The following is a 144,179-nucleotide window of genomic DNA, read 5'->3' on the forward strand; positions in this document are numbered from 1 at the left end:
ATGAAAAACCACCCTCAGGCACTTCAGAAACAAGTATTTTGCATGCCATGCATGATGGCGCATGCCTTTAATCCCAGTACTCAGAAAGCAGAGGTAGAAGGATGGTGAGTTCAAGGCCACCCTGAGACAACATAGTGAATTCCAGGTCAGCCTGGGCTAGAGGGAGATCCTGCCTTGAAAAACCAAAAAAAAAAAAAAAAAGTTTGTTTCAGATGTGAGAATGTTGTATAATGGAAACACAAAACTACAAGTGTTAAACACACATTCTTGTAAAGTCATTTCAGTCACACCTAAGCTGCTTGAACCATAGATAATGAATGTCGATGCATGCTTTTTGTGCTGTTGAAGTTGAAACAAGAAGGGAGATTTTTATGCCTACACAAATTTGCAGAGAGTATTTTTTCCTCATTTGAAACCATGACTTCAGCAGCATTTGTTAGGCTCAGATCCAAGTGAAAAGAAAATTTCTATTGTCCAAAATTCCTTCAATTGTACAATTGAGGAGGCTCTAATTAAAATTATATTAAGAATGACTCATTGCCAATAAATTTTTAGATTGAAATCATTGAGAAGAATCTCAGAATTCTCTAAGTGTCTTAAAAGTTGTGAATATTTTCAATTAAAAGCATGTTTGATGCCCATGAAAATGATGGAGTGGGGAACTCAAGATATTTGCATCTGCCCATGAAAGCAATGAAAAAGTTATAAGAAATTATTAGGATTAACATTCTGTGAACTCTGAGAACTAAGCAAAAGCCTTCAAGAGCCATGGGAATTTGTATTGTTGAGTCAGAGGCTTGTTATGAGGCAACTGGCTGGCTTTGAACTGGAGACTCTTCTGCCTTGGCCTCCTGAGTGCTGGAATTAAAGGTTTGTCCTACTGTGCCCTTCTAAGGAGAATGTCTTAACAAGAAAAATCACCTGAATCTTAGAAAGAACAAGAAATTGTGTCTTAAAAATGCTGTTCTCCAGCTTGCTAGTGGCACTTGAAAAACCAACCAACAAGGCCAGCCTGCATTCAGGCTCTGGTACCACAGAAAGTAGAATGCACTTAACTCCCAAAAGGTTATCTGGAAGACCTGCCTGATGGCTTACTGAAGAACCAACTCAGTCTTTTTATTTTTTAACCTTCACCTACCTGATGCCTCCCTGCTCCCCCTTAAATTACTCAGGAGACACTTGTAGAAGATATTTACAGGCAAATGATTTTTTTCACTGCTGCCTCAGGGTATAGTAGATTAACAAAATAATACAGTAACACAATAATAGAATACTACATTAACAAAAATCCTAGGAGGAAAGGATGGATATGACATGGTTTTAGGAAACACAGACAGTACGTTATGTGAATTTCATGTCAATAAAATTCTAAGCTTGTGGCTTACTGTTGGTGTTCATTGGTCTCTATGCGTGTGAAGGGCGCTTTGCAAAGGTGAAGTTGTAAAACCTCATGGCATAGCACCATAAAGAAATGTCCAATGGCTTTGATGACAGAAAAACACTGTTTCAATACCAATTAAGCAAAACGTTTTTCCCTCAAAATGAACTGCAGTTTTCTTATTCATAGGCCTGTATTACAAAAATATTCTTTATTATTGTATTTTGAATTTCATATAAATGTTTCCTCCTTTAACATTTGAACTCTAAATAGACTCAATTTTTAATTTTGAACTGAAAACCATAAAATAATTACTCTTAGGCTCTATCATCTATCTAGCTATCAATTATATATCTATCCATCTATATCTACCTACCTGATATGAATATAAGATGCATATAACATATATATCAATATAAGATACATTATACAAAGGGCCTTGTCATTTTCAGAAGTATTTGTACTTCACAATAACCTTTGACTAGGAACATGAATAAAACTAAATATTATTTCCAGTTGGAGGATTCAAGGCAAAATTCCCTATTATACATAATAATACAAAATAGGACCTATTAATGATAATAATGGCAATGACCGTCATAAAATAAATCAAAAACCTCTGCACTCCATTTTGTTTCAGGATAAAAGAGTTTCTGTTTTGCATTCTATATCAGAGAAATGCTGAAGTAATACTTTAAAAAGTTTTATTTCTCAGGCTGGTGAGATGGGTTTGTGGTTAAGGTGTTTGCCTCCAAAGCCAAAGAACCTTGGTTTGATTCCCAAGGACCAACGTAAGCCAGATGCACAAGGTGGTGCATGCATCTGGAGTTCTTTTGCAGTGGCTGGAGGCCCTGGTGCTCCCATTCTCTCTCTCCCTCCCTTTTTCTCTCTCACTCTGTCAAATAAACAAACAAATAAATAAATTTTTTAAAAACGTTTTATTTCTCACATTTTCAATTAAATGTAATCTACAACATGAATTCTCCATCTTCACACTGCTAATATTTGGGCCCTTAGTTGTGAAACAGGGATCTGTCTTACAAGATATTCCACAGGGTCCCTTAACTCTCCCCACCAGTGGCAGCTGAAGAAGCTTCCAGATATGGCTCAAGGTGCCTGGGAGTGCCATATCATCCACAAGCTCATGGGAGGTAGGGCAGGGGCAGGATTCTAGTGATTTTTCTCTCTTTGTTCTAAGAGAAATATTTCATAAAGCCAAATGGGAAAAGAAAATAATCATTTCTGGTCACCAAGAAGATATGGTTGAAGGACCTTTAGGGAAGTGTACCAATGTGCCTGTGGAGGAACACTTAAAGCTCGAGGGTCTAGTTAGCCAAGGCTCACATGCTGAGGTTCAGGGAATCCAGAAGGTTGTTGTGGGGCTACGTTGACTTAGACAATAATGAGGAACAAAGCAACTCTCTGGAACATTCTTCTGCGAGTTTAAGGCTCTAAGCCCATCCTGCAACCTGGGTGTTGGGGTAGGGCCAGAGGAAACTGCATTAATGACTCCAGGTGCCTTTCTCAACAGTTACCTAAGATGAGGCTCAGGGTCATATTTAATTTTAAAGAAAATAACGTGACAATTCTAACACAAAGTAAAATTCATATCTACTTTGCATGGACACAGGTTTCTTGTGATCTGCCCTAGCTTCACCCTTACCATTTCTAATGCATTTTGCCATACACAGATAAGTCTTTGTTATATCTATAGTACCCCAATGGCAATGCACTTTTTTCTCCTTCACTGTCATGGAGAACTTCTGCTTGAGCTAAAATGTTAGCTTTGTGAGTCCTTTAGTGTTTTTAAGGCAGTGTTATTGCCTTTTTTTTTTTTTTCTGGCTGAGAGTATCTTTGGTCCACACCTATATGAAGAGGCTATTTGTATCACCCTGTAGCTATTGTCTGCCTTTTCTAACAAGCGGTGAGTATCAGCAGAGACAGGGTCTTGCCTTATTTGTCCAATCCTAGCACTGAGCAGAGTCTGGCCTGGAGAAGGAGTCATAAATGTGACGGTAATTTTACTATTATTAACAGCTGGGGAATTGAGCTCAGTATCTTGTGCATGTTAAGTGGTCTACCCCTGAGCTACATCTTTGCCTAGTCATTTTGAAGAATATTAAGGAATCCCCAAATGCTAATTTTTTTTTTTTTTTTTTTTTTTTTTAGAAAACATAGATTCATGTGTTTCCTAATTGTTCATGAAAGACCTTTCTGTTTTCACTTTTTTTTCTTCCAGTGTTGAGGACCAAACCCAGGGCCTTGCCCTTGCTAGCCTCATCCACCTAGCTAAGTCCCCAACTCTTCATTTTTATCTTTACTACGCATACCTTGAGCTTCTGCCTTAATTACTGGCTCCCACTCTTTTGAGCAAAACTGCTTTAAATGCTGCCTTGTCCTCCAAGCTGCCATTTTGTCTCTTCGCATTCTTGAATCTGTTCTAACCTGCCTTTGACCTTTCTGTCCCACTGAAATAGTTCTTGCCTTTCACTCTCAACTCCTTGAGACATGCCCTTCCCTTGACTTCAGGCATCCAGTTTCTCTTGGCTCTGGTCACTTACTGACTCCTCCTCAGTCTTTGCTGGATTCTTTTCTTCACCCTGACATCAGTATATTGAGGACTTCTTGAGCTTCTTCTCTGCACTTCCTTTCGGGATATTTTTTCCTTCAGCTTGTATTTGCTTAATTAACATCTCCACTTGGATAGCCACTAGGATCTCAAACTGAAGATGTCTTCTTGCCATTTTTATAGCTTTCCCCTTAACTCATAAAACTTAATTTCCCTTTCCATTAGAAGTCTCAGGTTTGACTATGGAAAGTGATAATGTCTAATTTGTTCCTTGACGGTTCCCTTCCATAGCTTTCCTTGGAAGCCATCGTTACAGAATTTTCACTGCCAGATGAAATCCCCACTAGAGGGTGTGCATGTATAACGTATATCAAAAACAGTTGTAGCAAGAAAAATACTGAATAATTAAAATAAATAAGTACTCTTGGATATGTCTGTTGTCTGGTTTTGAAAAAAAAGTTCTTTCATTTTTTTCAACTGTGTTTCACTCTGAAGATCAGAGTGACTTCGGACTTGTAGCTCTCCCAGCCCTATCTTCTGAGTACTGGAGTTCAGGACTGTGCCACCGTGTGTGGCTGTTCTTAGATTTTCTATTCATTTTGCTTGTAATGACTTTTGTGTGAGTGTGCATGTGTGTGCACACACGTGTGTGTGTTGTGATGTATACATGTGTGAATGCATATGCATGAACCCCATGCATTTGGAGGCTAGAGGAGAGTGGTGAGTGTCTTTTAATCTTTTACCCACATATTTCTCCCTTAACCTGGAGCTGCTGACCTACAATGGGCCCCAGAGATTCTCCAATTTCAGCTCCTTATGGATTGGAGCTAGAGATGTGCATGGCTGTGCCTAGCTTTTATGTGTGTTCTGGGGAGTTGAACTGGGTGTTGTCAGGTCCTGAGGCCCTCTTGCTTAAGTACAAGATATTTTTAACCAACAAGCTATCTTTCCCAGCCAGGAAGACTTTTTTAAAGGTTAAACTTATTTTTCAAACAGAATAAAAAATTATAAATGGAAGGAAACAAATACATTTTTAATCAGTATTAAGGTCTAATACAAATAAAATTAGCACGATTATATGTGCATCTCTAAGCTAAAAAAGCTCATAATGTAGGCAAAGGCATTATTTAAAAATCATGAATGAGGCCAGGCATGGTGGCGCATGCTTTTAATCCTAGCACTTGGGAGGCAGAGAGAGGAGGATTGCCATGAATCGGAGGCCACCCTGAGACTACATAGTGAATTCCAGGTCAGCCTGGACTAGAGTGAATCCTTACCTCAAAAAAACCAAACCAAACCAAACCAATTTGACCCCCACAAACCCATGAATGATTCTTGGCTATATATTGTTCTAAAATCAATTCATTCAAAAATAGTTATTGAGCACATAGTATGTGGCAGGAATGAGAAAACACCTCTGCCTTTGATGAGTCCCTAGCCTAAGAGACAGTACTGTAAATATATAAAGCATAATACAATAGTAGGTACCATAAGAAAATTCAGAAAAGTGGTCTGAAAGCCTAGGGAAAATGAGATTAGCTCTGGTGACAGGGATTGTTAGCGAGAAGAGAACATTTGTATGCTCCAGACTAACTGCTTTTTATCACAACTGGGTCTAAAAATGCCTCTGCTGACAGATTTATGTCCTTATCTCTAGGGTGTGTGTTCCGTTTTGAGCTACTGCTGTATTGCACTACTGATAGCCACAGAGTAGTCTTTGGATATTTATATACAGTAGTCCTGGTATAGGTTTAACATCCCAAATCTAAAGTGCGAAATCCAAAATGCTCTAAAATCTTAAAGTTTGCATGCCATCACAAGTGGAAAACTCTACAGCTAAAATACAAGTTTACTTAAAATATTATAGAAAATTATTTTTAGGTTATATATATTAGGTAAGTATGGAACACATGAATTTTGTGTTTATAGCTGGGCCCTACCCTCAAGCTTTCTCATTGTGTATATGCAAATAATTAAAATTTGGAAAAATCTGAAATTCAAAGAGACATTACCCACCCTTAATGTGTATAAATATGCAGCCAATACATGATTATTTAAGGATTAAAAGAAAGGATCATATATACTTTTTTACAGAAATATTCCAACACCCAGGCGAAAATTTAAAATAGGAACTGTTTCTGGTCCCAAGCATGTCAATGTGCTTTATACCCATCTAATTTTTTCTCATTCAATTCTGGTGCAAAGGGGCACCCCGGTTATTAGTTTATCTGAGTGAGAGACTGGGTACTACAATGAAAGGCTGGAAACAATTGGAAACATGAAGAGTAACCCCAGAAGGCATGACATCAGCATTCTTGACAGACAGGTGAGTTGCCATGAGCCCGATGGCACAGGAAGCTTTATTTTATTTGGTCTACTTAAGTAAATCTCCATGGTCAGAGTGTGCTGGTTTATAGGAAAATAAATGCCTAAGATTATGTCCAGTGGCTAGGCATGTGTGGGTTTGCATTGCTATGATAAAGTATATGTATTTGGATATTCTAGATGAGTGCCTAGCGGGAAGACAGGCTTATAAAAGGATGATAATTCATGTGGTTGGGCCGGCTGCTCATTCACTGTGCCTGCAGTGATTCTGGGAGCAGGGGACTGCCAGTTGGAAGCATCAGAAAGAAGGCTGTATTCTCAGGTGCCCTCCCTGACAATTTTGTGAGAGTGTTGTTATAGGCAGTGAATATAGATGAAGATTGGTATTTTTTAAAAGTCATAGTTTTTTTAATGAAAAAAGTAAAAGAGATAAAAACTACAGACATGATTTGATTTGTATGCCAATGCTTCACTCATTATCTCCAGTATAACTGCCAGAGATGGTATGTAGGAGGAGGTACAAAAGGAGCAATTTCTTGATACAAATTTTATAAAACAAAACAGAAATGAATAGGAAAAGAAATAGCTAACTTAGCTGGATAGGTATTTCTATATTTTATAAATATTTTCTTAAGTTATATCTTCACTTTTCTTTTGTGAAAAAAGTATGGAAATTTTACATAAGATCTTAGCAGTTTTGTTAGGATACAATTATTTGTTAGTGAAGGCTAGATGGAAACTGAGAGAATTCCAGATTGTTCTGTCAGGATCTTAGAATAATGCAATGATAGATGAAACTTAAAGTCAACATAAGCAAGGTAATGCTGCAGAAGCCAAGATTTTCAATAACCATGTTTATGTATTGTGACAGCTTATAAATTAAAAACCTAGCAACTTTTAAGAAATACACTCAGCCATCATGAAGGGTAATATAATAGAGGTGACTGTTCTGTGTAAAGGGGCATTTGGACCGGGTGTTGTATTGACAATGAAAAGGAAAGTCATTTTGAAATTGCTTTTAGTGATTGTCTGGAAGGTTTGTACGTTACACAATTCAAAAGTTGTTAAAGCTTGTACATTTTTCTTCTTCTTAAATTGGCATGTTGAAATCATGATGCCCAGTGTGATGGCATTAAGTGGGGGACCTTTAGAAAATCAATAGATATTATGGGCAGAGTTACCGTGAATGGGATTTGTGCCCTCAGAAGAGAGATCTTAAAACGCTCCCTCATTCTCCATGCTTGGTGAGGTCACAGCAAGATGATTGTCTAGAAACCAGGAAGTGGAACCTCGTCAGCGTGGAATCACTTGGCTCATTGATAGTATACTACTCAGAATACAGAACTGTGAGAAGTAATTCTTTTTCTTTTGCTTTTGCTTTTTGGTGTGTGTGTGTGTGTGTGTGTGTGTGTGTGTGTGTGTGTGTGTAGTTGTGTGCAGCATGGCATATGCCCACGTAGGTGTGTATGCAGATGTGTGTAGAGGCCAGAGGAGAACTGTCTTTTTCATCCCTGCTCAACTCTTACTGGATTTTCTGAGACAGGGCCCCCCTCAACTGGAGCTGTCCATCAGTAAGCCCCAGTAATGATCTCTCCATCTCCCACCCAGTGGAATGTGGTTTCAGCTGTGTATGGTCATGCTTAGCCGTTTTTGTGGATTTTGCGGAGTTGAACTTTGCAGTCTGTGGCCTATGAGGCCCTTATGTTTAAGCAATAGGTACTCTTTTTTTTTTTTCTTTGAGGGAGGGTCTTGCTCTCTAGCCAAGGCTGACCTGGAATTCATTATGTAGTCTCAGGGTGGCCTGGAACTCCTAGCTACCCACCTACCTCTCTGCCTCCCAAGTGCCGAGACTCAAGACGGGTACCACCATGCCCGGCACAATAAGCACTCTTAACCATCGAACCATCTCCCCATATAGGAAGCAAATGCTATTGTTAGGTTAGTCTACATTTTTGTTTGTTACAGCACCTAGTTGGGCTAAAGCAAAACAAAAGAAATCAGAAACTACTACAAAATATAAATGAGCTAGGTAAGCTAGAAAATGTACAGATTCAAGTAAGAACCCGGGTGTGGGGGCACACGCCTTTAGTCCCAGCACTTGGGAGGCAGAGGTAGGAGAACTGCTGAGAGTTCGAGGCCACTCTGAGAATACAGAGTGAATTCCAGGCAGCCTGAACTAGAGCGAGACCCTACCTTGAACAACCGGAAACAAACAAACAAACAAACAAATAAAAGAAAGTCATGTTGATATGACAAGTATACAGAGAGAAAATGTAGGAATGGCAGGTCCTAATTGGCTGCCTCTGCACCCTTTATAAACATATATCAATTTCCATTTTTTAAAAGTGTCTGTGTGTGTATGTGTGTGGTTGTGTGAGTCTTAGCACATGCACACATGTGAGTGACCCGCAGGTGTGCCTTGGGTGTTCTCTCAGATGCTGTACCCCTGTTTGGAGACAGTGTCCTTCATGGGCTCAGAACTTGCCAATTAGGCTACATTAGTTGGCCAGCAGGTCCCAGGGATCTTCCTGTCTCTGCTTCACCAGGGCTGGGATTACAAGTTTGTGTCACCACAAGGGTTCTTTTCTCATGGGTTCTGGGGATGGAACACAGGTCCTCATGTTTGCAAGGAAGCAGTTTACTGACTGAGCTATCTTCTCAGTTTCTAACTCTTTATATAGTTCACTCTGGTGGCGTAGTACTTAGACACCAAGGAGAATGAGTATGTGGAACTACTAAAGAGACACACAAGGAAAAATATGAGAAAAGTCAAAATCAGTTAAAAAGTTAAAATGCAAAAAGCCAAAAGTATCTTGGCAGTTGTAGCACCTTAAAGGGACTTTTAAGGGGCCTAAGGACAATTCAAAACCTCAAAAGCAAAAATTGAGGCATTTTGATGTAGTCACATATAATCTTGTACACATTTAGACTGTTACGAGCCTCAATTTCCTCCCCTGTATATAGTATAGTAAACAATTATTTTATAGATGCCCTCCAGCTACAAATTACTATTTTCATTTGAGATTAAATATAGCCATCCATTGAAGAAACTTCTTCATTGACGTCTTTAAATATTAGATAACACTGCTTTGTGACCTAGACACTATCTTCCCTTCTTCGTCTGACTCAGTGCATGGCTTTGGTAATCCCAAGCAGAGGGGAGACCTGAATTGCTCCACAGAGTGACAGAGCTGGGAACACTGGGCCACTGCTTAGGGCATTTATTGTTTTCAACATATTGAGGAAAGGCTGTAGACGTACTAATTATGTGTGCCCGAGTCTGAAGTGCCACTCTCACTTACCAGCTGATTGCAAAAGCAACTCTCATGTGCAAAAGTAGGGCTGGTACCTGCCTTGAAGAGAGAGAGTTCTTTAGTACTCAGATCAGTATATCCCGAAGGTTGTGTGCCTTTGCGTCTTTATAATCTGTTGGGGCCTAACTAGAAAAGAAAACACATTTGATTATTCTTGGAGTGTTACACTGAAGAAATCACCGCTGGCTTCCAATAAAACCGTTAAATAAAATGGAATGAAGCAAAGTCTCACCAATAATAAAAATCAGCCGCTTCTGACAGTTTGAATACTGAAGGAGACTCTGGGCAATAGGTATTAAATCAACATAACACCTCCAGGAATTTTCTGCGACATACATGACTGGTCATTTCTTTGCTTATGTACAAGATTTCCAGAATGCTATGGGAAAATTAACCTTCTCTCCAACATAGTAGACTTTGCGTCTGAGTACAAAGGCAGTGAGGCTCTATTTTCAAGTACCGAGGCCTGTTTGTGGCCAGCTGGGAGGCTATTCGAAGGGCTGAACCTGTCCTTGAAGCCCATGCTCAGTCCCCAGCACCCCCTTGCTGTTAGGGTCTAAAGCATCCTTCCTTGTCCCCCCCCCCCCCACCGTCCTTCTTCCTATTTCTGTGAGCTCCTACTCCCAACCCCATCTGGCTGCTGCTTCTCCTTTTCCATCTTCACTTTCTCCCTTAAGCGGTGAAAATGGGAAACGGAAGTATCTATTTGTTGCTTGGTGTAGTGCTCCAAAGGTGTTTTATTTTTTCCCCCCCTTCCCTTTTTCTTTCTTTATTTCTTTAAAGGGAAAAATAATTCGCTAACGAGGTCCTTCACTTTGCAGCGAGTCTGAACGCCCGCTGACCACCCTGGTCCTCTTAAACGCTCCCCGGCGCTTGTCACTCGCTCCAGCGCGCAGAGCGGGCGCGGGGTGTGGGAGGGTGGGGTCTCCCGGAGGGCTCCGGGCGTCTACAGCCCCGGGGCGCACGCAGGGGAGGCGCGCGGTGCGGCCCAGCCGGGGAAGCCCGCGGAGCGCGCGGGGCGCGGGCAGCGGCCGGAGGCGGCGGCGGGGACGCGGAGCGGCTGCCGCAGGGGAGCGGCGGCGGCGGCGGCGGCGGGCGCGAGGGGCGGGGCGCTCTCCGCAACTTCTGCTGCCCGGCCGGCCGCCCGGCGCTCTCCGGCGAGCCGCTCGGCTCTGCGGGCTGCGGTGCGGGGTCCCGCCGGGGCTCCCTCCGGCCGCCGCGTCACCCCCTCCCCGCTCCAACCTGCACGGGGACCCCCGCGCCGCAGCGCCCGCGAGCCTGGGACGTGCGGGGTCGCCGAGGCCGAGCGCCCCCCAGCGGCCAAGCGCGGGCCCTCCCCATCCATGGCTGGACCAGGCGCCGCGGAGCCCGGGAGGTGAAGCGCCCGGGGGCCCACGCGGGCGAGCGGGGCGCGCGTGGCTGGGGCGGGGGGGGGGGGGAGCGGGGGCGCCCGGCTCCATGGGCAGCGGCCGGCCGCGGCACGATGATGGACGTTAACAGCAGCGGCCGCCCCGACCTCTACGGCCACCTCCGCTCCTTCCTCCTGCCGGAGGTGGGGCGCGGGCTGCCCGACCTGAGCCCCGACGGTGGCGCCGAGCCCGGCCCGGGCTCCTGGGCGCCGCACCTGCTGAGCGGCGTGTCGGAGGGCACGGCCAGCCCCGCGCCCACCTGGGACGCGCCCCCGGACAATGTCTCGGGCTGCGGGGAGCAGATCAACTACGGCAGAGCCGAGAAAGTTGTGATCGGCTCCATCCTGACGCTCATCACGCTGCTGACGATCGCGGGCAACTGCCTGGTGGTGATCTCCGTGTGCTTCGTCAAGAAGCTCCGCCAGCCCTCCAACTACCTGATCGTGTCCCTGGCGCTGGCCGACCTCTCGGTGGCCGTGGCGGTCATGCCCTTCGTCAGCGTCACCGACCTCATCGGCGGCAAGTGGATTTTTGGCCACTTCTTCTGCAACGTCTTCATTGCCATGGATGTCATGTGCTGCACGGCCTCGATCATGACCCTGTGCGTGATCAGCATAGACAGGTAAGGGCCGGGCCGCCCCGTCGTGGTCTCAGGCTCCGCCGTGGGGGGCACTTGCTGGTCCGCTCAGCCCGCGCGCGCCGGCTCTTACCGGGAGGATCGAGGCAGGCTTCAGTGAGCTTAAAATACAACCCCACACGCATCATCCCCTACAGCAGCCGAGCAACTTCAGTGACAGCATAGTCTATGCACACCTTTCAGAGAGAACCCCAAATGTTCTGGTTTACTGTGATGACGATTTTCAGACCAAAGTTAGAGTATTTTAAGCACTAGAAATTCCACCAGGGGGTCCCTTTGCTTGGTTTTTGGAAGGAACGGATTTGTCGCTCCCTGGTTTGACAAACCCTTTACTGTGAGCCAAAAAAGTCATTTCTTCATTGAAGAAATAAGCCCGAAGTGGTAGTGGTGGGCTGGGGAGGAAGGCATCTTGCTCCCCAGATTTAGGAGCTACTCTCTAGGCCCAACAGAGGTCCTTGGATGGTTCCAGCATTGAGGGTCTGCATGTCCTAAACGCTGCCCGCGTGTGAATGCTAATTCTGCATCTTGTTCTTGTGGAAGTCTGGTTTCAGTGTCTGGCAACGCTGTCCGTTTCCTGCAAGCTTACGGACCGGAGCCTTACCCCTGTCTTAAAGGTTGGTTCTAGCTTTCATCATATCTCTTGGGAACCTGATCCTGAGAACTCCCTCGATGGAGTGACGGAAACAAAGGCTGACCATCTGTCAGGGATCCTGGGGAGAAAATGCTGCTTTGTCCCCCAACCCCAGAGTTTGTTCAGACTAGGATGTTTCAGATGGGGTTTGTCTTGGCCCTAGAATAGAAAATTGACAACTTAAAGTATGTCCTCAGTCCTCTTTGACTACAGAACCATTCTGTTTCATTTGAATTCAAGATATTTAAACCTCAGAATTCTGCGGGTTGTTTTAAAATGAGCTCAGGACAAGCATCTTGTGTTTATTGATACAGAGAAATAGTTGCTTATTTTCTTATTGGACCTGCAGAACCTTGGAATGTGTAGACCTTTCAACGTAAGAAAAAATAATTGATGCCTCCACGAGTAAAGTGGCAGTGCCTCAAAGGATGGACTAGCGTGAAACTGAGCTTTCCCTTTGTGTCCCTCCTTGGAAACACTGCTCTTGGTGATTTGTTGATACTTGAAATGATTTGCTGTTTTCCTGCTTGACCAGGGCTTATAATTACTGAATCAAGGGACCAAGAGGAAAGGGAATGTATTCAAGAAGAAGAAATACATTGCACTTGCATTTAGTCAGTGATTTAGATTTTAAAAACAAATTGATCATGCCATTTTATATGTCATGACAGGAGCTTCTGACAGCAAACAAGGAGTTATTTTAAGAGGGGAGCATGAACTGCATATGGGCGAGTATTGGCAGCAAACTTGGCAGCTGAAGTTCTGAATTACTGTAGTTAAGAATGACAATGACATATGCATTTACAGTCTGGCTGTGGCAACAGGAATTAGGAGAGTGAACTTGATATACATAACAAGTGTGTGCATGAATTACACGCAACGGCATCCGACTGCTCAGCCAACCACCACAAGTCCTTCTCCATGAATGGAGTCCTTGTGCATGCGACTTGGTGTAATACAACAAATAGTAGTACATTTATCACTCTTTCTTTATTATGGCATAGTGATACATGCATCGCACATCATGCTAACTTGTCTCTGAAGACAGCCAGCGCCTGCAGCCATTGCGCTGTGATTCCCATGTTTGGGCTAGAGGTGTTCCTCACTAGGCATGCACATGTGATTGAGCACCAGCGGGAATGTCCTGGGTCCAGATATCTTCTTGGTAAGAGCTTCTAATTTTCTCATAGCTGTATCTGATTGTCACAAATTATAGACATATATTTGATATTACAGACTGGTTCTGTAGCTAGAGTATTGAGACTGAATTTTTAAGTTATCAGTTGTATATTTCTAGGGCCAAAGACTAGCTCCACCTCAAGTATAATAATATAGACATATCTTTTCTTGTTTTTTTTTTTTTTTGTTTTTTTTGTTTTTGTTTTGTTTTTCAAGGCACGGTCTCACTCTAACCCAGGCTGACCTGGAATTCACTTTGGAGTCTCAGTGTGGTCTCGAACTCATGGCAATCCTCCTACCTCTGCCTCCAGAGTGCTGGGATTAAAGGCGTGCACCACTACCCCTTTCCTTGTTGTTTTTTGAGAATTACTCCATTGATGAATTCTGCCTAAGCATAACTTTAGATTAGCATATCATTTCTTTAGCTAAAATGATGAATTGTTACAATCGGAAGAAACATTGATTTCTTCTAAGGACATATAAAACTAGAAATGAGAAAAAGGGGAAGGCATTTGATATCTAAGGGGAATTATCTCTGAAAGAGTATTTTCTTCAGCTCTAATGTGAAACATGCCAGATGACAGAAAACATGCTATGAAAATATGAAACAGGGGCTGGAGAGATGGCACAACATTTAAGTGTGCTTCCTTGCAAAGCCTGCTGGCCTTGGTTAAATTCCCTAGTACGCACATAAAGCCAGATGCATAAAATAGTGCATGCATCTGGAATTCCTTTGTACACATGCTCAGTCTCTCTCAAATAAAGAGCCATATTTAAAAAGGAAAATATGAAACAATTTAATGTTAATGCATTCTCTATTCATTTCCTCTTGAGTCCCTCATACAGGTCATATTGTACTTTGTGGTGCCTAAAATTAAAAAAGAAAAGCAAAACAATCTTCTGACATCTGAGCTCATACTGGGATATTGCACAGATTTGGGTATCTGTTGAGCATTTCACTGGACCAAAACTAACCTTCAGATTTTCTTAACCATATTGGACCATGTTGGGATGCCTTCCCAGCCATTTCCAGTGCAGAGCAGTATTGATCAGCACGTGGTAGCCACTAGATGGGAACACCCTATCTTCCACTGCTACAATGACAATCTTTCTAGCATCTGTACCTTTTAAAAGTTTCCTTGAAGTTAGAAAGCAAGAAGGGAGCCTGGTGTGGTGGCGCACACCTTTAATTCCCACACTCCAGCACTCTGGAGGCAGAGGTAGGAGGATTTTGGTGAGCTCAAGGCCCGAAGCTACATAGTGAATTCCAGGTTGCCTGGGCTAGAGTGAGACCCTACCTTGGATAGAGAGGGTGGGGGGAGGGAGAGAGGGAGGTAGGGGGAGGGAGGGAGGGGAAGAAAACATCGTATCCTTGCAAAGACTAAACCACTGGGACTACTTCACTTCCATCCTGTCACCTTCTCAAGGATTTGACTCCATATTAACTTTTCTCTAGTGTGTCTTCCACAGTCAGTCTTGTCCTAAAGAACCCTTCTTGGGCTCTACTTCTTGCCCCAAGTACCATGACACTTCACAGTTAAGCTTCTCTGCTACATTCCGCCTTTTCCTTCCTTACTCTTCAGCCTGTAAATTTGACATTAGCTTACTGCAGTGTTTGAACTGGCCTTCCTAGTTTCATTCTTATTTTATTTATTGATTTATTTATGAGAGAGAAAGAGAGAGAGAGAGAGAGACAGACAGAAAGTGAGGAATGGGCATGCCAGGACCTCTAGCTTTTGCGAACAAATTCCAGATGCATGTGCCCCCTTGTACATCTAACATTACATGGGTGCTGGGGAACTGAACTTGGGTCCTTAGGCTTTACAGGCAAGTGCCTTAACTGCTGAGGCATCTCTCCAGCTTCTAGTTTCATTCTTTCCACCACCATTCATTCCCTATGGAGAAGTTATAATAAGATGCACAGGTTTCCCCTCCCCCTTTTCTTTAATACAGAGTTGTCACTATGCAGCTGGGGCTGAAGTTGAGTAATTTGAACTCACAATCCTTATGCCTCAGCCTCCCAAATGCTGGGATTACAGGTTTGTAACTTCACACCTGGCTAATGCACAGATCTGAAATATCCACTTCAATACTGTAAGAAATATATAGCTTTGTATTCCTAGAAAATTCTCATGTGCCTTTTTGTTGCTTGCTTGTGTGTGCATCATGGCATGCACTTGGTGGTTAGAGGATGACTTTCGATAATGGTCTTTGTCTTCTTCCTTGTTTGAGGAGGGTCTCATTATTCACTGTTGTGTTTGCCATGTTAGCTGACCTGCAAGCTTCTGGGTGAGTCTCTGCCTGGCCTTCCCTGGAGTGTGCTGGGATAACAGCACTTGCAATACAACATCCAGATTTTTGTGGGGCTTGGGGACCTGGGTTCTAGTACAAATACTTTCATGGCAAGCATTTTTATCTACTGGCCCTAGAAAGATCTTTTAAGAATAGAAATCAAACTAGCTAGCTTCTTTTTCCTTTTTCCCTTTAAAACATTTTTTTGTTTATTTTTATTTATTTGAGAGCGACAGAAGGAGAGAAAGAGAGAGAGAGAGAGAGAGAGAGAGAAAGAGGCAGAGAGAAAGAGAGAGAATGGGTGCGTCAGGGCTTCCAGCCGCTGCAAATGAACTCCAGATCCGTGCGCCCCCTTGTGCATCTGGCTAACGTGGGTCCTGGGGAATCAAGTCTTGAACTGGGGTCCTTAGGCTTTACAGGCAAGCGCTTAATCACTAAGCCATCTCTCCAGCCCTTTCTCCCTTTTTTTTTAAAAAATGTGTATCCCAGGTTGGCCTTGAACTCCTGATTCTCCTGCTTCTACCTCCCAAGTGCTGGGATATAAGCATGTGTCATCACACTTGCTTTAAATGACCTCTTCTACAGAGTTTAAAAATATGTAAACCAAGCTCTGTTGTTTCAGGAGCTTATAGTGCAGAGATGAACAACTAATTCAGGGGAGTTCTTATCTCTGGTAGAGGGGTAGCCAGGGATCAGTACATGCTTTATAACTTTGGTGGTAACAACAGTTATCTTATTCTTTATGTACATTTCATCTATTGGAAATCCATTTTAAAACTTATTTTTAAAGCATGCATGGGAAAAGTATGCATCCTAAATATAGATCTTGATGAATTTCTACAAAATGAACTTATTTTTGTTACAACAATATCAAGAAATCAAACATTGGTAACCTCATAGAGGTACGCACTTCCCTGGTTCTTCTCAAAGTGCAATATGGCCTATGTTAGGTACTTAAGAGGGCACAAAGATTAAATTTCATTTCTATAAAGTAGCCATTGTCCTGACTTTTAGCATCATAACATAGTTTTTCTTTATAGGCCAGACTGACCTGGAACCCATTCTGTAGCCCAGGCCACCTCAAACTCATGGTGATCCTTTTACCTCAGCCTCCCCAATGCTGGGATTAAAGGCGTGAGCCACCACTCCCGGCTCATAATGTAGACTAGAATTTCCTGAAGGTGGAATTGGAATTGCCTAGTATATGCTCTTTTTTCATTTGTTTGTTTTTGTGACAGGCCTCCATATGTAGTTCTTGCTGGCCTCAATGTCACAATTCTCCTGCCTCAGAAACAGGCAAGCATTACCGTGCCCTACTCTTTTGAATGTAGTATGCTTTGTTTGAATGTGCCTTTTTCTTTCTCAATATACTATAATCCATAGTTTTTAACCTACCAGCAGGGAAGTTAACTTATTTTTAGTTCTGAGTTATAATCATTATATAAATATGCTATAATTTGTTATCAGTTTCTGTGTAAATGGTCATTTGAATTGATTCTAGTTTCTTCTTTGAGTTACAGTGCTGCTCTGAGTATTTCTCTATAACTCATGCTGTGAACTTGTTTTAATCTTTTTTTAAGTATATACAAAGCTGGTCATATATTTTGGAACATTTATTTTCACTTTTATTTATTTACTTTTTGTTGTTTTGAGGTAGGGTCTCACTGTAGCCCAGAATGACCTAGAACACACTATGTAGTCTCAGGGTGGCCTCAAACTCACAGCAATACTCCTACCTCTACCTCCCAAGTGCTGGGGTTAAAGGCATGTGCTACCACGCCTGGCTTTATTTTTATTTTTATTAAACTTTTTCATTGACAACATCCATAATTATATAAATAAACCATGATAATTCCCTTCCATCCCCCACTTTCCCTTTTATAGCTTACTAACCTCTGCTACCAATTTGTACTCTAACTCACATTGAAATCTAAGCATTTGTAGCTGGGATCCACATGAGACAGAACATGTAGCATTTGCCTTTCTGAGCCTGGGTTACCTTGCTTAGTATAATCCTTACCAGATCCATCCATTTCATTGCAAATTTCTTTTTTATTTACCACTGAATAGAGCTTCATTATATAAATGTACCACATCTTCATTATCCATTCATCAGTTGAGAGATATCTAGACTAGTTCCATTTCCTAGCTACTGTGAATAGATTGGCAATAAACATGGATGTGTAAGTATCTCTAAGGTAGTGAGAAAAGTCCTTAGGATGTATGCCAAGGAGAGGTATAGCTGGGTCATATGGTAGGTCTATTTTTTGCTATCTCAGGAACCTCCACACTGATTTCCGCAATGGCTGTACCAGGTTACATTCCCACCAATAGTGTAGAAGGGTTCCTCTTTTACCACATCCTCACCAGACTTTATTGTCATTTGTTTTCTTGATGGTAGCCATTATGGCAGGAGTGAGAATTTGCATTTCCTTGATGGCTAAGGATGTAGAACATATTTTAGCTGTTTAAATGCCATCTGTATTTCTTCTTTTGAGTGCTCTCTATTTAGTTCCATAGTCAATTTTTTAATTGGGTTGTTTTGATTTCTTATTATTTAGTTTTTGAATTCTTTGTATATCCTAGATATGAATCCTTGGTCAGAGATATAGCTGGCAATGATTTTCTCCCATTGTGTAGGTTATCTCTTTGTTTTATTCAGTGTCCTTTGCTGTACAAAAGCTTTTTAATTTTATAAGATCCCAATGGTTGATTAGTGATTTTATTTCCTGAGCAATGGGGGTTATATACAGAAAGTTGATGCCTCTGCCAATATGTTGAAGTGTTTGCCCTACATTTTCCTCTAGCACTTTCAGAGTTTCAAGGCTAACATTAGGTCTTTGATTCATTTGAACTTGATTCTTGTGCATGGAGAAAGACAAGGATCTATTTTCATCCTCCTATATAATGATATCCAGTTTTCCAAGCACTATTTGTTAAAAAGGCTGTCTTTTCTCCAGTGAATATTTTTGTAAAAAATCAGATGGCTCTAGCAGCCTGGATTTACATCTAGGTCCTCTATTTTGTTCCATTGATCTACATTTCTGTCTTTGTGGCAGTACCATGCTGTTTTTGTTACTATGGCTCTGTAATATAGCTTAAAATTGGGTTTGGTGAAATGGCCAAACTTATTTTTGTTGCTTAAAATTGTTTTGGCTATTCCAAGTTTTTTGTGCTTCCAAATGAATTTTAGGAATTTTTTTCTATTTCTGTGAAGAATGCCATTGGAATTTTGATGGGAATTGCATTAAATATGTAGATTTAGGTAAGACTGATATTTTTACAATATTGGTTCTTATTTTGGAACATTTTCATTCCATCTACTCCTCACACCTTTTGTGGTATTGTTGTCATGCACTTTAAGTCTACAGATTTAAAATATTTCTTAGATATTATTTTTATTCTTGAATAAAATAGTGAATATTCTTTCATATTTACCAGCATGTTTTTTTCTTTTCTTCTGTACAGTTAGACTTCCATTAGCATTTGTTAGTTACTGCTAGTTACAAATCATTTCAGTTTTTTTTTTTAATTGTTAATTTTATTTATTTATTTGAGAGTGACAGAGAGAGAGAAAGAGGCAGATAGAGAGAGAGAATGGGCATGTCAGGGCCTCCAGCCACGGCAAATGAACTCCAGATGTGTGCATCTGGAACTCCCCCTTGTGCATCTGGCTAACCTGGGTCCTGAGTTATCGAGCCTCGAACCAGGGTCCTTAGGCTTCACAGGCAAACACTTAACCACTAAGCCATCTCTCCAACCCACATTTCAGTTTTTACTATTTTTAAAGTGTCTTAATTTTTCTTTGTTTCCTTAGTATTTTTTTAAATATAGAATTTTATATTTACAGTTTTCCTGACGATGTAACACATCGCTGTATTATCTTTAGACTTCTTTAATTTTTGTTGAAAACTCATCCATCATTACTCATTGAAAGTAATATAGCTGCTTTCCTTTGGCTGCGTTTAGAATTTTTTCTTTAAATTTAGGTTTTTTATTTTCAACTTTTATCAGTTTTTCTGTGATGTATCTAGGTGTAGCAGGAATGACGTTTTTTTTTCTTCTCTTCTTCACCTTAGTTTTTCTTGTTGTTATTATTGTTTTTTAAAATATTTTATTTTTATTTATTTATTTATTTGACAGAAGGAGAGAGAGAGAGAGAGAGAATGGGTGTGCCAGGGCCTTCAGCCACTGCATATGAACTCCAGACACATGTGCCACCTTGTGCATCTGCTAATGTGGGTCCTGGGGAATCAAACCTGGGTCCTTTGGCTTTGCAGGCAAGCACCTTAACCACTAAGGCATCCCTCCAGCCCAGGAATGATTAGTTTTTGTTTCTTATTTACTGTTAACAGTGCCTGGAATTCTTAGGGATTTTTGTGTTCACACATGTTTCATCAATTCTATTTCTTCCAAGTTGGTTCAACCTTTTATCTCATCTATATTTTGAAAATATTGAAAATGTTTTATATTCTTTTAGCTCTTGAGCAGTTTTCTATTTTACTTATTTTATTTATTGTGTTTCAGGTTTTTTGTTTTTTGTTTTTTGAAAGCTGCAGCCCAAGTCCTGATCCTCTTGCCTTTGCCTCTTCAGCAACGCTCTGTTGGCCTGTCCCACCACAACAGGCTGTGTTTCAGTTTTGCAAAAACTTTTCACTTGCTTTCCAACTTTTTGATCATTTCTTCTGCTATACTTAATTTGTTGTTCAACATTAAAAGAAATATATTGAGTGCTTAATTTTAGTAATTGGATTTTTATAGTTCTGGAAATACCATTTGATCTCTTTTGTTCTAATTTTCTGGCTAAATTATCTAATTTTTACAGAATATCTCTCCACCTCATAGTTTTAGTACATTATACATAGGTTTTTTATTTGGGCTACCAATATCTGAATTACTTGTGTTTTATTTGTGTGATCTGTGTTTTTCCTCCAAGTTTTTCTGGTCTTTATTTTGAGATATTTGTTGAATATTGATTGTGCACTCAGCATTTTTTTTAAAAAGATATTATTTGTTTGAGACAGAAGGAAGGAGGGAGGGTGAATGAATGAATGAATGAATGAGAATGAGCATGCCATGGCCTTCTGCCACTGTAAATGAACTTCAGATTAATGTACCGCTTTGTGTATCTGGCTTTATGTGTGTACTGGGGAATCTAATCTGGGACATCAGGGTTTGCAGTCAAATGCCTTTACTACTGAGCCATCTCTCCAGCCCTTGCACTGAGAATTTTTATGTTATGTGTGGATTTTGTGGTTGTTATTTTTTTTTTTCAAGAAAAATGGCTTCTGTGAAGGCAGGTTGAGGGGTTAATTCTTAGGGGTTAAGCTCTATATTACTTTTATTGTTGCTGTCATCTAATACTGCATGCGAAGCAAATTAAGGGAGGAAGAGTTTTTTTTTTGGCTTATAGTTTCAGTACACAGCAAAAGTTTTCTTTTTAGTGTTAGAACTCTCTTTACCAATTACAGATGCTTTATTCCCGCCCCCCTGCCTACAAATTTAAATTCTCTCATGTTCTTTTCTTCATCAAATTGAACAATTTCCATGTTGTTCTGTTACACTTGCTGCTTTCTTTCCTTGTATTCTTGGATAAGAGCACCTAAGTAAGGCCATAGTCTCTATGCTATCCTGTCTTAAAATTTCCTCTGCCAAACACATTAGTCCATTATTTTTGAGTGCCACTCAGATTCTCAGGACATGAGCAGAATGTGGCCAGATTCTTTGCCAGAATGTACCACAAATGGCCTCAATCTCCTTTACTAATAAAGCCTTTATTTCCCTCTTAAAATATCATGAGCTGGGCCTCTACTGTCTACATTTATTTTATCACTCTGGTCCCCCAAACTCCCACAAGAAAAGCCTATTGAACTCTATATATAGCATTGTAGGGCTTCTCTAGCCTATAGTTCAATACTCTTCCACATTCCTCCTACAGACTTGTTCCTAAGGCCTAAGAATCACACAGGCAGGTTTGTCACAGCAAGGACCCCAGTTCTTGGTACCAATTTGCTTCTTTTAAAAAAAAATATTTTTGGGGTCTGGAGAGATGGCTTAGTGACTAAGGTGCTTACTCACAAAGCCTAACAACCAAGTTTGATTGCCTATTACCCAATGTAAAGCCAGATGCACAATGTGACACCTGTGTCTGGAGTTTGTTTGCAGTAGCAGGAGGCCCTGATGTGCTCATTCGCTCTGTCCATCTCTCTTCTCTCTCTCCCTCCATGCCAATAAATAAAATAAAAATAAACTCCTTAAAATATTCTTATTTATTTATTTGAAAAGGAAGGAGAGAAGAGGGAGGGAGAGGAGGAGAGAGAAAACATAAATGATAATTAATGAGTGCTCCAGGGCTTCTAGCCACTTCAAATGAACTTCAGATGAATGAGCCCGCCACTTTGTACATCTGGCTTTATGTGAGGACTGGGGAATTGAACCTAGGCCATCAGGCTTTGCAAGCCTTTACCAACTGAGTCATGTCTCCAGCCCTCTTGGTACCAATTTTTCTGTATTAGTTACTTATCTTGTTGTTGTATCCAATGCCTACCTGAAAAGAAGCAAGTAAGGGAAGAGAGGATTTCTTTTTGTTTACAGTTTGATAGGATTAGGATATGGTCCATCGTGGCAGGGAAGTCATGGCCGCAGTTGGCATAAGATAGCCGTTTATGTTGAAGCTGTAGTCAGGAGGCAGTGTGAGATAAGTGCTGGTACTCAGCTCATTTTCTCCTTTTTATTCAGTCTGGTACTGCAGCTTATGAGGTAGTGCTGTCCTCCTTCAGGATGGGTCTTCCCTCTTTAACTAAACCTCTCTGGAAGCACCTTCATTAAGTACTCAGTGCTATGCTTCCATAGTGATTCTAAATCCAATCAAATTGACAAGAAGATTAATCACCACAAGCTGTCCCTATGTAAGCCATGCTTTATTTTTGAGGAGGTGCTATTACTGGTAGATGCCTCTTTGGAGGCAGCTTTCTTGGGATGTCAGCTAAGAGCCTAGGTCGGGAAGTGGTGGCTGTTCTCAGTGACTTCTCCCTCTGGCTAGCTTATAACTCTATTTTTTCTTTCTTCTGAACAGTAAGCTTGTCAGAAACCCCCACTGAAAACTTTTAGTCTTGGAGCTCCTTGGTTTCAGAGCCTTCTGCCCTATGCAGTTTCAGAATTATCAGATGTCTTGAGTGGAATGCCAGACAAGTGCTTGTTTGCTCTTGAACTCCTTTCTCCTCACTGGGATCTTAGCTTATTAGTTCTCTACTTTTTGTCTCTGTAGGTCCTCAGAATTACCAAATAGTTCTTCTGATGTTTTAGCCTCTTACTAGAAGTTCCCTGTTTAGGCTCTTGCCTGGATCTTCAGCCCTTTACTCCAACCCCAGTTTTGGCTAATGGCCTAAGTGAATTTTGGCTGTGGAATTTTGCCTCACCTGTCTTGTCTAGGATTTTGCCCACTTAAGTCTTAGTTGTTTCAACAAGTTGATGATGTTATAAGCAGGTGTGTATACATGAATTCATGTGTGTGTGTGTGTGTGTGTGTGTGTGTGTGTGTGTGTGTGTTTGAGTTATATCCAGCATTTGTGGTTGTTTTAAGAGAAAACATTGGTTTGAAGCACTGAAACCCCATTTTATAGCTAGAAGTGAATGTGTGCCTGAAATAGTCTAAACATATTCAAATATCAACATATCATCCTGTAAATTTCCTGCTCAAAATCCTTCATTGGCTTTTCATTTCAATTGGAATAAAATTGAAACTCTATGGGGCTTCGACAAGGTCCTTGTTTTGTCCCATCTCACTCCTCAGCCTCTTGTAGAACATTTTGTCTTAATCCCTGTGTTTTGGTCATTTTGACCTTTTTGTTTTCTCTATCATAATAAAAGCTTTCCTGCATCAGCCCCACTCCATGAAACACCGTTAGCTAGGATACAGTCCTACACTGCATGACAGTGTTTCAGCCAGTGCTGCACTGCACATATAATTAAGGCTCCTAGAATCCTATCACCTAATGTTGGTGGAGTCATCTTAATTGAAGTGATAATGTAGTTACACAGTGATGGAGTTATCCAACAATACATTTCACTGACTGTTTCTCCAGTCCCTGTTGTTAAGTGATTTTTGACTATATTTGTGCAACTAATTTCACGTTCGAAGTTCTGTTCATTAGTAGGTAACTTTTTGGTTTCATTTTTTTTTTAAGCCAGGGCAATGTATCCCAGGTTGAGTTGGAACTTGCTATGTAGCCTAGTCTTGCCTTGAACTTATTGTGATCCTTCTGCCTCAGCCTCTCAAATAGTGGGATTTCAAATATATACCACCATTCCCAATAATACTTGGCATTTTTTATCCCAAATTGGAAAGCTTAAAAATGTATAACCCTCCAAATAGGCAATGATGAATGTGTCTGGAAAATACTAAATGTCAATAAGAATGTGGAGTAATGAGAACTTTAATACATTATTAGTGGGGATGTAAGATGGTTAACTATTCTGAACATATTTTGGTGTTTTCATGTCTTGTTGGAGACACCTATACCTGGTCCTTCTATTACTTTAGTAGTAGATATGTATCAGAGAGACTCTTTTTATAACATGTGGATGGGTGTGTTGTGAGCATGCATGTGTGTATGTGATTGTACATGTGTAGGCTCGTGTGTGTGCATGCATGTGTGTATGTGCACTTGTATATATATGTGTAGACTCAACTGCTGCATGCATGTGGAGGTTAGAGGTTGTTACTATGTGTTTTCCTTTTTCAATCTTCATTGGCTAGTCGAGCTAGCCAGCTTGCCCAGGAGACCCTTCCCCTGACTGCTAAGATTACAGGTCATGCCCCCCTGGCATTCACATGGATGCTCACACTCACACATTCATGTGGCCAGTGTTTTACCCACTGAACCATCTCCCCAGAACCTCAGGGAGACTTGTCTACCAAAAGTATTCTGTAAGAATAGGTAAAATATTCACCAACTCATCCCCCCCAACAGACTTGTGTATGTGTATTATTCAAATACGTACATATGTATGTGAATGATAGAATAGGGAAATAAATTGTGGCATATTCACACAATGGAATCTCATTCAAGCTTGAGTATTCACAGAACTGTTTGGAAAGCTTATTAACACACAATTTATTGGTTTATTTAAGTCAAATTTCAGATGCAACATTATTTTAACAATAAATATTTTAAAGTCACACACTTAATGCTGATCAGAAGCAACACAGTACAAAAGAAAGCGTATGTGTTTCCATTCACAGAAAACACTGAAATAGACAACAGTGTGAAGTATGTAGTACCATAAAGAAAAGGGAGAAAATGTAGTGAATGTGAATAAGAATAACTGTTGTTTCTAAGCGGGGAGGAGACTGTGATTAGAGAGGTGTGCTTCTGAGGTAGTGTGATGCTCTATGTCTAGATTGGAGTGGTAATTAAGCTTCACTTTAAAAATTATTGTTAAAATATCCACATATCCTTTAGTCATTTTCTGGTTTTAGCATTTTGTTTTGAAGTAATAGAGACACACATATTTATTTGATGACATCTTGTGAAGTGTTTTTGGATCAATATGTGATATATGATTAATCTGAGCAGAAGAGGTTATTGTTTAAATACGATGTGCTCAGCTTCATGTGTGAGGGCGGGGGTCATCTTCCGGTTGTTCACAGTTACAGGAACATATCTGGCTGATTTCCACGAGCCATAATGTTTAGTTCTGGCTGGTGTCTGGCTGAAGTCTTGCTTCCTTGCCAGGTACTGTGACTCATGGCCTTCGATGATCTGAGTTCTGCCTTTGGCTGAGTTCTGCTGTGATCAGCAGTGTGGGGGCATTCTGTCTTCTCTGGATTGCCTTTCTCTTCGAAGGAAGTCATCCTTGCTCATCTCTAAAATTAATTTGCAGCTTGTAGATACATTTTAAGAATTGACAAAATCCTATATTTGTTAAGAGAAGATGAGAGGGAAGAGAAGAAACAGATCTCCTGCTCTGTTCTTTTGGGAGGTAACACTTCCCACCAGCAACTTGAAACTTAATTTTTATGCTTTACTGTTCATTGACCACTTCCACATACAAAATCTGCCCCCATCCTTCCTATAGCATTGTAAGGTGAGCATTATTATCTCTATGTGCAATTAGAGGAACTTAAGATGCAGAGGGCAGAAGTGGCTTATCTGAGGAAATGTAGTTTATATAGATAGAACTATGATCACACCTACTCAAGCACTATGTATTCATGAATATATGTGAATATATTTATGGAAAATGATGAAGATTGAGACATGGACTGTGATGGAGATAAATCCTCTCTTAGACCACAAAAGAAATGTAGAGTAAGATTGGTTATGAAAATGCCAGAAAGCAAGAGAAAAGCAGATTTGAAGACCATGGAGGCTTGTAAGTGGGGGAGGGAGGGAGGGAAAGAGAGAGAGATAGAGAGGGGGGGGAGAATGAATATGAGTGAGCACAGACAGCATATAGAGAGATAGAGAGAGGGGGGGGGAATGAATATGAGTGAGCACAGACAGCATATAGAGAGATAGAGAGAGGGGGGGGGGAATGAATATGAGTGAGCACAGACAGCATATAGAGAGGCCTTTGAGTAATGGAATAGCAATGGGGGGAGCCCAGCCGTGGAACTGGCACCTTGTGGTGTACATTGCTGGTTGTCTGTCTCAGTCTCCATTTTCTCCTTCCCCATCAGTTATGGAAATTCCTGTTTCTGATGAATATATGGTTGCCCAAATAAAGCTTACATATTTTTAGCTTCCCTTATTGCTAGATGTGGCCATGTTGTACATTTTTTAAAAGTTTCATATCGTTTTTTTATTAATTAGCTTTGTACTCAGTGAATATAGTCAATTGAGTACCATTATTAGGCTCATCCGTGACCTACCCCCTCCCCTTGGCCCCTCCTTGTTGAGGTCATGCCCTGTGGAGTTAGCCCACAGTTGTGGGTAGGATAAATGTCTCTGCATACCATGACCCAACATGTGGTTCTGACATTCTTTCTTTCCCCTCTTCCACAAAATTTTCCTGAGCCATGTTGGATTCATTTTTGGTCTGCTTCAGTGATGAGGTGTTAGGGACCTCTGGGTCTATGGATTTCTGATTTGGTAGGAGTTGATTTTTCTCTGTGTTGATCTCCTTCACCTTGTGCTGATATCTGGTTCACCAAGAAAATAGCACCCTTTCTTGTTTCGCCAATTGTTCTTAGTTTCAGCCAGGGCCCTTTTGAGGTATGATGGGATGGCTGTCTCCTTAGGATCTACATCTATCTGAAAAAGAGAAGTAGATTCTCCAATGGAGAGTAAGTTAACACCAGACAAATGAGATAACCATTTCTTCTTATATAGAGAATTTAATAGGTGTAGGCCCTCTTGTAGCCCATGATTGGTGGTAGCTTGATAGTGGAGAGTGGGCTAATGTTTGGATGTGGTTCTGACTTGTTTCCAAGATCTAGCTATGGGTCCCGTACCACTGAGGGGATCAGTTAGCTGAATCAAGAGCAGTTGGTTTCCCACCATGGCTGTGTGCCACTACTGCACTTGTGTGAGCATCACAACAGGTTATTTGGTGCTAAGTAGGTAAGACCATGAGTTGCTTGGACAGATATTGGTCATTTTCCCCCACTCGTCCATGTAGCACCTTCTGACACTAGACGCGCTGACTGTCTGAGGACTGACTCTCTTCCAGCTTCCAGCCATGCCGTTCCATTTTATTTGTCAACTGCATATGGTGTCTTCAGCAGTAGGGCCTTACCACTAACCTTTGGTGGGTCATCAAGTACCTGGGCAGAAATCTGTTTCTTTTAGGAAACCTTGTAGGTCTGTCTGATCAAAAGCTCATTGTGGATGATAGCCCCATGCTGGTACTTGGAGTTACAGGTCAGTGCCCACTAAGAAAAGGAATAAAAAGATAACTAATATAAAAAAGATAAAGAAAAGAGAGAGGGAGAGAGAGAGGGAGGGAGAGAAGCTGTAGAAGATTAAGGTCAGTCTTCATCATACTGTCTCCAGTGTCTTGTGGGTCAGGTGTTCCCTCTAAGGGCCTGGTGAAGGTTTGTCTTTTAGGATGTAGAATTTTATGGTACCATTGCTTTTTGGGTCTAGAGTTATGTTTCCCCTCTCTTCCCTCCCCACCCATCCTATTGTATAGTCCACAAGAAGCTTGCTGGGTATGTAAGGCATCTTGGGTAGATTCAGGTTAGGTGCTGTAGATGAGTGAGACTATGTGGTGACTTTTTTTTCTTTGATTGGGTAAGTTCACTGAGAATGATCTATGTAAGATGGTATAACCACTTTGGAAAGCAATCTGCAGACTCCTGAAAAAGCTGAATATAGAGATACTAACAGATCCAGTTATTTCTTTACTGGGCATCTACCCTAAAACCTTCGAACCACAGGCCAGAGAGATTTACTCAACCATGTTTGTAGTGGTTCAATTCATAATAGCTAAGAGCTGGAATCAACCCAGATGTCCATCACTAGAAGAATGTTATACATTTTTATCTGAGGGATATTAATAGAAATATAATGTTTTATCTTTCTGCTAATTTTTCAAGATAATTGGTATATATGAGCCTGTGGCAGTTTGAATGAAATGTCTCCCTGTAGGCTCACGGGTTTTGAATATTGACCCTCAGCTTGTGACAGTTTGGAAGGTGTAGACTTCCTGGAGGAGAGCGCCACTGGGGGCAGTCTGTGAGGCTTGTTTGTCCAGCTCACAGGGTATTCAGAGCTAGCTCTCTTGGACTTCTTCCACCCAGATGTATGATAAGACATGAGTGGACTTCTTGCTTGTGCCATGCTTTTCCACCATGATGAAACTTCCTCTTGAACCTGTAGGTCTAAATTGAACTTTTCCTCTCATAAGCTACTTTTGATTGGGTGTTTTGTCCTAACAACAAGAAACTAACTAAAACAGAGTTCCCTTCCCTTCCCTTCCCTTCCCTTCCCTTCCCTTCCCTTCCCTTCCCTTCCCTTCCCTTCCCTTCCCTTCCCTTCCCTTCCCTTCCCTTCCCTTCCCTTCCCTTTCCTTTTTTTTTCCATTTCCCTTTCTTCTTTCCCTCCCCTCCCACTTCTCCTTCCCTTCCCTTCCTTCCCTTTCTCCTTCCTTCCTTCATTTCTTCCTTCATTTCTTTCTTTCTCCCTTCCTTCCTTCCTTCCTTCCTTCCTTCCTTCCTTCCTTCCTTCCTTCCTTCCTTCCTTCCTTCCTTCTTCCCTCCCTCCCTCCCTCCCTCCCTCCCTCCCTCCCTCCCTCCCTCCCTCCCTCTTTCTTTCTTTCTTTCTTTCTTTCTTTCTTTCTTTCTTTCTTTCTTTCTTTCTTTCTTTCTTTCTTTCTGTCTTTCTTTCTTCTCCTTTCCACCATCTTCTTGCCTGTATATGAACATTGTGACTAGAGGTCTGGCTATGTTGATCAAAGGTCATGCTTGGGAAGGAAGACCAGTGTGTTGGAAGGGTTCCTAACCTGGAAGAGGGACTGGAGAACCCTGAACTTCTTACTATGTGGTTAACATACGCCATTGTGCAGTCTCTCCCACAAGCTGAACTCAATCCCATCTACTACGTCTAACTACCAGTTTCATCCCCACTTATTTTTCCTTTCTACAAATGTCTACATATACTTCCTATTAATACCCCAGAATGAAAGCATCAATCTCTTTTGGAAACATTTCAGGGATTCATACCATTTTAAGAGTGTTTTGGTGTTAGTTAAGTTTCTTGATATATAACATAGTACCTCATCAGATCTTCCCAATATTCTTGAAAGGGTACTTACTGAGTATTTGCCATTGAGAGTCTTTTCTGATCCAAAGGTGAATGTGACATATATGAACACTCTTCATGCTATTTTGCAATGAGGATGCCGAGAAAACTCACACACGTTGCATGTGGCAGGGACAGTGACTGAATCCAAAGCCCACTTGGGTTCTATTACATCCCTACAGTCATCACCTCCTATGTGAGCATAGTATTAAGAGAGCTTTCAACAGTCAAGGCCCTTTATTATTTAATTCCAGTCCATGATAGCTTCAGTCTGACCAGCTCACCTAAGGCACTGTTCCTTTCAATATTGCAAAGAGTAGAACTGATGTTCTTACCCCCACCCCAGTTTTTGGTTCTCATCCTAATAATGGCATTGGTGTGCATGTAGGTGCCTTGCTGGACATTTTGAATTTATTTTTTTGACATTTCACACCAAAACAACACACTTTATCCAACCATTTGCCTCCATTCTAACCTCCAGTTAAATCCAACTTCCTATTACCTTTCTGTTGGACCACTCAGAGGCTTCTCACTTGGATCTCCCTGCTTCTAATTTCAACTCTTATCAACTTAGAAATGCAAGCTGCACACTTCTGGCTATAACTGAAAGTCATCTGGGTAATGTAAAACAATTCTCATACTTGAGATTATATTTACTTGGTTGGGCCTGAGCATTAGTATGTTTGAAAATACTCCCCAGATGATTCCAATGTGCAGCCAGAGGAGAACATCTGAGTTGGGGTTGGTTATCACAACATGACATGGTGACCAAAATTCATCTGAATTTTAGCATTACACAAGAACCTCCATTCTGATTCCATAGTATTAGCTATACCCAAGACTAGTGAACTCACCGTTTCTGGGGATAAGATTCATGCAGAATATTTTTGAAGCACTGTATGTAGTCTTATGTGCAAATGAGTTTTGGTGTACTACCAGATTGTAGCATTCTTCTTTAATGGGTCACCTCAAACTTTGAAAAATAAGCCCCTAAATCTTTAAGATGACTCCCCAAGATCTCATGACCTAGCTTAAACTACCTCACTAAATCAGAAGTTGGCAATTTTTTTCTTCTATGTATGGCTATGCAGTAAATATTTCAGTCTGGGGAGCCACAGTTCTTTCATTGCAACTCCCGGTTCTGCCATTGCTGCATGAAGGCAGCTACAGGCAATAATATATCAATGTATGAGTGAGGCCAGTGTCTTTGTAAAATTTTACTTATGGATACTTGAATTTGAATTTCACAGTCTTTTTCATCTCATAAAATAGTATTTTTTCACCTATTTTAAAATATAAATATCATCTTTAGTAAGGGACCTACCAGAGCCACATTGAGCTTATTGATTTTTGTCAACTGACTCCCCTTTCTCTCCTTACTACCCACCAATCAATCACCTCTCTACCCACTCCCATCTCACTATCTCTCTTATTTTGACAACTTTGATCTTTCAGTTCCTTAACATTAAAAATTATTTTATTTACTCATTTGCAAGGAGAGAGAGAGAGAATGAATGAATGAATAAGTGAATGAATGTATATGAGTGAGAATGGACACTTCAGGACCTCTAGCCACTGTAAATGAACTCCAAATGTATGTGCCACTTTGTGTAACTGGCTTTATGTGGGTGCTGGGGAGCTGGACCCAGCCCATCAGGTTTGCAAGCAAGAGCCTTAACTGCTGAGCCATTTTTCTGGCCCCCTTAACACTTTAATCTTCAGGACCTTTACAGTCTTATTTATTTCCCGTCCTGGTGAAATACTCTTCTACCTTCTTGGCTGGTTAGTTGTTACCATGCTCAGGAAGACTGTTCACTAGATGTTATGGTCCCATGGAAGCATTCCTGGAATCCTCGGACTTAAACAGCCTTATATTGCCCTGCACTTCTTCTCGCTAGCAGTCCCTTCAATTTGTAATGACAGGCCTATGAAATTAACTGTAATGAATTCATGATGGGGTGGGGTAAGGAGCTGTACAGTCTGATGGCAGGACCTGGGTTGGTCTGCTCTGAGACTATAGCACTAGTTCCCAGCAGAGAACCTAGCATGTAGTAAGGGTTCAATTTGCCTTTGTAGATTGACTGTGGGAGGAAAGGAAGAGAGGGAATGGGAGGGGAGGGGAAAGGAAGGGAGGGAGGGAATGGTTAGAAAGGGAAGGGAGGGGTAAGGAAGGAAGCTGGGAGGAATATATGCCTCTGATTCCTGCGTCTGGGTCTAACCTCTTTGTCTCCAGCTCCCTACGACACATTTTTCTTGGTGATAGCACAGGCTACTTGGGAAACCAAATCAGGATGGGAGATTGGTATAAAGAGAAGCAAGGTGTAGGCAGTGACAACTCTAAACTCATGAATCACTTGTGGCCCTCCACAATGTGAAAAACAGTTATTAACAAGTTGCCAGTAATGTGAAAGCCTTCACAGTTGAGAGCCAGGAACAGGCTCTTCCTGCCACTGCTGTTCCATCAGGGAGAAAACTCAGGCAAATTAAATGAAAACACCAGAGCCTTTTTCTTTCAGTACTTGAACGCATTTTCAACAAAGCCCATGCATTTCAGAAGGAAAGTGAAAGGTGTAAGGTCTGAAGGCAATACCCAAGTAGGGGAACATAATTACTGGGAGTAACAATACCATTTATTGAGTATGTACTGAGTATGTGCTTGGCCCCGTGCCAAGGGGTTTATGTGGTTCATTTCATTCAATCCTCTTAGTGACTAATTACTATCCCACTCAAACTCCTGCATGGTGAGGAAGAAGGCAATTATTTAACTATAGAGATTAAATACTTTGCCCAGAAAGAAAGAAGTGGAATCAATTTGATTGAGGTGGGGAGGCCCCGACTTCAGGGTTTTTGAGCCTTTTCAAGTCATTTGGTACCAGCTTTGTGAAGATGGTCCATGAACTCTGTCAACCAAGGAGCATTTTCTCTTCTCTTTTGATAAGAAGACAACTATGCTAATAATAATAATTATTATTACAATATCAGTATAATTCCCTGATCTCATACCTGAAACCATTTGTATTTATTCACCCAATCCTGACAACAGCACATGTGAATACACACTTATCACTTCCTTCCTTCCTTATGGTTGGATAAAGAGGCTCAGAGAAGTTAACAAATACCTCTGAGGTTACAGAACTAACAAGTGGTATCCTGGGACTTGGATCATCATTGCTATTTTGTTTTGTTGCTTCATGATCTATGCTTAAAGTTTTAGACTGCCTCTAAGCAATTGTTGGTGCCCAGGTTTGAAGCTTGAATTGGACAAGTGCCAGGAACTATACTTACTTAGTGTTGGAGATAAGGGTGCACTAGTTTAAGATGAACACTGTTCAGGCCCTGGAATGAGCAGATCCAATTTGAAGATCAACATATTCCTTTCTTTCCCTCTCTCACGCCCTCCCTCCCTTCCTTCTCTTCTTCTGTCTCCCCTATGCTTCCTTTCCCTTCCCTTCTTTTCCCTTCCCTTCCCCTCATTCCTCCTTCCCTCCATCTCTTCTTCCTTTCCCCCATTTCTCCCTTCCTTCTGCCATTCCCTGGGAATTTATCCTGGGATTTTATGCATGCTAGTCTGAACTATATTCTTGAGCCATCACTTAACTGCTCTAATATACAAGATATTTATCTATAAAATGCATATAACATTGGATGACATAGTTAAGCAAGGTGGCATATATGAAGTTTCACCATCTGCCTGGATCATATTTGTGCTGATAATGTAACTGTGGGTTAAAGTTCTGCCATTCTATTTATCAAAGAATCTGTTACTAGACAGAGGAGAGTCTAACAGTCCTCTGGTAAGTTGAAACTTGCAGGGTGAAAATCAGTAAGATGAACTCCATGCCCTTGCCACTAGGTTCCCTTCTTTTTGTTTTGGTGGCTTCTGTAAGTGTTGGATTTTAGAATACTTGTATCCCATGTTTTCTACATATTTGTAATTAGTGGCATAAGTAAAGAGGCCCATTGGCCATTACTCCCCTAGTGAGGTCTTTGGGCCCTCCCAGCCCAGTATGCTGGCTAACATGAGGTCATTGTGGAACACCCGATCATAAGATCCATGCCTTCATAGGTTGAAGGCATAATTTGAGTCATAAACTCTATCTACTAAATTGTGTGTGTGTGTAAGGCAGGGGAAAGGGAAGGCAGATGGATGTCAAGTACAGGGTGGGAGAGAGTGAAAGGATTATATGCATGAGTAAGCTGGAAATGATGGTTTTATCTAATCAGTAAATCCATATTGTTTGCCAGCTGGTATTTAAGTATTGTGAATGCCAAGGTGAATAACAGCACAGACCCACCTTCCAGTCTTCAAGATGCTAGCTTGTTGAGAGTAAATCAGAATTAAACTGGAAACCTTGGGGCTTTTAAAAAAAGTTTAGTTAAGGATACTGCATTACAGTTAATTCCCTTGTGCTGTGACCTTTCTTGGAGGAGCTAAGAGTCTTTTACCTTCTAGTTGCAAACAATTGGGATGTTTTAGCTCTTCTATCAATAAAAACCAGGTGCTTTGTGGTCTGTTTTCCATCAGCCTTTCTGTGCCTGAAGAATTCTTAATGGCCGCTTGCTGCAAAATGATGGCCCTTAGGTAAGACAAGGTGTCCCTCTTCCGATGCCTATTGAAGTTAAGGATGGCAGTCTCAGACCGAGCAGCTGTGGGCCTTTGGGCAAAGTCTTTAGTGCTTCTATTTGGGGAGCTTTATTATGGCCCACTTAGCTATTCACATTCTCATTTTCATCATGGCCTATGAACTGATTCAAATTTCTGAGAATTCTGTATTTCTGGGCATTCTGGTAATACTTTCCTCTTGTTCAAACAGAGACAGCTGGATAGAGGCTGCTTTCTTCCTTCCAAATGGTGCTTTTATCTGAAACACCAGGCAGAACCATCCAGTATAGGAGGCCATCACTATTTAGAGTGAAACATAGGGAAACTTAAAGGGCAGGCCCCAATCCAGCCACACTCAATCTGGTCTAGCTGCCTGAACATTGCAGAAGTTTATTTCGAGAAATGTGTCTTCTATGTGCTTCGATTGAAAATATCTCTGCTATTCTAAATAACTTTCTTGCTCATAAGTGGATAGTCTCATGCTTTCATTCTTGATAGTTTTTGTGGTACCTCAGGACACTCTCACAGTGCTGGTTTCTTTTCTTGGCTATAGATGAGATGCCCCCCCCCCCCCCGCCGCCCTTTTAGTCCACTGTTTAACATACTAAATTTACTTTTCTTATTATGGGAGTTGGGGTGGATTCATCTACATGTTTCTTTAATATTTATTGATTCCCTAACCTATGTTGGTCACTCTTTATTTTACTAAACAAGACTAATACACTGCTTTCTTTGGAGATATATATATATATTTGCAAGCAGAGAGAGATAGAGAGAAGTGAGACAGACAGAGAAGAGATAATGGGCACACCAGGGCCTCCAGCTGCTACTAATGAACAGCAGATGTATGTGCCACTTTGTGCATCTGACTTTATAGGGAGAATTGAATCCAGGTCATTGGGCTTTGCAGAAAACAACTTAACCACTGAGCAATCTTGCAGAACTAGCCAATATACAGTTAGCACACACACACACACACACACACACACACACACACACACACACACACACATTAAGTACTAAAAACATAATTAAACAGAGTTAGAGCAGGGATCATACAAGGCCTTTCTGAGGAGGTGACTGACACACAGCACTGATATAAATGACAGGAAGGGCCTGTGAAGATGGAAAAGAAGACCCATATAGGCAGTGATAGCAGCTGCCATGAAGTTCCTAGGCCAGTGTAATTGGAGTGGAGGAATAAAAGGAAAACCTGAAGGAGATGATATTACAGAAATAGTCATAAATGATAATGGGATTCAAGCCAAGTAAAGTTTGTATTTGAAGCACAGCAGAAATGTTGGAGAGTTTGAAGCCTCAGCTGGCAGAGTATGATTTCCCTTCTAATTTTTTGCTGTGGTTTCCTGTACTAGTTACTTTCCTTGTTGCTATGACAAAATACCTGACAAGATGCAGCTGAAGGGAGGAAGGGTCTCCTTCATTTTACAGCTCAAGGGCATAAGGTCCATCACAGTGCAGAAGCCTGGAGGCACAAGCTTGAGGTCACACTGCATCTGCAATCAGGAAGCTGAGAGCAATGAATGCTCATGCGCAACTCACTTTTTATTCAGCCTGGGATTTCAGCCCATGGAATGGCCCTCCTCACAGTGAGATCAGCTCTTCCCACTTCACTTAGCCTAATGTAGTTGCTCCCTTGCAGACATACCCAGAGGTTTGTTTTCATGGTGATTCTAGATCCCAGCAAGTTTGCAATCAAGATTAACTATCTCAGTTACTTTATGAGAAATAGAATGAGGAGTGAGAATGAAAACCAGGATGCCTATTGGAAGACTTTTGCAATAGTTGAGACAAGGGCTAATTTTAGGTTGGAAAGGGTTGAGAATAGTGAAGATGGAGATGAGTGGAGATCTTCCATCCTCACCTGGAATTTCAGTTGTAGGGCTTGCTGTGGGAACTTGTGACTCTTGTGCTTTTTGGCATAAGAAATTCAGGAGATGGTGCTGTTAACTGAGATGCAAGAGGAATAAACTTGGTGGTAAGGATAAATAGCTGAATTTTGAATGGCAAATATGATGTCAGCAGACATCGGATATCAGAATCTGTAATTCCAGGAGCTGGCGAGATGTCTTAGTTTATACAGTACTTGTCACATAAACCACACCAACGTGAGGACATGGGGACATGAGTTTGGATCCCTAGCACCCGCATAAAAACAAAAGTCAAGCATGTTGTCATGTGCTTGTAATCCCAATACTGGGGGAGGCAGGGACAAGAGATCCTTGGGGTTGCTGTCTAGGTCGTTTAGCTGAATCAGTGAGCTCTGGATTCAGTGAGAAAATCTACCTCAAAAATAAGGTTGAACTGATTGAGAAAGATAATATCCTCTGGCCTACACACACATGTATGCATGCACTTACACATATGTGTTTGCCCACACTCATGCACACATGCATGCACACCATACTTATTCACATACTGCTTAATTCTAGAATTTCAGGGAGAAATTAAGACTAAGGACACAAATTTGAGTGTCTTCATATATTATATTTAAAATAATGATGTGGGAGAAAGTAGACAGGAAAGGATAATAATAGTCTTAATAGCAAGCATTAGGGAGTTAAGGTGTTTAGAGGTTAGGAGAAGAGGAGGAGCCAGCAAAGTTTAAAAAGTTCTGGTCAGTGAGGTAGGAGGAACCCCTGGAAATTGTGCTGTCATGGAAATGAAGAAGAAAATATTTTGACACAGATGGAATATAATCAGTTTGCTGACCTGGAAGTCATTTGTGATCTTGAGAAGAGCAATTTCAGGGAAGTGGTGGGAGGGAAGACCAGGTGGAGTGAGGTGAATTGTGAATGGAGGAAAGAAGTAGAAAGGACAACTAGAATCAACTCTTCCAAGGAGTTTTACTGTCAGCCACTTATCTGGTATTCAGGGCACCTAAATTCCAGCCTCGCATCTGCTGCCAATTACTTATGCATGTGTGCTGAATCCTATTAGAATGGGTGAGAACTTTGCCTTCATTAGTCACTTCTACATCCTCAGAATTACAGAGTTCCCAGCACTTTGTAGACGCTTATTTTAGTTGAATGAATGGGCGGATGACTTAATGAATATCCTACTAGAGTAGAAACAGTTTACTTAAAACCATTTCTGATATCTTCTAAAGGCTCATGTATATTAGTTGAGATGCAAAAGTGTTCATGAATGAGTAGGTCATCTGATAGACCTGGAGGTATAGAGTAGAGAAACTGAGGCTAGGCACATTCGGTGATGGGGGTGTTCAGAACAAGGTTCCCAGACTAATGGGAAAACACCAGACTGGATCTCGGGACAGAGAGCTTTACTGAAGCACAAAGCAGTGGATAGGTTCTTCTAGACTTGTGTTTAAACCATAACTGTAACTTTACATGTTACTACCTATTATCTTTAAACATCATTCCTCATAATAATAGAAATATAGCCACAGAAGTTACATAATGATTTAATGAGATTATATCAAAAATGAGTTTAGCCAAGGGCCTGACACTTATAAAACACCAACTGGTAGACATTATTATTAATATATGTTAATATCATTCCATAATGAGTTTCACTGGGGATTTAGGTTCTCTAGTCAGTCAAGAGATTTGGGCCTAGAGATTTGTTTGAACAGGAGGACTCACTGATTGTCCTTTTTGAATATCTTATTTTTATTTTAAAAGGAATAAGTAAATAAGCCTAATCTTTATGAAAAGTCTACATGGGTTCTTGATGAGGCTATAACAAATATCCCACCATGCCTCTCACCAAACCAAAGTCTATTCTATCGTCAAGTAAAGATGTTGCTTGACAGAATTCAAGAACTTGAATTTATTCATGCTGAGAAGCGATGGGTGGATTAGTCAGGAAGAGTGGTAATTGGAGTGTTCTAATGTTTTGGTTCATGGGGACAGGAGGGACTGTGGTATATTCTCACACCTTATGCAGTGCCGTAGTCTTCTCTGCCTCTTGCTTATACTTCCTGGGCATCACCATGCTTCCCTTACTTCCATTTTCCAGTACGGGCCATTTCCTTTTCCAGAAAAGCCCTTCCTGCTGCTCCCCATATCCTCAACATTCCTTGAGATGAAAGTGAAGTGCCAAATTAGTTGGAAAGCTGTCCCTGTCCCTGGGTTAGGTGTCTGTAGCAGGTACTTCCTCACTGCTAGGATGAAACTCCTGGGCAGAAGCAGCTTATGGAAGGAAAGGGTTCGTTTTCAGCTTGCAGTTTGGAGGGAGAGTTTCACCTTGGTGGGAAAGCATGGAAGGAACAGACAGCTAGGCATCACACACAATCCCACAGCAGCAGGGAGGAAGTCGAGAGAGTGGGCAAGCGGGACTGTGCCGTGACACTCCAGGAACCATTCCCAGTGACAGCAAGGGGCCCACTCCACAAACGTCCCAAACAGTGCCACCAGACGGGGATTCAGTAGGAGGCTTAATCACAAACGCATGATGCTGTACAGGCCACTTTACATTCCAACTACCATGGTAACCTTTTCAGGCCTTGCCTGTAGTACCCTGAGCTGCGTTCTCTGCTCTCATCATACTAAAGTGAAGTTGTTCATCTTTCTGCTCCCTTCATCAAGTTGCCTTGGTGACAGAGACATCTTATTAATATCTGTTTTCTTCCAGCTCCTAGTGGCATGTAGAAGGTACTCAATACACATTTATTGGATGAGTGAATGAATGAACAGATGAATGAATCAAATAAGTGAGCAAACAGTAATTATTTACTTGTGTCTTGGGTATAAAACATGTAGCCAGGGGAAAATGAACTGGGGACATAAAAGCCACACCAAGGGGTGTACAGTTTTGTTTGCATGGATTCATTTCTTTCCCCACATCACAGCTGCCAAGAGCACTTGTGACTTTGAAGGCACCGTTCTGTTTCACATGATTTATGAAGACATTGCTGATTTTGTTCCCAGGATGTTCTGTCATTAAGGTCTTCCTGTAAGGGCAGTCAGTGTAAGGGGGTTTTGCCTGTATAGCTCACTGCAGGAACCTCCACAGAAGCCTTATTGCGTTAGTTTCCAAGCCTCAGAGGCACAGCCAGACAGTGGAAATCGTATGATGGGAGCCCTATCGCAAAGGCATTACAAATATACCTGAACATCATGGGAAATCTTGTGATGAACTTTAACCTGATCTCCAGAACTTTCCAAAACACATTGCTCATCGTTTATTGCTATAGCTTGACAAGTCAGAAGCATTTTTATATTTCCACACTAAGACTTGTCTTTATTCTTCTAGAGAACAGTTCCTACCCTGGATAATTCCTAGGAGACTTACATTCCCCTCAAATATCACTTCTTGAAGCTTAGGCATACAGTGCAAAAATGCTCCTAAATTCCTCCTATTCCTATAATGCATGACCCCTTTTTTTGTAAATTAAAAAAAATATTATTTATTTATTTGGGATGGGGAGAGAGAAAGTATGAGCATGCCAGGTCCTCCTGCCACTGCAAACTAACTCCAGACACTTGCACTATGGGTATCTGGCTTTATGTGTGTACTGAGGAGTTGAACCTGGGCCATCAGGCTTTGCAAGCAAGTACCTTATCTGCTGAGCCATCTCTTCAGCTCCGAAATGGCCATAGTATGCCTTTGCTGCCCTTCCCACGTAAGCTCTAGCCTTTGTCTTAGAAACTGTTTGACAAATGGGATTTTGGCCCACATGATGTGACGACATGGATGCCCTATTACAGTTTGTCTCCTGTTGCTGCTTCTGTGTGCCCTACAACTGCTGGGTATCTTGGGAAGAAGCTTGGCCTAGATAATAAGTGATCCATGCCTATTTCCTTGGCTATCAGTTGCCTGTTAGGTGAATGAGGTTATCATAAATTATTGAGACACTGGCAGATTTATCACCTGACCACAGAAATGTAAGAAAACCCAGCTGAGATGGATTGGACCTGCCTGGGCTTCAGCAGCCTTAGCGGACTCACAACATGGTGAGCTAAATACATAGCTGTTGTTAAACCACACATTTTACAGTGGCTTGTTATGCAGTGAAAGAGATCTGATGGAGCTCCCTGGTGGATTTCCTTTCCTCACTCCTGAATTCATGTTGCCAGACGGGTCTGTTAACAGCAGAGCACAGTGGCCGTCCTGCTCTCCCTCCCCACCAGGAAGCTTGTTGAGTCTGTCTCCCAGAGACCTTTGGTACTCCAGGGGCAGAAGCTGAACCTGGGGTTTGTCCACCTTTCCCAGTGCTGGCACCAGCGTGCTCTCGGGAGATGTGACCGGACCAGAGGAGGGCGTGAAGAGCAGCTATCGTGTCTCTGAGCCTTGGCACCTTTGCCACCAACAGTCCCTTTACTTACTCCTTCCCCACTTCCTAGTTCGTGAAACGAGACCTCGTCCTCGTCCTGGCTATATTCTTATAATTTTGCCTTTTCATATTATCTTTTGGTGATTTTTACCCACCCTTGTAATTCCTTACTGTACCTATAGATCAAAGCAAATTCCCCTAAGTTTTTTAAGAATAAGATTATGTAGTCACAAAAGACACCAGCCAAAATAAAGCTTTTTGATAAGAATCCAAATTTCCTTTCTCTAAATTACATTTTTCAGATGGCATTATGTGATGATTGATTTTCATTTTACTTAGAGATTTTATTTCCAGTGCAAAAGATTCATATTTGCAAAATGAACAATTTTTCCACTGAAAGCTATTAACTTCATCTTGTCTAAGGTGATAAGTCTTCAAACAAATTCATTTAATATGTTGCTTCAGTAAAATTTTCTGTTGGGTTTGTGACATTTTGCAACTCCGGAAGTCATGTGAAGGAGACTCCCAGAGTCAAAACAAAGGAAAAGGAGGCTGCTCAGGTAAAATTCATTAACAGACTTACAAGAATTACTTGTTAAATCAATGTTCAGTGAGGGATTAATGATAAACTACCATTTATTAGTTAAACCCTGGGCTACGTGCTACACATCTTATTTAATCTTCATAACAGTTCCACATGGTGAGTTCAATTGTTCCCAGTTTACAAATGAGGAAAGCCTTAAAGAGTTTGATTAGGGTATCCAGAGTAGCTTGGAACCTGGAACCAAATACCATCCATGATTTCAGACTCACTGTCTTAATCCTCGAGCCCCACACAGAAGGTAATGGAAAATCTTGTCTAGTAAGGCACACACTTTCTTTTAAGATAAATATCAAATAATCTATCTAGCTATGAAGGACTACCTAGGGACATGAAGTTGCTGGGGGCAGGGGCATCTTATTCATCGATCTTTGAAGTAGTCTTGACTGTGAGAAGTAAGAGGCTGACTTTGGGGTATATGTAGGTCCAGAGCTATTTCTAGTTGCCCACAAGTTCTAAGTCTGGTATACCTCAGAGGAACACTGGAGCATGTTAGAATGGTAAGGAACTTGTCTTAGGTGGTATCTATCTACTTTCCATCTTTCTTCACTTTTTTTTCTTCTTGGAAAACTGACATGTTGTCTGGTTTCTGGTTGGATTCAGCAATGGGGAGCCCAGAGAAAGGTATCAAAGCGAGAGAAGATGGTGTGCCACGCCAGATGCTGTGTTTCTGGATTTGGAGTCCTCTCAAGGTGGCCCTCACTGAGTATCTCCTTTTTTTTCTGGGCACGGTTCCTGCTCCTTTGTGTCTCCCTGTGGGCCCAGGATGATGATTGCTCTCCTCTGTGGTTTCCCTACCTCTATCACACATCTCAGTAAACTGTCCTTGAATTATCTTGAGTGTGAAGTCTGTTTCTAACTGGGACTCCTGACTTGCAAGAGAATTTTAGCGATTGTACAGTCTCCACATTCTATGAAGAGCAAAACGAAGCACAGAGAGAGTAGATGTCTGCTTCTATCAGCTGTTATGTGGCACAGCCAGACTGGTACCACTCATACACTAGCCCACAGAGCAGCTGAGTGAGGAAAGACCAGTATGTTGTTGGAGTGGATATATTTCTGTCCTTTTGGCCAGTTTATAACTTATTTGTACCTGAGAAATTCCTTTGGTGACTTTTGCTTTATTATTCTGTATTCTAGAATTTAAAATGTCATATGTGGGCTTCTATGTGTATCTGGTTATAAACTTAAAAGCCATGTGGAAAGGTGATTTGTGTGTGAGTATACTTAATGTATTGCAGGGTAATATGCTTTTGTTCTTATGTGTGTATATACACGTGTGGGAAGTGTGGGTACATGTGTGTCATGGAAAACTCTCGGGTGTTGGTCCTTGCCTTCCACCTCGTTTGAGGCAGGATCTCTTGTTCACCACTCAGTTTGCTAGGGTGTCTCATCGGCAAGCTTCGGGGGCATTCTTCTGTCCCTGCTTTCCTCCTCACCATAGGTCACAGTGTCCAGCATTTACATAGGTTCTGAGGATCTGAATTTTTGTATTCATGTTTGTGTTGCAAGTGCATCATCTACTGAGCCATCTCCCCAGTCCTGTTTCTGTTCTTTAAGCAATAGAATTCATAGTTTAATGATATCCACAAGCCACAATAGCTATGAATCAGATCTTCCTGCTAACAGAAGACATATATATATATATTTTTAATCACACATACTGGTAATAGTTCCTGAGTAGCATTCAAGTTTGGATTACTGAAGTTGGCTTTTGTAAGACCCTTGCACAGAATAAATGGCCAACAAATATTTATTGAATGAGTGAGTGCATATTGGTGTTTTTGAGTGGTAAGTGGTAGTTTACAGTTAAGTGTTTGTATATAAATTGTGGGGAGCAGTGGCTTACTTCTTTGACTTCTGAGATATGTTCTGCTGGCTATTGAAACCTAATGATATCCACTAGAATTTTGCTGATGTCTTATGTTTCTATTTATTTAACATACCTGTGATAAACTAGGAGCACTGTATTTGGGGTCTAAGGACAGGTGGTGATTTGACACATGTTCTTAGAAGCCTGAGGTATTTTTGATTAAGCTTACAATTTAAGTCTCCATCAGGCAAAACCTTGATGAAGGGTGTGTCTCTGGCTTAAGTTCAGCCCCAAAGAATGTTCACAGCCACTTTGAGCTCTGGCTGTTTGTGCTTCTAGCTCTTGGTTGTATCTCTCTGCTATGGACGTATGGAAGTGAGCTAGATTCTTCTGCCCTGATGGAACTTTCCTTGAATCTGTAAGCATGAAATAAACACTTTCCTTCCATAAGCTGCTTCTGGTAGAGTGTTTCAGCAGTGAGAAAGTAACTGCAACAGGATCCCAGTTTTATTTATTTATTTATTTCAGTGTGACACACACAGAGAGAGAAAGAGGCAGAGAGAGAGAGAGAGAGAGAGAGAGAGAGAGAGAGAGAGAGAGAGAGAGAGAGAGAGAGAGGGGGAGGGAGGGGGAAGGGGAGGGGGAGGGGGAGGGAGAATGGCCTCCAGCCACTGCAAACGAACTCCAGACGCGTTTGCCCCTTGTGCATCTGGCTAACATGGCCTGGGGAATCGAGCCTCGAACCAGGGTCCTTAGGCTTCACAGGCAAGTGCTTAACCACTAAGCCATCTCTCCAGCCCAGGTTCTCAGTTTTAATCCTGACTGAGGCTTTCTTATTAGATGTACATCTCATTTTATTCTTTGTGTCTTAATTTACACATTGTAAAGATGGATTGGTATCATTTTTCTCAAAGAATATTTCAATGGATAAGTTTTAAAAAATGTATATGTGGGTAAAAAGAGAACTCTTTCACTCCAATTCCAGGATGCTACAGTTAGCCTTGTAAGTGACAGACTCAGAGGGGCCATGGTAAAGGACTGGTGCTGACATTTGGATATGTGCTCAGAGCTAGTTTGGCTGCTTGGGAATTTTTTCCTAGTGTCTGCAAAGCTCACTTGAAGCTCTTAGAATTTTAAGGAGAACACAATCAGGATCTATCTTTCCTTCCAGCAGCTCTCTCTGTCTGGTGTCTAGGACATCTTTCAGCATCAAGACCTGGACACTAAGCAGTATTGGTGTAGGAACTGATGTTCAACAATTTTTTATGAACATTTACATCTACATATCGTTTTTGTTCAGGGCCTCTCCTTTCTTCCCACTAATATGTAAAATATTGTAAAATCAAAACAAAAAACCTGTCACTTGTGTAAATTTCAAAGGAGCAACTTTAAAGGTCTTTATTACAGTATTTCATTATGCAGAACAATTTATTTCCCTCTGCCTGGTAACTGCTCCCCCATCAGACTAGCCTAGAGCCTTCCCCCTCACAGTGTAAAGGTGGTATCATCCAAGACAAAAGAATTACTTATTCTTCGCTGAATTCTACTCGTTCCCAGAACACAGCAACAACTTGCAGGCATTTCTCTCTGTTTTTGAATAGCAGATTTTTCTTTCTGATAAATGTAGATGTAGTTATGTTTAATAAGATGCAAATTTACTTAAGAACATCTAAGCTGTCATAGTAGCTTTTTGTCATTCTCTACTTTTTCAATCAACTAATACTAAAAGTATAATTACTTTTAAGTGTGGGTTTGAAAAATGTTTTGACATTTAAACAGGGTCGTATTTTTTTTTTTTTTTGGAGTGTTTCTTGTGAGATACTGCCTGAATTCCTTCCTTCTCAGAGCTAGCAGGAAGTGAGATGGTGTCAGTTTGAATGAGGTTCTTGGCCTGTGTCTTTGAGAGATTTCGTGTCTAGGCCATGCTTTGCAGAGTGAGGTTGAACTAAAGTAGGACACAGGGCAAAAATGAACTAGGGATTCAGGAGGGCAGCAGGGGCGTCTTGGTCATAGAAGTAGAAAGCAGATATCAGACTAAGTATTTCTGGGGTAACTTGAGGTTTTAAGACTAAGTTACCTACAAATTAGTGGATAGGTAGGAGAAGTGATGACTATGGAATGCTCTGTTTACACAGAAGGTCCCAATGCTGACAGATTTCCTTTTACTTGAATCCTAGCATTATACATCTCCACTTGGCCCAGCAGACAGAGAGGCAGAGTAAGGGAGGTAAGGAAAATTTCTGGGAAGAAATAGAAATTAAGACGAATATTCCACAGTAGTTTTTCATCTTTAACAGTTTTAGTGAAATATATCCTATAGACCATACATTTTTCCCACAGAAAAATAATGTAAGTATAGACTAGTGACTTTGAGTGAATTATAGAGTTGTGCATTTATTAATGCAGTCTAGAAATGGAACATGTCCAGTACCCTAAAACTTCCTGGGACACTTCACCCAGTCTTACCTTCTATTCCTGCTTGATCACTCCTCTGCTTTCTGTTTCTATAAGGTTGCCTTTTCTAGAAAACTCACATAAATAGAATAATTCAATATATAACATTCATATATGGCTTTTCATTTGGAATTATATATTTGGTATCTATAGACAATGTACTATTTTTTGACTGAATTGATTCTATCAGTATACCATATTTGATTTATTCATTCAGTAGTTGAATGATATTTGAAACATTTCTACTTTTTAGCTCTTGCAAATACAGGTAGGTTTTCTTTTCTTTTATTGCACACTTATGTACAGACAATAAACCATGATAATTCCCTTCTCTCCCCAACTTTCCCCTTCATGAATCCCCTCTCCATCATATCCCCTCCCTCTTTCTAATCATTAGTCTCCCTTTTATTTTTATTTTTTTTTAATATTTTTTGTTCAATTTTTATTTATTTATTTGAGAGCACAGAGAGACACAGACACAGAGAGAAAGACAGATAGAGGGAGAGAGAGAGAATGGGCGCGCAAGGGCTTCCAGCCACTGAAAACAAACTCCAGACGTGTGCACCCCCTTGTGCATCTGGCACCCTTTTATTTTTATGTTATCTTTTCCTCCTAATATGAGGGTCTTGTGAAGGTAGTGCTAGGCAAGGTCTTGGATATCAAGGCCAATTTCTGTCTGGACAATTGCATTGTAAGCAGTCCTACCCTTCCTTTGGCTCTTACATTTTTTTCACCACCTCTTCTGCAGTGGACCCTGAGCCTTGGATGGTGTAAAAGAGATGTTTTACTGCTGAACATTCCTTTGTCACTTCTTCTCAGCACTATGGTGCCTTCTGGGTCATCCCAGTGGTCACCACCACCAGAAAAGAGAAGCTTCTCTAACCAAAGTTGAGAGTCACATTAACATATGGGTATGAATGTTACATAAAGGGCTTACAGGGCAGTTAGGTGAGCATAGTATATTCATTTAGCTAGACAAGAACAGGTGTTACACCATAGGCTTTTGATTAGATTTTCAGCACCAGGGATGTATCCCCTCCCATAGAGCTGACTGCCAATCCAATTAGAGAGCAGTTGGTCTCTCCCATAACAAACATGCCACCATTGCACCTGTTTGGGTCATTTGGCATGGCTGGCCAAACTTGAGGCTTGCAGTTCCCGCTGTTTGCACTGCTAATGACTTCTGTCTCTCACAGAGCTACATGCTATGCAGCTTTTTCCAGCTTTCCATCAGTTGGTCTACAGGGAGGAGGTTTTCAGCTCAGTCTCAGCTTGACTTCTCAGTGACCTTGCAGCCCAGGCATGTGAAGTCTTCAGCAATAGAGTCTTACCATATGTTTCTGGTGGGAAAGCAAGAGCTTTGGCAATAGTCTATAATATTTGGTGGGCATCAATGACCCCTCTCGCCAACAATTCACTGGAATTGAAATTCCTGGCACTGAAATTTTTTGTGTAATAGTCTATGGCTTCTGGGAGTGTCATTAACCAAAAAAGTAGGTTTTCATAGGGCTTATTCACAATATCTTGAATTTTTATTAATCCCCAATTCTTTTACTCAATCTCTTCCCTTGACTTAGGCCAGTCCACCCCCCAGTATCTGTTTGTCTACTTATATATGCTCAATACCATCCTCTTAAGTCCTCCCCTCTCCTCCCTTCCTTATAGACATTTTCTAGCTTACTGGTTTCTGCTACAGACTTTTTCCTCTAACGCACACATAAGCATAAAACACACTTGTAGCTAAGATCCACATATGAGAGAGAACATGTGGTGTTTGCCTTCCTGGGCCTGGGTTACCTCACTTAGTATAATCCTTTCCAGATCCATCCACTTTCCTGCAAATTTCATTTTTCTTTACCACTGAATAGAGCTCCATTGTATAAATGTACCACATCTTCATTATTAATTCATTAGCTAAGGGACATCTAGGCTGGGTCTATTTCCTGGCTACTATGAATAGAGCAGTAATCAACATGGTTGTGCAAGTATCCCTTAGGTAGTGAGAAAAGTCCTTAGGATATATGCCTAGGAGTGGTATAGCTGGGTCATATGGTAAATATAGTTTTAGCTGTCTCAGGAATCTTCACTCTGACTTACACAATGGGTGTACCAGATTGCATTCCTACCAATCGTGTAGAAGGGTTCCCCTTTTACCATGTCATTGGAAACATTTATTGTAATTTGTTTTCTTGATGATAGCCATTCTGACAGGAGTGAGATGGAATATCAAAGTAGTTTTAATTTGCATTTCCCTGATGGATAAGGATGTAGAACTTAATTTTAGATATTTACCTGCCATTGGTGTTTTTTCTTTTGAGAACTCTCTATTTAGTTCCATAGTCCATTCTTAATTGGGTTGTTCAATTTCTTATTATTTAGTTTTCTGAGTTCTTTGTATATCCTAGGTATTATTTTTCAGATTTCTAGCTGGTAAAGACTTTCTCCCATTCTGTAGGTTGCCTCTTTGCCCTATTTATAGCATCCTTTGCTGCAATAAAAACTTTATAATTTCATGAGATCCCAGCAGTTGATTAGTGGTTTTATTTCCTGAGAAACTGGGGGTATATTCATAAAGGTGTTACCCATGCCGATATGTTGCAAGGTTTTCTGTACTTTTTCCTCTAGCAGTTTCATAGTTTCAGGTTTGATATTAAGGTCTTTTTGATCTATTTGGACTTGATTTGTAGGCATGTAGTGAGACAAGGATCTATTTTCACTCTTCTACATACAGATACTCAGTCTTCCCATTGCCATTTGTTAAAGAGGTTGCCTTTTCTCCAGTGAATATTTTTGTTGAAAGTCAGATGGCTGTAGCTACCTGGGTTTACATCTGGTTCCTCTATTTTGTTACATTGACCTATGTGTCTGTCTTTATGCTTGTACCATGATTTTTCTTTGTTACTATGGCTTTGTAATATAGCTTAAACTTGAGTATGGTGATACCACCAGCCTTATTTTGGTTGGTCAAAATTGTTTTGGCTATTTGAGGGCTTTTTGGTGCTTTTAAATGTATTTTAGAAGTGTTTTTTTTTTTTTTTTCCTATTTCTGTGAAGAATGCCATTGGACTTTTAATGGGGATTGCATTAAATGTGTAGATTACTTTTGGTATGATTGACATTTTCACAATATTGGTTCTTCCAATCTAAGAACATGGGATGTCTTTCCATTTCCTAGTTTCTTCTGAAAATTCTGGCTTGAGTGTTTGAAATTTTTCATTGCAGAGATCCTTCATTTCCTTGGTTAGGTTTATTCCAAGGTACATTTTTTTTTTTTTGATGCAGTTGTGAATGGAGTGATTCCTGACTTCATCCCTTCATCCTCTGCATGCTCATTGTTAGTATATAGAAAGCTACTGATTTCTGTAGATTTATTTTTATTCTGCTACATTATTAAAAGTGTTTATTAGTTCTAACAGTTTTCTGGTAGAGTCTTTAGGGTCTTTTATGTATGGAATCATATCATCTTCAAATAATGATAATTCAATATTTTCCTTTCCAATTTGTATCCATTTTATGTGGCTATTGTCTTATTGCTATAGGTAAGACTTTCAGTACTATATTAAATAAAAGTAGGGACAATGGATAACCTTGTTTTATTCCTGAGTTTAGTGGGATTTTTTTCACATTTAGTATAATGTTGGCTGTTAGTTTGTCATAAATAGCCTTTATTATGTTGAGATATATTTATTCTATTCCCAGGTTCTGTAGGACTTTTACCATGAAGAGATGTTGAATTTTATCAAATGCCTTTTCTGTGTTTATTGAGATGATCATGTGAACTTTGTCCTTCAGTCCATTTATATAGTGTAATACATTTATCAATTTGCATATGTTGGAGCATCCCTGCATCTCTGGGGTAAAGCTTACTTGGTAGGAATGAATAATCTTTCTGTATTCTGTATTCTTGAATTCTGTTTCTTAATATTTTGTTGAGAATTTTTGAATCTGTGTTCATGAAGAAGATTTGTCTGTAACTTTCTTTTTTTGTTCTGTCTTTGGTTTTGATATCAAGGTGATGCTAGCTTCGTAGAAAGTGTTTTGTAGGATACCTTTCCTTTTCCCTTTAATGGAAGAGTTTGAGAAGCTTGGGTATTGGTTCTTCAATGAAGGTCTGGTAAACTTCACCAGTGAATCCATCAGGGCCTGGATTTTTTTTATGTTGGGAGACTTTTTATAACTGCTTTGATCTCCATACTTGTGATAGGTCATTTAAATGGTTAATCTCATCTTGATTTAATTTTGATAGGATATATAAATCTAGAGAATCACCTATTTAAGATTTTCAAGCTTAGAAGTATATATTCTTAAATTATGTCCTTACGATTTTCTGAATTTTTTTGGTATCTGTTGTAATGGTACCCTTCTCATCTCTAATTTCATTAATTTTTGTTTCTTCTGGTCAGATTTTCTAATTTTCTTGTTTACCTGTTCAAAGAACCAACTCTTTGTCTCATTGATTCTTTGTATTTTTTTTCTATTTCGGAGTAAGAGAAGCAGATTCTCTGATGGAGAGTAAAGGCAGCACAAGATAAATGGGGTAGCCATTATCTTTTAGAGAGAACTTAATAGGTGTTTGCCCTCTTCTAGCCCCCAGTTGGTGGAAGCTTGATAATGGAGAGCAGGCTCATTTTTGGATGTGGCTCTGACTTGTTTTCCAGCTCCAGGTATGGGTTCCGTTCCATTGAGCAGATCAGTTAGCCAAATCAAGAGCAGCTGGTTCCCCTACACCTGCCCCCCCCCCCCCGCCGTCTGTGAGCCACTATTGTACATGTGTGAGCATCATGTCAAGTTGTTTGCTGATAAGTAGGTTAGACCATGAGTTGCTTGGACAGATACTAGTTATTTTCTCCCAGTCGCTCATGTAGCACCTTCTGACACTAGATGCGCTGTCTGGGGACTGACTCTCTTCCAGTTTCCAGTTATGTCACTCCATGTTACATGCCAACAGCATTTGGTGTCTTCAGCAGTAGGGTCTGACCACTAACCTTTGGTGGGTCATCAAGTACTCTGACAGAAATTTGTCTTCTTTTGGGAAACCTTGTAGGTCTCTCTGATCAAGAGCTCATTGTGGATGATAGCCAACTGCTGGTAATGGGAGTTGCAGGTCAGCGCCCAAGAAGAGAAGGAGGAAAAAGATAAGTATTATAAAAAAGATAGAGAGATGAGAGAGAAGAGGGAACAAGAAATAGAGAGAGAGAGAGAGAGAGACAGACAGACAGACAGACAGACAGACAGACAGAAACAGGAGAAGATTAAGGTCAGTCTTCATTGTATCCTCTCCAGGGCCTTGTGACTCAGGTGTTCCCTCTAGGGGACTGGTTCAACCATTTGGTATGTCTTTTAGGATGTAGAATTTTATGGTACCATTGCTGTTTGGCTCCAGATTTGTGTACCCACCCCTCCCTTACTCTCCCCTCCCTTTCCACCCACCCTATTGTCTGGTCTTTGAGATGCTTTATTATTTCTTCCCATCTACTGATTTTTGCCTTGCCTTGTTCTTTTTCCAAGGCCATAAGGTGAAGCATTAAGTTGTTTACTTGTGACCTTTCTAATTTCTTAATATAAGCACTTAAAGCTACAAATTTCTCTTAGGACTACCTTCTTTGTGTCCCAATAGTTTGGTATATTATGTTCTCATATAGCATTTGTTTTAATGAATTTTTTATTTCCTTCTTGATTTCTTCATCGACCCATTTGTCATTTAGTAGTGTATTGTTTAGTTTCCATGATTTTGTGTATGCTCTATAGCTTGCTGTTGATTTGTAGTTTAATCCCATTGTGGTCAGATAGAGTACAAGGGATTATTTCAATTTCCCTGTATTTTTTCAGATTTGTTTTGTGTCCTAATATATGCTGTATTTTAGAGAATGTTCCATGTGCTGCTGAGAAGAATGTGCATTCTGCAGCATTTGGATGGAATGTTCTGTAGTTAGCAGTTAGGTCCATTTGTTCTATGACATCATTTAATCCAGATGTCTCTCTGTTTATTTTTTTGCTGGGATAACCTGTCAATTGATGAGAGTAGTGTATTGAAGTCACCCACTACAATTGTGCTTGGTGTTATCTGTGACTTTAAATCTAATTGTGTTTGTTTGATGAAAGTGGGAACACTCATGTTAGTTGAATATATGTTTAGCATTGTAATGTCTTCCTGTTGAATTTTTCCTTTAATCAATAGAAATGACTTTCTTTATCTTTCCTTACTAATGTTGGTCTGGAGTCTATCCTGCTGCATATTAGGATAGCAACACCTGCTTGTTTCCTAGGCTTACTTGTTTAAAATATAGTTTTCTATCCATTTACCCTAAGATAGTATATGTCTTTTATATAGATGTGAGTTTGTTGGAGACAACAGAAGAATCCTGCCTTTTAATCCAGTCTATAATCCTGTGTCTTTTGGTTGGGGCTATGAGGCCATTGATATTATTATTGAAAAGTATGTATTTTTTCACACCATTCTTCTTGCTTTTTTAGTGCTTCCTGTTTTCCCTTTGCTATCTTGTATTAACTATTATTTGAGTGCAGTTTATTTTTTTCTGTTTCCTCATGTGTGTGCTCTGCTTTCTCTTTAGCATGAAGGATCCCTACAAATATCTTCTATAGAGCTGGATTAGTGGTAATATATTCCTTTAGTCTGTTTTAAGTGTGGATGTCCTTATTTCCTCATCAGTTTGGATTGGTAGCTTTGCTAGATAAGGTAATCATGATTGTCAGTTGTTATGTTTCAGAACTTGGAATATTCCATTCCAAGCCCTTCTGGCTTTTAAAGTTTGTATTGAGTAATATGCTATTATCCCGATGGGCTTGCTTTTATAAGTCACTTGCTTTTTCTAACTACTTTCAGTATATTTTCTTTGGTTTGTGTATTTGATAGTTTAATTATAATAAGGCAAGGAGAGGTTCTCTTCTGGTTTGTCTGTTTGTTGTTCTAAAAGCTTTTCGTGTCTGCATTGGAATTTTTCCCAATTTGGGGAAAATTTTCTTCTATGATTTTGTTGAAAACACCTGCTATGCCTTTGTAGTGAGATTATTCTCCTTCTACTATTCTTATGTATTAATTAATTAATTCTTATGTTTAATCTTTTCATGTTGTCTTAAATATCTTGAAATTACCACTCATACTTTTCTATTAGCTTGTCTTTCTCTTTGTTGGAATGTATTATATCTGCCACCTGGTCTTCTGGTTTAAATATTTTATTTTCTCCTGTATCCATTCTCTTGGTGAGACTTTCTACAGAGGTTTTTTTTTTTTTTTTTTTTAATTTGACTTAGTGTGTTTTTCATTTCTAGTATTTCTGATTGGGTTTTCTTCAGTATTTCTATTTCCTTACTCATGTCTTGTATTGACCTCCTTATTTCATTAAATTGGTTTCCTGTGTCATCTTTGATTTCTTTGAACATAATTATAGTCATTCTTTTTAAATCTTTCTTAGGCATTTCATCTAAATCAGTATCAGTGAAGGTCACTTCTGATGGGTTTATAATTTTTGATGGAATTATATTTTCATGATTTTTTTTGTGTCTTGTATTATATGTGGAGATTTTTGCATCTTGGGTTAATTTGATGCCTGGGTTTTATAATTATCTGCAGTATTCCTAGGTGCATAAATCTGACATTATATATCTTCATGGTAGGAGTTTATGATACCAGGTATGGCTCTTAAATTACTCTCAGAGTAACAGCAAAAGTGACGCTAGGTGTTGGGTTTGCCTGCTATTTGAGTATTCAGTAGGTGAGGGTGGAGCAAAATATAGGCGAATTCTGAAAGTTAACAGAACGATATACACATGCAATCAAAACCAGCATGGAGTATTTATGTAAGAGTGGGTATTAAAACCAACAGATCATCTAACAAAGTCAAACTCCCTAAGGATGCGTGTTGCCCCATACCTTTAATCCTGTCAACTGAGAGTCTGAGATTTCTGGTATGTAAAGGATTCCAGGTCAGCCTGTGCCTGAGTAAGGTCCTGCCCCCACAAATGACAGGAGAAGAGATTAAGGCACTATAAGCTAATAAGCAACAAATGATAACCCCCAAATAATTGTTTAAGAATGGCAAATCCGACCATCCATCAGATTTAACACATAACCTGCCCTGGCATGGAAGGTGTGATTAGTGCTTCCTATGCAGACCTATATACCAGGCTTTTTTTGGTGGGTACTCACCTGGTGCAAGTAGGCTCTGTTACCAAGTAGGTTTTCTTAATCCAAAAATGCAAAGTTTTTGAATTTGGAAAATTACACACCTGACTTTATGTGATAATATGCAGTCAGAATACTGTAGTGAAAATATCTTATAAAATATCTTCTTAATTATATTTATAAAGTATGTATGAAACATAAATTTAATTTATGTTTAGAGTTGGATCCCACCTCCAAGATCATTATTTGTCATTAGGTATATGTATATGTGCTAAAATCTAAAACATTCTAAAATCTAAGCACATATTGTTCCAAAAATTTGGGGTAAAGTATATTTAGTCTATAGTACTTTTCTGAGCTTTGTGTACAAGTCTTTATGTGGACATTTTTATTTCTCTTTGGTAGCTACCTATGAGTAGAATTGTTATTATGTATTTGCTTAACTTACCAAGAGACTGACAAACTGTTTTCCTTTATCGGGGTATCTAAGTTTTGGTTTCATATGTTCATATTAACATTTAGCATTGCCAGACTTTTTAAAATTTTAGTCACTAGTGATTGCCTAGTAGATGCTTTTGATTGTAGATACTAGTGGCCATGTTGTAGAACTTCATGCCACTTGAACTTTTATTTTTCTACTGAAAATTGATCCCCATCATTTCACTGGATTGGTTGTGGTTTTATTGTGAAGTTCTAAGAATTACTTACTTATTTGCCAGATAAGTCTTTATATGATCTGTCACAAAACCTTTATATAAGCTGCTGACATTTCCTCACAACCACATTAATTTAAAATCATTACTCAAGCTGTTTTAGTCCTTTAAATTTAGGTTCTGTGGGTCAAAGCCACCAGTCATGCAGATCAATGTGGATATGGTCTTAAGGCTGCATGATGGGGGCCCCTCAGAGAGCTCAGAGCTGCAGCTGTTTGACAGCTAGTTTAAAAGAATTACAATCTTTACACAAACTTGTGGCACCATACTCGTGTGTGGACCTGGTATGAGATAAGAATTACATCACATATTGTAAAGCAATTTGAGGGGATCAGAAGTTGAGCGAGAGTGAGTCCCAGACGCATCAGTGTTAAAGCAAACAGAAAGCAGTGTAGATTCTCACAGGGACAGTGAGGAATGTGAAACATTAATATCTGGTGCAATGGGGGATAGATGATCAGCATGGTTCAAAGGGTTCTACTGATGTATTGGTTCTCATACTTAGGTGCTCATGAGAATCATGTGGGGTTGGTATCACACTCCAGGAGTATCTTCAGGAGGAGTATAGGTGACCAGTGTTTCCCATATGATTCTCATGACATGCAACTTTGAGAACTGTGGTGAACCCACTACTGCTGTGAGTACTACTTTGCTGAGCACAGAATGAGTCACGTGTGGTGAAGATACAGTGTTAATATTTGTAAACTCGGCTACTGCTGTTTGACCACAAGTAGAGAGAAGACAATTCCCATTTCTGGGATGGTCTTTAAAGCATGTACCCTGGTTTATAATTTCAGGTGGTGTCAATTCTTTCCTCATGTGGGAAAACAGGGACTTAAAGAGGTAGAACAGTTTTCTCAAGACTACATCACCCATAAGAAAGTTCTATATTCTCAGAGATTTGGCAATTTTTATATGAAAGTCCTGGAAACCTTTGTTACTACACTGTGAGCGCCTTTCCAAAACAGGAAGCATGAAAAAGAGGCTTCCATTGTATGGCCCCAGAGAGTACTAAAACCCTCACTATGAATTCTTAGAATAGTTCTTCATTTAGATTACTATTTTTGGTGTGATTCTAACAAAGTTGCTTATGGATTTCTAGTTATCAGGTTAGAAACAGAAAATTAGAAATGGGAAACAAATAGCTCACAGTAGGCACACCAAAACTGCAAAAACGTTGGAGCCAGAGCTTCCCAGAGGATGAGGAAAATAATTTCCTCTACTGTAAAGTGAGTGGGTTGAGCTGGTTAATCTCTAAGGTCCCTTCCAGATCTAAAATTCAATGTGTTTAAGATAAAATCTACAAAAAGCCAAAGCAAACCACTAAAGAATGAAAAACCTAGGAAACTGGAGCTAGTATGGAAGCATGATCTTAGCTGCTCCTTAGGGCATGGCTGTGTCATTTGCACTACACACCTTGATGTTTGTGGTAATGACACTGAGTCATCAGGGAAAGACTGAATTCTGTTTTGCAGATGCATTTCAGAATGCAAGAAAGCACACAAATTACTTTCGAAAGATGACATTCAAAAGCACTTTTTAAACGTTTTGGTCTGTGCACATTCTCTGATTGGAAATTTTCTTTCAAAGAACTATTTGCCTGATGCATTATTTGGTTGCCTTATTGTTTTTGGTGCACCTTGGAAAAAAAATTACTTCATTTATATGTGATAGTATCTCACATCTTTATACCACTTTAGACTAATTCAAAGCATCTTCTAATCTCTAACCACTTGGACAAAATTTTCTACTTTCTAACCATGTAGACAAGATTTATAGTTTTTCTTCTAGTATGCCTATCATATTGAACTTGAACATAGCCTTATTATGGTCTTCTAACATGGCTTAATAGTTAGTCAATAGAATAGGTCTGTTGGGCTATCAGTTCCTTAAGGACCTGGACTGAGTTGTCTGTAGTTTGTTTTTCATTGAGTTTCCACAGTGGGATAAGTGATTGACTCAAGGAATCAGTGAATGAGTGAACTGCAAAGGAATGAAATTATTTACCTGTCCTATTTCTAAATCCTGAAGATCAGTATTTCTTAAGTCTTGCTTGCCTTTCAATTCCTACCATCTCCCCATTATTATTATTATTATTATTATTATTTTGCTGCACTCCTAGTCTATCATTAAAAAACACACAAATTCACCCCTTACATGTTCAGTACTACAAATTTAGAAAACCTGATGAAAAGGAAAAAGGGATTATTAAGGACACTATAGACACTTTGGGAATTAACTTTTCATTTTTTTCTCTCAGGTACTTGCATGCATAGCCCTTAGCCACTCAGCCTTCTCTTTGAGCATCTCCAGTTTAATCCACTTGCATCAAATATTTGTAAGCAACTTAAAACCTACTGTAATTTTCCTTTGGGAGTGGAATTTGGGACTTTTTGATGAGTTATATCTTTCTAGGTTCTATTTCTTTCCTAGATTTTTAAACTCATCATTTATTATTCAGAGGACCTCTGAACTTTTATGCTTCTGCCATCACTATCCTTCAAATGATGGTGGATATGGTGGAGGCAAAGGCTAATTATTGTCCTCTTAGAGATAAAGATACTTCATATGTGAGTTCACAGTCTAGATGTACATTTATATCATGCTGTTTTTCATTTGGTAGAAAGAGAATCCTTGTACATTGTTTTGGGGAAAATATTGGTATTTTAACTATAGAATATGAAGATTCACAAAAATTTTAAAATAGAAATTATAGAAATCTCAGACCTGAGCATACATCCAAAGGCAGAAGAATCAGTATGTCAAAGAGATATCTGTATTTCCAAGTTCACTGTCACATCATGTGTAATAACCAACATGCATGTGGGAACAACCCAGGTATCTGATGAAGACAATGTGTTATATAGATGTCCCTTATCCCAGTAAACCTGTCATCATCTGAAAATATTGAAGGCCAAAAATAGATTTGAATCTGGAGAGATGGCTTAGTAGTTAATGCACTTCCCTGCGAAGCTTAAGGAAACAGGTTCGATTCCAGAGTACACACATAAGTCAGATGTACAAGCTGACTCAAGTGTCTGGAGTTCATTCGCAGTGGCTAGAGGCCGTGGCATGCCTATTTTTTTTCTCTCTCTCTCTGCTTCTTCCCCTCTCTAGATAGATAAATAAATAAATAAATAAATAAAATGGGTTTGGTGGGGCTGGAGAGATGGCTCAGTGGTTAAGGTACTTGCCTGCAAAGCCTAATGACCCAAGTTCAATTCCCCAGTATCCACCTAAAGTCAGATGCACAAAGTGACACATTCATATGGAGTTTGTCTGCAGTGTCTAGAGGCCCTGACATGCCCATTTTCACACTCTCTCTGTGTCTCTCTTTGCAAATAAATAACTAAAATATTTTTAAAAATGTATTTACTGCACCTAACCTACCAAACATCATACATAGCTTAGCAGCACAGTCCATTATAAAGTGTTAGTTTCCCCTCATGATCATACCAGGCTGATTGGGAGCTATAGCTATCTGCAGCTGGTCAGTGCCACAAGAACATGTCTTGCTAGGGGGAAAAAATACCACAATGCAAGTACCCTTTCTGCTGAATACCCATCATGTTCAAACCATTGTGAAGTCAACAATACTTAAGTGGAATTACACTAAGTAGGGCACTCTCAATATATACAGATGAATATTATTTAGCTATATGTAGGAGATAATCTTGCCATTTGAGGCATCAGAGAAAGCTGGAGGGCATTGGAAATCAGGCAGAGAGATAAGCACTACCTGATCTCACATGTGCAATCTAAAAATGACCAACCCATAGAAACCTAATAGGAAGTTTTAGTTGCCAGGGGTTGGGGAAGTGATAAAATATGAGGAGATGCTTGCCAAAAGGCTGCAAACATCCAGTTATTATATGAATACATATGGAGATGTAATGTACAGCTTGGTAACTTGGGCATTATTGTCAATAATATTGTATTATGTACTTATACTGTGTGCTTGATGTAGTAAGAGAGTAGATCTTAAATGTTCTCTCACAAGTATCTACAAATGGTAGCGGTGGTATCATTTGATGGCTGTATTAACTAACTTCATATAGTGATCACTTTATTACATATATACATATCAAACCATCCCAATTTTATACCTTAAATATATTCAGTCTTTTCAATTATACCTCAACAGAACTAAATCAAATTGTACTAAGAACAGTTGTCATAACATTAAATAATTTTTCAAAATTACCATAGTTTACCCAAAATTTTGGATATTTAGCTTATTTTCAGTTTTTGACTTATAGTAATAGTATGATGAAAATAATTACTTGCTGCTTTCATTATTTTCTTGGGGTAAGCTTCTGATGATGAAATTAAAAGGTAAATACATTTTCAGGTGTATATATGTCTATGTGTGTGGACATGGGCATGCACATGCATGTGGAGGCCAGAGAACAGCCCTGGGTGTTATTCCTAAGGAACACCATTTACCTTGTTGAGACAGAGTCTATCACTTGCCTGGAACTCATCAATTAGGCTTTATTGACTGTCATTGAGCTACAGAGATATCTGTATGTCTCTGCCTCCCCAGCACTGGGATTATAAGGGCATGCCACCAAACCTGTCATTTTTTGTATTTACTTATTTATTAGGGAGGGGTGGCAGGAGGCAGGCAGAGAGTGAGTATGGGCACATCAAGGCTTTGGGGGACTGCAGATGAACTACAGATGCATTACTTTGTGCATCTGGCTTTATGTAGGTACTGGGGAATCAAACCCAGACCATTAGGCTCTGCAAGCATGTGCCTTTAATCACTAAGCAATCTCTCCAGACCACCTATCATTTTTAAATGTGAGTCTGGGATTGAACTCATGTCCTGATGATTACGTAGAAAGTAAACTGAGCTATTTCTTCAGAGCAAGGATTGTGTATTTTTAATAAAGACATGTATGGCATAACAGTGATTGATCTGAGAAATGTGTCCACGAGCATTTTCTTCATGTGAGTATCTTAGAGCTTACATCAACCTAGATATGGCAAATGTCAATCACTGCATAGGGCCTCTTGATAAAATTAAGAGATATAGTTAATAATACTGTATTTCATATGGGGAGTTCAATATGTATGAAAAACAGAGGAACATATTAATTTAACCCCTTAAAGGCGAAGTGGTGCATGTACATATTTTTAATCGTCCCTGCTGTACTTGGCTTGCTTGTGCTAGCACTGCAAGACCCCGATTTGATCCCCAGCACTGCAAAAAGTAGAAAGAAAAAGAATCAAACAAGCACTTATTCTCTTCTTTTATCTTTCTGGATTTATTGCAATTAACTACTGAGGGCACTCAGGGGTTGGGGAGATGGCTCAATGGATCAAGAGTTTGCTATCAAGTGTAAGTACCCAAGTTCAGAGCCTTAGAACCCATGTAAAGGCTGAATCCGTGGCAGGCATCTATAATCTCCGCACAGGTACTGTAAAATGTGACGTGGAGACAGCAGAATCTGCAAAAAGCTGGCGGGACAGAGAGCCTTGGGATTGCAGTGGTGAACAATGACAGACCCTGCATCAAACAAGGGGGAAGGAAGGTGAAGAAGGTTGTCTTCTGACCTCCACATGCTTGCTGGGGAATATCTGTGCCTACACACACACACACACACACACACACACACACACACACACACACACGCACACACATATATTTTTGGTTTTTCGAGGTAGGGTCTCACTCTGGTCCAGGCTGACCTGGAATTAACTCTGTCATCTCAGGGTGGCCTTGAACTCATGGCGATCCTCCTACCTCTGCCTCCCGAGTGCTGGGATTAAAGGCATGCGCCACCATGCCCAGCTTGTTTTGGATATTTTACTGACTTCTTGCATTTAATTCTTTAGTGACTATTGTTGTAATGTAATTGGGCAGAGTAAGTATTAAGGTTTATTCCTGGGCTACTGTTCCATGTAATTATCAATTCTTATACCAAACACCTTACAATTTCTTTAATATCTGATAAGACCATTCACTTCTTCTGAAAAAAATGTCTTATATAATGACATCTCCCAGATGAATTTTAGAATCATTTGTTGCATTCAAAGTAAATAAATATTCTATTGGATTTTTAATACACTTTTCTCCTGTTAGTTTTCACTTTGTGATGAGTGCATTATCCTGTCTGTTCTTCTGATATTAATTAGACTAAACTATTTTCCTCTCCCTATTTATTTTAGTACGTCAATCTTTGGTGCACAATCTTGCTGTTACATTCACCACCTCTTTTTGTTGTTGCTAGTTCTGTGATACTTGGTCAGAAGCTCATACTTTCTGTCCATTTATAGGATTTTCCTTATTGCACAATTCTCCAGTGATGATGAGGGAGGGTTAGGTGAGAATTTCTAGAGGGAGGCTTCCCTGATGCTTGAGGAATACAGGAGACTGGGGAGTGGCAGAACTGCCTGTCTGTCTGTTGCTATTGTGATAACTGCCCTCACCCACTTTACACTGCTGGTTGCCTTGCTTTCAACGACTGTCACCTATAATTTTTCAATAGTTATTTTCTAAGTATCTTGACTATTTTTCCATTTTGAAGTTGATCTAGTATAGCATTGGTCTTTAGGGGACTCCTTATGATTTCTGGTGTATTGGTATTTCTTTATTATCTTTTAGTGTCTGTGTGTGTGTGTGTGTGTTCATGTTTATGAATGCAGTGCATATGTGAAGTGATAAATGTGTGCTGGAGAACAGTGGACAATTCCAAGCATCAGTCCTTACCTTCTACCTTTGAAGCAGTGTCTCTCATTCACTGCCACATATACCTTGCTGTCTGGCCCATGAACTTCAAGTATTTTTCTGTTTCTGCCTCTTATCTCACTGTAGCAGTGATGGGGTTTAGATGCTTGCTACTCTATCTGGCTTTGTGTGGACTCTAGAAATCTGAACTCAGGTTATTACACTTGCACAGAAAATACTTTGCCTAGTGAGCAATCTCCGTAGCCTCTACTGCTATTTTTTATTTTCTTGAAGCAAGTTCTTACTTTATCCAGGCTGACTGTGTAGTCCAGCCTGGCCTTGAACTCATAGAGATCCTTCTTCCCCAGTCTTCCATGGGATTAAATGCTTGAACTACCATGTCCAGCTTCGTATTACTTTTTAATACTATTGTGGATTTACAAAAAAAAAAAAAATCCTCTTAACACACTAAGGAACTGGTATATAAGAGTTGAGCACTTTTACAATAATCTATACAAAAATTACTTTAGCTCACAGTTCTGCAGGTTTCAGTCCATAGTTGGCTAGCCACGTTGCTTTGGGGCCTGTGATGAAATCATTTGAGGATAAGTAGCAGAGAAAGCCCTTACCTAGTGGCTGAGAGCAAAAGAAAGCAGGGGCTGAGGTCCTTGTCTCCAAGGACAACCTTCAGTGAGACTAAGACTTTCTATTAGACTCCACCTCTTAAAGGCTTAGCCTCCTCTCAATAGCACCACAAACATCAGTGAACCCTTTAACACAGGGGCCTTTGGTGATACAAATGACAACCATAATAACACATCTCATATTTGTAGTTACTTTTAATGTAAATTTATTTAATATAAATTCAGTGACCACAGAGGTACTGTTTTTTCCTGTGTCTTAGCATGGCACTTGGTGGCCTACAGCCACTAATAGCTCCTATAGAAATTAAAGACATGGGATTGGTTCATCGTTAATGTTGATAGTTGGGCTCTGCCTAGAGCATTTTTGTTTTGATGTTATTGTTACATTGACTTAATAATATGATTGCATGATTTTTCATCTAATTGTCTATGTGTTGAAAAATTTTTAAATTCATTTTTAGTTGTTTTCTTTTTTTATTTATTTTTATTATTAGATATAGACATATTTTGTATGTGAACATCACATGTTTGTCTCATCTTTTCCTTTCTCCCTGCCCTTTTCTGAAGAGGCCTTCCTTGTTGGGGATGAAGGTCAACCCCATGGGGATTGTGGGTCATGCATTGTTGGGAGAGAGGCAATGTCTCCGTGCAAAATGTCCCAACTTGTGGCTGTAACAATCTTTCTGCCCCCTCTTCCACAAAATTCTCTGAGCCATGCTGGGAGCATTTTAAGTCCACTTCAGTGATGGGCACTTAGGAGCATCTGAATCTCTGGTTTGGTAGGTGTTGAGTGTCCTCAGTGTCTTTCTCCATTACCCTTGTGCTGATATCAGCTTAACTAAGAAAGCAGCACTCTTGCTCATTTCCCCAATTTGTCTGTGGTTTCAGCTGGGGCCAGTGTAGAGTGCACTGGGTCATTTATCTGCTCAGATGCAGTTCCCATCTGAAAAAGAGAAGCAGATTCTCTAATGGAGAATGAAGTCAGTGCTGGCTTAATGGGATAACCATTATTAATTTAGAGAGAGAATTAAAAGGGTTTAGATACTTTTACAGTCTAAAGTTAGTGGGATCTGGACAATGGAAAGCAGAATCATTATCTGGATATGATTCTTTCTTGTTTCCAAGTTCCAGATATGGTTTCCTTTTCAATGAGCTGATCTGTTAGCCAATCCAAGAGCAATTGGTTACCCACTATGGCTGTGTGCCACTATTGCACTTATGTGAGCATCATGTCAAGTTGTTTGCTTCTGAGTTGCTTAGACTTTGAGTTGCTTGGACAGATGTTGGTCACTTTCCCCTGGAAGCTCATATAGTGCCTTCCATTACTAGATGGGTTAATTATCTGGGGACTGGCTCTCCTCTGGATTCCAATCAGATCTCTCCATGGTCCATGCCAACAGCATTTGGTATCTTCAGCAGTAGGGTTTACCATTAACTTCTTGTGGGTAATCAAGTGCTATGACAGAAGTCTGTCTTGTTTGTTTTGGTGAGATCTAGTATGTCTCTCTGATCAACAGCTCATTATGGATGTAGACCACATCCTGGTACAGGGAATTACAGGCCAGCACCAAGGGAAAAGAAAAAAGAAAAAGCCAGAGAAGAAAGAGAAATGGGAGAAATTTGAGGTTAGGTTTCGTCTCATTCTCTTCATGGCTCTTTGATTCAGGTGCTCCCCCTAAGGTCCTCTTGAGGTTCCAGCTTTTAGTCTGACTTCCAGGATATAGGATTATATGGTACTACTTCAATTTGGGTTCAGTTTTTGGTCCCCCCACCTTCTCCCTTCCCCCAAACCCTACCTTCCCTGTTGTCCAAACCTCAAGATGCTATTCAGTTATGTTGGCAACTTGGACTGATCCAGGTTAGGAACTTCAAATGAGTGAGGTCATGTGACAGTTGTCTTTCTGTGATTGCATGAGTTCACTTAGAATGATCTGTTCCAAGTTCGATCATTTCTCTACAAATTTCAATGTGTCATTTTTTTCTTACTGCTGAGTACAATTCCATCATGTAGATGTACCACATCTTGGTTATCCATTCATCCAATGATGAGCACCTAGGTTGATTCCAGTTTTTAGCTATTATGAATTGAGCAGCTGTAAACATGGTTGAGCAAATATTTCTGAGCTGAGAGATGTGGAGCTTTTAGGGTAAATGCCCAGTAAAGGAATAACAGGGTCTGTTGGTAACTTTATATTCATCCTTTGCAGGAGTCACCAAATTGATTTCCATAGTGGTTGTACCAATTTACATTCCCACCAACAGTGAATGAGTGTTCCTATTTCTCCACAGCATTGCCAACATTTGTTTTTATTTAGTTTTGTAATGTTTGCTATCATTACTGGGATAAGGTTGAATTCATAGTTGTTTTAATTTGCATATCCCTAATGGTTAGGGATGTTGAACATTTTCTTAAGTGTGTGTTAGCCTTGGAATTCTTCCTCTGAGAACTCCCTATTCAGTTCTTTGTCCAATCTTGGAGTGTGTTGTTTGATTTTTTTATTGTTTAGTTTTTTGAGTTCTTTGTAGATTCTAGATATTAGGTTTCTGTCAGTGGTATAGCTGGCAAAGATTTTCTTCCATTCATTGGGTAATCTACTGGCTCTGCTTATGGTATGTTTGTGCAAAAGTTTTTAAAATTCATTTTTAAATGCAAAAGCACATACTATAAAACTTACCTTTTTAAAAATATTTTATTTATTTGAGAGAGACAGGTAGGACAATAGAGAGAGACTGGGCATGCCAGGGCCTCTAGCCCCTGCAAATGAACTCCAGACTTACATGCCACCTTGTGAATTTAGCTTCTGTAGGCACTGGGAAATCAAACATGTGTCCTTAGGCTTGGCAGGAAAGTGCCTTAACCACTAAGCCATTTCTCCAGTCCCAAATTAACTTTTTTAAATATTTTGAGTATACAGTTTTCTGGTACTAAATATACTCAAATTGTACAACAGATCTGGAGAACTTTTAAATTTTACAAATATGAAACTCTGCACTGATTGAATGACATCCCACTTCCCCTTTCCTACTCCTCAGCTCCTGGCAACCACAATTCTATGAATTAGTTTTTCACATATTTCACAAGTAGAAAAGCATACATTGTTTGTCTTTCTTGTTGCAGGTATGTTTCACTTAGTGTAGCATCCTTAAGATTCATGACTCAAGAGCTACTTCTTTGTAGGGCTGAATAGTATTCCATGTTGTTGAACCATTTTTCTGTGGATGTACATTAGGTTTGCTTCCACATCTTTGCTATTGTGAATAATGTTTTATGGAATTATGAGTGTTAGTGTGCAAATATCTCTTCAAGATCCTGTTTTCATTATTTTGGGATATATTACTGAGGAGGGAAATGGATAAGTCATATGGCATTATGACTTTTATGATTATGAGAGAAAGTTTATGTTTCCCATAGCATTTGTGCCATTTTATATTCCTACTACACCATCAATGAACACTTTCAAATTTCTTTGTTTTTCTTCCACCCTTATTATGCTTTTATTTTTTTTTATCATAGTGACTATCCCAATTGAAATGAGGTGATAGCTCATTGTGGTTTTGATCCTTATTTCTCTAATTGCTAGTGATATTGAGCATTTTCTTGGCATTTGTATACTTTCTTTGAAGAAATGTCAGTTTAAGCACTTTGCTCATTTTAATTTTTCCATAGATGCAAGGGTTATGTGTGTATTTTTGTTATTAATTCCATACCAGACATACGACTTGATTTATTTTTTTCTGTTCCTAGGTGGCTTTTTCATCCTCTTCAATGATGTGCTTGAGTCTTGTAGAGTTCTGTTTGTCTTGTGCGTTCCATGCTTTTATACTTCACTTTTCTTGCCTGTGCTTTTGGTGCCACAAATGAACTCACTGTGTAGTTCAATGTTCTGAAGCTTTCCCTCTGTATTTTCCCTCCTTCCTTCCTCTCTTTCTCCTTTCCTCTCTCCCTGCTTGCCTGCCTGCCTTCCTTCCTTCCTTCCTTCCTTCCTTCCTTCCTTCCTTCCTTCCTTCCTTCCTTCCTTCCTTCTTTTCTCCCTTCCTTTTTGAGGTAGGGTCCCACTTGAGCCCAGGCTGACCTGGAATTAATTGTGTAGTCTCAGGTTGGCCTTGAACTCACACCAATCCTCCTACTTCAGCCTCCCTCATGCTGGGATTAAAGGCATGTGCCGCCATGCCTGGCTTCCCGTTGTATTTTATTTTAGAACATTTATAGTTTGTTTAGGTCTTTAATCCACTTTAAATTAGTTTTTGCATGTGGTATAACACAAAGATCCAACTTTATTCTTTTGTGTGTAAGTACATAGTGGTTGTTGAAGAGACTATTTCCCATTGGTATTTGTGAAAGACCATATCATTATTCACATAGGTATTTATTTCCATTTAATTCCATTGGATGGCAAGTTTTTAATTTTTTTTTTTATGTCAGGGCCACATTGTCTAACTACTTCTTTGTAATGATTGTTGAGACCTGAAATTATAAGTCTAACTTTGTTCTTTGTCAAAATTATTTTAACTATTATATGAATATTAGCAGTTTATATGAGTTTTGGAATGCATCTTTCTATTTCTGCACATATATCATTGGGATTTTGACAAGGATTGCATAGAAACTGCTGATTACTTTTGGATTTTGTTCATTTTAACAATATTAGTTCTTCCAATTCATGAGCATGGTATTGTTTTTCACTTATTTTTGTTACATTTAGTTTCTTTCAGCAGTGTTTTATAGTTTGAAGTGCATAGGTCATTTCCTCTTTAGTTAATTTTATCTAAAATTATTGTATTCTTCTTGGTATCAGTGTAAATGGAATAGTTTTAAAATCTACTTTAATATTGTTCATTTTTAATATATTAAAATGGAACTGATTTTTACATGTTGACTTTGTATCCCATAGATCTTGAATTTATTTATAATAGATATTTTTGGGAAACCTTTTGAATTTCTGGGCACAAGATTATGACATTTGTGATAATTTGGCTTCTTCCTTTCCAATTTGGAGATATATATATATATATATTTAGTCTAATTTTTCTGACTAGGACAACTGTTCCTTACTGAGGTGAATGGAAGTGGCCCAACTAGGTATCCTTGCTGCATTCCTGATCTTATGCAAAAACTCTTCAGTCTTTTAATCTTAAATACTTTTGTGTTGTGGAACATGGAATGTCTTCACAGGCTCATGTGATGAAGACCTCATCTCCAGCTGTTTATGCTATTGAGAGGGAATTTGATTGCGAGGTGGCTGACCTTACCAGTTGGTTGACCCACTGGGACATAGCTGAATGGACTATTGCAAGGTGGGGCCTAGTTTGAAGAATATATTTTCTTCCTAGGATCCCCTCTCCTCCATCCCCGCCCCCTAACCCTGACTGCCATGACTTCCTCCTCCTTTCCATCATGATGCTCTTGTCTTACCATGGCCCAGAACAATGGACCTGGGTGACCATGAACAGAAACTGAAACTCAATAAATCTGATTTTATTGGATTTTTAAATCTAAGTGTGTATGATATATATATATTGTGTGTGTGTGTGTGTGTGTGCATGGCATGGTGTGCAAGTGGAGATCTGAGTACAACTTTGAATTCTGGTCCTTGCCTTCTACCTTGTTTGAGGCAGGACCTCGTACTATTTGTTTGCTGCTGTGTTTGCCAGGCTAGCTGATCCACAAGTTCCGGGGATTCTCTTGTTTCTGCCTCCCATCTCACTGTAAGTGTTCTGGACTTTAGTTGTGCACTATTGTGTCCAGCCTTACAGGGGTTCTTGCAGGCTGAACTTATATTCTCAGGATTTCCTGGTAAACACTTTACCCACTAAGCAATTTCCCCATTTCTTGAATTTTTTTTTTTTTTTTTTTTGGTCTCAGCATTAGGTTTCTAACTAACAAGTATAATTAATATGTATGGAATTTTCATATAAGATCTTTATTATGCTGTGGTGATTTTCTTTTCTTTGTATTTCTAAGTGTTATATCATGAAAAAACATTGGATTTTGTTAAATCCTTTTCCAGCATCAAGTGTGTGCTGGTCACATGGTTTTGGGCATGATGCTCATTTTTATTACTTTAAAATATAAAATAGGGCTGGAGAGATGGCTCAGCAGTTAAGGTGCTTGCCTGCAAAGCCTAATGACTTGGGTTTGATTCCCCAGTATCCTTGTAAAGCCAGCGGTACAAAGTGGTGTATGAATCTGGAGTTTGTTTGCAGTGACTAGAGACCCTGATGTATCCATTTTTCTCTCTTTGTGCTTAGAAATAAATAAATAATATTAAAAGTAGATAAGATATAGAATAAAACATATAAATAAAAATTATGGTCATACTTGGACCAGGGTTCATGTTATGTCTTAAGTCATGAACTATAATGACCTCCCTCATGTATTACTGTAGCCCAAAGCCAAACCAAACTGAAAAGTAATGTAAGCTCTATAAATAAAAAACTCTGTACAGATTTTGTCTAATTTTCTTTTTCTGCCCTATTAGACACCAAAGTTTTCAGAACCAGAGACTTGGTGGTGCCTTATTTTTAATTTCCCTTCATGTCTTGCATTGTGTTGGAAACCAAGAAATTTGAAAAATTGAATAATAAAACCATGATTATGTTACAACTCTTGATAGCTTATGTGGCGAACTTGTGTGACCACTTTAAGGAAAACTCAGTAGTTTTATGAAACGGTTTCATATTCTGTGGTATTTCATCCCTTGAGCAGCTACCTAATCTTTCTGGGATATAGAGACTTCTGAAAATAAGGAGTTTAAGCTATATTACTTTTGTGATTTCTTCTCTTTTCAAAGTTCTCTACTTTCAAGTGCCTTTCTGTACTATACTGAAAACAAATATAGAGATTTCCTAGGTAAGTACTAAATAGCTATAGGGAACATTGTGACCACATAATTCAGATTCAAGGTCACAACTGATAATGGAGTAATTCTCATGTTTATGAGAAACTTTTGAGAAAGATAAGGAAACAGAATTCTTGTACTAGAAATTATAATGACATCTTTAGTGAATGAAAAAAGTTTGAGAGAGAACAAGACTCATCTTGAAAAATTTCTCCTTGGGCTCATTAGATACAGGATGACAGAATAAATACCAAGTTTGTATTTTTGTGTCAAGTTAAAACTTGAGGACTGTTAGAAATATGGAATAGCTTTGTCTCTTTTTGTGCTGTGGTTTTAATTTAAGATCTTTTAGATGGAGAGCACCCTGCAGTGATTTTGAGAGATAGGATGGAAATGAAGATTTTATTTCTTACAGGCAGGCCCTGGGGTGGGGGGAGGGTATATGGATATCTGCAGACCACACACATGGAGATTAAGGAGGGCATGTGTGTGTGTGTATGGGGGGGGGGGAACCTGTGGGCAATGCCCTAATGGATCCAGAACATTATGTATATAGGTTTTATTTACCTTGGCATGTGTTTGATGTGGTGTGTGTGTGTGTGTGTGTGTGTGTGTGTGTGTGCACATTTGCACATATACACGTGTGTGTATGTGTGCTTATGGAGGCCAGAGGGTGAAGCCAGGCTTATTTCTTCATTGATCTACTCATTTATCAAAATGAAGTCTTTTATTTGAATCTAGAGCTAACTCAATGATTCAGCTAACCTAGGAGGGATTTTCAGTCTCTGTCTTCTGGATGCCAGGGCTATGATTACAGGAGGGCTTCCATACCTGCCTGGCATTTAAGTGGGTGCTGGAGGTCCAACAGTCACTCACTTGTGGGGCAAGCAAATACTTTACCCACTGAGCAATCTCCCCAGTCTCCTAACAGGTTTTCTATAGGGAGCTTTAATTGGTGTTTTCAAAGAAAACTGCTGGAATTCTGGGGAATCCTGCAGTGATGGAGAGCTGATCACAGTGGCAGATGTGTGCATTCTGTGTGGGTGTGACAGTCAGTGGGGTCAATCCAGCAGGCTGCTCCTGCCTCACAGGGAAGTGTTCTCTAGGAGTGGTTACCTGTACTGACCACATTAAGGAACCGTGAGGGTGTAGAACTGGAAATGATGTCAAGGGTGACTGACTTCTGTTATGATAAAGTTCAAATGACTTTTCAAGTGGTTGCTGGGGCAACACGGAATTATAAGAATTCACCACAACCTCTTTTCCTTTCAAATTACATGACAAAATCATTCCAGTGCACTTGGACTGCCCCTCTGTCTTGAGCATGTTCAGAATCTTCTACCTCTGCATCTTTCTTTGGTCTTTTCCACTTAATCTTCTAATTTAATTCTATTCAGTGTTCAGTGTGCTAAGTGATCTAGGTAATCTTTTAGCTCCCCAAACTCCTCTTCACTCCTTTAGGCACCACACACACACACACACACACACACACACATATTTATATGCATATATATATATATATATATATATATATATATATATATATATATATGCATGTATAATGCATATTGTATGTGTGTGTCCATATATGTTAGGTGCTCTCAAAAGAGAAGGGTTTGGAGCAAAGCTTTGTGAACTTCTGTTTTAAACAAATACTGTATAGGAAAAATTAAAATGAAAGATTAAGGAGAATATTTATCAGTACACTTTTGTTAGTTGCAATTGTAATGTTCATTACAGTCATCAAGAATAATAGCAAGGATAACTCAAAGCATCCAGTTTAATTTTCTCCTTCCCTCACCCTGCATCTCTCCCTCAGCCTGCACCTCTCATCTCTCTTTGCATGATATCCAGCAAGTCAAGATTCATGAAGATGAGTGGTTGCAAATGGCAGCCTTCTTAAATTGTTTTCTGTTAATTTAGCTGTTACAGTATTTTTAATAGCTTGTTCTCTAACTGATAGAACACACAGTGGAGAGTGACGAGAGCATACCATTATCAACTGGTAAATGTTCAGATAAAAGAGTCGATTAATTCATTCCTCAGCCAATTCCACTTGCTGCCACATGGCAGAAAACAATATAGGAATGTATCTTATCACTTCATTAATAAATGTGACAGAATTGAATACACTTGTATGATTTTATGCTAGTAGCTATGTGCAGGTCAGAATTTAAAAAAGAAAAAGAACAAGACATGCCATATTTAAAAAATATGTTACATTTCTAAGAAGTCCAAATGTTTGCAGCAAAGCTTTGTGTAGCAGTGTCCCACAAGAAAAATCATAGTTAAAAGGCAATGATCATGACATCACTTTGGGCCTCCCTTGTGTCTGAAAGGGATAAAGAACAAATGTGAGTGTGGGTATAGCTTTTCATTACATCTTTATAAGAAGGAGTAATGTATTTTAATGGTGACATTTCAGTCAAGTGTTTGCAGACTCCTGAAAGCACTTTGAATAGCACCCATCAAAGGACACTGGCATGGGAAAGGATCACTGAATCTCATTTTTCTAGGCAGGCACTGTGATAATGTGTGCAGAAGACTCTAGCACAGTATAAAAGATGTGTGTACTAAGCACATATTTTTTCAAAGTACTGGGTGGGTAAGTCAGAGGAGGGAAAATGTGATAACTGTTCATCTTTATTGACTGAACACTTCACGTATACCTGGCATGTCAGTGTTCACAGCAAACACATTTTATGGAGTGGAAAACTAAGGCATGAAGAGTTTGTGAAAAGTGCTCACTGCTGTCCAGCCTACATGTATGCTGTAGAGCATGGATTTGAATTCTGGCTCTTTGATCTCTGCAGATCCAAATGTGAGCCACCATACACTACTATGCCAAAAAAAAAAAAAAAAAAAGTGCTTAGCAAATACAGCATCTTCCCTAGTGATTTATTTTTGTTAAATTGTAGCTGATTTTATGCAATCATGCCAGGCTGATCTTTTTTGCTTCTCATTTCCATGGAAATACGGCGATTCTTAATTGTCTCTTAACCTTCAGCAGTACATTTGCCATCAGGATTTAAAGAAACAGATCATGTCTGCACACTTGAGGCGATGGAGAGTATCCGATGTACCCACTGAGTCTGTCCATATTCTTTCAATTTCAGGCAGATGTAGTGATGTGTCAGGGCGCCCCCCCCCCCCGATGCTTTTTATCATGGATGGAAGAGCGGAAAATAGCATTGAGAATCAAAGCCCTGATTAATTTTTTCTACTTTACATTTCAATGACTGTTGATTTTGTGCCTTGAGAACATGGCTCTTCAAGCGCATATAGGAAAAATGCACACAAGAGTCCATGCAAAGCCCTCAAGAGTCTTTGTGCTACTTTGTTACACTGTATAACAATGCAAAGCCTAGTTTAGGAAGAAGCAAATGGCATTTGTTTTGAATGATCATTCAAAAAATTGAATGGTGTGGACAGTCACTGAGCTGGCAGATGTACTGAGAAGCTGGAAGGCCTCACAGTGTCTCCGGAAGCACAAGAGAAACATGAGGTCCTGCTGTGCTGTACAGCAATAGGGAAGTCGGCAGTGGTGAGCCGACAGACACGTCAGTGGGAGTGACCCTCGGACAGGGTCTTGGCGGTTGGAAGGCGTTTGCCAGGTTGTGCAGTGTTGATCAGAGGCTCGGGCTCTTCGTGACTTCCCCATTCTGGCCGTGCCGGTGCTTTCCTGCATTTTCACAAGCTGCTGCTTTCTTTTCTCTTCCTTTCCTTTCCCCTTTTCTTGTCAGAGAGAAAAGGCAGCAAAAAATAACTAACTGGAATTAAAAATACCTTATTTTATTGTTATTTTTGATCAGGTCTTAAGATTAGTGGATTTATTTGTTTAACTTTAAATGCTTTTATTTTAAATGGGTATATACTTTGGTATGATACTAGAACATCAATATCACAATCAACTAATGCAAAGAGAGTTGGGTTTCTATGGAAATAGAGACCAGGAGAACTTTTTATTTTCAGGGTTTCTATATGGATCCAGTCTAATTCTTGGATTCCCAGTGACTGGCTTTGTTTGCTTTGCAAGTTGAGCACAGTCATTGATAAATACACATGTGTAGGTCTTTCTTCTAGGAATTTGAAGTTCTCCTACTGTATTCTGACCATAATCATGAATTTCCCCCAGACTTTCTCTTTCAGACACTGTGTTTCTCTGATGCTTCAAAAACATTAACCCTTGATCTGGTTGGGGAGTGGAATGCTGGTTACATACTAAGACACTAGCTTTTGGCCAGCAAGTAGGGGTTATGGAAGCTACCGTCTGAAGTCTGCAGAGCAGAGCTGTGGCACACCCTGAATAGACCTGAATTATCCATCACGGCTGTGACCTCTGGCTGCCCTTGGCAGTGCCGTCACCCATTCAGGGTGTTCCTGGCCAGGCTCCAGCCACTAGATGGTGCTAGACCCTGCCGTTGCTGCCCCTGCCCAGCGTAAAGAGAATGCGGTCATAAAGGGGTGAAATCACGTGTACAACAAATATTTACTAAGCAGTTACGAACCAGGGCTTGCGGAGCGTGAGCAGTGGGTGGGGTGCCAGAGAGAGCTGGGGAGAGCAGAGGACCTTGAGTGAGGAAGCTCTGAATCTAGCCGATCTGTCCCTAGCAAAAACTTCCAGTGCCCTTAGTTTATTCTACATTTCTGTCCCCAATTCTGAAGAGGTATTTTTTCATTAAATAATGCCATTTTTAACAAGAAGTCTTCCTGAGAATGTGCAATAATGCAGGGGATGGTTTTCCAATGCGCTTTGCTGGCAGGGCAGGTTCTCTCCGAGGTTTGTGCGAGCCTGTTACCTGGGCTGGGCTCCTGGGGTTTGCTGTCTCCACCCCTCCTCTTTTTTTTCCCCCTGCTGCCTTTCTCTACACTGAACAAATATCTTGAAGGCAAATGTCAAGACTAGGAATAAGGAGAACTTAATTTGTCACACAGAGTACAGCTGTGTGTAGAACTGTAATTTACATTTTAATGTCCTGCTTATTCCAGAAAAGTGGCATTTTTAATATTTTCTGTATTGTTCATGAATTTCAAGGTTTTGTAGTTTAAAATTAAAAGTTCAGGTAATCACCAAGAATAAGGCAAGTTAAACTCCATCAAATTTCTCACTCTCTCCAGGTCTCATTGGTTCTCCATCTGTTGAAACATTTCGTAGGCCATTCCTAGGTTCTGTTTTTGGATACCAGGAAAAGTACACACACGGAAATGTTAATTAAGACACCACATCTGTGTTCCTCATTGTCTTCGCATTTGCAAGGGAATGTGCTTAGTAAAAAACCAAAAAAAAAAAAACAAATCACTTACCTGCCTAGAACAAACAAGAGCAAATATGCGCACTGGGTTCAGCGGGAGGATGTGGCCTCCTCTGCAGAGGCCACTTGGGATTCACTGGGGAAAGGCTCCTGATGGTTTTCTGCTTGTTAGGATTTGTCAGGCTGGGTGAAGACCAGGTGTTAACCTGCCTGCTCTTCTACATTTTGTGTTTTTAATGAAAACAGGCTGGATCAGGTCAGAGAGAAAGCCTAGGCATATGGGCAGAGAAGGTTTCCTGTGCAGAAACGCCTGGAATGAGCAGTATTTAAGATGGCAGCCAGGTGGTGTGAGAACACCTTGCAGGAAGACCGCTTCCCTGCGGTCCTGTGGGTTTGGGCCAGAAAGTGCACTGCAGGGGCCGTCTTAGCAGGCCGCTCGGGCTCTGCTTCCAGGCTTGCCCGAGAAGTGGGCGTCAAGGGCGCCGTTGGATGTGCATGGCTGCGTTCTGGGCTTACTCTTTACGATTAGGTGTACAGTGTAATCTGAAGACCAGTAAAAATAGAGGAAATCAACACAGTTTTAAGGACCAAGTAAAAATGAGCCATAGTTATTAAAAATCTGTCACAAAATGGAGGCTGGAGGAAGATTGCTACAAATCTAGTGCTGTCTCTTGACTAAAACGTGGTGACCACAGCAGTGTTGGGATGGATGGTGGCGGTTCAGGGCTGCCATTTAGTTTTTTGGATTATATTATTTACTGCCTTGTACCAAGTCTTCTGTTATATGGAGAAGTGTGTGTTGTATGTATGGTGTGTGTGTGTGTGTGTGTGTGTGTGTGTGTGTGTGTGTGTATGTGTGTGTGTCTTTATTGGGTGGGGATGAGAACAACAGACAAATGTGGGGCAATATAAAGGTGATAAATGGATTTGCACCTAGTATTTAAATAATCCCATAGAATCCTTTTTTTTTTTTTTCTTTACTGAGAAGATAGGTTTGAAAGTCTCTCCCACTGTTTTGATTTTGAAAATTTAACAGTTGAGTGATCAAACATATTTGATGTTTCTGGTCACCTCTGAGTGATGTCTATGGGACAAAAAGTCTTTCTACAATTCTCTGCATCATTCATTTATTCAAACAATTAGTATTCATTTAGTACCTCTGCCCTATGTAAGCCATTGTACTAGGATGTGATATAGTACTGAGAAAGGTAAAGCATAGTTTCTGTCTGAATGCATCATAGCATATTCTTACAGATCCAGACAAATTAGTGGATGCCTGTAGTCCAGGACATTTGATGAGAGAGACATGCTCCAAAAGTGCAGAGAAGGGTGCTCCTGAAGACTGGAGGGTCTTTCTGGAGGAAGCAGCTTCTCCATTGATATCTAAGGGCTGGATAGGTCTGGTCTGAAGAACATCAGGCAGAGGAGCTGCCTGGGCAGTGGTGGGAGCTGGAGTCTTTCCCATAGTGGTTGACAGTGTGGATGAGAGATGAGTGTCCCAGGAAGCCTTGTAGTGCTGTATGGACTGGTAGCCATTGCACATTGTTCTAGATAGGGGTGAGAATCATCAGGCTTGCTCTTCACTGATCCTCTTGGACAATAAGGTGACTCCTTACAAGACCACTTGACAGAAAGTAGCCAGGTTAACACCCATTAATCCCTATTCTTCAAACAAGACTAGGCTTCCTGACTGTCTACTGATTTGGGCTTAGTTTTACTTCATCTACTTTATAAACATCTTCCTTAATGGCAGTTATAGCCACTATGTTTTCATTGCTGTGAATAAATACCTGACCAGAAACAACTTAAGAATGATGGGTTTATTTCGGCTCACAGTTTGAGGTTATAGTCCGTTGTGGTGGGGAAGGCAAGGCGGCAGGAGTTCAAAGCAGAGCTGGTCCCATTTCATCCCCAAATCAGAAGCAGAGAGCTATGGAATGCTGCTGCTCAGCATGCTCTTCCTTTATTAAAAAAATTTACTTAGGGCGGGGGAGATAAATATGGGCATGCCACACTCTCCTATCACTGCAAATGAACTCCAGATACATGTGCCACCCTATGCATCTGCCTTTAGGTAGGCAGGTTGAGAGAGAAGGAAAGAGAGAGAGAAAGAGGCAGATAGAAAGGGAGAATGGATGCTTTAGGGCTTTCAGCCACTGCAAACAAACTCTAGAAGCATGCACCACCCGATGCATCTGGTTTATATGGGCCCTGGGGAATCCAACCTAGGTCCTTTGGCTTTGCAAGCAAGCACCTTAACTGCTAAGGCTTTCCTCCAGCCCCATAGAACACTCTTATTTAAATGCTGACACTCTTAAGTGCCAAAAAAGAGGTGCTGTGACTCTGTTTGGAGAGATGAAGATTGTAGACCTTGAAAAACAAAGTCAAAGGATAAAAATAATATAGAGAAACCCTTCTGTGGGCAGACCTACCCATAACAGAGTGGCAGAAATGAATTGGTTTGAATTGGTAAGGGCCACCAAATGTAGCAGGAACATCACAGTAACTGAAACAGATGACAGAGAGAGGCAGGATAAACCATTCAAGTAACGGGTTGAGTAAAATACTGAGTAAATTTTACTGTAAAATTAAAACACAAGCTCTTTCTAGTAGTATTATGGACGGATTAAATATTTGAAAAAGCCCAACTAGCACAAAGCATGAAAATGTTAGAAATGTTAATAAACTTTTTTAAAACACAATTTTAACTGCCAGACTGAGCTGTAAGGGGAATTCCAGAGTCTGAAATGGAGAGAAAGCAAACATCGCAGGAGGCGAGCCAACGGAGGCTGCTGGCTGCTGCTGGAGAGAGCGGCTGAGGTCAGGTGACCAGAGCCTCAGCCTCGGCAACGTGACATGAACACAGGGCTTTCTAGCAGTGCAGAGAGAGACTGAAGCTGCTCCCCAAACCCAGGAACATTGCCCTTTTCCTGGCACTGGCAGGGGAAGGATTTTTTTGAGACTCGAGGAGTTGGGCTGAGTTCATCCTACTCCTTGGGCCTAAGAAAAACACACAACCAAAAGCATCAACGTGAAGTTCAGTTTAAAAGGATCCTGGGTGAACAGTGCAGCTGACCCTGGCAAGAACGGTACACATGGTCACTGGAGAAATAAACGCTCCATCCCTTATAAGACTCAAAGAAAAGATTGATGTTGGCTCATAGTTTTGCAGAATCTAGGCAGCCCCATTGCTTTTAGGCCTCTGCTGTAAATGCAAGAGTAAATCTAGTCACCTCATGACCAGCAGGTGATAGAGACAGAAGAGACTGTGGTCTCACATCTTCTTTGAGGACAGGTCCCAAATGCCCTGAAACTTTACACTAGGTTGCACCTCTCAAAGTTTCCACCAACTTCATCTGGCACTACAGGCTGAAGACCAAACCTTTAACACATAGGCCTTTGGGGACCATTCCAGAATAAACTATCATAGCCATTATCCTCTTTTATACTTATTAAACACATGGTGTGTTCCATGCATTACACTAGCCAATAATGAGGATTTACTTTATTATAACCTTGTTATGTAAGTGCTATTATTAACTCCACGTTAAAAATGGGGCAATGAAGCCTTGGGGAGATTAAGTTGCTCTCTATAGTTTAGGTGTTAGAAGTCAGGTTTGAATCCAGCCAGCCTCCAAGCTCACATACCCACACTCTGTTGCCTCTGCAAGCTTCTCAGAGGTCTCTCTGAGAGGCAGAGCCAAAAGTGTGCTATCCAGGGTGTGGCCAGACATAGCAAAGATGCCTGCATACCCATCTGTGATGAACCATTATCCACAATAGCTAAGACAGAGAATCAGCTTAGGTGCCTAACAATGGATGACTTGACAAAATGTATATGGATGCAAAGGAATATTATTCAGCTATAAGGAATACTTAAATCTTGACGTTTGCAGCAAATTTAATGGAACTTAAGACTTTATTCTAAGTGAGATAAGCCAAATAAAGGAAGATAAGTAATGAATTTTCTCATATGTGGAAGTCAAAAAATCAAGTTAACATGAATATGGAATGGAGTTGACTTGAAGTTTTGAAGGGAAGCTGAGTAAAAGGAGGTGCATTTTAATTGGTGTATGCTGTAATGCCTACTGAAATCCAATAACACGTACAACTAGTACACACTCGTTTAAAATGAGAAAAACATGATGGGTTATGTCTTAATCCTCAAAATAAGTCTATGAATTATATGATATTATTAATTCTTATTTTATAAATAAGAAAATTCATGCTTATAAGTGTGCAAAAAATATAGCTAAATGTAAGAGTGGTATTCCTGTCTACATTGTATTACAGGGTGATTGTTAATCTTGCTCATCACCTTGACTGGCTTTAGAGATTGTGTGTGTGTGTATGTGTCTATGAGGATGTTTCATAATATATTTGATACCTCTGTATCAACAGATATAAATACATTTCATTCATTTTATTTTAATATATTCATATATTTTAATGAAAAACTTCCATTTGATCCTGCAAAGCCAAATCTACCATTCCTTGCAATTGAGGGTTTCTCTGTGTTTTCTTCTCATTCTTAGGAGGTGTAGGAAACAAAAATGTATGAAATATGACCATATTGTAGACACTGGGATACTTGTCTATTGCTGGGAAAAGAAGCAAACCACCTCATAATCACATTGGATGATAACTTTTTTCTTTCTTTTTTTTTTTTAAAGCAGATTTACAGTGTAGAGAATTTGATTTTGTCTCCCCCGATGTGTTTTGAACTTCGTACTGAATGTGCTCTCTTCTATTGTCTGGCATGCTTTCCCTGTTCTTTGGCACTCTGGAATTCTTAGTGTTTGTTCACTTACCCAACATTTATGAATCCCTTGCCATGGGACATCACTTAGCTCCATGGTTGAATTTTAAAATTTGAAAATTACAATTTTATGAGATATAAAATTAATAACCTGAGGTAATTGGAGTCATTTATATGGACAGGGTCTGGCCTGGGTGTCGGGCTGGAGTGCAAGAGCTGTTGAGAAAAGAAGTTGACCTGGACATGTGTTGGTGTTGGGGAGGGGAGGAGGCATCCTGGCACAGGGCCTCATCACTTTGAGTCTAGAGGTAAAAAACCACATGGAATTTGAACATGTCCCTCATCAGTGTCTCAATTTGTCCTCTTTCTGAACATGTGATGAATTGCCTCTCCCTGCCTCCTTTGCTTAGTTAAGGCTGTAGAAGATGCTATAACCAACAGGCTGAGAGGGAAATAACAGGTGTTCTCCCTGGGAGAGCCCTTTTGCTGTGGTTTTTTTTTTTTTTTTCCAGAGTCTTTCCTGATAGTCATGCAATGCACAGCTGTCTCAGAGGAGAACTGGCCTATAGTCTCCTGGGCTCAGAGAAGAAGTGACATAAGTGACAATTGTGCTGTGATGTAGGAGTTGTGACTAGCATGTAACGTTGTTGCTTTAGACTAATACTGTGTTTGAGGAACAAAAATCAGGCAGAGGCAAGGAGTGGTCTGGAGTAAGGTTAGTGCCAAAAGCAGGGATCTGATCAGGAGGGTCTGGGACAAAATGCTGACCACGTTTCACCATCACATCAAATGTTAGTTAGTAAGTTTAGAAGTATAGTATTGTTTCATCATTCCCAAGATGTTGGTCCTTGTTTCAGTCAGGTTCACATTACTGGTAGAAATCACCCAACCAAGAGTAGCTTCTGGGAAAAGGAGGTTTATTTTAGCTTACAGGCTCAAGGGGAAGCTCCATGATGACAGGGAAAAATGATGGCATGAGCACAGGGTGGGCATCTCCCCCTGGCCAACATGTGGTGGATAATAGCAACAGGAGGGTTTGCCAAACACTAGCAAGGGGAGACTGGATAAAACATCCATAATCCACCCCTAACAAAACACCGCCTCCAGGAAGCTTTAATTTCTAGTTGCCATCAGCTGAAGCACCTAGCATCCAGAACACCTAAGTTTATGGGGGACACCTGAATCAGACTGCCACATTCTGCCCCTGGCCCTCATAAACTGATATCCATATATGTTATAAAATACAATGCATTCAGCATGACTTTAAGAGTCCCCGTAATTTTTATCAATTCCAATGATGTTCAAACATTCCCGTAGTCCGAGATCTTTTAACTGAGTCATAATACCAAAAAAAGATCGCCTCCAAAACCATAATGGCACAGAATACATATTCATACTGCAAAAGATAGCATTAGGCATAGAAAAGAAATATTCAGCCAAATACAATATTTAAAACAATCAGAGAAAACATCAAACTCTGAGCTTCAAGTCCAACAACTCTAGCCAGTTACAAGTCTCCAAGTCCAATAATTCTAACCAGCAACAAGTCTCTGGTATTCCAATTCTGCCCCTCCAGATAGGCCACTCACAGTCCTGGAAAATTTCATCTGGGGCTGGCAGATTTCCTTAGCAGCCATCTTGTGGTTCCAGTATCTCTACTGGGTCTATACTGCAATCCACAGTTCATCCTCATGGCTCCACTGGGTCTCCATGCAGGCATCCAGCAAACCTGCTTCACCCTGCCCATTGCCATTTCCAAAACACAAGACCATGTTGCAAACTCAGTGGCCTTTTCCCAGCATCTCTTATACCCTACAACACCAGGTAGGGTGCCAATTTGTTAAACCAGGGGGAAATAAAGCAGACTTTGAAGAACAGGACATTTCCTGAGCACTCAGGCCCCTTCAAATGAGTCTACATTCTCTCTGTTGCCCCAGTGCATGTCAACTGATCCAATCTTAAAGGTTGTAATCTTTCAATTGTAGCTGAATGGGCAGAAGTACACCCAAAGATTTCATTTTTGTCTGTGCCATATCCCTCTGCTCAAACCAGTTCATTTCTATGCAAAGTAACCCTGCACAGCTTCTCAGGACCCAGGCATAACAGCAAGCTTCCCACACAAACTGCTAATCCAGTCCAGGAAAAACTCTTTCATACCCTCATAAGCCAAACCTTACAGTCCACAGTTCTTATTGCATTCAGGTCTTTCAACTCTGACCAGAATAATCCATCAAGCTGTACTTGCAGCACTGCAAGGTGTCTCTTAGGCCAAGGTTTCAAATCCTTCCACATTCTTCTGAAAATCAACTCCAAAAGGCTAAAGCCACACAGTCAGCTGTCTATCAGCACCCTACTCCTGGTACTACTTTACTGTTATAGCCAGTTTCCCCATGCCAGTGTTTGGCACACTCTCCTGTTCCTATTGTCCATCTTATATTGGCGTAGGGGTGATGTCCACCCTCTTCTCATGCCACTGTTTCCCCTGCCATCATGGAGCTTCCCCTTGATCCTGTAAGCCAAAATAAACCTCTTTTCCCCACAAACTCCTCTTAGTTGGATGATTTCTACCAGCAATGTGAACCTGACTGTAACAGTCCCTTATTCTATTTTTCCTAACTTCTCTTTTTATATTCTTTCACCCTAACTAGGGGAAAATGAAGATTCTTTTAAAATGTCATGAAGTAGCACGCATGCTTTCTCAGGGAGTGCTCCTGGGACTGTGTAGGAAACAGCACTGTGACATGGTCAACATCTGGTCTTTTTCGGCATTTCACTAGTGTCCTTACGTAAAATCAGTACAGAAACTCTGTCTCTTCAATGTAATTGGGCCGTCCACAGTACACTGTGTAGAATTTAAGGGTGTTTGGTCTCCGCTGCTAATAGTGGAGACAAACACAAGTTCAGGGGTCACACTGGGACAAAGCAAAAGTCAAGGTGCCCATCATTGGAGGGAGAAAGTTTTGCCATTCTGCTAGGAGGAGTTCAGAGTTAAAGGTGAAAGTCACTTTTTGGCTAGGCTCAGAGGAGCAGGTGGAAGGGGGCACATAGAGAAAAGTGTTGAGATATGGAACTTAGCTTGTACTATGGAAGAGACAGGAATGTCCACCACAAGAATGGGGAAGAGGCCTGGGTTGACTGCAGAGATAGAGGGTGAGATCCTAGTGTGTTTCCATGATAGAACCAGCGTACTTACAGGACCTCTATTTGTGCAGAGCAATGAGATTTTTCTCTTATTAGTCTCTATGTAGGAGGACAGTTTGGAACCTCATGTCTAGGGTCTACTCTGCTATGCTGAAATGTCTAGGGTAAAGAGAGTGATGTCATCATCTCTGCCATTTGGGATATCAACCAACTTTAGGGAAAATGAAAGAGGGAAGAATAGTAGAAACTTTATCTTTGCAAATTTACATAGAGGGATTTTAAACATTGGCTGACAAAGAAATGAAGACTCATGTGTGATTTAGAGTGGTGGGTGAAGAAATGACATTGATATTTCTTTATACAAATTGTCTCACACTGGTCCTGTCTGCTTCTCACAGTCCCTGTTCTGCTAGGAGACATCAAAGTTCAGGAGTACCTCGCTGTTTCCTCAATAGTGCCTTAACTTCCTGTGTCCAGCTCCTGGCTGCCTTTTCAGAAACCTGGCCTTCCTCAGAGTGGCAGTGACTCCAGTTGTAATACTTTCACCCCAGCCTCTCGTGGTGCTGTGGTGGCCAGACTGCACAGTTCTGGCCAGTGGGGAAATATGGCAGTTCCCAGGGGTAGTTCCTGTAAGAGTCCTAACATTGAGATATTTGGTTGCCTTTCTCTTGCCTTTTGGCTGTCTTCTTACCTGGAGCATGGATTTGGGCCACTCATTATGGGAACTGCCTTCAGGCCATAAAGTAAGTCTATTTCAGATAGAACTTGGACTGTAGTCCCTGATGGCATAGTATAGTCACCTTACCTATCTTGGCCTGTGAGCACTGTTACGTGTTAAGGCTGTTACCAGCTGAATGTCTTCCATATGGCTCTGCTCTCACTGACTCCCACACAAGACTTGCCCTCATTTGTCATGGCATCACAAATTCTTGTCTGGCCTCCACCCACTAAGACCATTAATTCATTTGATTTTCTTTCCTTTATACTTCTGTACAAGGGTGGCTCTAGTGACTGACAACATTGGGAGCCTTCAACCTCTGGAATGATCAGAGGAAGGCCTGTTACAGTCAGGACTATACTTAAGTGAAAACCTGCCTAGTATATTTTAGAAAGAGTTTTCATAATACGGGGCAAAACATTGACCTTAAAAATTCAGTTAACAAAGCCATCTTATTTCCTAGGTGTTCTAGTTAGTCAATATTTCAAATTTCTTACTTTCTTACTCTGCTTAAATATTGGTTTTATTTGTTTGTTTGAGACAGCATTACATTATATAGCTCAGGCCAGCCTCAAAATTGCTATGTAGTCCAGGTTGGCCTTGAGGTTGTTATTATTCCATCTAAACCTCCCAAAGGCTGAGATTATAGGCAAAGACCACCACCCTCAGTTAAACATTGATTTTTTTAAAAAAAAAAACAAAACAAAACTCATGCTCTTTCATTCTATATGAATTGTGAGATATGAAATCTTGGAAGTTGCCGTTATGAATAAATCAAATTAAAGCCATTAAGTTAAAGCTTCACATCTTGCCTGAGGCTAATATAATTTATTTATTTGCCAAAGGCTACAGAGATTACCCACATTCCACATTGTGTTTTTTTTATGATTTTTTTTTCAAGTAAATGTATCTGAACTGGAGCTGGACAATGAATACAGGCCTGTGGATTAACTTAGTGGTAGAATGTTTCTTTAAACATGGGTTTTGTCCCTAGCATCTAAAGATAAAGGGAAAGGTAGAGTTGGCATGTGCTCGTGTGTGTGTGTGTGTGTGTGTGTGTGTGTGTGTGTGTGTGTGTGTGTGGTGCTTCAATTCAAGCATTTCAAAGTTAAAAAATAAGATCCAATGAAATTATGAATGAGACAATGTCCATTGAGGCAACTGATCCAAGATAATTTTCCATGATTATAAAAAATATCCTGTGGTAATACCCCCCCCACTTCCCCTTTGAAATTCCATTCTCCATCATATCCCCTCCCCATCTCAATCAGTCTCTCTATTATTTTGATGTCATGATCTTTTCTTCCTCTTATGATGGTCTTGTGTAGGTAGTGTCAGGCACTAGGAGTTCATGGATATCCAGGCCATTTTATGTTTGGAGGGAGCATATTGTAAGGAGTCCTGCCCTTCTTTTGGCTCTTACATTCTTTCCACCACCTCTTCCACATTAGACCCTGAGCCTTGGAAGGTGTGATTGAGATGTTGCTCAGTACTCCAGTCACTTCTTTCCAGCACTATGATACCTTCTGAGTCATCCCAAGGTCACTGCCATCTGAAAAGAGAAGATTCTCTACCCAAAGTGAGAGTAGCATTAATATAAGGGTATAAATATTAAGAGAAGTGCTTATCGGGAAGTTTGATAAGTATACTATATACATTTTTTTTCCAGACATCAGCAGATGTTACACCCCTAGGGCTCATGACTACCCCTGTTTTAAGTTTTCAGTATCAGGGATTTATTCCCTCCCATGGAGTGGGTCTCCAGTCCAGTTGGAGGGCAATTGGTTTCCACCATGACTGATGTGCCACTATTGCACCTGTTGGCTCATTTGGGCTGGCTGTCCAATTATAAGGCTTATAGTGTCCACTGTTGAGTGTCTTCACTGGTGCTCTTTCTTTCTCCCATTGAACTACATGTAGAATGGCTTCTTCCAGCTTTCTGTCAGCTGGTCTACATGGAGGATGTTATCAGCTCAGTTCCAGCAGGATTTCTCAGTGGCCTTGCAGCCCAAGTATATGGAGTCTTCAGCAATAGGGTCTTACCACATTCCTGGTGGGAAACCAAGGGCCTTGGCAATGGCCTATAATGTTTTGGGGGCATCAGGGACCTCCCTGGCCAACAACTTACTGGAGGTATCCCATCCCTAGCACTGATGCTTGGGTTTTCTAATTATCTGTGGTGCTCTTAGACTTGGAAATTCAACTTTATGTATCTTCTGATTAGTTTTAGGTTCCAAGTGTAGCTCATATATTCCAATCATACTGCAGAAGTAACCCTAGGTGTTGAGTTTGAACTGCTATTCAAGTATTGTAGTGGGCTGGATGAAGCAATTTACTGACAAAATTCTAAAATTCAACTGAGCAATACATAATTCAATAAAAACCAGCACAGAGTATGCAAGTGTGGGGACTGAAACAAAGAGGTAACCTTATAAAGCCACAATCCTGAAGAATTGTGTGTTGTGTGTTGCTGTACACCCTGAATCCTGTAACCTGGGAGGTTGAGATTTTTGTTCTGAAATAGGTTCCATCTATGTCAGCCTGGGTCTGAATTAGACCCTGTTCCCAATAATGGTGGAAGAAAAAGACAAAGGCCCTAAGAATATGAAAGCTTCAAAGGCAACAATAGTCAACCCCCAAATACAGCTTAATTGAAAATGGCAAAGCAAACCGAGAATATGTAACCCACAACTTGACCTGATAATGGAAAGAGAGATTAACACATCTAGTGAAGGCCTGTGTACCAGGCTTTTGTCAGTCAGCCTTGTTACCTTTTGGAGTGGCTTCCAAAGTCACCAATTCTGGGTGCCCACCTAGATACCTCTGTGCTGTGCTGTGGAGCTGCTGCTCTGATTGGCTGTGCTGGAATCTCTGCCGCCAGGGGCCTCAATGCATTCTCTGGAAGTTCCTGGTTCTGGCGGTTGGGGGATCGGAGAGTGTAGGAAGCCTGGAGATGTGCTGGAACTGCTCACGTGGTCCCACTTGCGTCATTTTCAGCAGCTCCTTAACTGATATTGACTGTCTCCACTTCAGATTTGATGAGGTTGGAAAATCTTGTTTGCTCTTTGCTCCTGCAGTTTGACGCAGGGCCACAAGTGCCTCTGTGGGATTCTGGCTGGTTTCCTCCTTTCTGGCAGATCTTGGTGTCTCCTGCTTCTCCGCTCTGTCTGATAAAAGCCTACACCTTCACTTTTTGGAAGAAAAGTGTATTTTGGTGTAGTTTTGCTAAAATCGCTCCCTAAGGTGCTTTTGAGTGACTCCTATGCAGCCATCTTACCTGGAAGTCCATTCTTTTAATAGTTAAAATGTCTTTGAAATTAAGTAGCAAGTATTATAGTCATGAAGTAGCACTAACAATACATTAGAAAGAATTAAGTGCAGCTGGAAACTGTTGTCCTAAGCCGCCACATCCAACTTAGTATCCAGTAGTCAAACCTAGCAATGAAGTACTAGAAACGAGGGTTGTGATGCACTACAAAAGTGCAAAATAGATTTCACAAACTTTATGCAAAGAAAAATAGTATATACACCCCATTGATATTTTAAAATATATTTTATTTATTTATTTGAGAGAGAGAGAGAGAGAGACAGAATGGCATGCCAGGGCCTTCAAGTAGTGCAATGAACCCCAGATGCATGCACCTCTTTGTGCATCTGGCTAACATGGGTCTTGGGGAATTGAACTGGGGTCCTTTGACTTTGCAGAAAAATGCTTTAACTGCTAAGCCATCCCTTCAGTCCCTCATTAATATTGTTATGTTGATTATATGTGCAAATTACATTTAGGATAATCTAAGTTAAATAAACTACATTATGAAAGCGTGTCCTACCTGTTTTTTAAAAATATTTATTTATTTGTTTGAGAAAGAGGAGAGAGAGAGAGAGAGAGAGAGAGAGAGAGAGAGCGAGAGAGCGAGCATGGGTGTGCCAATGCCTCTTGCCACTGCATATGAATTCCAGATGCATGAGCAACTTTGGGCATCTGGCTTTACATGGATACTGAGAAACTGAAGCCAGGCCAGCAGGCATTGCAAGCAGACATCTTTAACCTGATTTCACCATTTTTTAATTTCAAATTTGAAAATACACCTATTGCTCACATTTGTGGCTCATTTATTTCTTTTGGACAGTGCTGGTCTAAACCACACACTGAAAACAGAGTGGCAGAGAGAAAACATCTGACAAAGAGTAGCTTGTAGGGGAAAAATGGTTTATTTTGGTTTACAGACTCAAGGGAAAACTCCATGATGACAGGGGGAAATGATGGCATGAGCAGAAGTTAGACATCACCTCCTGGCCAACATCAGGTGGACAACAGGAACAGGAGACTGTGCAAAACACTGGTAAGAGGAATCTGGTTCTAACAGCAATAAGCCTGCCCCCATTAATCCACTGCCCACAGAAGGATTTAATTCCAAATTGTCATCAGCTGGGGACTTAGCATTCCAAATACCTAAGTTTATGAGGGACACCTGATTAAAACTACCACATTCTGCCCCTGGCCTTCATAAACAGATAACCATACATGATGTAAAGTGCACTGCATTCATCCAACCTTTAAAGTTCAAATAGGTTTTTAAAAATATTTTATTGACAACATCTCTTCTTAGAGACAATAAACCATGATAATTCCCTCTCCTCCCCCACTTCCCCTTCACAACTTCACTGTCTATCATATCCCCTCCCTCTCTCCATTAGTCACTCTTTTATTTTGATGTCATCATCTTTTTCTCCTATTATGAAAATCTTGTGAAGGTATTGCTAAGCACTGCCAGGTCACAGATACTAAGACCAACTTCTTTCTGGACAGTTGCATTATAAGGAGTCGTACCCTTCCTTTGGCTTTTACATTTTTTCTGCCACCTCTTCCACAATAGACCCTGAACCTTGGAGGGTGTGATAGAGATGTTTCAGTGCTGGACATTCATCTGTCTCTTCCTCTCAGTACTATGTTGCCTTTTAGGTCATGCCAGTGGTCACCACCATCTGAAAAGAGGAGCTTCTTTAACCAAAAGTGAGAGTATCATTAATATATGAATATGAACATTAAGTATAGTGATTTCTGGGCAGTTTGGTGAGAGTAATATATGCATTTATCCAGACAAGAGCAGGCTTTATACCTGTAAGGCTCAAGATCTCCCTTGCCATAGGCTTTTGATTAGGTTTTCATTGCTGGGCATGTATTCCCTCCCAAAGAGTAGGCCTCCATACCAATTAGAGAGCAGTTGTTTTCTCCCAGTGCAGATTTGTCACTATTGCACCTGTTTGGTCATTTGGCCTGGCTGGCAAAACTTGAGGCTTCCAGTGTCCACTGTTTTTACTCTTGATGACTTCTGTCTCCTACAGGGCTACATGTAGTATAACTTTTTCCAGCTTTCAGTTGGCTGGTCTACAGGGAGGAGGTTTTCAGCTCAGCCCCAGATTGATTTCTCAGTGACCTTGCCATGTGAAGTCCTCAGTAATGGGTCTTACCATGTATTACCCGTGGGAAACCAAGGGCTTTGGCAGTAGTCTGTAATGTTTTAGAGGAAACAGGGACCTCCCTGGCCAACAGTTCTCTGGAAGGTATCCCATCCCTGGCACTGAAAATTTTCTAGTAGCAATCTACGGCTTCTGTATGTGCCATTATCCAAAAAGTAGGTTTTCATATGTCTTATCTTGAATTTTGATTGACCCTCCCCCTGTCCTTCTCTTACTGTCTTCACCTGGCCTCATTTAGGCCATTCTACTCCCTGTAATCTGTTCAACTCTCTCTCTCACACACACACATAAAATCATCCCCCTAATCATTCTGTCTTCCCCCTCCTTTGTACCCCATTTCTAGCTTGCTGGCCTATTGTCTATGCCAATATGTTGAAGGGTTTCCCCTACTTTTTCCTCTAGCAGTTTCAGAGTTTCAGGTCTGATATTAAGGTCCATGATCCATTTGGACTTGATTCTTGTGTATGGAGAAAGACAAGGATTTATTTTAATTCTTCTGCACATGGATATGCAGTTTTCTCAGCACCACTTGTTGAAGAGGCTGTCTTTTTGCCAGTGAATATTTTTGGCATTTTTATCAAAAATCAGATGGCTGTAGGTTCTTGGTTTAACATCTGGGTTCTCTATTCTGTTCCATTGATCTATGTATCTGTCCTTGTGCCAGTACAATGCTGCTTTTGTTACTATGGCTTTGTAATATAGCTTAAAATCAGGCATACTGATACCACCAACCTTATTTTTGATGGTCAAAATTTTTTTGGCTATTTGAGCTTTTTTTGTGCTTCCAAATGAATTTTAGTATTTTTTTTTTCTGTTTCCATGATGAATGCCATGGTAATTTTAATGGAGATTGCATTAAATGTATAGACTTCTTTTGGTAAGATAGAATTTTCCTATTACTGATTCTTCCAATCCAAGAATGTGGGATATTTTTCCATTTCCTAGTGTCGTCTGCAATTTCTCGCTTGTTTTAAAGGTCTCATTCTGTAGAGATTCTTCACTTCCTTGGTTAGGTTTATTCCAAGGCACTTCTTTTGATGTAATTGTGAATGGAAGAGATTCCCTGATTTCATCCTTCACAGGTTTGTTTTTAATATATAGGAAAGCTATATACAGGAATGCTACTGATTTCTATGTGTTTATTTTGTATCTTGATATGTTGAAAGTGTTTATCAGCTCTAACAGTGGGTCCTTTATGTATAGAATCATATCATCTAAAAGTAATGGTAATTTGATCTCTTTCTTTCCAGTTTGTATCCATTTTATGAGTGTCTCTTGTCTTATTGCTATAGCTAGGACTTCAGTGCTATATTAAATAAAAGTGGGGACAGTGGACACCCTTGTTTTTTTTTTCCTGAATTTAATAGAAAGGCTTCCAGTTTTCCCCCATTTAGCATTATGTTGGCTGTAGATTTGTCATAAATAGCTTTCATTATGTTGAGATATATTCCTTCTATTCCTAACTTCTGTAGGACTGTTACCATGAAGGATGTTGGATTCTATCAAATGTCTTTTGCATCTATTGAAATGATTGTGTAATTTTTGTCCTTCAGTCCATTTATATAGTGCAGTACATTTATTGATTTGCATATGTTGAACCATCCTTGCATCTCTAGGATGAAGCCTACTTGATTGAAATGAATAATCTTTCTGATATATTCTTGTATTTTGTCTGCCAATATTTTATTGATATGTTCATGAGGGAGGTTGGTCTGTAATTTTCTTTTTTTTGTCCTTTGTCTGGCTTTGGTATCAGGGTGATGCTGGCTTCATAAAAGGAATTTGGTAGAATTCCTTCCTTTTCTATTTTATGGAAAAGTTTGAGAAGCAGTGGTGTTAGTTCTCCCACGAAGGTCTGGTAAAATTCACCAGTGAATCCATCTGGGCCTGGATGTTTTAGTTGGAAGACATTGTAAATGCTTGGATCTCCATTCTTGTTATAGGTCTAATTATGTGGTTTACCTCATCTTGATTTAATTTTTGTAGGTCATATGAATCAAGGAAATTATCCATTTCTTTCAGATTTTCAAATTTAGAGACATATCTATTCTTAAAGTATGTCCTTATGATTTTCTGAATTTCATTGGTATCTGTTGTAATGATGCCTTTTTCATCCTAATATTATTAAGTTTTGTATCTTCTCCCTTTCTTCTGGTCAGATTTTTTAAGGGTTTATCAATCTTGTTTATCCTTTCAAAGAACAAACTATTTTTTTCATTGATTCTTTGGATTTTTTTTTTTGGTTTCTATTTCATTAATATTTGCCCTAATCTTTATTAATTCTTCCCATTTGCTGATTTTTGGTTTGCCTTGTTCTTCTTTTTCCAAGGCCTTAAGGTGTGAAGCAGTAAATTGTTGACTTGTGAACTCTCTAATTTCTTAATCTAGGCACTTAAACTTATATATTTCCCTCATAGTAATGCCTTCATTGTGTCCCAGGTTTTGTTATGTTGTATGCTTTGATGTTTTCCTTATTGCTGATTTGTAGTTTAATCCCACTGGTGTCAGAAAGAGTACAAGGTATTATTTAAATTTTCCTGGATTTGTTACTATTTGCTTTGTGTCCTAATCTATGCTCAATTTTGGAGAATGTTCCATGTACTGCTGAGAAAAATGTATAGTCTGCCTCATTTTTATGGAATGTTCTGTAGATATCTGTTAGGTCCATTTGTTCCATGACATCATTTAATCCAGATGTCTCTGTTTATTTTTATTTTTTGCTGAAATTACCTGCCAATTGATGAGAGTGGGGTATTGAAGTCACCCACTATAATTGTGTCTCATGTTATCTGTGACCTTAAGTGTAATAGTGTTTGTTTGATGAAATTGTTAGTCCCCATGTTAGGTGCCTATACATTTAGGATTGTAATATCCTCCTGTTGAAGTGTTCCTTTAATCAGTATAAAGTGACCTTCTTTATCTTTTCTCACTAATGTTGTTTTGAAGTCTACCCTGTCAAATATTAAGATAGAAACCTCTTCTTTTTTCCTTGTTTGCTTTACCCTCTTGCTTTAACTGTTATGTTAGTGTTGTTTGTTTTTTCCTGTTTCCTCATGTGTGTACTTTGCTTTCTCTTCAGCATGGAGGATTCCTTCAAGTATTTTCTGTAGAACTGGCTTAGTGTTCATTAATTCCTTTAGCCTGTTTTTGTTGTGGAATGTCCTTATTTTTCCTTCAATTTGGATAGATAGCTTTGCAGGATAAAGTATTCTTGGTTTACAGTTGTTATCTTTCAGAACTTAAATACATCATTTTAAGCCCTTCTGGCTTATAAAGTTTGTGTTGAATAATCTGCAGTTATTCTGATTGGCTTGCCTTTATAGGTGACTTGCCTTTTGTCTCTAACTGCTTTCAATATATTTATATTGAATATAATTATATATTCAACACAAAGACATATATATATATATGTAAATATATATATATATATATATATATATATATATATATATATATACATGTAAATATATATATATGTCTTTGGTTTGTGTGTTTAGTAGTTTAATTTTAACATGGTGAGGAGAGGTCTTTCCAGGTTTTATCTGTTTGGTGTTCTAAAAGCTTCCGTATCTGCACTGGCATTTCTTTTCCAATGTGGGGAAATTTTTCTTCTATGATTTTGTTGAAAACGCCTACTATGCCTCTGGATTGAAATACTTCTTCTTCTACTATATCCTGAAATTTTATGTGTGATCTTGTCATAGTGTCCCAGATATCTTGAAATTCTTGTATATACCTTCTTATTAGCTGTCTTTCTCTATATTGGACTGTATTAGCTTTGCCACCTGGTCTTCTAATTTAGATATTGTGTTCTCTCCTGTTTCATCCATTGTCGTGGATGAAAACTTATATACCTTCACTCTTCATACAAAGAGTGCATTTTGCTGTGGTTTTGCTCAAATCCCTCCTTAGGCTGGATTGGTGTGACTCATATGCAGCCATTTCCCCCCAAAGTCCCTAAACTCCTCCTCACAATTTTTTGTCAATCCCAGTGATATTCAAACATTCCCATAGTCCAAGATCTTTGAACTGAGCCATAATATCAATCACCCCCCCAAATCCCATGATGGCACAGAATAAACACTCACACTGCAAAAGGTAGCCTTGGGCACAGCGAAGAAATATTCAACCAATACAATATTTAAACAGGGCAAATATCAAACTCTGTAGCTCCAAGTCCAACAGCACTAGTCAGTGACAAATCTCCAAGCCCAATAATTCTATACAATGACTAGTATCTGGAGTCCCAATTCCACCCCTCCAGCTAGGATACTCACAGTCTTGGGAAAACTTGATCCAGGTCCAACAGCTCTCCATGGCAGCCATCCCATAGTCCTGGCACTTTCACTGTGTCTCCACTGCAACCCATGGTTCATCATCATGGGTCCATCTGGCCTCCATGTATATAATCCAACAAGCCTGCTTCACACTGCCTATGGCCATTTCTAAAATAAAAGAACTTGCTGCAATTCAATGACCCTCTCTTTCCTGTATTTCCTATACTCCATAATACCAGGTGGGATGCCAATGTATTAATCCGGGGGGGACATAAAGCAGACTTTGATGAACAGGACACCCCTTCAGCACTCATCCCCCTTTAAAAGAGTCTGCGCTCTTCCTGTTGTCACAGTGCAGGCCAGCTGGCCCAGTCTCACTGGTTGTAATGTCTCAGACAATTGCAGCTGTACAGGGAGAAGTTTTGGCCCAAAGATTTCATCTCCGTGCTGTATTCTTCTGCTCATACCAGTCTATTTGTATGCAATTTAACCCTGCACAAGTTCTCAGGACATGGGCATAACAGCAAGCCTCTCACATGAATTGCTTCGAGCCCAGTCCCTACAAAGCTTTATTACCCTCATAAGCGTGGATTTACATCCTAGGTTTTATTCTTATACAGTGTGGTTGATATTCTGATTATTCAGTATCAGTTATTTTCTATTCCTTTGTTTTAATTATTTATTTATATAGATCAACCTCCTAAACCTCCTGCTTCCTTCACCTCTGAGCACTGAGTTTAAGGTTGTATCCCACCAAGCCCAGTTTATGATGTGCACATGGATCAAACCCAGGACTTTGTGCATGCTAGGTAAAAGCAAAGCAAAGCAAAACAAAACAAAACAAAACAAAAATTCATCTATAAAACAAATAATCCAATTGAAAAACAGGTATCAGACATGAACAGATAATTTCCCAAAGAGCATAAAACAAACCCAAGGAAAAAGTCAATATTGAAAGCAATTAGTGAGATGAGAATTAAACTCATGTTGAATTTCCACTATACACCCATTAGAATGACTAATAAAACTGATAAGGCTAATACTGGTGAGGAAGTGAGGATATCTACTGGTGGGAATCTAAAAGGGTACATTGACTCCAAAAAGCCTCCCTCCCTCCCTCATTCCCTCTGCTCCAGTGTGCCCTTCCTCCTTCCTTATGGCTACATGAGACCATGTGCCCCCAAAAGAAATAAGTAAAACATGAAAATAAAGTGGGTCACAGTTGGCACACCCAGTGGAATCACAGCACTCTGGAGACTAAGTTAGGATTGTGAGTTCCAGGCCAGCCTTGAGTGACATACTAAGAACTTATTTCCTTATTTTTAAAAATATTTTTATTTATTCATTTGAAAGAGAGGCAAAAAGGAGGGGGGGGGGCAGAGAGAGAGAGAGAATAGGCATGCCAGGATCTCTAGCCACAGCAAACAAATTCCAGATGCATGTACCACCTTGTGCATCATGCTTATGTGGGTCCTGGTGAATCAAACCTAGGTTCTTTGGCTTTGCAGGCAAGCACCTTTGCTGCTAAGCCATTTCTCAAGCCCTTCTATTCCTTTAGACCAGCATTTATTTATCTACTTTCTGCAGGCCGGGTAAGGTTGGGAGAAGGGACAGAAATGAGGTTCCCTGCAGCAAATTAAGTTTTTAATGGAGGACTCTTCTCCATAATGAGCTTTCATTAAACGTCTTAGCCTAGCATATATTCATTCCAACAAGCAGAGACTTTGTCTATTTTCTGAAATTTGGCATAGCTCTCTGTCAGTGCATGGTCCTGAAAGTTGACAAGTGCTGGCGAGCTTTCTTAATTCTGCTATGTTGAAAAAAAAAAAAGCTGCTATGTTGAAGCTTCTAGTATTTTTTCCACTACCTTTCTTTTCATGGACTTCTCATCTTTCAAAGACTAGAAGCCAACTTTTAAGGAATGTATTTACTCATCCTCTGTTTTAGCACTGTTTCTATGGAATAATGCAGGGTTGGACATTAGATGTTATGTAGTGCCATCATAAAACTGAATATTTTCTTCCCTATAATGTCTTGAAGGTTTTAAGGTAAGATTTTATCAGCCTTTTGTTTTCATTATTGGTTGTAAAATTTTAACTTTTTATTTGTTTTTATCAGAAAAATAAATAGCTTCCTCAGTAGGAAAATTCAGACTTAATTGTAAACAAAGTTACATGTGAAGCAATAGGTATACTTCAGGGTCACTATTAATCTTCTGTGCTACTCGTTTTCATGACTTTCTGTAATTACCTGAATATCCTTTGGCAATTTTCACAGACATATACAATTTTACATATTACATGGAAAAATGCCCTAAGTTGATAATAAGAGAAATATAAAATGACAAAAATTATAGCAAAAAACAACTGCATTATGAGCATAGAAAATGCATCTCACAGGTAGTCTTGTCTCATCTTGAACAGGTGTCCATTGGTAGCAAGTTGCATCCTAAGCTTCTGTTATCACACAGGGCCTATGGTCCTAGAAGTCCAAGATGGCTCCCAAGTTTCTCCTCCCCTGGTCCTCTTGAGTGTTGATAGGCCTGATCTAATCAGACAGGTCACCTTAAAGAGTATGTAAAGACCCAAGAAGGTAAGAGCTACAGCAGAGTTTCTTCTGCAGCCCTGATGGTGTCTCCTTCATGAGTTCTATAGTTCAAGGAAGTAAATTTTGTCAACAACCCTGTGCCCTTGGAGGAGGACACTGAGCCTCATAGTATATCAGCCCTGGCCAGCACCTGACTGAGCCTGGGAAAACCATTTGTTAGAGAACCCAGTAGAGCTCTGCCTGGAGATTCAGAAGTATGAGGTAAATTGGTGGTGTTTCAAGCCACTAACTGGTGGTGATTAGTTGTATAGTAATAGAAAACTAATACCATACATGAATTTTTTAAGTATTTTGTAGATTTAAGCATTTTTCTTTCTTAATTTAGCCTGGATATCTCTGTAAACAGAACCTCTTGTACCTTGTTTTATAATGATATATTTCATTAAAGAGGAAGCTTTGTTGTTCTATTTCCAAACTCTATTGAATTGGTTTTACTATTTGCTTTTTCTCTCTGTTCTGCCCGATATTCTTTTTTAATATTGGTTCTGCAATCAGGAATTTAGACTGCTCACTAATTGTAACCAGAATTGTAATTTGGAAACACTGATGAAAAAGACTCAGACCACAGTGGAACACCATTACAATAATGGCTGTAGAGAACAGATTAACATCTAGGTTAATGGCAAATGGTAGGTTCAGTGAGTTTTTAAAATTTCAGTTTTAATTAAAAAATAAATCTACATGCATCTAGAATTGCACAAATCATAACTAAGCAGCCAGTTTAATTTTGAAAAGTGAACAAATGTGAATATACCCAGATAAAGAAACAGAACATTTTTAAAACTGCAGGTTTTCCTCATGGTCTTACCCATAATAACCCTATTTTCTCCAGGTATCCACTGTTCTGTTTCTATTATCATAGATTAGTTGTGCCCATTTGTGACCTGTTTCTTTGCTTCCTTAGCTCAATATTATGTTTGTGAGAAACTCATGCATGTTGAGAATTAAACAGTACATGGTCCAATCTCACTGTTTCATAGGATTTTATCTTATTTATACATCCCTTTACTGTTGTAGAATTGTGCTTATTTCACTCTTGTAGAACGGGTGGGCTTTAGACAAGGTTGTTTCCAATCATGCTGTGTGTATGTTCTTGTAAACATATTTGCTATTTTGGAATAATTGTCATTATAGACCTGGAAATTTTCTGGATCACAAAGTATATTATTTAGCTTTGATACATACCAAAAAGTAGTTTACCAAAGTTTTTGCATCAATTTATGTTCCCACCAGTATAGTCTGAGATTTAGAGTACTTCATATCTTCACGGAGCACTTCCATTATAGATTTTGTCACTGTCATCCTCATCTGCTGTAGTTATCTTCTCACTGCTGGAACAAAACATGTGACCGACAGCAGCTGATGAGAGGATAGGGTTTATTCTGGCTTATAGTCTCAAAGGGAAGCTTCATGATGGCAGGAAGAAAAGATGGGAGGGCACAGGTCAAACATCACTTCCATAATAGAATCTGGCAGAAAGCAGTGAGAAAGTGAGCTGAACTCTGCTGCAGCTATGCACTAGAAGCTGGGATATAACACCCGGAACTCTGCCCCAGCCATATACTTCCTCCAGCAAGGCCACATCCCAAATTGCCACCAGCTAGGGACCAAACAGTGAAAATACATGTTTATAGGAGACAACTGATGCAAACCACCCATCAACATTGTTGTGGTGGTTTGATTCAGGTGTTCCCCATAAACTTAGGTGTTCTGAATGCTAGCTCCCCAGCTGATGGATATTTGGGAATTAATGCCTCCTGGAGGGAGTGTATTATTGGGGGCGGGCTTATGGGCTTTATAGCCAGTTTCCCCATGCCAGTGTTTGGCACACCCTCCTGTTGCTGTGGTCCATCTTATGTTGGCCAGGGTGTGATGTGCACCCTCTGCTCATGCCATCGTTTTCCCCTGCCATCGTGAAGCTTCCCCTCGAGCCTGTAAGCTAAAATAAACCTCTTTTTCCCAGAAGCTGCTCTTGGTTGGGTGATTTCTACCAGCAATGTGAATCGGACTGCAACATTTTTTTTTTTTTTTTTTTTACTGTTAGAAAACATATTTATTTATTTATTTGAAAGACAGAGAGTGACAGTGAGCAAGACAGGGAGAGAGCAAGTGAGTACATGGGCCCATCAGGGCCTCCTGCCACTTCAAATGAACTCCAGATACGTGTGCTACTTTGTGCATCTGGCTTTATATGGGTACTAGGAAATCAAACCCAGACCATCAGGATTTGTAAGCAAGCACCTTTAACCACTAAGCCATCTCTCCAGGCCCATTTTAAACTTGAGTTATTCTTATGGCTAGAGTATCTCATTATGCTTTTAAAAAGGTGTGTGTGTGTGTTTCATGTGTGTGAGTATAGACTCACATGTCGTGTGCCATGTCAGAGGACAACCTCGGATGTTGGTCCTTGCCTTCCACCTTCAGGCATGGTCTCCTTTTTTAAAATTATTTTTTCTTCATTTTTATTTATTTATTTGAGAGTGACAGAGAGAGAGAGAGAAAGAGGCAGATAGAGAGAGAGAGAGAGAGAGAGAGAGAGAGAGAGAGAGAGAGAGAGAGAGAGAATATGGGCGCGCCAGGGCTTCTAGCCACTGCAAACGAACTCCAGACGTGTGCGCCCCCTTGTGCATCTGGCTAACATGGGTCCTGGAGAATCGAGCCTTGAACCAGGGTCCTTAGGCTTCACAGGCAAGCTTTTAACCGCTAAGCCATCTTTCCAGCCCAGGCATGGTCTCTTATTGTTCACCATTGCATTTGCCACGCTAGCTGGTCTATAAGCTTCCGTGAAATTCTCCCATATTTGCCTCCCTTCTTGCTGTAGGCATGCTTGGCTAATACACGCCTGCTACTAATTCAGTTTTACTTGGATCCTGGGGACCTATGGTCAGGTACTCACACTTGCACATCAAGCACATTATCCACCGAGCCATCCCCCAGACCCTATTCTGTTTTTCACGTGCAGTTTCCTCATGGCCTGTGTTGCTGAACACATTTTCATATAGTTATTGAAGGCTATTGGTTCTACCTTTTTACCCTGATCCTTTATTGTGCTATGACATTAACTTTGCCCATTAAAATCAGTACTTGTGGGCTGGGAGATGTAGCTCAATGGTGGGACCATTATTATTATTATTTTGTTGTTTTCTGAGGTAGCCCAGGCTAACCTGGAATTCACTATGGAGTCTCAGGTTGACCTTGAACTCACAGTGATCCTCCTACCTCTGCCTCCCAAGTGCTGGTGTTAAAGGTGTGTACCACCACGCCTGACTTGGACCATTATTTTTGAGCATGTATAAGGCTCTGGGTTCAGTCTCTGAAGTGCAAATAAAAAAAAAAAAAAAAACATTTAAAGCCAGGCGTGGTGGTGCATACCTTTCATCCCAGCACTCGGGAGGCAGAGGTAGGAGGATTGCCGTGAGTTCAAGACCACCCTGAGAATACAGAGTTAATTCCAGGTCAGCCAGAGCTAGAGTGAGACTCTACCTTGAAAAACCAAAAAAAAAAAAAAAAAAAATTTTTTTAAGTGTGAAATAGGTTATTATAGAAGAGAGCTGGCTCAGTGCACTTCCTGTGCAAGCATGAGGCCCTAGAGGCCCTTCAAATTGATAGATCTCAAGTAAACATCTGGGCGTGGCTATGCACACCAGGAACCCCAGTCCAGAAGGGGAGCAGAGACCCAGGAATCTTTGGTGCTCCATAAACTCTGGAATCAGTAAAGAGATTCCATCTCAAAATAAAAAGCCCTGTAGAAGAGTAGCCACCATAGGAGAGCACCCCCACAGCAGGCAAGATTATGGGTGCAACACTATATCACACACACCGCACCACATCCTCGCTCGCACAAAAATCTTTAACTTGAGTAACACATAAGAGTTATGGCTGCCTCACATAGCCTTGTTCTAGGAGGTAGAACCAGGAGCTAAGGTAATGGAAACATGACTCTTGGTGATTTTGTTAGGCCAAATTGGAAGCCGGTCATTAAGATGAAATATATAAAATGAAAGTAAATAAAAGTGCTCATAAATGGGAGGGAGGAAATTACTGTGACAGTAGTATGTGGAGTAAAAAACCCGATGCAGTCAACCTTAAGCACAAGTTTCCAGGCCTCTAGAGTTTCTTTAAAAAGAAGGACACATTGGGAAGCCACTTGGTGATCTGATATTTGGTTTTCTAGAGGTTAAAGATTCTGGCAGATGTTTTTCCTCCCACAGGGGAGGAAGACTCTTGGAAAGGCTTTCTAATATGTGTGCTTTTTTTTTTTTAAAATACAACACTCTTAAGAGTCCTATTGCATTTCAGAATAATTCTGCCCAGTTTCTTTTATCCCTTAAGTCTTATTCCATAGAAATGAAATGCAGAAATCAGTTAATTAAAGAACCATTATCTACGCATTCTGTATAGTTGGAATGGAGGCAGGCTGCTTGCAGAATTCGTTTCCAGTCCTTCTCTATGTGGAAAACAGCTCCTTAATCCATTTTCTCATCTCTCTTCCTTCATTGGATCCCCTTCTATGAGGTGCACACATTTCTCAATCATATAATATTTTGGCATCATTGTCTCTGACATTTGCTGTGTTTTAACATTTGTGTGTATTTTGAGGTTAAATTCTGAAGACTTTATAGGAACTCCATTTTCTTTTTTTTTAAGATTTACTTTTTTAAAAAATTTGAGAGAGATATATACAGAAATAGGCAGGTCGAGAAAGATACAGAAGTAGGCAGAGGGAGAGAGAGAGAGAATGGGCACGCCAGGGCCTCCAGCCACTGCAAATGACCTCCAGATGCATGCATTCCCTTGTGCATCTGGCTTACGTGGGTGCTGGGGAGTTAAACCTGGCTCTTTTGGCTTTGCAGGCAAGCATCTTAACCACTAAGCCATCTCTCCATCCCCGGAACTCTGTTTTCTAATTAACAAAGAGTATAACTTGTTAGTTTGATAAATATTAAATGCACAGATTAAGGCATATTAATAATTAATCTTTTTTTCCCTTCTTTTCTTTTCCCACCTTGATGTTACTATTTATCCTATACAAGGATTGGGGGTAATGAATGTATAATTTCCATAAACACTTCCCTGATGCCAATATTACATTATATAGTTAATTATAGGACTTTTAAATGCCAATGAGTGCCACTGTGGAAATTTGTGTATGTAATAAAAATGCTTTTGAAAATCTAGTCAAATGAAACAATTTAACCATATTTTTTAAGGATTTATATGAACTAGATTATCTGTCTATTTAGAGTTACTTAAGAATGACAGAATCCTATTAAATAATTTATTTTGTTCTTATAGTCAAAATAGCATTTTTACATGTTATCTGTGAAATAGATAAAAATGTGAACATTGTAAAGAAAAATTTAAAGCTACTAAAATCTGAATAATTCAGATGTAGCTGATATTTTGATAGACATGCACATGTGCACATCTTATTATATACACACACACGTGTGCCTCTATACATAAAGGGCACTATATGATAACCTATTGTTTATGTTTGAGGAAGATATGTTATTTTCTCTTCACTCTTCTGCTTTCTCTGTGTCCATAAATGCATGCACATGCGCACATGCGATCATGTTGGCTCCTTGTCTGTATAGACATACTGTATCGAGGTGTGTGAAGCATACCATTAGGTATCTAATTGCTGCTGACTTAGATTATATCTTTTCTCTCTGTTGTGTGGCTGTTATTAGCATGTTTGTAAATTAGTCATTTTGTATATGTACAATGGTCTAAGATAAATTCCTAAAAGTATGGTTGTTGAGCCAGAGGGCAGATGCTCCTGTGTATCAATTGCCAAACTGTCCTCCAGACATTTCCTCTCAGTTGACACTTTGAGCAAATAATGGAGAGCCTGCTTTCTACAGCTTTCCAATATTGGAGTTTGTCTTTCTGAAAACTTGGCAAATGGTCATTAAATTAAAATTTTCTTCTCTTTGATTGCTAGTGAAGATTTTACATATTTGTAAATGCTTACTGGCCACTGGTATTTCTTCCTTGGCTAATTGGTTTCATATGTTTATTGGGTGGTTCTTTGAATTTACCTATAAGAAGAGATTTGTAACTATTGGGATATTGTCATTTTGACACCAGGTTTGGTGTTTGACTTTTACTCTGCCTGTAGCTATTTTTAAATTAAAATAAGTTTCATTTAATTACTATTTTAAAATAAAATTTTAACCACAATAGTTATAAATGTATTACATTGAAGTTCTGAGCTTTTTTGTATCTTAAGGATGAGCACTTTGTTACCTCAGGATTGAGGAAATACCTGTACTTTCTTATATTAGTCTTAAGGTTATTTTTTACATGATAATATTTGTTTCATCTGGGATTTATATTTAGTAAGGCAGAAAAAACAAGAAGCCAGTATTATTTTTACCCTAATTGCTAGCTAGCTGTCAGAATGCATGAATATTTAATCTTTTATTATTGATTTTAAGATGACTCATCTTACATTAAATTGTCTTATATATTTGAATAAATTTACAGAACCTATCACATTGGATCTTTGCTAGAAGGCCAGGAATCAGTGGTTCATGAAACCTATTGTGTTCATTTTTTTTGCATGTGTATGTGTGTGTAGAAAATTGTGCTATGGAGTATTTCCTTTATATATTTCAGTAGCATTTTATGCTTCCTTTATATAGGCTCTGACTGATTTTAAAGCTTTTTTTCCTAGATATTTAAACTTTTCAGTTGTTATAGGATTACCCTCATAATATTAATGGTTTAAAAACATAAGGTATTGATTTTCATTTATTAACTTTATGTCCAGATACCTCACTGATATGTTGGCAGGAATTACCTTTTGGGTTGATTTTAACTTCCTAAAGTTTTAGCAAGTGGCATCCAAGAGGCTAAAGAAATAAATTTAACCATGTTCCTGTATGATATGACTTAAAATACAAAAATAGAATCAAAATAGGATAGTTTTTATAACTTGTACATTCAGGGCAGACTGAATCTGGTCCCACTATTGAAATAAAACCTATTAAATTAAGTATACTAGAATACTAGAATATATTCTGAGATGCTTTCGTACTACTTAACTTAAACTATGTATTACTTAAACTCTGATGATTATCTTTTCTGAATCCTACTGTATCATTTATACAGGCAGGAACAAAGCTAAATTTTAAATAAGCATGAAAGCATAGTTCCTCCAACAAAGAAAATGTAAAGAAAGCGAAAATTAAATTGCTTCCTCAAAGGAAATAAAAAGATGGCTAACAAGGTGTTAAGTTATAGGCCTGCTTCTCTTTTTTGGGAACCACCCAATGCTTTCCCACCCTCCCAATAATAACTTCTTGTCCTGGTAATCCTACTGCGTTTTAACATCCACCTGTTGCTTTAATGATCAACCCAAACCCCTCACCCCAGTAAATAGGTGCAGGTGGTCTGACAGAGCCATCTAGTGGCTTGGTGGAGAACTGCGTGAACTAATGCTCTTGATTGTTCTCTAGTCCTTGACTAACCTGAGGCTTCTGGTTGGACTGGTGTTCTAGATTGCAAACCCAAGGAGGAAAGCAGGCAGTGCACGCCTCAAATGTAGACAAAGAGAGAAAGGTAATTCGAACCCAAGGTCTGTAAAAGGCTTTTTAAAGGATCTGGGGGAAAAGAATCGATCCCAAAAGACCACATCCCTGGGACTTGGGAGAGAGTAAGCACTGGACTTAAGACAAGCAATGTGCAAGAAATGGCCATCAACAAAAACCTGAGAGAGAGCTCTCAAGCACAGCAAGGGAATGACACTTTTTATTAGTAGAATGACTGAATTCAGCTTTGAGTGGATCAGCTCAACTGTGGACCTTTGGTTATTGCCAAGATCTTTTTCAGGGGCTCTATTTTTCTTTTTAAAAATTCCCTAGATTTGTTTCCATGACCTAGAACTTAGATAACTCCATGTAAGGCAGATTATTTCCTATTTCTTCTTTCCTATTTTCCTAGACCTTTCTTTCTAATTCTCCTTTTCTTTTCTGCATTTAGTTTTAATTTTGATGTTGGCTTGTGCATGACTTGTGTACCTGTATGTGCCTTTGATGTGCTCTCTGTACCTGCCTGTGGTAGGGTGTGCTCACCTGCTGCGGCTGGAGTGGAATATTGCGCATCCTACTCCATTACTTTCCTGCCTGCTCTTGTTTGAGCCGGAGTCTCTTACTGATCTGGAAGCTTACTGTTTTTATTTTACTTATTTAATAGAGTTCCTTTGAGTCCTGGGTTTCTGTTTCTCTATGGGACTGGGGTTACAGGAACACATGGGTATATCCAGATGTTTAATTAGGTTCCAGAGATTTAAACTTGGGCTGCCTCAGGCCCCTTCAGGCCCTCATGCTGGTATAAGAAGCACACTTAGCTACTGAGCCATGTCTCCAGCCTCTTTTCTGTATTCTTCATTTTGTAGGAAAGCCGTCTTTTGATTTTTCATTTTTTTTTGAAACCAGATTATAATCCTAATTTCAGTTAATAAGCCAGAGATCCTGCTTGTGGGTTACTCTTATCAAGAAAGGAAGACAAGGCTGGAGAGATGGTTTAGTTGTTAAGACCCTTGTCTGTGAAGCCTAAGGATGGACCCATTCAACTTTCCAGATCCCACACAAGCCAGATGCATAAAGATGAGGCAAGCACAATGTTGCGCATGCCCAGTAGGTGGCACAAGTGTCTGGAGTTCAATTTCTGTGGCTGAGGCCCTGGTGCACCAATTCTCAATCTCTCTCTCTCTCTGTCTCTCAAGTTTAAAAAAAAAAAGAAAAAGGGAGACAAATCTTGGGAAATGAGGACTCAGTGACTGCCATGTCCAAGTCCTTGGAAGGGAACAGAAGCCCTTTTGAAATGATCATGGGCTCAGTCCTTCCCTTCCCCTTATGTGATTTCCCTTTGTGCCTGCTTTCAAAATTTTTCTCTCTTTGTTTATTGCTATGTCCCAAACATTTAGGACAGTACCTGGCATGGAGGAGTAGCTCCATTGGTATGCTCAGCCCTTTGTGAGTTAGTTTACAGAGGCCGTCCAATGCAGATAGCAATACTATGCTGTGCAGTTTTGCCTGTGATGGCTGTGTCCTTACCTGCATGCTTTCTTTCTTGGACTCCCTAAGCAATGCAGTATAGCCACTATTCATGTGTAGTTATATACTATATTAGTTATATGTGTGCTGGATGTGAGCTAAGGTATACATAGTGATGTGTGTATGTTATATGCTATTTTATTTTATTTTATTGAGGTAGCATCTCACTGTAGACCATGCTGACCCAGAATTCTCTATGTAGTCTTGGGGTGGCCTAGAACTCACAAAATCTTCCTGCCTCTGCCTCTGGAGTGCTGGGATTAAAGGCGTGCGCCACCACGCCTGGTATTATGTGCTATTCTACATGGAACTGAACAACTTTGGTATCATGGTGTGGTGGTGGTGGTGGTATCTCAGAACCAATTATTTGTGGACACCCAGGGATGTCTAGATTTGTGGAAGAAATGAAGAGACACTTTCTGTGAGTAAGCAAATCTGGCTTTCTCAGTTTTCTGTATCTCAGCTTTGTCTTGTAAGTGTAGCGATGCTATTTTCATTGGGAAAAGCACGATTTTGAACTTTTATGGGATAATTTAAGCATCAGGGGTGTTTTTCAGCAGAAATATTTTAGTTTTCAACTATCAACTGACTGACTTTTCAGAAAATGAGTTGTTGGCAAATTAGAGACTGTACATTTTCTTACATGTTTCAAGAATGTATCTTTGATATGCATAAAGGAAGTAAAATCCAACAAGATGATCAGCTTTTATTAGGACTATTAGGTATAGAGGAAAAATTAAATATGAAAAGCTGAAAAATATTAAGCTTCTGGCCACACATCTGTGTGTGTTTTGTCTGTTTGCCTAGTCTTTTTGGCATGGTAAGCCCTTGGTATCGGAATTGTACAATATTCTCTCTGTGGAACTAAGCACAGAGAAAACCTTGGATAGGGCTAATATTCTCAGAATTGTGCCCTTTCTTGTGACCCCTCTCAGTTGAGAACATTGAGACCAGCTGTTTTTAAAGACTTTCTTTTGTGGTGCCATTTTTGTGGCCATTTTATAGGGGTAAAAAGAGATCAAATCACGTCTTACTTTTCATTCTCAAGTCCTAGGATTCCCCAAATACCTCATAAATCTCTATGATTTTAGGGGGAATACTTTTGCCATAGAGCAAAGGGAAAGTTTGAATGAATTAAAAGCTGGCCAGAATGCAGACAGAGGAGATCAGTGGGCGTATAATATCAGAAGTGTGTCACATCATCCCATAGCAGGCTTGATCTTGCCTGGGGCTGATTTTGGTGGAGGTGGTGGTCAGAGAAGGCAGGACAGGCATTTAATCTCCACCTCAACGGTCGCATCGACTGTCAGTCAGCATCTACAAGGCACAAAGTTAACTTTACAGTCCTAGAACACGTGGCTGAATCCCCGGTAGCGCCGCTGTCTGACCACGTGGCCTTGAAAACACACACACACTCACACACACACACACACACACACACACACACACACACACACAACAGGCAGCATACCAGAATCGTCGTTTGCCTTTCTGCAATTACAGGTGTAGCGATGCTACTGCGCTGGCCCCTGGGTGGGCAGTGGTACCTGGGTGGTGGAACTTTCCCCAGCCTGTCCCGTCCCCAGTTAGGATCGGCATTCACCCCTTGTCTTTCCATCTCTCTCCAAGGTACCTTGGGATCACCAGGCCCCTCACCTACCCTGTGAGGCAGAATGGCAGGTGCATGGCCAAAATGATTCTGTCCGTGTGGCTCCTGTCGGCCTCCATCACCTTGCCGCCGCTCTTCGGCTGGGCCCAGAATGTGAACGACGACAAGGTGTGCCTGATCAGCCAGGACTTCGGCTACACCATCTACTCCACCGCCGTGGCGTTCTACATCCCCATGTCGGTCATGCTGTTCATGTACTACCAGATCTACAAGGCGGCCCGCCGCAGCGCGGCCAAGCACAAGTTCCCGGGCTTCCCGCGCGCGCAGCCCGACAGCGCCGCCTCGCTGAACGGCATGGTGCGGCTGCAGAAGGAGGTGGAGGAGTGTGCCAACCTCTCCAGACTCCTCAAACACGAGAGGAAAAACATCTCCATCTTCAAGAGGGAGCAGAAGGCAGCCACCACCTTGGGCATCATCGTGGGGGCCTTCACCGTGTGCTGGCTGCCCTTCTTCCTGCTCTCCACCGCCAGGCCCTTCATCTGCGGCACGGCCTGCAGCTGCATCCCGCTGTGGGTGGAGAGGACATGCCTGTGGCTGGGCTATGCAAACTCGCTCATTAACCCTTTTATATATGCCTTCTTCAACCGGGACCTGAGGACCACCTACCGCAGCCTGCTCCAGTGCCAGTACCGGAATATCAACCGGAAGCTCTCGGCCGCAGGCATGCACGAGGCCCTGAAACTTGCCGAGAGGCCCGAGAGAGCCGAGTGTGTGCTGTAAGGTCATTTATCGCTACTGTCCTTTTGTCCACCCTCCCATGACACTTCTCTAGCGTTGCAGAAAGCTCTCCTGAGTCAGTAGCTGCCTCATTTGCTACCAGACATCCGATGTGAATTCAGAATAGTTAAAACGTCAGTCTTTTCACCCTCCTTAAGGTTTTCATAGACAAGGACAGTAGTGAGTTGGGTTGGAAAAGGCGACTGGTTTGTTGATGGACCGCAGTTCACGTGACTGAAGACGAGGGAGGTGACACTTTCTCCATAAATCACATGTAAACTATCTGCGTATATCTGAACTCCTATGATGTCATTTTAATTACTATTACAGTTGCAACTGGCAAAGCTCTTTTGATGATCTCATACTTCATGGAGAGATTTTTCTTTTGAGGAAGAAAGCAAAAGTGATCTCTCCAGAATGGAATCGCATTCCCCCAGGAGCTGACACAACACGCGAGATGGTAAAAGGCAGGGGGAAGTGCTGCCTGCCGTCTTGGCGGTGGAGAACTTGTGCAGTGTTTGAGTTTGCTGACGTTTCAGGAAGCAGGCGCAGTAGGTGTTGAGGTCTGGGAAAGTATCACAAAGAGCAACAAGGACATGGGTTATTTGAGAGTAAAGAAACAGGGTGAGAGCCTGGCGGGAGCTGGTGAGAAAGGGGGATGTGGTATTCCTCTGCACTGAGGATCAGGGATAGGAAGGAAGAGAGTGAGGAAGCAGGGCCACCGTAGCCCAGAGAGGCCACCCTTCTCATCTAGGGCAAGTCCCTTCATTTGACAGAAGAGGTGACTGAGACCTGAAGAGTGAGCTGTCTCATACTTAGTGTCACAACTAATCTAAATCCTAGAATTATATGTTAGATTATAGCTATTCTAATTTTTAGTCCGATGTAGCTTCACTCAGTTTCTCAGTCATGTTGGTTATACTCTTTTGTACACATTAAATTGTTCAAAATATATAAAGTAGTATTTTTTTAAAAAAAAAAAAGTACATGATTTTAGGTTCAAGAACCTGCATTTTAGCAACCTGTAAGCTCTTTCTAGGCCTATGGGATTTTACTGAATTTACCACTGGTATCTGCCCACCAGATTTAAAAATTCTTAGAGCAAAAGCTAAGTCTTAGATTTCCATTTTAATAATCTAGCCCAGTGCCTACCAGTTACTGAGCATCTGATACAGGCTCCATACCATGCTACTTGCAATGGAGATGCTTCTTCCACCCACTCTTCAGAGGACTGACAAAATAACTGACTTTTGATCTCACCCAGTACACAAGATTTTATAAATTTTTATTTATTTATTTGAGGGGGGGGGAGAGAAAGAGAGACAGAGAGAATGAGCATTCCAAGGCCTCCAGCCACTGCAAATGAACTCCATATGCATTTGTCACCTTGTGCATCTGGCTTATGTAGGTCCTAGGGGATCAAACCTGACTCCTTAGGCTTTACTGGCAAGCACCTTAACCTCTAAGCCATCTCTCCAGCTCCCCACATGTGTTTGTAAGCATCACATAATACTACTGGTCCAGTTATTCTAGTCTGAAGACACTGAGGAGCTACTGGATGCTTTTGAGCTGGCAATAGGGGCCCTCAGCTCTCCCAGAGATAGCTAGAATGGCCTGTAGTCAAGTGAGTTGCTTTCTTTAGATCCCCTTCCCTATGAGAGGGAACCTCCTAATCAGAATCTTAGCAATTTCTCAGATAGAGGGAATAAAACAAATACATCAATAGAATTTTAGGGCTGGATTGAGTGGTTTTAAGGAAGAGAACTGGTGAGGATTACTCAGATTTTTTGAGATAATAGCTTTGTTTTTGTGGGTCTAGGAAGGTGGCAATTTGAAAGAAGTATTCATGTGCAAAGGTTAGTTTTCATAGTCTTGATGCAGTGTTATCTCCTGGAAACAGATCTCTTGGCATAAGAGGCTAGGCTATTTTGCTTGGTACCAAGATTGTTAATAGCACTGGAAAAGGAAAACATGTTGGTTCCAGCTCTTAGGAGTAATACCAGGAGGGATATCTTTGAGGAAAGTCCTTGGCAGTGCACAGGACATACAAAATTGCAAGGCTGGTGGTAGGAGATCCAATTAAGCAGGCCCTGTGCAACCTATAAGAGAGCCAATGATCCAGTCCTAAAGTAGGAAACACCTTTACATTTGCAGACCTCTGAGAACTTGACTATTATTGGATTAATTATTTTAGTCAGTAATTCACAGATAATTCAGGTGACAGAAATATTTTTTAAATATTATTTTTTTATTTATGAGAGAGAGAGAAAGAGGCATATATATAAAGAGAGAGAGAGAGAGACAGAGAGACACAGAGAGAAGACAGAATGGCACTCCAGGGCCCCCAGCCTTTGCAGACAAACTCCAGACACATGCAACACCTTGTGTGTCTAGCTTATGTGGGTCCTAGGGAATCAAACCTGGGTCCTTTTGCTTTGTAGCCACATATCTTAACTGCTAAGCTGTCTCTCCAGCCTGACAAAATAATCTTTTTAATGTAACACAAGCAGATTTTCCTGTTTAATAATAGCCCACATTTACTGAGGGATTTTTTTTTTTTTCTCAGCTACTATGGTGAGCACTTAATCTTTAAAACTTTACAATAGGCTAAGTTTCTTCTGAAAATGACAAATGTGGCTTGGAGAGAGCAAGTCTCTTCCCCACAGATTGTCAGATGAGAGTGATGGAGCTGGATTTGAGCCCAGGAAATCTGTGTACAAAAGTGCCTTCATGCTACTGTACCTTATAAAAATAAATCAGCTCAAATAAAGTACAAGAGTGTTTGCCTTTGCGTCTAGCTAGCATGGAGGTGTGGGTGTTGTTCTGCTAGTCTAAGATGAGGATCATCAGACTTTTACTGTGAAGGTCCAAATGGTCTTTTAAACTTGGTTAGTCATGTGGTCACTACTGAAATTATTCGTATCTGCCTTTGTCATCCACTTAAGTAAAGAAATGGGTATGGATGCATACCAATAAAAGTTTATTTACAGAAGAGATAGCCATCTAGTTTTGGCCCATAGTCAGGTCTTCTGTTCCTGATTCAAGAGAATTAGTATCCCCTCATTACACTGCTCTCAGTTTTGAATTTTTATGTGTAGGATATCCAAATCATTTAGAATTATTGGCCTAAAAATATCCGTTAACTTTAGGAAGTCTGTAGTGTTGGAATTATTGTATGAAGTTTGTATAGCTGAGCTCTATACCAGGTAGTTTTGTAGCAGGTTCCAATGATAGACTTAGTTTTCAATATTTATAACTGTCGTGCACTGAGGTAGATACAGAAAATATGAAACATCTTTCCCGTGCTTGTGAATATTTTTCTACACAGAAATACATAAATACAGAAATTTAGAAATACAAGACTGTGGTCTGAATGTTTGTGTCCCTCCCAAAATTCATATATTGAAATACAGTCTCCAGTGCAATAGTATGAAAGGTTGGGGCTCTAGAGGGTGGTAAGGTTACATGGGCAGACCTCCCATGAATAGAAATGGTACCCTTATTTAAAAAAAAAAAAACTGAGGGAACTAGTTTATGAAGCAGATAATGATCCTTACCAGACACAAAATTTGCTAGTACAGTGATAGGGGACTTTCCAGTCTCTAGGGATAATTTTTTGTTTATAAATGACCACATGATCATGTTTATATTTTGCTTTAGTATCATGTACTGGCCAAGATATATGCACAGTCAACATTTTTGTAATAAGTAATGGTAGAGGCAGAAAAATACACTATAGGATTCAAAGGAGAGGTGACCTCAATGCTGACCAGAGAAGATGTCCTGATGGATATGGATTCTAGTGTGTCTATGACTGTGGTCAAAGTGTTTGTTGTTAAAGATGAACAGAAGTAGCTTTCCAGGAACAGGGGACATTTTATATAGAAGCATCATTGTAAGCACTTATGAAAAGAATGGTTGGGCTGAAGCTAAGCATTGGGGTGAGGAAAAGTTGTGAGATCAGAGTAGAAAAGTAGACTTACTTCTATGCCAGCATCAATGTGCACTTTTAGTGCAGAGAGCTGACTGACTTCTCAACGTGAAGTGATTTTGCCTCTTTTCCTGGGTACATTTGGCAAATCTAGAGATATTTTTGGTTGTTAAGAGTAGGATATGATAAGGGTGTCAACTGACACCCACTAGGTACAGGCCAGGGAAGATGCCAAGTATCCTACAAAGCACAGATCAGCCTCCCACAACAAAAAATTACACAGCCCATAATGTAAATGGTTGGGAAACTCTGTTGTGGACAGTGGTTGATCATCTACGAATATCTGCAGCTAGTGAATAGAATCCTCAAAACAGTGAAGATTGATCCAAATCATTGTGAGATGAATCAGAAGGTTTGAGGCTAGATGTAGAGTCTCTTCATTGGCTTGTCCAGAAACATCTGTGGGTCTACTACATAAGATATGGGCCCTGGTGTTACAGGGTAGAAAGATGACCATCCTCACTTCTGAAAGCTCATACTCTAATGGGCTGAGGTAGCCATTTTGATGGTGGTACTTGATGGGTAAAGATACTTCTAACTTGAATAAGAACTCATATGGTTCATGCTGCATAGTTCATTCAAGTAAACCCTAGTTGCAGAACTACTAATGATATGACTTATTACAAATTACACATTTTGATAATTTATTCTTCAGATCATTAGACTGAGTACCATTTTTGGAAATACTCTACTGGCTCTGAATGACATAACCAGTCTTTGTGGTCTCTGAAAGAGTGACAGAGGACATCCAATTCACAGCACACAGCAAACCTCCTTAGAATCAGCCCACCTTCCTTAAGTTCTCTCTGCATATCTGGTGGCCACCCTAAGGACTCTGGGAAACTCCCTGTAATTTCTCTAGCCCCTTTCTTCCATCTAGCTGCTCAGGTTCTGGTGTATGTTATTTTGCTTCTTGCTCTGTCTTCCTGGCTCCATTTTTCTCTTATACCATAGTTTCCTTCCTTTCTTCTGTGAACAATCTACAGGACTGTGTGTTGCTACGTATAAGTATTTACCCATATATTCCCATTTTCTTAATCAGCATAACCAGAGCACTAGGAGTCCAGCAGGCACTGGAGAATTTTCCTTGGGGTAACGGAGTGAATACAGGGGAAAAAGCTGTGAATAGTTTTGCACTTGTAATTTTAATTCACTGCTATCAATTTTAATGTTTTCACAAGTGTTCAAATACTGGTAATACAAAACCAAATATAACAATGTGATCTAAGCAAGGATCCTTTTCTTCCCTTTTAGTTGAATGACTTAATTCATGGATTTGAATTGCTATGAATTGCTTTAAGTGTCATATGGTGACTTGTTCTTTGATACCATTTATGAACAGCACTGAAAAGCAGTTTCTAAAATACCTCTGTGTAAAAGAATATCATGGAATTGTTTTGAAGTAGCTCTTTCTTCCTCTCATCCCTTTTCTTCCTGGAATTGTATTGTCTTTTTCTTCAAAGAGCCCCTTGTAATCCCCATCAATTGCAATGGTTCTCAGGAGTGACTCACAGCAGAATAACCTTGAGTTTCTGCCATGAATTCTGTCAAAATGCTGCTCCACAGTTTATGCGGAAGCACTAGAATTCAGGGGAAATTGGGAAGAAACATCAAGGGCCCTGAAACCCTGGGTATCTATGATGGGTTACTGACTTGATGAAAGAAATAGGCAAAAGTTTGCTAATTTGGGGACATTTTTAATTGCTCACAGTGATAGTTTCTTTTTAAATTAACCAGCTGAAATTCAGCTAGTTTGTTTTTATAAGTCATCAAGTAGTAATAACAATAGTTCATTTTCTCCATGCTTTGCAGTTTAATTTCACAACATGTCTTTGAAGCAGTAAGGGTTGGTGATTATGCCCTCCCTTCCTTTATGTGGTGTTGGTGATCAAAGTCAGGGGACTTCACACATTTCCACACTGCTCTCCGACTGAGCTACATCCCTGCTTTGCCCTCTAGGTTTTGTTTTGTTTTCTTAGTTAATAATAGATACAGATAGAACCATCTAAAATCAAACAGTACAGAAGTGTGCACAATAAATAGGGCTCAGGGCATTCTTAGAAAGATAATTTGCATGGTACAAATCATGAAAGAGGTGGGTTTGGAAGGGTAGGATTTTACTAATAAGGGAGGGTGGGAGAGTTAGGGATAAGGGTTGCTCAATGCAGTTCATAGTAGTTGGGGGCTAAAGCTGTGGTTGGAAATGAATAAGAAGTCTGGGACATGTCTTCAGAGGTAGCAGAAAGCTGAGTAGGTTGGAGTCAATCCAGATGCAAGATGGGCAGAGCTAGGAGGGAGATAAAGGCTTTTGACAATAGTGATGCTGGGCTGCTGTGGACATGATAGAGGATGAACCTCTTAGAGGAAGAGTCCCTCCCATCTGCATAGTGCTTTTGACTGTAGGAGAGAGCCTAAAGGTGTTCAAGTGGTCTAGAAGCCAGGATCCCCAGATCTTCACTATGGCTAACAGGAAGGTGAGGAAGAAAGAAACTCTGGAGTGGAAGTGGTGCAGAATTGAAGCCTGGAGGAGTTCAGCAGAGTTTAGGAAGAGCTGAGCACACAGCTGAGCTACAAAGGAAGCTGAATATGATCCCTCCTGTACTGAAAAGAGGTTGAGGCCCCAGGCTAGAAGTACATGTAGAGGATGGTTGGTTAGGGACTTGGTTGCCTGATTTCAGTCCTCACTTCAAGAAGCCTGGCAGTCTGGTACTAGACAGGAATGGGGTAGCTGTCTTCAGGCACCAGTGTGTGAGGTGGTGCAAGTGATTGTGTCTTGTGCAGACACAGGTCCTGTGGTTACTGGTGATCTGTCTGGATGCTTTGAGGTTCTTGACATCTTGTTCAAAGAATTGGAAAATACATGTACAGAGAGAAGCAGCAGGGAGCTTTATTAGGAGCAAAGTGGTATCAGTGTTACTAGGGGCAGTGGGCTAGTTGAGTGAGACAGTGCTCAAGTGTCCAGGTCGTTAGGTGACTGGAGTTCCTCTTCATGGGATTTGGGAGAAAAAAAGAGTGGTTGCTAAGGATACTGTGGGTGGTTCTCTGGTTTGACTAACAGACAAGTTATATAACCTTTTCTCTACTTAGCCTGTCCCTTCCCATGATGAACTTGATTGTAATCATATTTACATCTAATCATGCAAAGACATAAGATGGGAAATAGGGGATTCTCCCTCAGAGTTTACTTCAACGACAGTTTAATTTTAGAATGTGTTCCCTAAGCCAGTCCACACCAGGTGGCCCATTGTCTCCTGACCTCAGATATGCCTTGGTATAAATTTGAATACAGACTGGCCACAAAAGGAGTAATATTAAAAGATTTCAGAGGAGAGACATTCCATTGTTTGAAGCAGGGAATATGTGCACTTGGGTTAATTAGGTTGGAGTCTCAGGTGGACTACCGGTTACTAGTTGCATTGTTAGGGTTTTTAGGAAAAGGGAGTTTACTCCTCAAGCCAAGTGGGGTCCTTGGTCATCCTGTGATTGCCTGCCTCACTGTCTCCAGGAAGATGTATATTCTGAGACAGCCATCTGAAGGGTTGGGCTGACAGGGGAACTTCAGATAAGAGAGAGAAGTATAGAGAGAGCCCTGTAAGCTGGGCATGAAGATTGAGACTGTGAGCATACTTCTGGGCCAAAGATCTCCTAGTTCAGCTGCTAAATGCAGGACTGGTGTGGTAAGTCAAGGTCTGGAAAGGTAGGATGTAAGGTTACTAGGAGAATAGATGAGTTCTCAGCCTTTGGCTGGCACCTCTCCCTGACTCAGGTCACTTCTGCAAATCTAGGAAAGAGGAGCTGAGGAATCAGGTTTCTTTCTGGTTTCTGCACGGACAGATTATTAGATCATACCTCTAGGCTTGAAGGGGAGGCCACGTCACTTTCAGCCGTTGCTATTTCCACAGAGGGCATTTTGCAAGGATTTTTTGAGAGCAGCATCATTTTTTTTGTTTGTTTGTTTGTTTTCAACTATGTTAAAAAAGAGGATTTTAAAAATTGGTTATTTGGGGTTCATTTGCAAATAAAACTTACAGAAGTTTTGAAATTTATAGAAAGAGACACATTGCTTTTTCTTTCCACGTGGAGATGCTCATAAAACTTTAGAAGTCACAAATAATTCTATTTATTGACTGCTGTAAAAAAATTAAATCCACCCACCATGAAATAAAACCTCACATTTATGGTTCAGCTAATTTTCTTGTCTTTCTCTCTTTTATAGACAAAACTCTGACTACTGTAGGAAAAAAGGTCATGATTCATGATCCGCAGCGGAATAATGGAGATGAAATAAACAAGGCCAAGCAGGTGGAAAAAAGCGAACAGAATCATTTGCTGAGACTGTGACAAGAATGTGGCCTCTGTCTTCTTGGCATGGCTAACATGCACCCAACAGGGTGGTCAGCTGTACAAAGGAAATCATGGGGGAGATGGTGACCTCTCCTTTTTTTCCCCATGGACCAGTGCTTTTGTGTGCCAATGAAAACTGTGCTCAGTGTAAGGCAGCACACTCAGAGCTGAGTTCGGGGAGGGAAGCAGTTTCCGGTGCTTTACATATGTCCACATCCATGCAGGCAGGGGACAGTTCTAACATACTTCCCATGCTTCCGAGACCAGGCGTGGTGGTGGACATTCAGGAATCACTCACGAAACAGAATGTATTCTGTGGTGACAGAAGGGTGTCCTTCTAAGAAAAGTGCAGTAAGCGTGGTGTTGGGTATGTTGCATGTCCATGTTAGAAAACAAAGCCTTGTCATCAGCTAATGCAATCGATTTCCCAGGGAAGTGTTTGTTTCAAGCTTCTGTCAATGGTTTGGCTTTTTTTTTTTCTTTATTTTAGAGTCCTTGTGACTTCCCACTAATGTACTTTCTTTGTTGAGTCCCTCATTGTTATGGTATAACTCAGGAACAGTTCTCAAGGTGGAGAGAAGCAGAAAACTTGAGTAGTTTTGTCTTGTACTCATACTTCAGAGGGTTCCTGAGAGGTGAGCAGGTTTCTTCCATGAGGAGTTATACGCAGATGAAGAGTGAGAGCTACCTGACTGCATTGTATATTAACATGAATCTTGGCATGTTGTTTACTCATTTTATACAAGGGTGCAATGAGCCCATGGGGCTGGTCCAAAACTGTGTTACAAGGATGAAGTGTGGCAATAATAGGGTTTCTCTGAATGGTTCGGGTGCTTCCAGAGACAGAACATACACGTGTTTACTAAACTAGACTGTGTGAATTGGAGATCACCTGGACCACTGCTTGGAATGTTCCAGAACACCATTCTGTTTCATGTAGAGAATTGTTTCTGTGCTATCTGTATCTTAAATCAAGTGTGTGCCTGGTTAATTCTGTCCTCTAACCTTCCCCTGACCCTCCTCCCCCAAAATGGTAGGCATTATGGGCAGGTAAGAAAGCAGAAAGGGTTACATTGTGGATATTTTTTTAATGGTAATATGTATAAGTCTGGGATAAGGAGATTGAAAGATTAGAACTGTACCCATGAATATAAGGGGAAAGATGAATGCAAACTTTCATTTGATAAAAGAACTTAAAGAGAATATTATTTTCCTACAATAAAGGAGACTGTCTTCTCATGGATAAAGTGGAGTTCCACCATGGATTGTTTGCAACTGTCGCTGACATTGCTTCTTACCAGACATAAGAAAGGGTCCCTTCCTGTGAAAGGAAGTGGGCATTGTCCTTTCAGACAAGCTTGTACAAAACCCTGAACACCAGATTTGCCAGAGTGATCGTATATATACTTATATTGCTAATTTAAATGATTAATTATGGTCAGATACATGTTGTTAAATTTGAAAATGTTTTCTTACATTACATCAAATAAAGGTAATTTGTAGCTGTAATAAAGCAATTTAAGTAATGTTCTTTTCATAAAAGGTCTGATGTCATACATGTTGCATACGCTTCAGGTTTGCTGACATCTCAGTAGAGAGGTGAGAGTGGTCATGCACACCCGGAAGGAATGCCACCATTCAGGAGCATTGCAAGTTTGAAGAGAGCCTGAGCTGTACCTCAGACTCATAAAAAGGTCAACAGGTAGCTGACAGTTGTGTGCTAAATTGTATTTTAATACAAGGAATCACACAATTTATACTTATTTGTAGAATCATGACTTTGCATTTCCTGGTTTGATTAAGAAAGAATGTATTGGGCTCCTGCTACAGTGAGCATCGGCAGTGTGGAGAAAATGAAGGTGGTATGGCATAGTCCTTACTTTTGAGGAATTACTATCAGATGGAAAGCAGACATATTTCAGATTGTCACCATAGAATGTAGCCCCATTGAAGGTTGCTGCCAGTGACATTTTTTTATTTTCTGTAGCACAAAGCAGGGGTTAATTTAGGTATTCAAATGTGTTTGTTTTATGCAGATCGACTCTTTAGCCAGTGTGTCTTGAATGTCTGTGGACTGAGCCCAGCTTTCACTCTGGCTAGAGGGGCTGCACTTTCTGGATACACTGTGCTTTACATGTGTGGTAGTTAGCTGAAAGAAAAATGTCACAAGGAGAAAAATATCCACTAATTAATGCTGCTTCACACATGACAAAACTTCTCTCTGCCAAAGGCACAGCTTTTGTTTTAACTAAGAATTGAGAAAAATTGCTGAAGTAAACATTTTACATACATTTTGTGACTGTTCAAGCAAGGATGAGTATGGTGACTAATTTCATTTCTCAGTCCAGGGTGTCAGCTGTCATCTTTTGGCAAGGCTGAGACTTGGGACACGATGCTGAGGAGGTGAAGTACTTGCAAGAAACAACTGAATCACTGTTTAGTTTTATTCTGTAAATATTAAACATGTGGCCTGCATAGCATTCCTGAGTTTGCAGAAACTGGTTTGTAACTCTCCAAGCTCTTACCATGGTGTCTTGTGCATGAGATGCCTGTACATGCATTTGATAATCACAGTTTCATATAGTTTTATGAGGTTAGTAGATTACAGGCATAAGAACAACAATATGAATTAAAATGCAGGGTATTTTCAAATAATTTGGGCAAATATAATAATTGTCAGAATCACCATCCAGAGATGGTGGGAATTTTCCTTTCTACCTTTTAATTATCATGTGAATTATCAATTTAATGAACATAAATGTTTAGAAATCCTGAATTATTTTAGGACCAGAGTTGGCTTGGCACAGTTTGTAACATTTCTGTGAGGAAGGGAAGAGACCTGGCGTGGCTGCGTGCATGCCCAGTGAGAGGCAGGGAAGGAGCTACAAGCACATGCTCTGGGGTGCATCGTAGAGCAGGCCCTCCACTACATGCTGATGCGTGTTTTTCATGACTCATTCATCATTTCCACAGAACGACCTTTTCTTAATTTTCTGCACTAGTGGAGCAGAGCTGTGTATGTGTTACGGCCCATATGTTGAAACTTGTTTATCTACAGCTAGCCAGATGGCCATTAGCAGCACACAAAGAAGCCATTTGGGAACCTTCAGTGGGTCATTGCATTTTGAAAACCCCAGAGTACTGCATATCATGTTGTCAGTACTTACTCTAAGCTTAGAGTGAGAAATGCCTTGTTAAGTCTTATGTGTAAACATGCATCCTTTGGGAACCAAATTAGGGCATCTAGTTCTTAGAGACTGGAGTTTATTTAACTGGATGGCTCTTTCTACTTTCTGCACTTTCTCTGCCGAATACAAAATCTTTTTTGAGATCCTGCCTCAAGAAAATGTTTTGGAGGGCAGAGTGCTTTTACATGCTAGGCAATCATGACACTATCCCTGCACACCTATCCGTAAGAAATTAATTTCTGGGCTGGAGAGATGGCTTAGTGGTTAAGCGCTTGCCTGTGAAGCCTAAGGACCCTGGTTTGAGGCTCAACTGCCCAGGACCCACATTAGCCAGATGCATAAGGGGGCGCACGCATCTGGAGTTCGTCTGCAGTGGCTGGAGGCCCTGGCATGTCCATTCCCTCTCTCTGTCTCTACCTGCCTCTTTCTCTGCCTGTTATTCTCAAAAAAATAAATAAAAATAATAAAAAAATTTAAAAACATAGAAATTAATTTCTTTTAAAAATTTATACTTACATATTTATTTGCTTGTATATGCATGTTAATATGTATGTGTAAACTTGTGTGTGCCTGAGTGTGGATGCCAGAGAACAACCTTGTGGGTGACCCTCAGTGACACCTCTTTTTGAGTTGCAGTCTTTCATTGATTCACCAGTTAGGCACTGGTTGGCCAGTGAGTTCTGAGGATCCATCTGTCTCTGTTTAAAATTAATTTCTTAACATAAAAAGCTTTGCTCTTAGGCTGGAGAGATGGCTTAGCGGTTAAGGCACATGCCTGCGAAGCCCAAGGACCCAGGTTCAATTCTCCAGGTCCTACATAAGCCAGGTGGCACATATATCTGGAGTTCGTTTGTAGTGGCATGCCCTGGCATGCCCATTCTCTCTCTCCTTGTCTCTCTCTCTCTGTCTCTGTCTTTCTCCCTCTTTCTGTCTTAAATAAATAAATAAAAATAAAATCTTTTGAAAAAATAAACTTTGATGTTTTGGTGCCTGCTGAGATAAACATTTTAAAATCTGCTCACTTAGTATAAGCTAACAGAGATATGTTGTAATCTTACATAGAACTATAAAATAAGATTTCCTCTGGCTAATGTGAAACAATGTGAGAGGTTGACACATATCACAAATAGATTTGAAGATTAACAGTTATGTTGACTCTTTAGTACTTTAAAAAATGTTAAGCTGAAGGAATTATACCTATACTAGAGGAGGGGAGAAGGGGTAATCCAGGCAGTAGGTGGTAAGAAAATAGATACACTTTATCTTTTATGTATATTGTGTAGTATTTTTGGTGCCAAAGCACTTTTCTTAATTATATCTTGATTAGGCTATTATTAAAATGTTCTTTATTTCATAAACCCACACAGTCTCACAGGAGGAAACTATTCAAGGTAGCAGAAAGTCAGCTGTAGATATAAAAGTTTTGGATAACTCACCAAAGTAAATGATATGCCTGTAGAAAGATAAACACAGCAAGAGAACCCAGAGCTGGCGACTCTTGTGGTTGGTCTGGTTCAGTCCTGTATTCCCATAGGCGAGAAATGCTCCTCCAGAGCTGTGTCTGTTTGAATTTGTTTCAAGGACAATAGAGGCATAGAACAGTGTTGTGTATTGTCTTCAGTGATGCCTTCTTTTTAAAAATTTTATTTATTTATTTAGGAGAGAGAGAGAGAGAGAAAGAGAAATAGGGGTGTACCAGTGCTTCTAGCCACTGCAAACGAACTCTAGACATATGTGCCACCACGTGCATATGGCTTACTTTAGTTCTGGGAAATCAAATCTGGGTCCTTAGGCTTTGTAGGCAAGTGAGTAACTGCTAAGCAATCTAACCAGCCAGAAGTCATCTTTTTATGTATGCCATAGCTATGTGTTTAAAGAATATATTAAAAATAAATTATATGAAAAATGTAGTTTTAAGCACATGATGTTTGATTTTTTTTTCTTATTAGTTTCAACAGACAAAAAAGTTCCATGTCAACTAATATAATTAAAATAAATATAATGCACAGAAAAATAAAAATGATCACAAAAATTTGAGCGTTGCTCATGGGAAGTGGGCAGTCAGTGAACTGTGAAGAACTAGCAGTTACCCATGTGAAGAAACTGCTGCCATATAATTACTGCCCGTGCAGGATAAGAGGTTTGCAAGGATCTTCCAGAGCTTTCTATGGTGAGGATGTCCCCTCAGGAAAATCAAGGCTCTTTCAGACTTTGCTCTTCTCTGAGCGCTACTGAGAGCAGTATGGTACTGACAAGCTCCTTACTTCACGCCATGCTTGGAAACAGTCTTGAGCCAGCCTGCCAATAACTCCATCCCCCTCCCCTGCTGTGTTTTATCCTCTTCTGCGACCTACAGTTAAATTGGATCCATAGTGCTGACCTAGAAACACTGGAAGGTACTTAATTTTCAGAATGATTGCTCTAGCCAACTTGTTCCCAAGGCAAAGAAAGAGATGACATTTTCATAATGGCCACCAAGAGATTTTGAAGGAACAGATTATGTCATTAGAAAGGTTGCTATCAAGGGGCCACAATATCTTTTGTCTTAAATCAAGTGTTTTCCAAACTCTTGTGAATCAGTGTGATGTTGGGAGCTTTTCCCCTCTTGTAGTTCTGAGGTTGAACCTGGGGCTTTGTTTATGTTATACAAGTTCTCATTTTCAGACAAGGCACTTGTTAAATGTGAAGATTCCAGGGTCCCCTTTCATGAGATTCTGATTTATGTTCTGGGTAGATGTCAACTGAAGAAGGTTTTCTAACCAACCTCCCAGGTGATTCTGGCCTAGCCGGTCTGGGTTCTCAATATTGAGAATTGTTCTTAAACATGCTGGTCAATTGAATTATGTAGTCTGTTGTGTATGCTATTAGAATGGGTAAGCATGCTCAACATGAAATAATATACAAATCACTTGTATATGTTCTAGAATCTTTACCAAAGATTCTCATTTTTTTTTCCTCAAATGCCCTTTAGGCACTAAAAAATCCAGCAAGCTTGTGTATGAAAATAACCCACTGATCACCTTAGACAATTCACAATTGTGATACTTGAAGACCTATAGATTCTCAAATTGTAGTAACTTCTGTTGTTACAGCCTCTTTCTAGTTGGTTCTTTAGGTCTTTCTATTGAGTGCTGCCATTAGCCAAAGCCACTACTTTTTATAAAAAGCCTTGACCAGGGGAAAATTAAGCTCAGGCCTAACTGTTGGGTAGGATACAATAAGGACACAAAACCAGAAGAGCAGGTCCCAGAGAAGCCAGGCAGGCTGACAGGAGGCTGATGCCAAGACAGGTGGTGACAGGGAACTTCAGCCAGTGGTTAAGGAACTAGACAGAGAGGACGGACCTGTTGAACTGTGCTTTAATTAAGATCCATATGAGTTACCTTTTAGAATTTGTACAGGGTATTATGGATTGGCTAGTTTAAACAAACTTTGTAAAGGGGGTACTTTGCTTGACTTCAGTCTTGATTGTTAGATTTATATATCAGCAACCATGGCATGTGTTGGGATTCCCATCAGGGAGATAAGTGGTCCGATATCTCAAACAAACACATAGAGGGAAAGTAGTTTCATCTAGTAGGTCAAAAGCTGATGGGCAGCCAGGCATGTTTGCACATGCCTATAATCCCAGCACTCGGGAGGCAGAGTTAGGATGATCACCGTGAGTTCAAGGACACCTTGTGACTACATAGTGAATCCCAGGTCAGCCTGGGCCAGAGTGATACCCTACCTCGAAAAACAAAAACAAACTAACAAAAAGGTGATGGGCTATGTTTGTGTTTCTGACATTTATTTCAATCTTAAAATTGGATACAAGTGCAACAAACTGTTAAATGTATAAGAAGTACAAAGCTGGCAAACTCTCCTATTACTGAGAGGCTCCTCAGATTAACTAATCAATATTGGTGTAGTATGGGGCCAGTGGAAACCAATGCATCCCTTTTCTCCATTCCCGTGATAAAACAACTGATCAGATGTTTGCCATTGAAAAGATGACGTTTCTGTTAAATATGTATTGAACATTACCCATCAGGTGTGGGATGCTGACATTGTCTAAGACACACACTTTGACTGTTGTCACATGGATATAGATATTTTATGACAGTGATTAATAACAGCTCACATTCATTGTTTATTACTCATCAGTTACTCTGATAATCTGCACAAGGTTCCAAGAGGGTTGTTATTGTTATCTATTTTTTGAATGAGTGGTCTGAAACTAAGGGAGCCTAAAGACATTAGCTTGCAAGTAGAAAAACTGGTATCTCAGCTGATAGATACTTTCCATTACATCCCCCTTTCTGTCCCACATGATACATCTTGGTTACTATGTTTGTGAGAATTTCATCAGTGTGACAAGTACTGACAAGAAACAACCCAAGTGGGGGAGAGAGTTATTTTGGCTCACCGTTTCAAAGGTTTCAGTCCATGGTATATTGGCTGCACTGTTTTAGGCCTGAAACAAGCTAGAACATGATAGAGCAAAGCTGCTTATCTCAGTGTAGTCAGGAGCCATAGAGACGAGAGAACGCCTGCGTTAGTGGCTGTCTTCCTTCTTCTACTCTTTTTCCGTCAGGGACCTTACCCTATTGGATGGCACCATCCACATTTGGTGCATGTACTCCTTCCTGGAAGATCATCTCTGGAGATACCTTCACAGACACACCCAGAGATGTGCTTTACTAATTTCTTAGGCTTCTCTTAATCTAATCAAGTTGCCAAATTACATTAACTGTCACAATGATTTTATGAGCCTGGAAATCTACAATTAAACTCTGAGGAGACCTGCTTTATCTCATGCTAAACACTGTTTGAGCTCCCAAGTTCAATTTTAATTCACTGATGATCTTAAAGGAGCAATAATTACGATTTCTGCATCTTTACCTTAGTCTTATACTTCTTCATTTCTAGGCATGTGGTATCCCAAATATGTTCTCCTTGCTAAACATTTCTATCACACTGCTTCTGCTTCTTAATTTTATGTGTTTACTTGGCTGAATCTTATGTTACCTAGACACTTGGCTAAATATTATTTCTGGATGTGTCTGTGAGAGTGTTTCCAAATAAAGTTAGCATTTGAATTAGTACTCTGCATGGGTGGGTATCATACAGTTCTCTGACAGATTGAGTAGAACAAAAAGATAAAGATTTGTTCACTGACCTAGGATATCTGTCCTTACCATCAAATGGGAACCATCAGCCCTCTGATTCTCAGGCCTTTGCACTCTATACCACACTACTACTTTTGCTGGGACTATAGGTGGCAGAAAGGAAATCACTCATGTGAGTGAATTCATAATAAATTCCTCAATAAACCCTCCCTCCTTTTCTATTATCTTTCATAGACCTGCCACCTATTGGTTTTATTCCTCTGGAGAACTCTAACTAACATAGTGCCATAGCTGTTATAATATGTGTCCTTCTACAATTTTTCTCTTTAAAACTGATCTGTCCTGTGTTCCATTTTCTCATCTTTGAGGGCAATATCCTCTTCTTACAAGGCATGTACTTACATTGAAGTTAGCAATTTCCTGGATCAAAACTGGACCCTTAGAAAACCTTGATGGAAATTTGAGATCCTGTGTGATAGCAGGTCATTGGCTGGTGTTCTCTAAAGAGTTACAATCATATAAATACCTTTAGACCCCCTCTAAAAGATCTGTGAAACTGAAAGTGTGCTTCCACTTCTCCCAACTGATATGCATGACTCAAGTCAGTCCCCTTTCCTGGCAACATTAGTGCAGAGAAAAGAGGGAATTCCCTAGTTTTTTAAAGCAAAAGTGAATGAGGATAATTAGGTAATAGCTGAGACTGTCAGAGTGATTTGGCCAGTCAGACAAGCTCATGGTCTCTGTAGATCTTTGCTTCTATAAGGCAGCTTTGGCTGTTCTCCCAGCTCAAGAGAGGAATTCCAAGGCCAAATGATCAGTAATATCTTATCCCATCACCTTCCTCATCACTGGTTTTGTTTGAAATGTTAGACTATATTTTGGAATTAGAGATAAAATTAACACCTGAAACTATTTCTAGGTGTGTGAATCAGAAATGATTCCATTGCTTATTCTCTTGGCTCTTAAAATTTAAATTGCAGCAGGCTTTTAAATACTAACTTTTAACTTATCTGCCAAAAATGATAGATTTACTTAATTAAATCAATTAAAGCAAAATTTGGCCAAATTCCCATTCATCCATTTGGGTCATTCAAAATATAGAATTTTGGATGAAAACCATTATTTTAAACATTATAAGGTGAATTCTATTGGGACATGTGGTTTAAAGGAAAATAACTTAATAGAATTTGAGATAAAAGCAACAGAAATGTCTATAAAGGAGGAGACTAATGTGCATAATTTATCTACCATTAGTGAAGATAGTTGAGGAAAAAAATTTTTTTTCTTTAGAAGTGATCATTGCCAGAATTTTGGAATGACTTCATTAAGCCAATTAGAACTATTGAAAACACAATGTAGATCTTTTCATTTTATATTTTGAAGCAATGGAGAAGGATGTGCTGTAAGCAAACTGTGGTGGTTTTAACTAGATGTCCCCCATAAACTCATGTATTTTGAATTTATTGTCCTCAGCTGGTAGCAATTTGAGAGGTGGTGCTTGCTGGAGGAGGTGTGTTGTTGGGGGCAAGCTTAGGGGTATCATAGCCAGGTCCCCTTTGCCAGATTTTGGCTCACTCTCCTGCTATTGTTTTCCACTTTCTGTGGCTCTGGTTTCCAGCTTCTGCTCTTGCCATCCTTTCCCTTGTCATCATGAAGTTACCCCTTAAGACTATAAGCCAATATGAAAATCTTCCTCCCATCAGTTGTTTTTGGTTGGGTGTTTGGTTGCAGCAGCCCATTCACTTATTACATGATCATTGTGTCATATTTATGTCCTTAGAAAAATGCAAATATATAGGCAAGGATTCTTGCTTTTATTCTTTATTAAGGCTGTGTGACTTGGGTGAGTTCCCCAAACTCCCTGAGCTCCAGTTGTTTCACCTGCAGTGGAGACACTGTTAGGCAGTCCCTCACAGTGGTGGAGAGGAGTGCATGAATATTAACCCTGGAATCTGAGAATAAAGCCTCTTGCATTGATGCCCAGTTGATGTCTGCCATCATTACTCTTTGTCTCCTTCAATATTTTCTTCCTTTTTCCCCCAAGGCAGGCATATTCCTGGTTACTGAACATTTTATTATTGGTGCTTATATGATTTTATCATACAATATGTTTGTCCACTTCCGGTTAAGATGGCAGCTTAGGAACCACACCAAAGCAGCCTAGGGGAGAAAAAGCCAAAGAATACCCAGCAAAATAAACACTTTTACTAAAAAGTGAGGTGTATAAGAAATTAAAATGGCAGCAGAGAAGTAGGAGAGACCCAGGGCATCCAGAGCCTACACAGGCAGGCCTAAGTGGCTCCGGCAGCTGCGGCTTTGGCTCCAGCAGCAGCAGTGGAAGCCCTGGCTCTGGCATTGGCAGCGCCAGCTCCCGCAGCAGCAGCAGCAGCAGCTCAGGCAGCAGTGGATCCAGCAGTGGCAGCTCCAGCAGCTCCAGCGTCAGCTCCCGCAGCAGCAGCAGCAGCAGCAGCAGTGGCGGTGGTGGCGGCAGTGGCAGTGGCAGTGGCAGCTCCAGCAGAGGCAGTGCCAGGTCTGTGCCGCCACAGCTTCCAGGCTTGGCTTGCCTCACAGGAAAAGCCAGTGCCCAGCTTCAGAAAACAGAACAGTGGTCCAGTGACCCAACCCTCCTACTTGAACCCACAGGGCACCAAAGAGAGACGCAAGCAGAGCACAGCATAACTGAGACCAAGATCATCCAAAAAGGTAACTGGGGTTGCACCAGGGAAGGGTCTCACTTGGTCACAAGCTGACTTAGAACCCTCAACAGACCAGAAATCTTAACCTCTTTGTTGATAGAGGATCTGGTTGTTATAATACCTACTCTTGCATAAATACTCTGTGCTGTTTTTCATTGAATGTGTACATGGTTTAGTTAAATTTTAGATTTTATCTGTATTTTGTCCCAGTAAGCCTACTTGAATACTCCCATAGCAGGCAAACCCAACTCCTTTGTAGATACTCTTGAGAGTCTTAAGAGCTACACCTAACACCTTAAGCTCCTACCCTGAAGATATATAACATCAGATCAATTGATACAGCTAAGAATACCCAGCTAGCTAGAAAATCCAATCATTAACTTAATCCAAGATGCAAAAATATATACATTATAACACAAGAAACACTAAAAATCAAGACAATATAAATTCACCAAAAAGTATGAATGTATCAGAAATGACCTCCAGTGAGAATGAGTTAGAGGAAATGCCTGAGAAAGATTTCAAAAGAATGATGGAAAATATGTTCAAAGAAGTCAAAGAAGAAATCAAAGGAATCAAAGAGAAAAATCAAAGGAATCAAAGAAGACACAGGGCACCAATTTAATGAAATAAAGAAGTTAATATAAGACATAAATAAGGAACTAGAAATAATAAAGAAATACTAGTCAGAATTACTAGCAATAAAAAACACAGTTAATGACATAAAAAACTCTGTAGAAAAATCTCACCAGTAGAATGGATGAAGGAGAGGACAGAATATCTAAGCTAGAAGACCAGGGGACAGATCTAATACAGTCCAACAAAGAGAAAGACAAACTAATAGAAACGTATGAGTGTTCAAGATATTCGGGGCACTATGAAAAGATCAAAGATAAGAATTCAGGGCATAGTAGAAGGAGAAGAATTTCACTCCAAAGGCATAGTAGGTGTCTTCAATAAAATCACAGAAGAAAACATCCCCCAAATTGGGAAAGAAGTGCCAATGCAGGTACAGGAAGCCTTTAGAACCACAGTCAGACAAAACCTGGAAAGAACCTCTCCTCACTATATTATACAATATGTTTGTCCTTAAAATTTGCACTAACTACAAATATTTCACATACTGCAATACTCTGCACCATCCTGTGACCACTTTATCCTCGAAACTACGTTTTGGATATCTCCTCATATACCGAGACATGAAGTTCATCATGTTAATCTCACTATAGTATTTGGTGAATCAAAGACATCACAATTCTGTTTTTTGCTTTTATTGATATATCATTTACTCCCAGCATTTTGTGAAGAATATTGCTGTGAACATTTACTGATATGTCCCTTTGTGGATGTAAATGAGAGTTCCTTTCACATGGGGGTTCCTTGTGTTTTTTCGTCTGGGTTCTTCTTTTTGATCTCACTGTGCCTTTAAATGTGGCATCTAAAAGGGGAAAAGAGGACAATATCTTGTGGCAAAAGCATAACCAGTTTATCCATTTAATACAGACCTATTGAGAAGCCTGGCCTTCAATATTTGTCTTCAGATTAGAGTGTGTGCATCCCCCTCCCAGCATGTATCCACATGACCTCATTCACACACACACATGAACACTTACCTACTACATACATGCATGTGCTCACACACACACACACACACACACACACACACACGGGCTTTGTCAATATGGATTACTGTCAAAGCAATCAATTTTCAAATCCTAGATTGATATTCGTGAGAGCCACGTACACATTCTCATTTCTTCATTGGATGTTCTATACTTGTGTTTAAAAATACGTGCTGGGTTGGAGAGATTGCTCAGTGGATAAGGCATTTGATTGTAAAGGCTTATGACTCAAGTTTGATTCCCCAGTACTCACATAAGCCAGATGCCCAAAGTGGCACATGCATCTGGAATCTGTTTCCAGTGGTTGGAGGCCCTGGGGTGCCCAATCTCTCTGTCTGTTTCTCTTCTATCTATCTCTGCTTGCAAACAAATAAAAATATTTTAAAAAATACTTTCTGCTGGGCATGGTGGTGTAATTCTAGAACTTGGAAGACTTCAGCCAGAAAATGGCAGATTTGAGGGTAGTGGGGCTACATAGCAAAACCCCAACTCAAAAACAAAGCAAAACAACAGAAATGTGTTGTTTAGTAAAATTTGAATTTAATTTTCACTCTGTCTCTCTGTGTGCATGTACTGAATCTGGTGATTGTAAAAGAGTTAGAAATGGCATTTTCACCCATGAGTGATTTGAATTCAGATATATTATAGAATGTGATGGCAGGACATTTTTAGTTTAGTTATCTCTCCTTTTACTTCTTTCTTTCAGTTGTCAAAGAACACATCAATCTTGAGTTCCTATTTCACTGGGACAAGTAATGTATCACAATTTAGTCTTTACTCATCTAGAAATATTCATGAATTGTGAAAGCACACACTGGGAAACAGCACCTTGAGCTGAAGTGGGTTTTACTCTTACTCGCTGGGGCTTTGTCTTGGCTCATTGGCATTGTTTCCAGTTTTAAGTGGGAGAACAGGTGGAAATATTCATGATATAGATCAATATACCTTTTAGTAAAATAAATATATTTTGAAACACATTTAGGTTTTATATTATCTTAAACATATATTCCAACTTGTAGAAGGATCATTTCCATTACCTTTGCCAAAGATTATTGGATTATAAATCCATACACTTTTTTATTTAGACTCATGTCTCATGCTTATTGTCACTCATTAATTGACTCTGTGTTCATTTGTTCATGGTAACATGTTGTACTTAGATTCATATAATTAATTGGCATGTGCAGTTTTTACTGTCAGAAACATTTAATGGACATATTAGTAAGGCTTACATTCCTAGTTAACTCCATCCTTTAAGTCTGCTGCTAATTTACACTGAATTCTGGCTCATTTTAGAAGCAAGCAACAATTATCTCAAGATCTACAAACAATATAAAAAAGACCACCCATCTATTATTTTTGCTAAAAGATTCATTTCTGATAAAATTTTAACTTTAATAATTTCTTATTAAATTTGTAATATATTTAGCTTTTATATTTGTTATACATTTTACTATGAAATAGTAGTTTAGTAGTAATAGTAATATTTAAATTATTACTTAAATAATTTTTTAAATTGAGGAAAAGTTTTATCCTTACAATTTAAAAATTACAAGATAACAAAAATTTTATAATTTTTTTTACTATACACAAATTTCTGTAACATAAATACAATAAAGTGATAAATAGTGGCTGGGGAGATGGCTTAATGACTAAGGCATTTGCCTGTGAAGCCTAAGGACCCAGGTTTCATTCCCCAGTACCCACATAAGCCAGATGCACAAAATGGCACATGCATCTGGAGTTTGTTTACAGTGGCTTGAGGCCCTGATGTACCCATTCTCCCATACTCTCTTTCTCTCTCTCTTGTTTTCTCAAATAAATAAATAAATCATTAAAAATAAAGTTATAGGGCTGGAGAGATGGCTTAGCTGTTAAGCGCTTGCCTGTGAAGCCTAAGGAGCCGGGTTCAAGGCTCGATTCCCCAGGACCCACGTTAGCCAGATGCACAAGGGGGCACACACGTCTGGAGTTTGTTTGCAGTGGCTGGAGGCCTTGGTGTGCCCATTCTCTCTCTCTCTCTCTCTTTCTCTCTCTCTCTCTCTTTATCTGTCTCTTCCGCTCTCTGTCTGTGGCTGTCAAATAAATAAATAAAAAATAAACAAAAAAATTAAAAAAAGTAAAGTTATAAATATAAGCCATTCAAACAAAAATACATTAAGATAATTAGTAGTAAAGTGGGATGGAAATATAACTTAAAAACAGGAAATGAAGTAAAATTCCTAAATGTCAAAGAAGAGGTGTTTGTATATTTTAAAAAATAGATGGCAATAGTTATCTGTAGATTTTAAAAGCAGCATCAATGTTTTGATTTGTAAATGTCACTCTGTATCTGTGGGTTCATGTGGATTCACCTAACCTCAGGTTGAAGATATTTGAGAAAAGGGTTGTATCAGTAGTGAACATGATCAGGCTTTTTTTAGACCCTAAATAATGTGACATAATGATTATTTACATATCAATTACATTGTATTAGACACTTATAAGTAATAAAGATTTGATTTGAAGTTTATACATAAATACTGCAGCATTTATATAAAGAACTTGAACATCTGTATATTGTGGTATCCTTAGGGAAATGGTTGCATTTATAACAAGTCAAATCACATCATTTTCAGGTGTTTAAAATTCACAATTAAAAGTGTGCATATGCCTTTAAAAAGTTAAAAGTGGCTACATAATTTCCAAAATTATTTAATGGAGTACAAGTACAAAAATGTAGCTACCAGGCTGGACAGATGGTCTAGCGGTTAAGGTGCTTGCCTGCAAAGCCTAAGGACCCAGGTACCATTCTTCACATCCCTCGTTAGCCAGATGCACAAAAGTGAGGCAAGCGCAAGGTCACACATGCCCACCAGGTGTCGTAAACATCTGGAGTTTGATTGCAGAGTCTGAGGCCCTGGCCTCTCTTTGTCTCTCTCTCTCTCTCTTGTTCTCTCTAACATAAAAATAAAATAAATATATTTTTTTAAATGTAGCTGCTCAAACAGTTTCATAGTGGAATTGTTATGTAGGATGGTGGGCGCCCTTAAGTATATTTCACAAATTTGAGGTGATTGTCCCATTTTACCTTTCCACAGAAGTATATGCAAGTTCCCTTCTTTTAACATTTTCTCATCATTGCATTTTTGCTTGTATGAAAAATGTAACATGCTATTACTTTGTGGTTTTAAGTTTGCTGAAAGGCTGAGTATGTCACATGTTTATTAACCATTTTGGATTTCATTTTCTAAACTTGCCTACTCACTACTTTGCTTGTTTTTACAGTTGATTAATGCACCTATCTGTAGCACAGAGAACTAATTTTTGTAGCATATTGACATTTACAGCTTATTTGGAGAAAAGCATCATTCTATTTCTCTTGCTCTTCTAATTCTCAGTTGAGTCATTAATTTGCCAACATTATTTCCCTTAACAAAGCATTCTCCTGTTTGATCTATTCCCAGGGGGTTTCACCTGTGGAAAATTTCAGCTTGTTTTCTATGCAAGGCATGACACTGTCTTCACACTTGATATTGGTTGTATATAAGTAACTCCACACAAATTAATAAGAATATAAAATAAAAGCAGCTTGAAGTCTTACTAAAAACTCAGGGTCATATTTATTGCTTAATAAAATTTGCTTAAACCTAAAATTATTTATAAAGTAGATTCTCCCCTGAGGTATATCAGTGATCAAAATCAGGCAACCCCTGACTTAGGAGTGATTGATTTGACCAGGAAATGTTCAAACTCTGAGATATTGAAAAAGGACTGACACAGAATGGGCTAAACAACATGTAGCATAGCATAAATATGTCCTAATTTTCCTCCTGTCATTCTTTTCATGCTGATTGTCAGATCTCCTTTCCTGGTTCCTGGATATCAAGCTGGGTAAGCCCCAAAACTTCCTAATTACTTTCATAGATGAGAACATTTCCTTTCTGTGATTGATTCACTACAAAGTGTAAGACTGTTCAAGGTCACTGTATTGTTTACTTTTCTCATTGCTGTGACCAAAATGCCTGACAGTCAGCAGTTCACACAGGGAAGGAAGGGTTTGTTCTGGCTTTTGGTTTGAAGGCGCAGCAGCAGCAGCAGCAGCAGCAGCTTGAAGCAGCCAGTGGCATTTCATCCTCAGGAAACAAAGGAAAGATGAATGCCAATGCTTAGCTTACTTTCTCATTTTTATTCAGTCTAGGATGGTGCTGACCACACTCAGGGGTGGCACATCTTCAATCACACCTTTCTGGAGACACCCTCAAACACACAACCTGGGATGTGTTTCCATAGTAATTCTAAATCCAATCAAGTTAATAATGAAGATCAACCATCATAGTCCTGCAGATGATCATAGTCAAACTTCTGTCTTCAAAGTCAGTTCAAGTCTGTCCTCTTTGCTCAGCTCAATCCTTACTGGAGTCTGCAATTCAGGGAGCATCTGTGGGAAAGAAGGTGGGTCACTTGTTTCATACTTTTTTTTTTTTTTTCCTGGTTGGAGAGGAAGAGTCAGGGAGAGGGTTAGAGAAAAAGGGAAAAAGGTGGTTTTAGTTACCTGATATAATTGTGCTTCTGATAGTGCACATTCTGGGTGCTAGTTGTACCTGATATAGGTCATATGTTTGGAGATAAATCAATCTTGATGTGGATTTTGTGCTTATCAAGTAGTATGTTCTAGGACCTGTTCAGCTGTTGCCCAGAGATCACTCCAGAGCTCCCTGGATTCCTTTTGTACTGGTGTACCATCCTCCCGGGTGTCACTATCAAGCTACTTCAAGCCCAGCTACTTCTTTGCCATCTGCTTTGCCTGAGACACTTGCTGATGCTAAATGCTGGCAGGGCGTGCTCCTCCGCAGGCTGTGGGGGACTTTGCCAGCAAGCCTTCCACCTTCAGAATTCCTTAGTCACAGGTCCCCAAAGTGTGGGCCAGATATCAGTAGCACCATGCAGTATGCTAGGTATTAAGAATCCCAGGCACTACCCAGGTTTTTACAAAGATTACCAGGTGGTTATATGTACTTTTAAGATTCAAAAGCCCTGGCTTAGAGGAAGACTTTACTCTCTGTATTCAGATTGAGACTTAAACCCTAGGGGATTCACAGAAGCCTTTTTTTTTTCCTTCTCTATTTTGGTCCATCTTAAATTTCCACAACTCAAGATTATGCAGCTGTGAAACCTTACTGCAAGATTATCTAATTTCTATGAGCTTATTTATATATATATTTTAAAGAAACTTGTTTTTTGGTATTGAAGGGGAGCCATTTTCTTTCTCCATGGGCAGGGAAGACAAAATCCAAATCTTCTTCCAATCTGTGTCTTCCTGTCCCTCTTACAGCCAACTCTGATCTTTTACCTAAAAACATTTCATAAGGGAGGGAGTGGAAGGGATTAGAGAATCAAAGAACTATTAGTTACTTTTTACCTCCCTTCAAAGGAAAGTCTACTGGGATCTATCCAGTTTCTCTTTTCAGAATGTAGAGGCCAGGGTCATGTCTTTTCCTTAGGCTTAGATATTTACCCTGAAATTCTAGGATAATTGCAAAATCCATGTTCCTTCTATTGTGGTGCAAGGAATTGCTATATTTTGTGAGTATGACATGGTGAAATATGATCTAATGTTGGAAATTGATATTATAAAAATACTCACGTTCACAATAAATGAAAGTCATTGTGGCTTGTGTTTGTGGGTCAGTAAAAAAAATAAGTAGTGGGATAAAATTAAACTTGGAAAACATATTAAGAAAACTAGATTTTGGGAAAGCAGAGAAGTCTAATTGAAGATTTCCCCAAATTCCCACTTCTACCCCTACATATCTTCAGTCAAGATCACCTTGAGTTAGGGCTGTGGAGATGACACAGAGCATGGAGCATCGCCATGCAAGCATAAGGAGTAGAGTTCAGATCCTCAGAGCCCAAGTAAGTGGGACATGATGGCACACCTATAATCTCAGTGCTGGAGGCGGAGACAGGATCTCTAAGGCAAGCTTGCTAGTCAAACTAATGGCATAAGCTAGGTTCATTGAGACACAGAGGCCTTAAAAACATGGAGGAGAAATAAGCAAGGAAACAGGTTCTCTGTCTAGCAGTGAGCAGCGCTCTCATGTTCACACCACCACTTCATTCTTCAATGGTCACTGAGCCCTGGAGTTAATGACAGAGCTGATTTATCTAGTGCTAAGAAATAGGCTTTTTTCTTTTTCTTTCCTGTCATATATTTGAGTCTTGGATCTCCCTGATATTCACTGCTATTTATAAAAAGAAGATTCTTTCACCAAAAGTGAAAAGAGTATTAATCAAAGGTTATAAACATATGCATTTCAATGGGTTTTGAACATCACAATGTCTCAAGTTAGCCAAAGAACATTAAAAGAGTCCCTCTAAGCCATAGGCTTTTGACTCAATTCTTAGTACCAGGCATGAATTTCCTTCCACTGAATGGGCTTTATATCCAAGCAGAGAGCAGTTGATTACCCCATAACTTATGCTCCACTACTGCACGCATGTGTACATCTTGCCTGGGTGATAAATTTTGTAGCTTGCAAGATCCTATTGAGAGCTCAAAGCTAAGTGAGATTTCTAAAATATTTTTATTTATCTGAGACAGAAAGAAAGAGGCAGACAGAGACTGAATATGGATATATCAGGGCTTCCTTCTACTGTAAATGAACTCCAGACCCATGTGCCACTTTGTGCAACTGGCTTACATGGGTACTGGGAAATGAAACACAGATAGCCAGGCTTTACAAAAGCAAGTTCCTTTAACCACCGAGCCATCTCTTCCTGCTCTCCAAGGCTCAGAGAACATTGCAGAAGAATGTTAAGAGCCACAGGGTAGGAAGGAGCACTTTGGTGCACAATCCTCCTGACATGAACCAACTAGTATATTCATGACCTTACAGTGGTTCTTGATACCCCCACAAAATCTGCATTCTTCTGATCCATCACCATTTAAAAATATTTATTTATTTGCAAGCAGAAACAGAGAGAATGGGCATGCCAGGGCCTCCAGCCACTGCAAACAGATTCCAGATTCATGCTCCACTTGTGCATCTGGCTATATGTTGGTACTGGTCTTAGGCATTGAAGGCAAGTACTTTAACTGCTGAGCCATCTCTCCAACCCTCCATCAACATTTGACACAAATGAAGGAGGAGGACAAAAGGAATGTGACAATGAAGCAGAGGAAGGACTAGCCTGAAAGAGGGCCCTTAGTGGATGGGGGACAAAAGAGAATAATGGGATGGGAGCATCATCAAATTACAGTATGTTCATATATTAAAGTTCCCAATAAAAAATAAACTGTAATATCTGGAGTTCGTTTGCTGTGGCTGGAGGCCCTGATGTGCCCATTCTCTCTCTCCCTCTCTCTCCTTCTATGCCAAATAAATAAAAAAAAAATATTAAAAAAAGTAAAGTGTAAAAAATAAAATTTTCAATAACTAAATGGGCTAATCAAATGAACAGACAATTCCCGTAAAAAAAACACAAGTAACAAAACTGTACTTTAAAAAGTACTTAATGGTACTAGCCATTAGGGAAATACAAATTAAAACCACTCTGAGGTACCGTTTTAAAACCTCAGTCAGAATGGTGGTTATCGAGAAAACTGACCAGAAATGCAGGCAGTGACGCGGGGAAAGAGGTGCTGTCACTAATGCTGGCGAGAGTGCAGCAAGTAGTCATTATGGAAGTCAGGGTGGCTGTATCTCACCAAATTAGAACTAGAACTTTCTTTTTTTTTTTTTTTTTTTTTTTGGTTTTTCGAGGTAGGGTCTCACTCTGGTCCAGGCTGACCTGGAATTAACTCTGTCATCTCAGGGTGGCCTTGAACTCATGGCAATCCTCCTACCTCTGCCTCCCGAGTGCTGGGATTAAAGGCGTGCGCCACCACGCCCGGCTTTAGAACTAGAACTTTCACATGGCCCCTTCATCTTCGTCCTAGGCATAAACCCTAAGGCTCCACACTTTACCTAAGAGACACCTGCATATCCATGTTTACTGTTGCTCTACTTATAAGAGCTAAGAATTAGAATCAGCCTAGAGGCCCATTGATGGATGAATGGATAATGATAGTGTGATATAAATGCACAATGGAATTTTATTTAGAAGTATGGAAACATAAAACTATGAAGTTTTCAGGAAAGTAGATAGACCTGGAAAGAATTATATTAAGTGAAGTGACCCAAGACCAAACTGTGCAAGTCTTCTCTGATGTATGTGTGTGTGTGTGTGTGTGTGTGTGTGTGTGTGTGTATGCACAAATGTGGGTGAAGCCTATAAAGATGGAATGGTAACGAAGACCAAGCATAAGGAGATGAGTAGGAAAAGGGACAATGGGAGGGTGAAAGCAACTACAGTATGATCTGTGAACAGAAGGGGTGAGCATATCTAGAGAGAAATTAAGGGGAAGTGACAGGTAGAGAAGTAAATCAAAGATTGAGTGGCTGTAATCCTGTTGATTTTCAGTGTTATGAACACTGGATATCCACATGTAGAAAAATGAAATCAGGTTTCTACCACTGAGGCTGCACAAAAATCTTTTCCAAATGCATTTAAGATAGAATGAAAGGTCTGAAGTTCTGAAACTGATAGAGTAAAATATAAGTAAAATGCTTCAAGATACAACACAAGCAAAGATATTATGAAAAGGTGTCTGATAATCCTGGAATTGATAAATGGGACCATTGAAGTTAAAAGGTTTCTGCACAACAATGGTGCAATTACGAGTGAAAAGACAGCTTACAGAATGGCACAAACCTTCGCCCGTGTACAGCTTGATGGGATTGATATGTAGAACATGTAATGTACTAAAAATTAAATACCAAAATAATTAATCCAGTCAATAATTTGCTAATGCACTGAAGAGATAGTTCACAATAGAAGTGTAAATGACCAATAAATATTTGAAAAAATATTTCAACATCTTTAGCTTTTAGGAATAGATCAGTTAAAACTGCTTTGAGATTCCATCTCAGCCCAGTCATAATGGCTATCATCAAGATAACAAATAACAAATGCTGGTGAGGATCTGCCAAAAGAGGTGGGAATATAAACCCATGCAGCCATTGCAGAAGTTCCTCAAAAGCCTAAAAATATAGCAACCATATGGCACAGCTCCTCCACTCTATGTATATACCTGAAGGACTTGGTCATCATTACACAGAGATACTTGCAGATCTATGCTAATTGGTGCCCTATTTCCAGTAGCCAATATACAAAGCCAGTCTAGATGTCCTTCACAGGTGAATGGATAAAGAAAATATGTTACATGTAGACAGTGGGATTTTATTCAGCCATGGAGAATGAAATCATGATGTGGAAAGTGGATGGAGCTGCTGATCATTATGTTAAGCCAAACAAGTTAGTCTCTGAAGGATAAATTATACCTGTGTTCTCTTATAGGCAAGGTTTAGAATTTAATTATATAGACACATAATTCTATGTAGCATATGGAAGCAAAAATGATACTTTGAGGGGGAAGAAAGTTCTAAAGGAAAGTGGGGGGAGGAAGCAAGAGAATATAATGGACAGCATGTGACAAGTACGCAGGAGGGGTCCTCATTTGATATCTATGCAGCAGGGCTACTACTTGGGGTGAAGAAGGGGACCAATAGTAGGGAAGAGCAGTGGCTCAAAAGAGGGAGGTGGGGCCAATAATTAAAAAGTATAATGAGATATATGCATGGAAATGCCATAATTAACCTATTAATTTGTGTGCTAAAAGTTAATAAAACAATAAAAATGCAATCACATCTTTTAAAATAGATTGTGAGGAAGTAATGTAAAAATAAAGTAAAAGTAAAACATGTAAACTTTCAAACACCTCATTCATATAAAGCCATATATTTTAAGTTGCAAGATGGACTAACTGTTCCTTCTTAGGAAGTTTTTTGTGACTGAATAAGTACTCCTTCGTGTGCATTTGTATGTGTGGGAGTATGGGTGCACACATGCCAGAGCATGTGTTTGGAGGTCAAAAGACAAGCTGGGTGATTGTCTTTTGTCTTCCACCTTGTTTGAGGCTGGGTCTCTCATTCATTGCAGTGTTTGCCAGGCTAGCTAATTTGTGAGCTTCCAGGTGATTCTCCAGTCTCTGCCTCTCACCACACTGTGTGTGCACAGGGTTACAGATGCTCATGCAGCATCCAGCTCTTACATGGGTCCTGGGGATCTGAACTCAATCAGACTGAAGCATGCATGCTTGAAGGGCAAAAACTATCCGCTGAGTCAGCTCCCCAGCTCCAGTTTCTCCTATGGATACCAAATGTTTAGTCAGAAGTCAATCTCATAGCTAGTATAAGTTTTTTTTTTTTTTTTTTTTTTTTGTAATTGCTTCAGGTTCCTTTCGTTATAAAATAGTTTTAGTAGAACATATTCTATATTCAATACAGCACATATGTCTTATGGGAAACTGAAGTATATTTTTATATAAGATCACACCCACACCCCCATAACAGCCTCTCCATGATTGAACACTTCCTGCATTACAACAGATCCTTTATCCTTCCACCACTCAGTAACTCCCAAAGGTTACTAATACTTTCTACCTATTGAAGTATACTAGGTTTACCTATTTTAAACTCCACATGAATGGAGCCATATAATAGAGTCTTCATTAATATCTGGTTTTTCTTGCTCCTTTTTTAATAAGATTTATTCATCTTATAAATATCATCATTTTTTAAATTTTTTTGAAACAGTATATATACCAATGTATTCCTATAGCATAATTTGTCCATCTATTGTTGACGAACTTCCATTTGTCGACTATGACCATGGGAGCACATGTGAGTCTGTGGACATAAGGAACCTGTGTTCCCACACAGGAGTACACCTCGGAGTGGAACTGCTGTTCCATGAAGTCTATGTCTATTTAGTGGAACTGGAAAAGGCATGGGGGCAGGCAGCTGGTCACATTCAGTCCACAGGGAGGAAGGAAAGACAAATGAGCGCCTGTGTTCAGCTTGCTCTGTCCTCTGTTCAGTCCAGAGCCCTAGTGCATGAAATGGTGCCACCCACATTTAAAGATCTCTACACCTCATTAATCTATTTTAGAACTCCCTCACAGACATGTCTGGGATTATTTTCATGGTGATTTTAGATCTCGTTATGTTGATAATCAAGATTAACCTTCTCAAAGCCACAAGCCCACTTCACTCAGACTTTCCCAGTTGTATGACCCATTATCTTTCAGTTTTAAGTTAGGTTTTTGACAGCAGGATCTAAGAGAATCCTGCCTAAAAAGACCCTGGGCTGCTAAAGGAACATTTCAAAGGTTCCCTCAGACTTTTGAATTCTAATATCTCACAGTTCCATTTTTAAGGGTGAACATTTTGCCCCACTAACTATATTGTATAACATTTTCTACTTTTTTTTTCCAAGGAAGGGTCTCACTCTCTTGCCCAGGTTGATTGGGATCTCATTTTGTAGTCTAAGGCTGACCTCAAATTCAATCTTCCTACCTTAGCCTCTCAACTGCTGGGATCAAACATATGTACCACCATACTTGCTAACACTTTATACATTTTTACTAACTAATTGTGACAGTGCCTTACACATTGCATGTGAAGATAATGGGAATTGTTGAGAATCTTTGTCCAACGTTGTTGCTAGTCAGTGGGGTTTTCCAGACCTACGTGGATTCTTATTTTTGAAACACTAAAAAATTATCATCCCAGAGGTGTTCGTGTTAAAGGGAGAGCACTTTGGGTAAAGTGCAACATCACAGCTAAGATTTGGGACATAGGACAGATCATTAAGTGAAAGAAGGTAAGTAATAGTGACAACTGTGGCATCAGAGATGTTCATATAGAAGAGAGTTTTTGCAGTCTAGAGAGGAAGCTGTGATGGGAGGAATAGAGATGAGAGTTCTACAGGCTCTCTTAATACAAACAGTGCTCTCCTATGTCATTGGGATCCTTTGTTATCACTTATTTTTTAAAAATATTTTATTTTTATTTATTTACTTGAGAGAAAGAGATACAGAAATAGGCAGGTAGACAGAGAGAGTGGGCGCGCCAGGGCATCCAGCCACTGCAAACGAACTCCAGACACGTGCGCCCCCTTGTGCATCTGGCTAACGTGGGTCCTGGAGAATCGAGCCTTGAACCGGGGTCCTTAGGCTTCACAGACAAGTGCTTAACTGCTAAACCATCTCTCCAGCCCAGCACTTATTTTTATTTTTGGTAATTCAATTGATTTTTCTGCTGGACATATTTCAATAACTTAGAATCATTGGAGAGAAAGAGTCTATTTAAACATGAGTGCTGCACTCACTGCTATCCTGACAACCTGCTTCAGGGAGATGCCAATAGATACTGAGGACACTCAAAACTAATCAGAGCAGAAATCCAGAGGCTGAAGAGCACTTGACACAAAAGTAGACTTATAACACACTCACCATGTCCCAGGACACATTGAATAAGAGGGAGTAGAAAGATTGTCAGAGCCACAGTGTGGGAAGGCATATCCCAAGGCATTGCTCTCCCCTTCCCCGGCAAAGACTGACTGATGTATTCATTTCCTGATGGTGAATCCTAACAACCCCACTGAGGAGTGTCCTCAGTGACATGGGGATGGAGAAGAAGAGATATGAGAGTATAACACAAGAGCAATGGGACCAACATACTATTTGTTCAAACAGTAAAGTTAATTAAAATAGAATTGGTATGCTGGAGAGATGGTTTAGTGGTTAAGGCACTTGTCTGTGAAGCCTAAGGACCCATGTTTGACTCTCCAGGTCTCATGTAAGCCAGACACACAAAATGATGCAATGTACAAAATTGTACATGTGTGCAATGTGGCATCACATCAGGAGTTCAATTGCAGTGGCTGGAGGCACTAGTGTGCCAATTCTTTCTCTCTCTCAGTTTTGCATAAAAAGAGGCCAGTCTATTGGGCTTCCTTAAAAAAAAATAATTGAGTTTTGTTAGAATTAATTTGGCAGTCATCTTTGAAATAAGACCATTCTTCAAAATATTAACTGAATTTTTATGAAGCTGTTTACCACAACCAACCAGAGCCTTCAGGCTCTTTTTTGGTCACCTACTAAAGAATGGTAATTTGTCCAGTGAAAACAAGAACACATCCCTAATTGAAAAGGATAAGCTTGGTTTACAATGAAACAAATGTCTGGTCTCACTGGCAGTGCTGGTCAGTACTGTTAAGATTGCAAGATGGGGCTGGAGAGATGGCTTAGCAGTTAAGAGCTTGCCTGTGAAGCCTAAGGACCCCGGTTCTAGGCTCGGTTCCCCAGGTCCCACATTAGCCAGATGCACAAGGGGACACACACGTCTGGAGTTCGTTTGCAGAGGCTGGAAGCCCTGGCACGCCCATTCTCTCTCTCTCCCTCTATGTGTCTTTCTCTCTGTGTCTGTCGCTCTCAAATAAATAAATAAATAAATAAAAATTTTTAAAAAAAGATTGCAAGATGGTTTGGGATGCTGTGGTTTGCTTCTGACAAGTCAAATGCATAGATGTGGCTAAGACTGGGCTTGTGCAGAAAAGTGGTAAATTAAAATTTTTTTTTCACTTTATTTTTATTTATTTATTGGAGAGCAACAGACAGAGAGAGGAAGAGGCAGGTACAGAGAGAGAGAGAATGGGCGCGCCAGGGCCTCCAGCCACTGCAAACGAACTCCAGACGCGTGCGCCCCCTTGTGCATCTGGCTAACGTGGGTCCTGGGGAATTGAGCCTCAAACCGGGGTCCATAGGCTTCACAGGCAAGCGCTTAACCGCTAAGCCATCTCTCCAGCCAGAAAAGTGGTAAATTAATAAATTCATCTATTAAATAAACTAAACTGTATGAAATCCAGGTGTCCTAACATTCAGGCACCCTCCTTGATTTTTTTAAAAATATTTTTTGATATAGCAAGAGAGAAAGACAGAGTGAGAGAACTGATGTGCCAGGGCCTCAGCCATTGCAAGCGAACTCTTAGTGTGCATGTGCAACCTTGCACTTGCGTCACTTTTGTGCATCTAGCTTATGTGGGATCTGGAGAGAGATCACACATGGGTCCTTAGGCTTTGCAGGCAAGTGCCTTAACCACTAAGCCATCTCTCCATCCCTCCTTTACCTTTTGACACCTTGAGTCACATGTGTCAGAAGGTTGTCCTGATTTCCTCAAGTCTTATTTTCCCCAGGTGTCCAAAACACCACAGCAAAATGACCCATGTGTTGGTTCCATTCCTGTTGTTACCACTATTTGTGCACAACAATCCTCTCCCTTTCGTGGTCACTCCCTGATGCCTTGTAACTAGATTTGCCTTCTTGCTGTTCTTCCATTACTGCTACATAAGAGGGTATGCCTGGACTTCGCTTAAGTCATTTAAAGTCAGGCGTAGCAAACATCACTGTAGATTGAAGACATAAGAAACAGTATTATAGCGGGTCTCTGCCCCTCCACAGGGTCTGGTGGCCACACCGCTGTATTATAGGATATTGTTTCTGATGCCTAATGCTGACTGCAGGATAGTGGTGTCCCACATGAGCTTCCCAGCAGCCACCGTGAGGGTCGGTGGGACTTGGAAACTTAGCCTGTCAACATGGAAAGTGAAGAAAGTCAGTCAGTTCTAAAGCTACCTTTATTCTATGCTAAGCGGTGACATTCTCCCTTGCAGCTCCTTACCAGCCAAGCATTTATTTACAAAGGTGAAGTGGACCCACAGAGGAGACTGAGGGAGCCTGAGGCTGCCATACAAGAAGCTGTCACCAAGTCACTAATAAAGAAATGGAGCATGGAGTGGTGTTACACACTATTGGAAGGGAGAGAGCTGTAAACAGGCTGCCTGTGTCAGGTAAGCTCATAGGACCGGAAAAGGGCCCTAAACATTCTACTCTGGTCTCCATTTCCTGCCAGGCCTTCTGACTGGTCCCGTCCATTTGGTGAGGACACAGACTATTGTCTACATTTTCTGAAGGGCAAAAAATATCATGGATTGTGGGCCTGGAAAAGAGCAACTGAAAACTATCTGCCACAGTAACTAAGAAAATAAATTCTGCCGATTAAACAGAGACAATGCTCCTTTATTTTTGAATGTAATGAAAGGGATCTATGAAACAGACAAAAAAAAATCAATTGGTTTTTATCAGGTAGTACTGTCCTAGAATTAATAACTTTATATTTTATTGCCAAATAATGGTATAATCTTATAGAAAAGAGTCTGTGTTGAATTTGTTTCTCTCCCAAAGATGATGTATTATAGCTTCTAGAACCTTCCTATTTCTATGTTAAAATTAGAAGCTTGATTTCTTCCATTCTGAATCTGGGTATCTTTTGACTTGCTGGTGAGCAAACGCCAAGGGCAGAATGTGTGCTTGGCTCCTGAGCTAGGTCATGGGAACAGCTGAAGCTAGCATCTTGCTTACTGGATTTCCCTGCCTACATGTCAACATTCCGAGCACACCGTGGCTGTCCTGATGGTCCCAGCTTCAGAAGAATCACATGGAGAAGCCACAAGACCACATGGGAGATGATGCTAGTTTTTAGTTGCCACAACTCCCTCCAACTTGCTATTTGTGCCTGTGCCAGTCACTATGGGACTGTGGGCTGAGACCTTATGAAAGACTTTTTATTCAGAACTATCCAGGCCGGGCCCAAAGAAATAGATAAATGATTGGTATTATCTTAAGCCACCAAGGTTTGAGATCACTGGTTATGTGGCAACAGTAACCAAAGCAATTTTAAATGCCAAATAGATTCCCAAAATGTCACAACTAAGTGTTTAATGATGGGTAACACTGACCAAGTTTGAATGTGCTCAGGGAATATACTATATCACAGCAGCCTCTTGGCCATCAGCAGGATCCAGTGAAAGACAATAAGAAGAAAGTACTGGTATGGTTGGAGAGACAAAGACTAAGAAAAAGAATTTATGAACTTGTTGGGAAGGCTATTTATTTTTAAGGAGCTTGATATTTTGCAATTGAAATGACAAAAGTTTACTAATAAAAATTCAATGAGCGATGTGGGTGGGCACAAGCAGGACTTGAGGACATAAGTGACCCAGCACACATCATCCCCGCCCCGGTCAAAACCACAAAAAACTGGGGAAGTGAGCAAGAGTGCTGCTTTCTTGGTGAACCTGTTATCAGCGCAAGGGTGAAGGAAATACACCCCATGGACACCCAATGCCTACCAAAGCAAAGATCCGGAGGCTCCTAAGAGCCCGTCACTGAAGTAGACTTAAAACTCACCCAGCATGGCTCAGGAAATTTTGAGGAAGAAGGGGTGGAAAGAATGTTAGAGCCACAAGTTGGGATGTTATGCACAGAGACATTGCCTCTCCCCCATAACTGAGGGCTGCCCCCACAATGCATGACCCACAATCCCCCTGGGGATGATTTGATTCCCAACCAGGAGGGTCTCCTTGGAGAAAGGGCAGGGATGAGGGAAAGAATGGTACCAACCTGTGCTGTTTACATAAGCATGTTCATATCTGATGAAAATAAATTTAAAAACTTGAGAGTGGAACAAAACAGTGCCTAAGAGAAAAAAAATGCAATTAGCAAAGCAAAACAAAATTACTATAAAGGTAATAAGATCACTGAAATCTTACCATCAGAGATACTCTTATATTTTTGAGAACATATGGACACTTATAGGTGAACAAAATGATTTCAATGAGTTTGTTGTATACTGTAAGCAACTTTTCCTGGTTAAAAGCATGTTTAGAGCATGTTTCTAACCTTAACATACAAAAGCCACGTGTTTGTTTTTTTATTGATAGCAGACTATCTCATTTACTTAGCCAACCATTTAATGATGGCTATTTTATTTTGCCTTTCTAATTTGGCTTTTATGAGCAAAACAGTAGGTGCATTTATACATATTTTCCCCATTCTGTTGTTATCTTTTTGTGGGAGACTTCTATATACGAAACTGTTAGACGGAATGGAGTTTATTCATAATTGACTATAAAAATCACAACTGTTATAATTGCAACATGAATTGACAAACACACCTCCTGGAAAGGTTGTATCTATTCATACTCTAGTAATAGTTTTTGATAATAGCACTCTCCTTGTCAGTGTTCAATCTTTCTCATTTATATGATGTAATTTTTATAGATTTAAAATGTTTCCATTTCATTGTTCATATTCTCATGCAAGCAAGTAATAAAACTGTTCATCTCTTTATATTTTTATTTACTTTAATTTCTTTTGTGAATTGACTATTCCTAGTCTTAGATCACTTTTTATGAACAAGTGATTTGGAAGAGCTCTTTGTGTAGTACTAGTAATTCTTTATACATCATTTGTTTTGTTTTGCTAGTATTTCTTGTCTTTCAGTTATCTACAGTTGTGGTATTTTGGTTTTGCTGCCCAGAAATTT

The 144,179-nt window shown here is 40.0% G+C and overlaps 1 protein-coding gene across 4 annotated transcripts; it reads left to right on the plus strand.

Annotated features, from left to right (window-relative positions):
- The first annotated feature begins 11,070 nt into the window (after window positions 1-11,070).
- Window positions 11,071-114,711, plus strand: Htr7 (5-hydroxytryptamine receptor 7). 4 transcript variants are annotated; one of them, XM_004653206.2, is made up of 3 exons: window positions 11,071-11,618; window positions 105,158-105,918; window positions 114,122-114,711. In XM_004653206.2, the coding sequence occupies exons 1-2, from the start codon at window positions 11,071-11,073 to the stop codon at window positions 105,915-105,917; spliced, it is 1,308 nt and encodes a 435-aa protein (XP_004653263.1). In that variant the 3' UTR covers window position 105,918; window positions 114,122-114,711. The 4 variants fall into 4 exon arrangements, with proteins under 4 accessions (XP_004653263.1, XP_004653262.1, XP_044992182.1 ...); XM_004653205.2 differs by having other exon boundaries at window positions 105,158-105,913; XM_045136247.1 differs by lacking the exon at window positions 11,071-11,618 and adding an exon at window positions 12,075-12,247 and having other exon boundaries at window positions 105,158-105,913.
- Window positions 114,712-144,179: the final 29,468 nt, after the last annotated feature.

This window comes from Jaculus jaculus, chromosome 1 (genome assembly GCF_020740685.1).
Source record: "Jaculus jaculus isolate mJacJac1 chromosome 1, mJacJac1.mat.Y.cur, whole genome shotgun sequence".
Classification (NCBI taxonomy): domain Eukaryota; kingdom Metazoa; phylum Chordata; class Mammalia; order Rodentia; family Dipodidae; genus Jaculus; species Jaculus jaculus.

What these genes read in the sequence shown, in the direction of transcription:
- Htr7 (XM_004653205.2), top strand. Translation starts at nt 11,071, where the DNA reads ATGATGGACGTTAACAGCAGCGGCCGCCCCGACCTCTACGGCCACCTC. An exon ending in TGCGTGATCAGCATAGACAG is followed by an intron (nt 11,619 to 105,157) that starts GTAAGGGCCGGG and finishes TCTCTCTCCAAG; the next exon opens with GTACCTTGGGATCACCAGGC. An exon ending in GAGAGAGCCGAGTGTGTGCT is followed by an intron (nt 105,914 to 114,121) that starts GTAAGGTCATTT and finishes TCTCTTTTATAG; the next exon opens with ACAAAACTCTGACTACTGTA.